Here is a 144,179-nt window from a genome sequence, read left to right as displayed (position 1 = left end):
GCTGACCGTTGTATACGTATATGTTGCGGTAATATACTTTTAATCACCCGTACAATTGCTGCTTTTGGCACTAATGAATTTGTTGTCCGTTGATAATGACGTATTTCACGAAATATGTTATCGTAATAACTATAACGTCGACGATAAATATTACGTCTACGCCATATAATTGATTCTCCAGTACTTCTGGACCTATTTGAGGCCATTCATTAATAATTTTATGTTCTAAAAAGAAAAAAGAAATTAAATGCAATTTTTTATAATAAACAATAAACAGTAACATAATAATTTATTTTGAAAGCTCTACAAAAACAGGTATAACCATAATTAAAAACACTTACAACAAATTTATATAAACGGTGGACAATTTTCATTGAAAATGAAAAAATTTTTGTAGTGTAAGTAAAATTTTGTAGGTCTAAAAGGGTGCAGAATGATAGCATATTTTAGATACATTGAACTTCATCTTGACTTGCTAGGTAATCCGGATACCATCTCGAGCTTACTGATAAAAGACAGAGCACTTTAAATAGAGTAGTTGTTTTTTACAACTTTAGCTATAGCTAAGGGGGGAGAGTACGATAACTGTGGCGCCACAATTTGAGAACAAAATATCGTCAAACACACTTAAACAAAGCGAAAATTAAGAATGTTTGTTTTTTGATAGCAATTTTGTCAAATTTAACATTGGTCCTCCGTAGATTAATTGGATTAGAAGCACACTTTATAGTCACTTACTTAGTCAAATTAACCAATGAATCGGTCGGAATTTTCTTTGCTTTCTCATTCTCATGTGTGTTCACAAGAAAGAAATTTTCCAATTTTAAGATAAATAAAAGCAAAATAGATTTTTATGTGTATATAATAATAAAAAACATTCATTTACAAAAGTTGGCGATACCTTTTAATATAATCTGTGATAAGTCATTTTTAGTGTTTCCATGGTTTACAGAGAAAATAAATTTATTATACCAAAGACTAAGCCGAAAAACCAAATTAGTCAAATTTTTGCTGTGTGAATTACGAATCGTTTCTTTTTAAGGACTATGATTGTTCCAAAATTGCCTATGTCTTCAAAATGTCATTTTTTTCATTATTCTATCCAACAGACTTCATATCTAAAAGGTTCTCACGGCTGAGTTGGGAACCTCTTGTACAATTACTATTCGCTAATAAAAAGTTCTAGGAAGCATGTTCAAAAGGATGTTCCTATATGTAAAAGTAAGTTTAAGCACCATGGCGTCAGCTTTGCGGGGTACAGGTTAAATTATTGATGTCATACCACTTGGTATCTCACCTCTGCACCAGCAAATATGTACGACGTTGCTGGATACTAACTTTCCATAAGTATTCAAAGCGAATAACATAAATGCCGCACAGAAATAAACACGTAAGGCTTCGAGAAATTGACGGGATACAAAAGGTTTTTTTAACTTCTGGTATAAAGTAAATCTACTATAAGGTAACTCACCAATATTGATTTAGAAAAGAGTAGAATCGGAAAAAATAGACCGATAAAAATTTCTGTAATACTGTCCCATTTTTGAACACAGAGGCCAAAAACGATAGAACCTAACCACCTTTTCCATAGTCGACAAACTAAACCCAACCAAGTCGTAATTACAACAATACTCCGGGTCTTTAAAATTTTCCGTGTAATTTTTAAGTCAATTTTTTCCGGATCTATTATTTTCAATTAACCTTCTGATAGCCAGATGAAATGTATTTTTAATGAAATTTTATTGATTTTTAAACACTCCTATCATAGTATTTTTACCGAAAAGTGTTCATGGTAATAGTTTTATTAGTTCATTCTGTACGTACAAAATATACGCCGGGTATAGTGAAAATAAAAAACTTCTACATAACATAAACAAATTTCCACCACTTTAATTCGTTTTTCTTTTCTTTTCTGTTAATAGGAAGCATACCGGCGTTGGGTATGCAGTTCATTAGTACCACATTTTGCCAACACAAATAGTGGCAACAACAGCAGTAGCACAAACAGCAGCAGTAGTAGTAGCAGTACTACAACAAGCACAACAATGTCAGCGGCGGCCGATGTAAAAAGAGGTGGTAGTGGCAGCAATATCAGCGGTAGTAATAGTAAAAGTAGAAGCAGCAGTATTAGTGGTAGTGGAAGCAGGAGTGGACGACGACGCGTCAGGCCTTGTCGCTCCGTGTGTCAGACCGTCGAACAACGGTGCCCATACATGTTACCCGGGGACAGAGCCCCGGCACATCCCACACAATACGCCGGGGAACCCACCTTCTTATGTCTTGGTGGGTATATAATATAATATCATCACATCACATTCACTTCTTTATTATAAATATTATTTACTTCTTCATACGTATATTACTTATTACATATTCCATATCAATTTATCATAATAATAATAATAATTATTATTATTTTATCAATTATTATTCTTTTAATTTCAAACAAAAGTTATTTTAAACAAGTATAAAAATAAAAAATACAATGTAATATCGACTCTTATTCCCTACTTTTTATTATATTATACTTAAACTAACTATGAACAAACCGCTTCGCTGGGCAACCTCAATTTTAAATACATATAGATTAAAACTTATCCTCCTTTTGTTCACAATTTCGTCGATTTAATTATTTTAGTTCGAAATATTAATTATTTTGAAACGAGCCCATGTTACTCGCTGATAATGAAGCTTTCTATACGTGAAATAATTTTTCACCTAGTTCATATCCTCTTTTGCTTCTACCTTTAAAAATGAACTCCTATTTTGCGTTATTGCGTTTAATCACTGTTTTTACTCTCTTTATGGTTAAATTTTCATAAACTTTGGATATCGTATTTATTTATATCTAATCAAAAGCCTATTTATTTATATTTAATCAAAATAAGTATCAAGCTTCTATAGCTTTAAAAATGACGTAATTTCCATAAAAATTTGCAACCCCTATTTCAAAACCCTTACAGCCCTTTAGGCGCATTAAAAAGACAGGCTCTAGACTATCTGTGCCTCTTTCCCAGACTCGAGACCATCTGTGCCAAATTTCATTTAAATCAGTTCATAACACATTTGAGTAGCATCCCCTTAAATTTGCATCCCCTATTTCAATCCCTTGCAGCTCTTTTTTTCACATTAAAAAGTAGCCTTTGTCCTTTCTCAGGCTTTAGACTTTAAGCTCTTTGGTTTCATGAAATTAAAAATTTCCATTTTTTTAAATTCAAAGTAGTAAATAAACTTGTGCAATACCCTAAAAGTGCAATACTTTTAGTATCACTGGAGATTTTTAAACCACTTCACTTATTGAATTAAAGTCATGGAGCACTATTTCTCCACTTATTTTTTGACTGTGAATATCATAAACATCTAAATATATAGGATGTAATACTGTAACTAATATTAAGATAAGACGCCTTCTGCAAGATTAAGAAAAAAAACCATGAACTTGTGATTCGAGATATTCGGTGGCTAGGATATCAAACAGAAATAGTAAAATAGAATGTAAATCATTTTTTAAGATTTCTTTCATTCAAATAAGAAAACAAGTTCATTTAATTAGTTAATGAAGAAAATTGTTTCCAAAATTCATCACCTAATTAGTCCATTTTCGACTGTCTGTCCACCTGCCTGTCGACACGATAACTCTTAAACGAAAAAAGAAATCAAGCTGAAATATCGTTTCTAAAAAAATATATACAGAAAATAAACTGTATGGAAATAGATGCTATGCTGAATACCATTTTTCTAAGGTAGAAAATAATTCTTATTTTGCGATTAAGAGATCCTATTTTTGTTTTATTTAAAAAATATTTGTGGTCTATAAGATGTGGGATGCTCAGATACCCCACTAGAGGAGCATTAGTGGATAGTCACTGATGCTGGTTAATTAGAACAATTTAATTAGATCATTTCTTCCTCTCAGCGATAATTTTTTTACTTTATTATATTATAAATATAATAAAGTATTGTGATCGAAAAAAAAATCGATATCGGAGTTTCAACGGAAATACACGTTTTGAGGGTCCCTGATTCCAAAAAAGTGGTTTTTAAAAAATGTTGCGTCCGTCGGTATGTCGGTATGTCGGTATGTCTGTTACCCAGCTGGAGCCTTCAATTTTCAACCGATTTTTCTCAAACTCGGTACATAGGTTCAGTTTGGTCATAATTCCAGACGATTTTTTCATTTTTTCCCTAGGCTTTTTTTAAGGGTACTTCCCTCTAGGCCAAAACAGAATTTTTGGGGTTTTCTCAAAAACGGCTTTAACGATTTCGATTTAACTGGGCACAAGCCTAGACCTTAAGGTGTTCCTAGGATTGGTATAACCCACATATCCGGGAAAATTTGAAAAGACCCACACCCTAGGAAAAACCTCTTTTTTGGGGTTTTCTTAAAAATGGTTCTAACGATTTCGATTAAACTTGACACAATGCTAGACCTTAAGGTGTTCCTAAAATTGGTGAAGGCTACATATCCAGGAAAATTCAAGAAGGCCCACACCCTTGGGAAAATCTTTTTAATAATTTTAGTTAACTGACTTTATAAAACCTCAAACGCATGATAAAATCGCATAATTATTCAAATTATTCACATAATCAAATAAATCAAATAAAGAAATAAATAAAACTTAATTAAGCCCAATTAGTGACGTTGAGAAACTAAAGCTTTTTCTTTTTTTAAATAATTCTTACAATTGGCTGCATTCAATCAAAATATTACAAGAATAATATATCAATTTTATAATATAGCAAAGTCTTGTCCGATGTTTCGGACCGTTTGCTTCATTAAAACTATCCAATAAGATGCTTCATTAAAACTATCCAATTATTTTCAATGTCAATCATAATTTTATTTCGGAATGCCAACATTTACTTCTTAAGTATTTTATTTAATCTTTGTTGCCAAGTTTATAATACCACAATCTGACTTATTTATCACACTTATATCTATTGCAAAATTTTTACCTCCTACAGTTTACTTGTTGATTAAATGCCAGCTTCGGTAAAATAATAGCAGAGTCATTTCTGATTTAGTTATTATTATTTTTAAACGGAAATAAATCTATCACCAGAAAACTATTTACTACAATAAATAAAATACGCTTTCAATATATATACCTTTAAGTCTATGATAAAACCCTTAAGAAAATTACGAAAATAAATCAAAGCCAGACAATAGGACAAAAATAATCCGTGAATAGAAGCCTTATCTAACAAACAGAATATTATGCGGATATTTTATAATATGTTAACCTTAAAGCCGGATTTCAAAAAAGTGCACTTGGGTTACGATCCATATAACAAAAATTTTAAAATATTAAATAAACCTTGAATAATAAAAATATTAAATATTCATTGGTGGAAAAATATTTTATAAAAAAAGCGGTTTTACAGCTAAGAATGGTTGAAGTTACAATTGAATTTCAAGCATTGCGATTATACCCTTTACTCTATCGATTTGAAATTTGGATATGTTATAGGTATTCATATTCTACCTGCCCTGAGTATTATTTTTCGAAAAACTTAATTTAATTAATTAAGTTAATTTTCCCATTAAATAAAATTCCACAGCCTACAGCTACATTTTTTATCGTGGAAAAAGCAAAAAAATCGTATTTTTAGTATTTGACAAAAACGGCCAATAACTTTTAATATGTTGTTCCTAACATGGTCAGACATGTATTCTTGAAAGTTTTGGGTTTTCCGAATTGTTTCGAAATAAAGATATTTATAACAAAGGTTTTCACTTCGGAATTTTAAAGCCAACTGGCATTTGCCTGTTAAATATAGCACTCGATATTCAAGTTGTTGTTTCTGTCATATGACAAAAAATAATATAAATTCGAATAATATAACCTTTGCGTAGTTCAAGAATGTCTGAATAACAAGCAGAATAGACCTCTCGTATATTATATAACAATCTTAACTAGGTCAAACAATAATGAAATACCAATGTTGTATGTTGAAATTTCAGTTATATAATAATACCTATCTTTATAACTGATCTCAATATACGACGTAGATACGCAATATATAGGTATTTCTGTATAATGTTACTTTTGTATCATTTGCATGCGAACTTAAGTGGTATCGGCAAAATCGAAAAGGTTATTAGTTCTAACGAAAATGACTTGTTTATGGTTTTAATACTAAAATTCATTTAGTAGTAGTTCTAGGATGTTTCGCAAGACCACTAGTTGAAGACACCAGCAAATTTTCAACTCCCATCATCACTCCCATATCTTTTATAGTTTTTTATAAAATGGACACCAAAGTTTTGTCCTAACCTGCGCCCTCAGGGGTAAACATTGTTGTTTACGAAAAAATGCTCATTTACGAACTTTACCTTACTTTTTCGTTCTGATTCTGAGCACGCTATAAAAATTCCAGCTCAATATCTCCTTTTCGTTTTTGAGCTACCATGTTGACATTCAGGCGGACAAACGAAAATAGATTATTTAACTAATCTTAATAATTATTATAAACAATTCAAATCTTGATACTCAATTATACGCATAAGAATTAACTCTATTCATTAATATTTTCACTTGTTTGATTATAATTTGTTAGTAGGTCAAGTTTTTGAGGTTTGAGTTGAGTACGTACCTATTTAGTTGAGGACCAATGTAGTATACCTATTTCGCTGATTATTTTAGTTTTTCATGTATTTGGAAAGGATGAGTGTACCTCCTTATAAATATGTCATCTAAGGTAGACAATTGCACTATACCAGCCCATTGTAACACGATTCAAATTAATTTTTATTAAATTTTTGTTAAACTTTGGCCGTATGTAACATAAATAATTAACTAATTTTTTGGCATAATATTTCCTTTCATGTAGGTTGGTAAGATTTATACTATAATATCGTATATATAGTACTTATCAACTACATATATGAACTCCTAAGCTTGTAGAATAGATTATTCATATAAATTGTGTAGTAATTAAATGGCTTATGTAAACGGTGGATGTTTAAAATAACAGAGAGGCTCAAATATAATCATTTGCATCTAACTTCTTGTAATTTCTAATTCATGTGCTCTTAATGCACTAAAATTTTCTAAATTTCGGCTATATTTTCCTAAAAGCATGCCTCATGTAGCGTTTGGGTCTCTTGTGGCAAATGATGAACATGCCGATTAAGGAATTTCTCCGCAGCTTCTTCATAAGAATTTCACAAAAAATGTGATATTAAAGTGAGGTATGCCATTTAATTTTCTCATAGAGATTTTATGGGGTAAAACAAATATGTCCTACGAGAGAAAATGTTCCACATCAACTCAGAAGCTAATTTACCACGCGGCAGAAAGTTAGGGTTCTTGGATTTTTTTTAATGTGCTATATCCTAGAATAATTCTTTGTGATATGTTCCATAGACAGAATAAGTTTCTAATCCTAGAATTTTATTGAAAATATAATAAAAAAATATTCCTTGCCATACAGACGTGCGTATTTTATTCACATTTGAATTATTTACAAAGAAATGTTTTTAAACTGATCTATTTCTTCATCTGATGGGCCTACTGAATTATTTGAACCACTGTGTAAGGTTTTATAAGTGCACAAATCATCTATGTATGCATTGTATCCCACAACTATCATATACTATTTAAGTTCTCTCTAGCATCTAACATATATATATATACACAGGTATACACTAACATACCCTTATATCAACGATATTTATTATGATCTTAATTATTGCGTGAAAACATTAATCTTCGTTGTAAATACTTTACTTGTGTGTGTATGTATATGAAATGATGCCTACGCTATACAAGGAAAATGGAAATGATGTTACCTACTAAATTGATATATTATTTATGTATGAATGTGATCTTTGTATTTAACGATTTACGATAATAATGTACAACAGTAATTAGAGAGCCAAAGATTAAGAATAAAAATAATAATGATATATAGTTCACCAATAATAAGTGCGTGCAGTACGCTTTTTGATATTGCACTTTTAGGCATGCCTCCGAAACGTTACGTATATAGTTTTCAGAACTTATAAAATGAAAATTCACTCGATATGACCCAATTCATATCAATCATTTCAAAATGGTCACCAAATTTAAAAAAAAAAAAAACAAGCATAGCAAAAAACAGCCACATACACGTATCACACACACACACTTGACCCTTATAATGCATACTATAGAACATTCGAACCTAATTTGCGCCCTCATGGGTTCACAATGATGTTTTCGAAAATATGTTTCAAATAAAAGTTGTTAATTTTTTATAAGGAACATTTCTTACTCTAAAACTTTTGTTCTATCTCTAACCGACCCAATTGACCTATGTTGCTCATTTACGAACTCGAGCTCACTTTTTATGTCCCGACTACGCTATAAGAATTTCAGATTTCTCCTATATTATTCTTACAATGGGCCTTGGTGTTTAGACATGTGTTGCCTTTAAGTACTTTGAATTTTCTTAATTATTTTACTTGGACTTTTTCTTCAATATAAAACTTTTCAAATGGCAGTTTCGACTCCGTAAATCAAATGTTTTGACAAAAAAGACAAAAATGAGATACAATTTACATCTTTACCTATGTATGAACACCTACTGGTGGTAATATTTTTGAATTTCAACTAAAATCGTTAGGTAAATGGGACACTTTTCTATGCATTTATGTCAATATACCATTCTGGCCTAGTACGAGTATCAACAAAAAATTAACATAAAAAATATACATGCATTTAATAAATGATAAATAAAAATATTTTAGTTAAAAATACCTACAATTTGCAAAAAAAAAAACATAAATTTAACTGTGAATTCTTTATAAACGTTTAAAAAATAAATAATAAAATATTACATTTTGTCCAATATTACAAAGTTAAAGTTGGTATAGTCTGTAAACTACTCTTATTAAACATTATAATATTTCTAGTACTACACACAATGAGGGATATACATAAAATTTTTAATGGTGTTTTGTTTATGTATACCATATTTATTTATTTATTTTGATATTTAGAATACTACTTGCTGCTTTTGTAAAGTACTTATCCTGAAAAACAAATTTATGATAGTTTTAATCCTTATGTTTGGTGATGCAAATAGTACCTACATAGAACACAACACTTTACTTTTTAGTACTTACCCGAATTTACACATTTTGTGTTACATGTGACTAGAAAAAAATCGATAATAGTAAATGAAATTTATGGACGCACATTCCTGAGACTTGTAAATAGACAATTAAAAAAATTATGATAATATAAAAGTTTAGAATGGAAAATTTATTATTTTATCAAAATTTATTGAATTTTAAGTTTAAAACGTGACAAAATAGGTACTTTTGGTTTAACATGGGACTAAAGGAAAATATAAATCGATATTTCTCAAAAATAATATCGATAACTATACTTGAAACTTTTACCAGTTAATAATTATTTAAACTCTTAACTGAATTTCAAAAAAATTTTCAATTTTTTCTTAATTAGCAAAACAGAATGGTGAATGAACGCCCTTAACCCAAAAAATATTTCCAAGGTTAAGCCAGTAACTTGTTAGTTAAAATGCTCATTGACAGACTTTTGGTCTATTCACACTTTTTATGATCATATTATAGGATTAGCGTTATTTTATCGTTAAGCACCTTTTTCATTTTTTTACGATTTAATCTAGAAAGTAATTTATTTTAAAATGGAATTGAAATTTGCATGGAAGAGCAATGGGGAAGGATGTGTTATGATATAAGTCTGTTTCACGACCGCCAGAACACAATTTATGGAGGCATATTTTGATTACAATGTTTTATATTGTTTGTAGGGCTGTCTACTAGACGGGTCAATCTCTCAAGAGAGGGTAGGCTGATTTCATCAATTGAGGAGGGAGGAGAAAGTCTTGAAATGAGCCGATTAAAATCTAAAATTGTTTATGTATTACAAATGTAGATTTCATTCTCTTTAGCAAGTTAAAAAGTCCAGTTGTTAGCTTATTACAGGCTGTTTGTTAACTCGACACAAACACTGAAAGAAGGTATACTATATGTTATTACCAATAAACCGAAAATCTAAAATGGCGTATCGTACAAAAAATATAGCTGTTTAGCCAAATTATTTACTTTTGTCTGATAATGAATGAATTCCAACAATTTTTTAGATGCCACTTATTTCGAAGAATATAGGTAATAAAAGAAAATAATATTAACTCGGCGTGCCTATTTCTTATCTCCACCGAAGCTGCGCAGATAGTTGCTTTAACTATGAAATTTGTATGGAAAGTAGCTTAAATGCTAAGTAGAAACCCCAAGAAATGTAATAATAGCTCTAATGAATCAAACATTGTGCCCGCTCGAGCATCGTACATTTTAGACTCTCAGTTTAATGCACAAATATGTTGCAAATAAGTCCTAATATAACGACCTTCAACGTTTTCATCGATTTAACAACTACCGTCGAAAACCTATATACACTATGCACATACTCATGCAAAAGTGCAATAAATTTCAATCTTTAAAAAATCCATGGAATTTCGACCTATATATTCATATCAATCTATTTATAAGTCCCGCCAGGATAACTTTTGGTTAAAATGTCTATAAGCCATAACATATCAAACTTTCAGTTTCTAGCGAAAAAGAATAAATCATAAGGTAAAGGTCGTAATCCTTAGTATAATAATACATCTCACAGAATCTCTCAATGGCTACAAATCTCGAAAATTATATTGTTTCGAGGTGTTTTACTTAGAAGTAAAACGTAAAAAGCGACGGTGCTTTCGTATATTTGTTTCTATAACATTTCCCCTGAGTATTCTGCAGCGTAGTTTTTGCAAAAACTCAAATTTTATATAGAAAAATCATTTCATTTCCTTTTTACTCTTCAATTCACTTCTGTCTAATAATAAGAATGTGAAGTAAAAACCCTTGTCTAGGACATGTGAGAATATGATGAAAAGATATTTCATCAAGTAAACTTTAAACAACCCTGTGACTACATAGATGATATTTGTAATACTATATATTCTTACTTTATAATTTCCAAAATGATAAAAATATCCCCTATATATAGTAGTATCTACTATCTATCTCTAGTGTAGAAAAACGAGCGAGCTACATATTACTATATATTATATACTGCATGTGATGTAGCATATAATACTCTTGCTTGCTTTTAAAACACCCCTTTCTTTTCAAAACATCCATGTTATATATGCTATATGTATATGGTACGCTCAAAGCAATCAGGTCACTAGGTTATTCAATAGAGTAATTAACCCATTTGTAGTAAGCTTTTAACAGAGAATTGTGTAATTAAAGGTAATGCTTTTTTAAATAAAAATGTGTAATATATACTGTGAAAAATTCATTACCAAATAGTTAAAAATTAGCTAATAATATTTACTTATATAAAAGGCATTATAGCATAAACGTTGTTCTTGGATAGATTACTATTTCTTTGCTCTTTACGTTAGGTCTCAATTCTAGGTATACAAAAACCATTTTTAAAGGCCATCCATAAATTTTAGAGTAGAGGAAACAGCATAGATGTTTGACAAAATGTGACTGGAGGTCCGATAGAATTTAAATATTGTAATGCCACAGTAGAATCATTAAAAATATAGTTTTTAACATAACTAAATTATAAAGGCAGGTCACTGGGTAGGGAATGTCTCAATGAAATGCGACATATAGGGGAAGAATATAATTCTCAAAAATGCGGAACGAAACATAAGAGATGGTCTCTTACTTAAAACATGTGTAAGATACAAGAGTAAGTCTAGAAGAATCATAAAATTGTAAATAACATAAATATTATATAACAGCTACATTTCATATAATCACCCACATCATTATGATTGTTAAAATAAATTCATTAAATTACGTTATTTAAACTAATTTCATTAAATTATTTTAATATGGGTGAAAGATAATACGAATAGGAAATTATACTTGTTATTGGAAAATATATTGAGAGAGCTATGCCAACATTTGAGGCTATATTCTCTCAGTTTCAAGCACACAAGTATTGTGCTTTAACTTCCTCAAACACTAAAGTGGTCTTTATCTCTAACTATAAAAGATTGAAAAAATAAATTATTAATACCTGTATACAGAAGTCATACAAGTGTTTAGCATCGAAAATATTTTTTTTTGTAATTTTATGGTCAAGTTATTTTTTCTTATATCTAATTTGAATGAAATTAATAAATAATAATATGTTTCAGATCCAAATATACCGGAAACGGGTAAACAAGCATTAAAATCATCACACGGTAGTGAGGACTGTTGCTACACATATTGTGAAACGAAAGGAGTATGCGCTAAGTGTCTAGATACTGCAACACCAGATGTAGCCACACTGTATAATGATACATCGTGGCGCGTGCGTTGTACAACTACACCAAATGTGCCAGCTGGCGCCACTTCTGCAGCGGGAAGTAGCAATGATCAGCGCGCATCAAATTGCCCCTCCAAACAACAACAGACAACTGTCGTTGTAGTTGTCACTGCACAACAAGATCAACCATCAGATGATGAGGATGATATAATGAATACGCATGCGTCATCTGCTGCTGTTGCCACCTCCTCTTCGACTGCCGCCGTCACAATGCACGCACAGGCGTATTATTTAAAAACAATTCAAATTTCAATATTCGCGGTGGCATGGACAGCTGTATGGACTAATTATAATCTAAAATTAATAATTACATTAACAATTATTATAAATACATTCGTAATAAATACATTTATCGGTTTGTTGTTAATATTTGTGAACAGTGGATATCAACTGTTTAAATTTAATAAACACATCAGGGCTGGCAATAAAAAATTTATTAAAACAAAACAAACTTCAAATAGTCAAACAAATAATAATAATATTAAAAAAAATGTTTTAGTATCACCAACATATTATTATGAATTATTGATATTGCATACAAAAAAGAAAAAAAAATTTTATGAAAATATTAAAATATTAAATGAATATTATTGTGTTATTATAATGAAAAGTGAATTTTATTTGAATAATCATCTAAAATCATGTAAAAGTAAAAAATTTATTAATTTTTGTGATGGTGACTATAATTATTTAAGTGGTGAAAAAATAATAAATAATAATAAAATTATTATTATGAAAAGATTGAATCATCTGAATCATCTACAACAACATCTAAAACATAAAACAAAAAAAATTATTAATTATAGCTCTCATTATGATTCTTATTATTATTATGAAAAACATATAAACAATATTTGTAGTTTTACTTTTACGAAAAAGTGCTCATAGAGTATACTGTAATAAAAAGTTATTTATTTCAAGTATAGTCAATTCTTGTGTTCCACGACAAAAAAAAAAAAAAAATAATAATATGAAATTTATTTAAAAATATTTATTATTTTTTTAAAACGAATAATTGACCGTATTTATTATACATACTATATATAACTGTTAAACGCCGTTCGCCAATGGATTCAGATTTAAAATACAAGATAACTTTACATGACTTAGGAACGATTTCATAACAATTTTAAAATAACTTTAAATTTAAAATCACTTTATTGTTCAAAAATTAAAGTGACTTTAACATTGAAGGAAACTTTAATATTTAAGGAAACTTAAAATTTAATATGAAACCTGACCATATGTCATATTTTATCTTTTGAAAAACGTATGTTCTTTTTATAGTTTTCTAATATACCTACACAATAGGTACAGACACATCTATGGTTTCAGAACGTGTAGTAATTTCTACAGAGATTTCTTGGAAGCTAAGGACAGTCAAATGTTATTTTAAAATTTCGGGCCGCTTTAGGATAAATTTCGATCGGTATAGTTTATAGAATAACGAGAGCCGACGGTTCACTATAATTTTTATGAATTAAATAAATTTATATTTCCTCAACTTTTGGCAGGTTTAGCAATTTCTGTATAAAAAAATTTACCAAATCAAACGGGCTGAAAATATGTTAATCTTTTTTTTTTTTAAGTAGTTTAGATACTTCCTTATGTTCTGTTTCTATTCTAAAAGATATTCATGTTGATCTATTGATGAAATTTTTTAAAGACGAATAAATCTGACCTGCTGTGGTATGAAGCCTTTGGCAAACAGAAAGTACGGCGCCCGAACCGACCCTAATGTTTTAATTGTTGAGAGAATAAGTTCACTGCCCAGCTTTAATGCATGTTAATGTAATCAATAATCATTATATTAGCGAGTCTGGTGTGCCATTCAAAAATTTGAAATGTCCTGCTGATTTCCAAGAACTAAAAGATGATTCTGAATTAGGATTCAAGAATAAAATATTCCTTGTCAAATCGCGGTTAATCAATTATCTTATTAATCTATTAATTGGGAACATTTCAATCAGATCGTTTATCTCTTAAATCAAATAGAATCTAGAAAGACTATGAGGGTCAGTACACAAATAAACCTAAGGATAAATAAACTATAACGAGGTACCGTCTAATAGGTTAAGTATCGGAATCTTTTCTGAGGAAATCGTTCACCCTAATAAAACAATCCAAATACTGGAACTTGAAAGAACATACTTTTTCAAATTAACCTGTACCTAGAACAGTCCTGAATTTCTTATTCAATTTTTTTTGTTAATTTTTTTGAAATATAATATATCCTAAATGTACTTTACAAATAAATAATAATATCAACAAAAAAAGGAAAAAAGAAGTTAAATTAATATTTTTGAAATTCCTGACTACATTTAAAAGTTAGTCAATTTTTATAAAAACAAATAAAAGTTTTACTATAATAAGTATAATTTAGTAAAAAAGAAAAAAAACAAACAAATTTCTACGTTGTAACATGTTGTGTGTTAATATTGCGTCCTTTTATCCATTTTCATTCACTAAAACATGTTCATATTAACAACTTTTGTTGCAATTCTTCATTTATCTAATCCAATGGCGTCGTGCATAAAAGGGTCACAACACATGTCGTTGGGAGTGGACTAAAATCGACAAATAAAAAAATTATTATTTTTAGGTACCGATATTATATATTTAATGTATTATTGGTAAAAACAATTGCATTGTTTTTGATGGTACTAAGATTTCCTTCTTTGTTTTTGAGTGCTTAAAATCATCCCATTTTATAATATGGCTAATTAAAATCCAGAAACACATAATATATGTATATAATTTGTAATTGTTATTACGCTTATACAATCGATTAGAAATATAAATCTTGAAATTAGTCCCAGTTCCCAAAATTCAGTCTATCATCGAACCGATATATCAAAGAACCTTCTGCAAAAACCCATATCTCATTAAATTCCAATTTTAAGTTGAACCGAATTTAATTTTTAGAGGTTACTTTCAAGCCTTCTGAAAGAATTTGACCTACAAACATAATTATTATTAATTTAGCCTGACAGGAGTTTCCAAATTATTTACCTGGAAAATACAGCTTTGAAGTATGTACGCCCGGTGGAATAAACCAAAACTTATCATTGCTACACGAGATTCTGTACTGCAACTGAAATTCTCATTTCAGTTTTCATTACCTAATAACCGCTAAAATTTTATCTTTTAAACATCAGAAAAAGTTTTCTAGTAGGCGTTTTCCTTTTTGAAATATCTCAGTAGATAACTATTCGTAACAAGCCATTCTCTTACCTATAAAATTAATGCTTTCAAAAAATTATCCTAATGTAAAATGGCTTTTGGCCAATTTTCCTGGAAATTTGGGAAATGTTACACAAACCTTACTACTACTTATTCATATGACAATGCTAATGGAAATGCAAGAGTGGAACAATAAAAACTAATATATCTCAAATTTTCAGAAAGTTTGAACTCAAGCCGGTTTCTATATCGATGGTGTACAGATTTAAGGGGTGGCAAACTAGCAGGTGCCCACTGAGCTTCTGTAATAGGGCACCACAAGGTGGCACTAAAAAACAAACGACCCTTATAGATTTTGCCCACTGGGCATTTTTTCTTAAATCCGCCATTAATGGTATGGGATCCTTGGTACATAGTGGCACTTCCTTGAAATATTTGAAGAAGTGACTATGCTCATTTTTAAATTGTAAAATTTGGGAAAAAATACAATATTGTCAAGATAGAAGTTATCAGAAAAACTATATTATCGTTAGTAGATATATTTACCATTTATTTCATAACAAATTAAAAATATATGATGACAGTTACAAATTACCATAAAAATACTCTTCAGAAATTCTATATTTTAGTAAGAATTCATTATGAAAACTTCCCAAAGAAAAGAATACTTTATTTTAAGAAAATGAATGTGCTTAGTGAATTTTTATGTCTGTTATAAGACATGCATTTGTGCAATTATTTCGGAAAAATATGTTATAAAATATATTTTCGTAGATTTTAAACTATAAGAATTTAAAAATAAAACCAACAAGCCATAATATTTTTTTTTTTTTTTTTTTTGGGATAATATTTTAAGCACTTTTGGCTGTACAATTATTATTTAACATTTCAAACAAACAAACCATTGTTTTTTGTATTTTAGAAAAACCCCATAAAAATATAGATAAAAGTTAATTTAAACAAAAAAAAAATAAATGCCCAAAGCGAAAATAAGGGATAATAAAAATAATATTGTTAAATGTGTGGTTCGAAACTTAAAAAAAATTTAGTAAGTGGAGAGTAGAATTATAAAAATATATAATTATGAAATTTAAAATAAAAATAAAAAAAAAAAAGATGTAGAAAACGATTTATCAAAAAAAAATAGTTAAAATGTTTCACTACAGATTTATTAATTGTTTGGTGCAAATTTCCAAAATTAAATTTTGGATTATCTAAAAAATATTTTGATATATCGTCCATTTTCATTAAGTTTAAACCAAATTTGATTTTTTAATAATAATTTTGTAATTTGAGCAAAAAAATTAATCAAAGTAGAACAATAGCCATCGTAACACCAGTTATACATTTTAAGAGTTGCTGCAGCCAACCTCCGCGTTAAGGCTACAGCAACTCTTCGGCGTTAATTTCTTTGTTTTTGTAGTTTTGATATCCTACGTATAAAATCTGTACTAATATTTAAAAAGGGTTCGTTTGGTGTGATCCTGTGCAAGAAGTTAAGTTTGAGCTTAAGATCTGTTTTAAGAAGCGACGCTATCGAAATTATAATAAAGATGCTAAGGCCGACATAATATAAAGTACAATAAATACTGAATAAGAGCAATCATTAAAAGGTCGTTATTTCCGTTGTTCTCTAGAATATGCCTACGAGTCTATTTCTCATGAATATTTTCAAAATGGCCTTGGTCAAAACAACAAAGTGCTTTATAAGTTAAGGTAGATACTCAACCTAACTGAGTACAATGTTGTCTTTCTGATGTAACTAAGTAATGATTATATCATTATCTATGATTACCATGATACAAATCATGGATCATAACTGCTAAATGATTGACTTACTATATTCAGCACTTTGTGTTCTAAACACGAAAAATATTTAAATTCAATTTTAAAATATGGGTATATAACCTACTCAACTTAAAAAAAATAATTAAGGTAATTCAAGGAATTACCTTGAATTGATTACGAAGACACCGTTTCGATAGCTTTTGCTTTATGTTCAAGACTCTAGAGTAAACACGCTTAAAAATAATTGATTTTATTGCAAAATGAAAAGCATTGATATGACAAAAGGAAAAATGTAAAAATAGAGTATATATTTAATACATAAACATAAAATAACTTTAATAAATATTTTTTCTTAACTCAACATTAAGAAAACCATTCTCTCTTTGAATCTATGCAAGACCAAATTTGAAAAAATTCTTTTTTTATGATAATATTTAGTAAAACATTTAACAAATTTAATTATATTATTTTGTTTCTTAATCAAGATTGATATTTCCAGAAAATTTTTACGAAATTACTTTCAACAATTGAATTAAGATGTGAGTCCTAGATCTCGTCTAGGAATTATACCTACACGCCTTGTTCCTATTTAAGATGTCATAATCTTTCACGATATAGTCAAATCTAACAGATTTTATGTTTTACGGTATGCCTTGGTCAATCTCATTGATATATGTAGAAGCCTAACTCTTATTCTTAAATAGATACCCGCAGTGTAATCGCTAATAATTTTTGACGTAAAATAACGCCATATTGCACTGATTAATATTCTTGTTTCTATTTAGGAACAAAAGCATTTAACCAATTTACGCAAATAACAATAGAAGGTAAAAATGAACGTTTCCGAAATTTACTAGTAAACGTTTTGATTTCATATAAAAATTTGCAACGATACTTTTTGGCAACAATTAAGAATCGATTGTAGTGAAACATTTATTTATCAAATTAGAAAGAAAACACCATAAGTTATATTTATTGTATTATTTAAATCAAGTGCAAGATGTAAGAAATATTAACACACACACTACACGCCAAAACTGCCAAAGAAAGCATGGTTCATTTTATGAGTGCGAATTTGAGTGACTATATAGTGTGATTATGTTAAAATTATTATTTTCATAAAAATAAAAAAAAATAAAAAAAACAAAACATATTTTAAAATAAATTTAAAAAAGACATTTAAACAATTGAATACAAGGCACAACATTCATATCAAAATGGACGTTACGCACAGTGCCCCATCTCTCATATATTAATTAATTAAAACTTTTTGCATACATAAATACATACAGATTAAAAAAAAAACAATTTTGTTCACTTGAAATAAAACAAAAAAATCAAAAAAAAATTATATATATATATAAATAAAAAATTATAGATCTATCGAGAAAAAATCCAATATATCGAAAGTTATTCAAAGAAATGTTGAAAAAATCAAATTAATTACAATTATATTCAAAATGTAGAAATTGTATGTCTAATTACCAAAAAAAATCAAGCATATTATTTGTTCATTCCATTTCACTTTAAAATATACAGCGCCATTTCTGAAACGAAATATACGAAAAAGCTCATTTCACACAAGTTTTCCGTTTTGTTTTTTTTTTAATAGCAAATCTCTTCTATTTTATATGGCACGCCATTTTACTATTTAATGTCCGAAAAAAAATGAACGTAATAATAATACATTATTATTATGTTAACATCATAATAATAATCATTTTCATTATGTACATAATTTTAATTCAATCATTTTTATTATGTACATAATTTTAATTCAATCATTTTTATTATGTACATAATTTTAATTCATATTAAATAGTAAAACGGCGTGCGCTATATTTCCATTATGTACATAATTTTAATTCAATCATTTTTATTATGTACATAATTTTAATTCTCTATTTCCATTATGTACATAATTTTAATTCAATCATTTTTATTATGTACATAATTTTAATTCTCTATTTCCATTATGTACATAATTTTAATTCAATCATTTTTTTTTAATCTAATTCAAATAAAATTAACTGATTTATTATTATGTATCATCATAATAATAATACATTTTTATTATGATGATAACATAATAAAAATGTATTATTATTATGTATCATCATAATAATAATACATTATTATTATGATGATACATAATAATAATACATTTTTATTATGTTATCATCATAATTTTAATTCTCATCTCTCTTTTCTCATCTTATTTTATATCAATCTCTCTTTTACTAGGATTTATTTTACAAAATATAAAATATAAAATATAAAAATTCTGATTGAAAAAAAAATAATTAATTAATTTTTTTCTCGATAAAAATTAGTCTATTAAATAGTAAAATGGCGTGCCATAATTTTAAATGGAATAAACAATGATAATATTCTTATTAGCACAACTCTCTAAATATATTCCCTCTCTCTATTTAAAATTTAAAAAAAATACACACACACAGTGACAAGAAAAAACATAGCTCTTCAAACTTAATTTCAAAGATAAAATCAAATGCTTTAAATGAAAGTCAGGTCCATATTTAAAAAAAAAAAAAAAAAAAAAACATACTTTAAGAATTATTAAAGATATTAAAACAAAATGCCATTGTATTTATTACTTTTATTTTTTTAGAAAATGTGACAAACAGTTTCAAAAACAAACAACTGAAATTTTTTGAAAAATTGGAATTGATTCTCATAAAAATTATATGAGGTTTCTAGTTTTTCCATTTTGACATGTGGGTACATAACCTATATATATATATATATGTCAGCCAGTGTTACCAACGTAATATTTTTTTGTAGTAAAACGTACACAGTTTTCAGTTCAAAATGTTATGTAAATATTATATTTTATACTTATAGTCCTAAAATATGGCCTATATTACATCTCCGATAAACTAAAAAACATCCGAGTTTACAACAGTAATAATAATGCCTATATTTGCCTATGTATAATATTTATTAATTATTTATTTATGTTAAGTACACAGGGTAATATGCATAATATGACAAATGAAGAAATGTAAATTATATATTTTTTCATTCTCCATAAACCTTAAACTAACATCAAAACTACCGAAATTAAATTTCCTTTCTAACAGCAAATTTATTTTAATCTTAATATGTTTTTAAAACCTTGTTAAATACATAGAAATAACAAAATATCTGTAATTATTTAACTATTAAGATATAAACATGGGAAGCGTTCAAAAATTAAAATAAGATTGAAAAAGAGATGATATAGTAGACTTTTAATTATAAAGGAATGTTTCGTTAATGATATTCGAATCAGGCACTTGATTTCAGTCTAAAAAAGCGTCTGTAAGGGTATTTTTCATTACATAAATTAATTCATTTATTATTCTCAGAGTCAAAGCAGGCAATCTTGAATTTGCAATTGAGAATCCAGTTATCTTGTATCAATTAAGAGCCATTAAGAGCTAAAAGAGAAACTGATAAATAAAGCGAAGTAATATACAACATAGTATAAGTCAAAATTTGTAAATTTATTTAAATACTATATTCTACAAATATGTACAATTCAATAGATAAATAGTACCTACACTAATCATAGACAAATTATTTGTCTATGATTAGTAAATTTTCTTCGCAAAATCAACGCCCCCTGAATCGCAGTGATGAGCACCTCGATCGAAAATACAGTCATGTTTTTTGTTATGGTCATGATCTTGCACATCTCTAGTCTCTTCTCAACCGTCTAATAAGCAAAGCTGAATCTAGTTTACTTTACACTCTTTTATTTACCAATTATGAGATATATAGATATATTTCCAGGCATAAAAAATGAAAAATGTATCTACCAATAGCAGATATAATTATGGCAACTGTTTTATATTCTTTTTGAAACGGCATCCCATGTGGAAATATTCCAGACAAAAGACCTAAAAATTTGTACAAATACAAAGAAGACTTTTTCAGAATTAGTAAGACTTTTTAAGTTATTTGTTTGAAATATTTGCACAATAAATACTGTTATTGAAAAACAGTATCCTTTTCTATCTTCAACTAGTGTAATACACCGTGGCAAAAAGAATATGCTCCATATCAGGTTCCTTTCTGCAAGGGCAAAAATTTTGGCCTCAAAAACACTTGAAGTATCTTTTATGTTTGAGGATTAAAGTTATATCTATCTAATCTATCATCTAGGAAACATAATATCTACTGGAAAAAGTAATACCTCCTGGTATTATTATTTCGACAAAAAGAATGTACCCATTTTAAACGTAGTTAAATAGAAAAAAAGCAATTACCTTGGTGTTAATTTTATATTAAAACAAAAATAAATTTACTGTTCAAAATAAGAAGTATTATTTAGATAGAATCTTTTGCAACTCAAATGTAATTATAAGCCGTTATCAAAACATGCACAAATCATATAATCAATTTAAAAATAATAATAAATAAAATACAAAAAAAAAAGAAACCGCATTGACGAAAAGAAATTTTGTTGTAATTTGATTAATATATTAAAATAAATAAAACAAAAAAATAAAATAAAAATGTTATAAAATGTATTACCTTAGGAATTTTTATAATGTGCCAGTTAAAAAAAAAAAAAATTTAATTCGCTGTAGTAGGTTCACTTAAGAGCTGAAACATATTAAATTCAGTCATATATAGGCTGGTAAAACAATATGCGAAGCCTTGCCTTAAAATGCAATACATTATTAGTATTAGTATTAATAAATTAAATAATTATTTTTGATGTACTTTTTTGATATGATATAACTTTTAAAGCCTGCCACCATTATAAAATATTTCTAATTACCACATTTTTAACGTAATTTAATTCATTGTTGTTGTTTATTAAAAAAAAAAGGAAAACAAATAACATATATTACGATTGTTCAAATTATTAAAATAAAATAGGCCTAAAAATATACTTGAATTTTTGCAAATAAATTTATTGTGTAAATGTTTAAATTTAAATACGAAAAAAAACATATTAATTAAATAATAACAAAAAAAAATTACCAACATCAAAAAAAAAAATAATGATCCATTATAATTAATTTTTTACATCTTTGATCTCTTATTTATAATTTAACTCACATGAACTGAAAACTGTTGTAATATTACTGCCTCCTTAATGTTTTCTCTTTTAAACATAACCTAATTCCTGCATCAAAACGTTTTGTAAAAATTTCAGTAGTATCTGAAATATAACAAAAAGTATGTCGAATTTTGATTAATTATGGGAGATTGGTCGGTATTTATGTCCATGTTTTATTTTTTTTGAACCCTTTGTTTTATTTAATTTCCTATAAAGGTTATACCAAAAGTTGTACTTAATTAAATGGAATCGTAAATCTTTCACTAAATAGTAAATTTAATCGAGTTAATTTAAAAACCAATTATTTTAGAAAGAAAAGGACTTCTTATCCGATCAATTTAAATAAGATAAAAATGTTAAATTAATTTTATTTTGTTTTCGATGTTAGATGTAAAACTGGTTTATTGTAAAACTGGTGTAAATTATTTGTAATTCTTAAAAACTGAACGATTACTTTCTATAAATTAAAAAAGAATTTTTTTAATACAAAACCTATAATTTGCAGGAATATAGGGAACAAAGCAAAACAAAACACACATACATATACCTACACATCAAACCGAAATTAATTTCATTTTGGGTTATTGAATCGGAGCAATCATAGATTGTTTTGGCTAGAGCACCAATAATTAAATTAACAAATGACTTTATTTGATACTTGGATGTTATGATGGTTTGTGTTCATAGTATATAAAAAAAAAATGAATAGTAGTGATATTGCGTGCGCATGTGATTTATCCATTTTAATTATTAATTAATAGTATGATTGTTTAAAAAAAAATGACGGTTAATTTAAATTTTGCAAATACAGCGAATTTCATACTTACATAATAATTACATAAAACAATTCTAAACAAGTTTTTTTGTAATTTTATTTAGAAAATAATGAATCATTATTTTTTTTTAATAAATATTGCTACTTTATTTAAATTTTTGTATCTAAAACTGTCATATTTAAAAATACTAAACGATTCATCATTTTGTAAAAAAAATGAAATTTACAGATTTATTTTAAATTAGCTGTCATTCAGTTTAATTGTAAAAAAAAAAGTTTTTAAATGAAGAACCAACATAATATGTTTTTTGAAAATAAACTATTACAAATATCTGGCTCTGTTTTGGATTATCAGGTCAAATTTTTTTGAAAAAAAGATTAAACTTTGTAAAAAATTACACTTACAAAAACATGAAAATGCAATATTATAATTATTTTATAAGAAAAAAATTGAATATTAAGGGTATTTTATATAAGAAAAAAAAATTTATTACCAAAAAATAAGAAAATTTATTTGTTATGTTGTTATAAATACTTAAAATGATTGGGGGATTCTCAAATTTATTTATGAAAAAATTTATATATTATAAATAAAAGTATGAAATACTTTAATAAATAATATTAGATAAGCTTATAGCAAGCAAGCACTCTGTGGTACGCCGGCACAAAATAACTATAATAAACACAAAAAAACATTTTTAAATATGAATTTTATAAAAAATTTTTGGTAAAAATACACTAATTTAAATTTTTTTAATAAATCAATATTTTCACTCACAGAAAGAATATGGTATTTGACGTAAGATTAAACGAAACAAAAATATCTTGTCGTGGGTTCTACCTTATATTACACAGTCATGTGTCGAATGACTGAAATATTATATTGGAATCTGTCAAATGGGTATATGGTATACAACGAAGCCGGGACTCGAACCCGGGTCCCCTAGATATCCGGTTTAGGACGTAACCAACTCTGTCACTTCTGCTTTATGTGAGTGACATAAAGCAGAAGTGACAGAATTGGTTACGTCTTAGACCGGATATCTAGAGGATCCAGGGTCCAGTCCCAGCTTATGTGTAATTTTTTCGTTTCTTTCTATTTGTTCAAATGAAAATACGTAATGTGCTTTTTCTATTGAAATGTACATCCTCACTCTCATATGTTAAGTGGTATAATGTGTTAATATAACAAAAGTTATTAAAAGTATCATGTATGAGAGACTTTGACTTTGAGTTTAGTTTCATAATAAAAATATTGAATCTTAATAATAAGATAATAAAATGAATAGACCTGTACAAATATTTTGCGCTTACGATTTTAACTACCAGTTACAAGAAATATGTGTAAAAATATGAATTAGAAAAATGGATAAACTTATAATGCATAAAACAGAAATATTATTATAAATTACGAATAAAAAATATATAATGTGTGAATATTAGATATTGCACTTGTATTTAAAATTAAATATTCCCTTAAAAAAGGAGAAAATTCCCTTGGTTTATTGAGCCACACCCATTTGACATACTCCAGTTATGAACAAATAAATTTTTTTCTAGAAATGTCAAATACTTTATTGAATGTCTACAATTATTTTAATAACATTAATCTTTTTTAAAAATATACATAGATTAATTACATTCAAAATATTAATGCTATGTATACCCAATCAATGTAAAGTTTTGTAAATTCCTACAACAAAAACCATTATGAGGTTAATCTAAATTTGTAAGATGATATCAATTAATTTGGTTGAAATTATATAATTTTGCTTAATCTTAAATCACTGAAAATGAATATAAAAGTTTGATTAAATCTATGAAAATAGCATGAACACACCTTTTCAAAATTGTTAACTAAAAAATTACTTGTTTTATTAATAATAAGAAACTTCTATTGGCAGAGAGCACACCATTATGGCCGATCAACTGAGTCGAATTTTTGATAGTTCAGATAATATTTGTTTTCGTTATTGTGTATATTCTACTTACTTTTTTCAGCTGATCCAATGGAAAAAATTTAATTTAACTTATATTGTAACTTTTATAATTCCAATAAATAATTGTGGCTTCCAACATATATTAACGTTGCCAACCCGAAATCTGTCTAAATGGCAGATATAATTAAAAAAGTTGGTAGTTTTCAGCATATTCTGCTTAAAGTCGGTAAATCTAATTTTAGATCTAGTTACTTTGAATTACTCAAAGTTGGTAACCTACCAACTTTCTATTCTAAGAATACTTAAAGTTGGTAGATCTCCCTTAAAGTTGTAAGAGTCTTCAACGCTGGTTCTAGAGCATGATTTAATGTTGTCGTCAGATGTCGTTTTCATCGCGCTCTTTAAGAATACTGACACTATGACATTCGTTTCAATTCGCAAAATTCACAAATATTTTCATCATACCACAGGTATGTAACAAAGCCTGGGCTACAATCAATTTGGTGGAAACATTCACCGTAAATGATAGTAATTACGATTATTTATTGTAGAATTTATAGGATGTGATAAACCGACGCCATACTGATGAATCGTTCCGAAATATACTGGCCACTACTTGACGTCACATTTTAGGTTAGTCAACAAAATGACTTAAATGTTTTTACCAGAACAATATGGCGTCGATTTCTGACGTCGTGGGCATTGGCCAGTATACTGGTTAATATTACGGAACACACCCATAATATCCAATATTCACAAGTACTAGTACATCAATAAAACTGATGTACTAGTACATCTATGAAGAAAATCTTTTACATCGCCTTTTTTTGTAACATTTGACATTAAATGTTTTGCACTATACAAATCAATATTGATCTGTATATTATTATTCCTTCAATATAAATCAAAGATATTATAATGTTACAGCGTTCGGCTATATCCAATAAAAAATATTTATATGAATTATTGGAGCCATACTTATTATGCTATTTTGATTCAAACAAACTTTTTCTATTCGTTTTCATTAGATAAATTTTAAATGTATAATTTTATTTGCCAGGCAATTTCTAGATATAAAAAAAAATTAGAAAATATTTAGAATTAAATATTCTAGCTCAAATAAAAATGAAAATATGTCTTTTATTAGATGCCTTCAAACATTATTATTACATGGAGAAAAATTCAAAGTAATCTTATAAAACGGTATAAAATGAAAAATTTAAACTAGGAGAAAAGAAAATGATAAAAATAAAATGCAAATTTATTGAATATATATATATAAAAAAAGTCATTGTTTTTATCAAGCATACCAAAGTTGTTTTTATTTTTGAAAAATTGGTAAACGATGATAAATAGTGGGTTGCATGTTTATATAAAGAAAACAACCATTTAACACAAGTTACAATTGTTTATTACATTCTTAGTAATTAGATTATTTAGAATATTATTAGATGATGCTTTGCATTGTTGTCCGTTTATTGTTGTTATTCAAATATTATATTGTTGCTACAGACGCGTAATTGTTGAAATGAAAATTTTTCATTTTTTAATTTTATGGCAGGTACTCTTGAACTGCCTCTCTTTAACTTTAAAACATTCAAAAAATAAAATTTTAAATATTAGTTTAAAGAACTGATTAAAATTAGTTTAAAATAATTTTATAAATAAATATGTACAGGGTGGGGCAGAGAAATGTGTGATCTTGAAAACGCAGATAAACAAAACTCCATAAATTATTTCCAAATTATTTTATACTATCTTAAAATATCTACAAAAGCATTTAAGAAAATTACATAATTTGTATTTTCATGTGAATTATAATTTGATTTATAACAACTTAAATTATTACATTAAATTAAACAAAAAACGTTTAAGAAAATTAATTAACTGAGTTCAAAAATTAGCTCCAGTAAGATGGCGCCTATTCAAGCGTCTAGAGTTGATTGCGTGTAGATTTGAACCACTTATTATCAGTTCCGTTCTCTCAGTGCTTCAACTATTGATGATCGATTATCCTGGTATAGTTTTTCTCTCTTGATACTGTCCTTTTCAAATTGACAAACCAGAAAAATTCGCACCCTAGATTATTCGACTAATTTATTTAATTAAATTTACTTCAAAATTTAATTTTAGTAACTGTTTAAATGCATTTAAAAAAAAATATATTTTAAGGTCTTAAAAAAATAATTTTGATAAATAGATGGGTTTTTGTTTTACATCGTTTTCAAAATCTCACACTTCTTTGTCCCACCCTGTATACACTTTCTTAATCCAGAGTAACAACTTCGATGTTATTTGTAACTACTGGTCACTTTTAGGCGAAGTTATTACATCAACACTATGTTCCTTTTCTTTTTGCGTCTAAGCTGATTCGAATGGGAGATGGAGTGATTTACTTACGTTTGCGCAAAAAGGATTTACTATCGGAGTGAAATTCAGTTATATAAGCGGAAGTAGATAAATTCAACTTCATGTAGATTACTTGAATGTCAAAAGAACATTTTTTAGTAGTTGTTATAACTCGGAACTAAGCGTAAGCGTATAAATCTAATGTATATTATTATTATTGGTCCCCTTAGGATCGAGTTACGCTGGGTCAACTTCCTTTGAGTTGGAATTTACACGAGTTTGACATGTATATAATATAGATTACGTTTACACGCTTTTAACAATTTATAAATAGAGACCTGCCATTATTTTAAAACAATGTGCGCATGTGTAAATAAGATATTATATTAATATAGCAGAGAGACTGACCGAAAACGGTTTGTATTATTGATAGAAATTATTTATATTTAAGTCTATTATATATATATATATAAATATATATAAATGATTGTTGTTAAAAAATGTAAATAATAATTTTAAAAAATAGTCATTAAGAAACTAAAGGATTTGAACACCGAATCGCCTGGCGTATAAATTACAATGAAAAAATAAACTAATTTTTAAATCACACTTATGCCCGTTTGCATCGTTATTGTTTTAAGTTAAACTCGGTTAAATATTTCTACCATGTTTCATAATTTCTTAAGTAGGTACACATTTAGTTAAGAAATTTATTATATGAAAAAATATATAATTTTTTGCGACACAATATTTTGGGAATAACACCGATCACAAAGTTCACTAGGAAATATTGGGTGCGTTTAGCAGAAAAAAGCGCTAGGAAGCAAAAGGGCGATTGGTAAGCGGTAAGCGCTGTCAAATAGTAAATTTAAATTTTAATATTACTTGAAACTAATTGCACAAAACAACTTATGAACTCTACTTCAAAACAAACAAAATAAATAAGCAAAATGGCGGATTGTGTCAGCGCAACTGAAGTTAGCAAACATGTCCTGGCCGAAAACTGTACAGTTCGTTTTTCAGCGCTAGTAAGCGCTCTCAAGCGCTTTTTTCTGCCAAACGCACCCATTATATTACTAACGAATACGAGTTATCCTATGAACGCGCGCTCGTTTGTACATCAAACGCTCGGTACTTACATCATAGACTACAACTAGACTCCTCTATCTACAAACACAATAAAAGAAAGAATCTTAAAACTGACCGTAAATGTAATAGGTCAATAGAAAATTGACATTAACTTCGCTTTTTTATATTGCTGTGTCTTGACGAAAGTATTTACTTCACTAACATTATTTGACGCACGTCTATGGCCTCATTAAAAATTTTTTTTAGAAAAAATGGCACTTTGATACATAAAGGTTCGCCACCCCTTGAAATTTTTTTTAAATCAGATTGTATGCCATTAAGCTCTTTTTTTTTCGTTATACTGTGCGATTATAAACTCTGTAACTCTGCGTTCTTCTGAGTTTAAAATTATCCAAATGGAGTCAATAATGGTCAGTTTACGCCTGTCAAATGATATTGACTTTCATAGTAAACGGTACCTGATCACTCCACCCCTATTTGGATCACTTTAAACCAATAAACAAGCATCTCTAAAATTGCTGAAAATTATATTTCAATAAAATGTAAAATAATTAATAATTATTGTTTATTAATGGTTTTTTCATCTGATCGTAGAGACCTGAAACTTAGAGGGGGTATTCTTTGAATGACGTACGCATCCGGTAAGAAAGGATTTTTTAAAATTCAACCTCTAATGAAATGAAAAACGGGGGCAACGTTTGTATAAGAAAACGTGATTCCTTGGTCCAATCTACTTCAAATTTTGCATAAACATTCTTTAAAAAAATTTATTGAAGTATTTGTATGTTTTGGCTCATCCACATGCACATAATCTTCAAGTAGTTTATAGTTGGTTTTGAAGTCCATTATTTGGATAGAAATCATGTATCAGTCATACAGAGGTTTAAAAACGCAATTGGAAATAGAAGAACTCTTATAGACAGTGATAGGAAGAGGCAGAAAGCATAAGAAATATGTCTTGATCTCTCATCAATACTAACGTTATCTTTTTTCACAGATCCAATAAATGTAAATGTTATTTAAAATGATTTAGGCGTCTATTCCATTCTTTCAACTATGAAGCGCGGTTGAGAACAAATAAATATTATTCAGATAACCTAGTTTAATTAAAATGAATGTCTTCAGTGCAGTTATTGCTTCCAATATAATATTAGAATCTTTAAGTTGGATATATGGAACAAAGAGTAAGATTTATTGAACTGAGTATACTTGGAGACTACGGTGCAATTAGGCATTAAAACCTTTTTTTTTTTAAATTAAAATGCAGATAAAAATATTTCTGAATGTATAATTCGTATGTACTGATTGATGATATTCAATTGTGTTAAACCTTAAGATAAATAAAATTAGAGCATACACATAATCTATACACCTACGTTGTAATCAAGAGCCAGATATTTGTTAATTTATTATACATTTGTAAAAAAAATCACGAGAAAAAAAATTTTTTATTTGCCAATGATTTTATTGGGAATCAAAAAAAAACTATTTAAAAAAAATTTAAAAAAGTACATAATTTTAAAAATAATAATTTAACAAAAAAAAAAAAAAAAAACCAAAAAACACACACGAAATCAATGTTTAAGTAGTACCTATATTTGATTTTTTTGCTGTAATAACAATATAAATATTTGCTGCAATGTGTTATTGGACCAAAATGACAATTTGCACACACAAAAATTTAATCACAAAATAAATTTAAAAAAAAAAAAAAAAACGTACATATTTTTAACATTGTAGCGTCATATAATTCCTACTTAGTAAAAAAACAAAATATACTTTTTAAATAAACTCAAAAATGTGCTTTTGAGTTACATTTAAATCAAAAATTGAAAATAATTATTTAGAGGATTTCGTATAGCGTAATATTTTTTACGATATACGCTATAGACAACACATGACATATACGGTCTTGTAGAATATAGAAAACATTTTAAAAAAATTTTCGATAGTTTTTGCACAATAACAACAAAGTCTACAAAACTGTCTCTGTTCTCTATTTGATTATAAATGATACCTAATAATATCCAGTTTATACTTATTAAGGTGAAAATAAGTATAAACCGACAAAATGCCAAAATCTGTAAAAGTGAAATCTAAATTATCTATATTTCCTAGGTTTTCACTTCAAGACACCTTAAACTTAGCAATTTTACATATTAACAGGTCCTTATTGGTGATCTACTTTTCATTTTATTCAGCATAGTTTACATCGATCAATTTTTAAATAAGTACGAGTACCTAGGGTACAAACTCAAGCTTTAATTCAGATAGTCTGACTAAATTTACATCTTGTACTAATTTGGTTCGGTACATAAATAAGACCCATACCGTACTAAGATAGTAAACGAATATTAAACTGATGATGTAAACTATCCTATCCTACAAGAACGTGGACATAAATCTCTTAAAATTGCAAGATTTTTCTTATTTGTGTATTGTGCAAAAACAATCTCCTCCAAATGATAGAACCTTTTATTGGTCATAAAATTAGTAGAATGTGATTATTAAAAAAAAGTAACAATAAATAGTCAGATTGTCATAGTAATTACAGCAAAAAATTATATTTAAAAAAAAAATTTACGTTAGTTTGTTGTTAAAATGTAAATGTATAAATCCACGAACTTGATAAGTTATCATAGACAACAAAAATATTGAAATTATTGTCGAGATAACCGCATTTATAAAATAAAATAAATAAAAAAAAAAAAGCAAGCATGTTGAACAAGATGAAAATACTACAGTATGGTAAACAAAATATGATAATATTAAAAAAAATATTTATAATGAGCTACAAAGAACATTTCGTACATTAAGTTTACGAGTTGAAATGGGTTTTTATTAGTGAAAAACTAATTAATATTATAATAAAGAATTAATAAAAACAATGAAAAAAAATATTAAAATATTTGAAATTAGTCCTGATACAATGTTGTTAATTAGTACACAGGTGACAATAAAAAACATTTCAGGAGTTGTGGTTTTACTTTCACTTCTGCGAATAACTAATAATTTTTACTTCGTTGGTTACTATTTCGGCTGCTTTTCTTCAGAGAATTAATTTCATTTAGATCTACAATCGATAATTGGTTTTTGAATTTTTTATGGTTTTGTCTTACCAAAGCGAATGCTCTTAGTACGTTCTCTTAAAGACCTTAAGGATCAACACTCGCCAGTAATAGAGAAAAATTAATTAGTAGATAATGATCCGAATTTTTAGTATTTTATAGTTAACGAATAGTATATTGCACATCTAGGGAGAAAAAGTAAAGAATGTCTCAGCTCTCACGTTCAAGCGTTGCGTGTATACTATTTTTCTCTCCGACGGAGGCAGAAAGCGGCAACTGCTTTTTGTACAGCGGGACGAAAGTTGACACTTTCTACACGGATGTGTGAAAACGTATTATATAAAACAAAAATTTGAGTACCTTACCTATCAATTAAGAGTGTAATTAATTAATTAATAATACACTAACTAATATAACCTGCTATGAGGATGGTTATGTTATTTAGAGTATTTTTAATTAATAATTACTCTTTTAATTGATCGGTAAGGTACATAAATTTTTGTTTTATATAATAATATGTTTCGTTAATGATAACATAATAAAAATTCGGATCATTATCTAGTAATTATTTTTTTTTTTTGATTCCTGGTGGGAGATGGTCCTTATAACATTATAAGTTACTGTGTACATCCAGTAAAATTGAGTCCTACTCCTATAAAAGAATAGTGGAGGTGATAGTGTTGTCTGTTGTTTTTTTTGAATCATCGACTGTGTTTAGCTAATAAAAGCGCTTGTAAAATGGGGAATGCATTTTCTTGACACAAACTGACTGATTCTAGGTTCCGAGCTGTTCTGTATATGGAGGACGGAAAGTGTTTATGAGTTTTAAAGAAAATAATAATTATCTGAATATTTAGAAAATTAAATATTCAAATTTAATAAAATAAATATCTATTGTAACCCAGAGAAAAAAGACAAGAAGAAAATCGATCTGCTTAAAAATCAAAGTGAAGGGATTATCTTTATTCGGATGCAAGAAATGACCTATGAAAACTGAATAAAGATAATCCCAGTGGAAAATTTTCACTTGGATTTTTAAGCAGAAAAACCTATATTTTCCTGGACTATTGTTGGAATAATGGAAAAAAATTTTTCTATAAAATTAAAAGAACAATATTTGTTTTTACAAATTAAAAATCATTTCTTCATGCAATCATGAAGTAAAAGGATTCCTCGGGGAAATTATGACAAATGGCATTCGCATGAAGTATTGGGTTTTTCGTCCCTACATAGCAAAATATTTTAGAAAAAAGATACCAGGATCTCTATCGTTCTACCATAGTCATATCCAGCTGACCGGCCATTTCTAAACGCTCTACCCTCTTTTTTTCATGGGGTGAGAAATTTAGAAAAAATAAATTGTACGTATTTAATCATTTTTATTATAGTTTATTTTAAGTGAAAAAATCTTTTGGCCTTTCATCTTGGCAAATACTGCATTAAACTTTTGTTTTTCAAATAGAACACTGTATTTTTTCCAATATTTTAATAGTTTTTGAGTTCCTGTTAGACAACAACAACAAATGTTTTAAATTCCTTAAGTTTTTTCAAAGTTATGGAAATTTTAAAGGAAACACAATTGACTGAGGAAAAACAATTGACTGAGATAATTATTGAAACAAGTTTTTTTTTAATCATGTAAGCAATGAAAGATAATCACCCTTATATAGGCACTGTCGCTAATATAAAACAACAGTGGAGTCACACAAATAACTGATATTCTCATATAATTCATTGTATATAATGTTCTAACCTAATTGTGCTCTAACGGGTGAACATGGATGGTTATGCAAAAATGTTGCAAGCAAACATTTAAACTTTTGTTCTATCTCTAACGGTTCACAAGATTGGTCCTACGGACCGAAGACAAAATTGACCTATGTTCCTTATTTACGAACTCGACCTGACTTGATATCTGTTTTCGTTTTTGAGTTATCGTGTCCACAGACAGACAGACTAACGGACAACCGAAAATGGACTAATTAGGCGATTTTATGAACATCAATATCGTAGCATCAATATTTTTAAGCGCTACAAACTTGGTATACTTTGATTTATTTCATATCCACACTTAAGCAAGCCCTAGGTCTGAACTCTGAACTCAAAGGCTCGATTTTTTGCAGCACGTATGACTTCTGGCAGGACAACACTTTTCAACAGCTCGCACCGTCTTTAATGCTGCCAACTTTGACACTATGCATTTAATTGCAGCTTGATTATTTGAGTGCATATTGATGACTGAGTGGTGTGACATTATCGCTTTTTAATCTGATGCCTACATTATTGCGCAGTTTTTTGTCTGCTGTTTTAGTAAATTACTTATGATATGACTGAGTGATCTGATACAATTGACTTTGCATCTGACTGCCTATGTTAATGCGCAGTTTTCCACCATGCAGTGTGTTACACTGCATCTTTTCGTAGTCTATACGACTTTTAAATGTCGAACGCCTTTGAGTAGATAATTACACTCATCGGAGTGACAGAGGCAACAGTATATATTGAGGTATTCTATTCTTCAACTACTATCCATTGCCAGTCTGAGACTAATTTTCGCGATTCGGCACTTTGAAACAGGATGTCATGATCTTTAAAACGATTAACGTTTCATTATAAATATTATATATATATTTTTTGAAATTTAAATCTAATCAGATGCTTCGTTAATTTATAAATGGCAAACTACTGCTGCCGAAATGCGATTTAAACTCCAAGTTCCAGCAAGCTAATACTAAGATGCGTATACCCTAGCACGATCAGCAACTTGACTAAGATAAGTGGGGTGCTATAGATTGTATACAAATTATTTTGATTCATAGAGATTACATCTGATCTATGTTCTTTTGCGTTTATTTACTACCAAAATAAATGACACCTACATAAACGACAGTATTTCCAGTACAGACAGTATTTATAAAAATTAAAAAATGAATTCAAACTATACAGGTGTTTATAAAGTAATATTACACACTAAATATAAAATACTGCAAGCAACATACCGACTTTGTCACTTTAGACGATTTTAATTCGTGTATGTTCATTTACACCACTCGTAAACTTGTTCATCTATATTTTAAATGTGGTTTATATATCACTTTAAAGATATTCATTCAACTTCTTTATGTGGCAATAAAATTCGATTATTTTCAAAGCAATTGAAAATGAAATTAGTTACATTAATAAAACAATGAGATTAGAAATAAAAAAATATGTATTTCGATAATAGTTATTGGTAATCATTAAATTTAAGACAAATTACATATAGTTTCAAACTTAACATTGGGAATGAATTATTAAACACATCGTATGAATTATTGAATCAAGTTTTATGTAGGAGGAGTATAAATGTATAAATAATACTTTATGGGTTTCCAACTTTCAGCGAAGCGACTGTAAAGACGCGTACAGTCGCTTGAGTTTCCGCGACGCGAAATCTTTTTCTTTTTACATGAGTTTGTTGTAGATTGATGCGTTCTGAAACGAAGATACTATGATAAGGTAAGTTAATAAGAATCTTTTTTTTTTTTTCAATTTATGGAAGTTACCGAAAAATATTTAATATTATATTTATAAATAGTCGGTTTACGAAAAAAGATTGTGTTCTTGATCTATGCAATCAACAATTAATTATTTTCAAACGTAAGTATAATTTTTACGTTTCTTTAAAGTTTATAAACAATAGTTTTAATATGTCATAAAAATGTGTTTATGTTTATCATTTACCAGTGATCAAACTTTCAACGAATGACATTATGAATACCGCCAGTAACATTAATAACGATCTTTTCAATTTAAAGTTATTTGAATTTTTCAATATAGGCATTAAGCAAATAAGATAAAATTTATCGAATTAGTTCACCACCATACGATGTGTTCATTTGATTTGGAGAAAAACATAATTCTTAATAATTAAAAAAACAATAGTATATAAAAAAATAATGAAGTAATCTTTTAGCGTTATTGTTTTAAATTCTTAAACGAATTCTACGCTATTTTGTGATGATCAATGTTATGTATACATAACAAAAAACCTTAAGAACTTAATAAGGTACATTTATCAATTAATACTTATAATTGAATTTCATTTTCAGCAAATATTTGCAATTAACTTGTGCGATATCATACACAATGTATCTAAATTATTAAATTAAGGAAAATAAATTAATTTAAAATTTTCTCTTTACGCAGAGATATTACAATATGCAAATTTTCGTATATAATTGATCAATTATTTGGAATTTAAACGACATAGATAGTTATTAAATTATTTTTGTACTCATATTGCTGAATGCGTATTATTATTTTTAATAAAGTCAACAGCAAACACAAAGGAGATAGTGCGTTAAATGTGCGAAATCATTGTAAAACCCGCCAATTACGAAAAGGGGTCTCTTCTTGTAGGTATCGGGGTGAATAAGCCACTCTGACAATGAGTGCAGCTATGAGACTGGGCGGTCTAGTAGCCACACTCAACTTATTCCCAGGGAAGTCATCTTCCATGAATCTTAAATGTAGGAAATAATTGTATTGTAGCCTACCACGAAATAAGTCCCTTTTTAAGTCGCGCGCACTGTCAGGGAAATATTAGAAGACAAACAAATTATTATAAGGCAGACTATCCCCCCCTTGGGTGAATGAGTACCCTTTACGGCCGAGTAGAACGGTAAATAGAAAGGATTAGAAAATTCCAAACAATCCAAACAATGATTGTTGGGTAAAGAGTCTCAAGATCGACAAGATATTAACCTCGTAGTTCTGATTCTTACCGATCAATTCAGACTAAAAATGAATCGATCGCTCTTGGAATTGAAAGACAGTGATACCTGCTCGGACTATGACGATGAGGATGATTTGGTCATACGCCAAACTTCGGTCTCTACTACTTTTTACTTTTAATGTAATCAAAATAAAATGTGTTTGAGTAATACCAAAATATTCATATGTCTGAAATCAAACATGCTTAAGCAATTAATATTAGACCTTACACTTAGAATAAAATATTAAGGTATATAAAGGAGCTTTGCACTAGAGTTTGTCAATTATGATTAAAAGATATATATCAGATAGTATCGATTACTCACACAAAAGAAATGCTTCCGCTAAACAGGGGCATTTTTCAGAAGCTTATACGAAAAAATGTGTCCACCTCTTCTTTGTTAACTAATAACTGAAAAACTGTGAATGTTTTTCGTAACACGTTCTTAGATTATCAGGTATCAACATGAAATAAATTAATGATGAACTCAATAATAAAAAGGATACTCGTTATACAACAAATCTGATTTTAATTTGGAATCGGTTACTCCTTCCCCATAAGGAACTTCTACACCATCCGGCAATACTGCTTTATCTTCTGGATTAGGTTGAGTACGCCCCACTCCTTTACAACTATGCTTACCTTTAGGTAATTTTTCTATGTAATCGGATTCATGTCGTTCATACCTAAAGTGAGTCCGAAAAAAACAGAAATAAGTGCCAAAAATTTATACAGTGCATGCAAGTTTTTTACAAAAACTAAAGCAAAAAGAACAAAAACAAAAGAACGCGATACATACATATTACCCAAAGCAACCTCACACAACAACATCAACCCAGTTGGACTCCTCTTATTTGTACAACAATAATTTGCTGATTTTGAAACCATATCAGCAAAATAAATACCTTTACCAAACATATAACCGGTAACTGGTGCTTCTGGGGGTGCAATACGTAAACCTTGAGATAAAATTCCAGCATAATTTGTAAGACGTGAACCATGCCACAATAGTTTACGATTTGGTAATTTTTTAAATGGTTTATAACGTTTGTCTTCATTTTGTCGTTTAATTTTAAATACCTAACAAATTGAGCAAACCAAATTTTAGCAAAATTTAAACTTAAACCAAAATATAAAAATTAACTAACCTCCTCTATTTCAAGATCATACTGTTGGTGAGTTTTTGCATGTGTATTCTTCACATATTTTTTGATTATTTCAAATTCGTCGGTTGTTTTATCCAATATTTCGATATCAGTTTTTAATTGAGCATAATGAGCATCCAAAGGTGATTCAGAACCTTCCACATGAGTAGATTGCATTAACCCGTACGCAACCTCTAATTCAAGTAAATTATCTAACATTTCCAATTTCGTTTTAATGGCTTCTTCAGTTTCAATTAACGGAGGATTATCTATACCAAAATCGTGTGGAATCATTGTATAAAATCGATTACATAAATCGATAATTTGTGGTTTGGCATTTGATTTTGTTATCACTTCTTTTAACTCATTTAGTACACCGAAAGCGGCTTCAATTTGTTTTTTACTCAATTTTCCAAGTGGCATCTTTTCCAAATCAAGTTCAAATTCTAACATAGTTTTTTTCATAGCTTCAATATCAAAAATCATTTGTACAAGATCTTGAATTGGTTTCGCTAATTTTGAATTGGATGAAATATCATCTTTCGTTAAACCTTTTACTTGATCACTTTCTTCACCGTAATCCAAATCAATTGGATAACTAAGACCAGGCCTTTTAACAAAATTAGCTCTTTCATCCCAATGATTTCCCGTTTTATCCAAATATAACTCTTTAAACATACTAATTGCATGGTTTAATCCATCCGTATCTTCAAGTTTAGTACCACCAATGGTTGTACCAATACGACCCCAAGATCTAAATAACCAAAACTTTTGTCCCTTATCCGCTTGCAATATTTGCAACTTGTAATAACTATTTTTATTAGTTTGAATATCAGTTCTCCCTAAAACTACATTATACTTATCATCACCCTTTTGATATACATGAGCCACATCTTCTAGTCCAGAATCGGGATCAACAGCTCCACCACCTTTCACTTTTAATTTAACAGGTCCAGATACAGACTTTTTATATGCACTTTTACCACTTTTACTTATACTTTTGGTTTCAGGAATCAAACGAGTTGCTGGCTAAAATTTAAATCAAAATACAGAAATCTATTTCTAAATAATCCGATTTTATAAAAAATGACTCCAGAAAGTTATTTGCGTGTTCCAGTTTTTTGTTTAAAACGGTATGTCCGCATAGATTAAAATTATGGATTTGCGAAAAATATTTATGTTATATTTAGCATGGAAAAGTTTTTAAATAAATGTAAAGTCCTTGAAAACGAGATTCCAAATTAGTGGGAGGCACAAAGCCAAGTTTAACATAGCCTCACTCAGACTATTCAAATATATATTGACATAAATGCTAAATGGAAAAGAAACTAGATATAAAATTTTTCAAATATAGGAAGGTGAGGTTTAGTAGTGGAACACGGGGTACAATAGAACAACCCTAATATTTGTACCTTATTCCAAGAAAATTTCAGAACAAATTACACAGTTAACCGGACTTGATAATGTTGTGTAATTTGTTCTGAAATTTTCTTGGAATAAGGTACAAACATTACGGTGTTTCATTGTACCTCGTGTTGCATTGCGCCCCACTTCAACTTCACAGAACTTAAATTATTCTACGGCGAATTTCTCAATATCTTTCATCAATTTATTATTATTATTGTATCTAACTCCATTTTAATACAAACCTCAGAACCCCATTCACATAAACTAGTTGCTTTTATAACATCCGAATAATTTCCTCCTTTTGCAATATCTTCCAAAAAAGATTCAGGAACAACTTGAACGTCATACTTTCGAGCTTTTTCACTAGTACTCTCTGATTTTTCCAATGCTTCAGGTGTGGAAATCACTGCCATCGTATTTTGATGTAATTTTTTACCAATTCGACCACCTAAACGTATAATTTTCTTTTCAATACTATTTGAAGCTGCCTTCGTTTTGTGAATAAAAAATTCCATATTATATAGGGGTGGTTTCTCTCTTTTAATTTTAGGCCTAAAAACAATTGAATACCATTACATATTTTTCCTTTAAAAAAACTAACACAATATACTACGTTCACTAAGAGGATGTCCAAAGTCGCCGTTGTCGAATTTACTGAAAAATAGACTTACATCCAAAAAGTTGAAAGGCTAAATTGAATCAAATAAGTTCCAGTATTTTTTTTAAGTTATATTACTTCAATGATTGTAATGTTTGATTTCAAAACAACAATTTTTTTATTTAAATCATCAATTCAGAAAAAAATTAAATACTTCCAAAAGCTTTATAGTAAATTTAGGGGAAGGGTGGTTTATAAACATATTGGTTCAAATTTGTAGACACAAAAAAATTTCTGCTTTATTGAAAAACACTAAATAAATTCTTCAAATTTACACAACTTGTACGGGAAATGGCAAGCGTGGAGATTTAAAAGGGAACGAAGTATCAATAATTAGAATTATACATACCCATCGGTTTCACTAGGTTCTTCTTTCTTTACAGTTACGGTTTTAATTAATTGTTTAACGATTCGATCAGATGTAGTAGCCTTATAATTTTTAAATATCGGACTATCCGCATATGCACTAGGCACTTTAAAAGCTTTACGTTTTGGTTTAGACTCTGTATGTGTACATTTTGACCACTCAGTAATATTACCAGTACAATTGTAAACATTATTTTGAAATGAGAATTGTCCTGTTTTGCACACTGTACACGGTAATAGTGCACCAAACGTAACCACATCCGCTAATAAATCCAAATTCTGTGGCATAAAAATTTAATTGTAAACAAATAGTACAGTAAATATAAAAAATAATGAAAAACACGAAAATTTTGGTGTACATAAAAGGCAGTATGTCTGAAACTGACAAAATAGATTGAAACTTAGTTATTCTGAAAATGATTAAAGAATGAAGAAGAAAAATTAAATAATTTGGGATTTTAACCTCCAAAGCTTGCTTCTCAGATAAAAATTTCCAAAGGCGCAACTCGATCTGAAACCATTTTCGGGTTATAGAAATACAAATGTAATCTACAACTACAACATTCAAATATAATATTTTCATCCATATTTCTTACCAAGCATAATATTAATACTGCAATTTTGCTTCTATAGCTCGGAAACGGTCCATACGATTGAGATGGACAACTTTTAACCAGGATGCTATGGAGACTAATCGTGACTTCCATGAAGATGGTCGAGGCCGAATCGGCCATAAATTTTGTGAGTTAACTTTATAATGAAAAGCTTTAAATTTATCTTTTATCTTAAATTTAGGCTCTAATTATTAAAAAATATTCAAAAAGAAGACAAAAACATGGTAAAGAAAGCATTTTTTGCTTTGTAAAGTATTTTATAGGGGAAAAAAGTTAACTTTTACTATAATGTAAATTTTTCTATGCATATTTTTTGTGATCTGAGCAAAAAATAACAGATTTTTTTCATTGATTTCTTATGCGAAAATTATTGCTTTTTAAGAAAATTCTTAGAATGGTGTAATTCATTTGAATGTAAGAAGTGTTTCTTATTTAAACACAAAATCATTGAGAATTTTTTTTAAATATCTGTCATATATTTTTTTATTTTTTTGCAAATGTCGTGTTAAAAAACAGCCTGTTTATAATAAAATCAATGCATATTTAAACTAAGCATTTACTTACCTCGCTAACACCTTCAAGTGGCTGTTGGTTGTTGCTTTTCAGTAAATTATGTACGTCTGATTTAGGAAATGCTTTGAGAGCATCACGATATTTATAATACATTTTCATTTGTTTTGTGTACTTCTTATCTTCCTTGGCTTCTTCGGCTTTATCAACCTCATCCTTAGGTTCACCTTTTATTTTTTTGGCTTCTGGTGGTAGATCACTTTCACTAATAGCACTATTAAATAAAATATGAAGATAATTGCCATAATTTCAGACATATTATATATTTCCGCAAAAAATGATTCGATCTTGTCCGTATACACTTTCAATTTTTTGAAAATATAGCTCAAAAGTTGTTATAATACTCAAACGTTTTTCGTTGAGAGTCGGAAAATGTAGAGAAAACTTTACAAATAACGAACAGGGATAAACGTAATATTCTCTGACTTTTCTCTTTTTTTACGTATAAATTTCCTGACTTTACAAATGCAATTTGAATTCCCTGACATTTCCAGGTTTTCCAGTAATGTGGCCACAATGAAAAAGGGTCAAAATTCAAATTTATTTAAATTATATGCGTTTACTTACGGTAATTTTTCTCGTACAAGTTTTTTATCTTCAGCGTTTAACATTGGGAAACCTGGTAAACAATCTCCACTTGCAAAGAATAATAAACTGGATCTCAATTTAGCAAAACATTCTAAATGATGCCACATATCTTGACCACCATATCTTTTGCCAACATCTGTTTCGAAATCTTTTTTAGAAATTCGAATTTCATTTTTCATTATTTTCAATTCACATCCACGACACGTCGAACGATTTGATTTAGAATAATCCAATACAAAATCTTTGAGAGCTAAATTTTCTTCTCCTTTTGCAGGTCGCTTTTTCCCTTTCGCTCCTTTGGCTGTTGCTAATACAACCCCACTGGAAACTTGATCTAAATTTTTATGTAAAAATTTTTTGGGTTATTTTAATAAAACTAATTAGATTTATTCATAGTACAACAATGAAACCAAAAAAAAGCTAAGCATATCTAAAGTAAATCTCATAAGCTAAAGTTTCTCATCCCCTATACCCTAGGCTGATTTTTGAGACAAAGCTTTCTCAAAACTGATAACCCATAAAATACATACTTATGTTCTAACGTAATTTGTGCCCTCACGGGTAAACAGTAAAGTTTACGAAAAAAATATTTCAAAGAGAAGTTTATTTTTTCATAAGAAACACTTTTTACATTTAAACGTTTTTCTATCTCTAACGGTTTACAAGACTGGTCCTACGGAACCAAGACCCAATTGGTGACCTATGTTGCTCATTTACGAACTTTATGGTGTGAATCCCAATAATTAGAAACAATAATATCTAATCAAGTTAAAAGCAATTAAAGAATCAAAAATTGTGTTCAATTTGATTAAGATAGCACCAAAAAAAAATGTTTAAGGTAACGCAAATAAGTTTATTTAGGACTGTTTTATAGAGTTGAGTTATATTGAATTTTATTAAAAAAATTCTAAAGTATTAGCTCGATCAAACTGCTTTGGTAAACTGTTAACTGGTAATTAAATTTGTTTGCTAAAAATTTTACTTCTGTGGTGAATTCACATCAGAGCAACCAGCAATTAGAGACAAAAGTGTCCAATTGCCTGTATGAAATTATGATTAATGACTTGAAATATTGATGATTCAGCCAGAATTTCATAGTTTATTGGAATATTATGTCAATCATCGTCTGACGCTATTCGCTCTGGTGTTGATTCTTCGGTATAGTTATCTCAATGAATTTAATATGTCTTCAATTATAATATTGATTACAATTCAGTCAAATGTTAAACTTGCACTACAAAACGTTGTAGTTTATTGTTTTCGAAAAATTTTATTTCTTAACATATTATTCAAATATAATATTTCGCTCCCAAAATTGAAAAAATGAGAAGTCTTTTTTTACGAATTTTTCATAAACTTAGCTATAATAATAATAAGGAAGCTTTGTACCAAAAACAGCAATTAAAGAAGCTTGTCAGGAACCTTATACAATCATGTGTCCAGTGTCTCAGGTTGATTTATTTTGGTATAATTAATCTTCAAGTTAGTTATTTAGGTACTTGAATGCTAATTGTACAAACATAACAAGCTTTATTTATTGGGTTACTTACAGAAACATACACTTTGATTATGACTATCCAGTTTTTATAAGGCGTGAGTCTATTTTTAATTAAAATTGGGAGCTAAACTTTAAAAAAAAAAAATCTTACCTACAAATTCCTTAAGTTTATTTTGATCTTCAATTCGTAAATTCAACACCTTTTCAAAATCTCCCAAAGCTTTAGGACGTTGTTTTTGAAAAAAACATTTCATATGATACCAATTTGGGACCCGACCATCAAAATGTGGAGACTATAACGTGATAATTAATTCAACTATAATAAATAGCTATCAATACAAGAGAAATCTCGGATATCTTACTTGAACCATTACTGCTAATCGAAGTGTATCCTTATCAATCGGTGTTTTACAACCTTTACAACTTGATCGCCCGGTCTTCGCATATTCTGCCATATAGGGTAATTGTTCTTCCATAATTTATTATTATTTTTAAATATTATAATTTTGATTATAAAATATAAAGACTGACAAATACTGACACAACAAAATAGTTTAATTTTAAGCACAATTTACCGGGAAATGATAAACAGGTTAAAGATTAATAGAGGAAACACAAACACTATCAGTGAGACATCTAAATAATTTTTTATAAACTTGTATGACATAAAAGAACTACTACTCTACACATGTGTACGAAACAAGTGAAATTTACAAAATTTAAAAAGCCCCTGACAAATTTTTCGGGTACAGAACCCTAAACTAGCACTTGAAACATATATAAAAACACTCTCCATTTAATTATCTATTTCCTTAAAGTATTTTTAAGGTCGTCGCCAATTTTTTGTTTTTTTTTCGGGTACGGAATTCTAAACTCGCACTTGAAACATAGTTAAGAACACTCTCCATTAAATTACTTTTCAAACGAAACCAAAAAAAATTAAAATCGGTTCATCCGTTTAGTCGTTACGATGCCACAGACAGACAGGCACACACACACACACATAGCGGTTATAACACCTGTTTTTTTTAGTTCGGGGGTTAAACGTATGTAATACTCCTAATACTATGGACTATGGTAATACTTCTATCTATATGGTCAATTGGTATCTAACAGAATGTTATTAAGGACATGAAACGTCCTATACCAAGCTATAAACAACCATGGCTGAATTTAAGGCGCCTATATGGGCGAGGTCTAGTCATCGGTCGTTGTGTACTTTGTACTGCGCATTAGATTGTCTAAGTGATTGAAAACAATTAAAATTGTTCAATTAATTGAAAACAAAAGACAAAAAATTCTAAAAAGCGACCGACTCGCTCAGATAGGCGCCTTTTCCTGCTACACTCTCCACGCTAGTTTTACGTCCTTAATATATATGTTGGTTTAGAATATTGGAGTGCTTAGGCCCGACGCTGTCTCAAACTGAGAAGCCACCCAACAAGAATGAAGAGGTACCTAAATTAGAAGCAAGTATAAACAGTAGAAAAGTTTTTTGTACTGTTCCTTCTGCAAAACTTTCCGTATAGGCGAACTCAAAGTCACCAGAGTTCGCTGGTGAAAATAGATGGTAGTCCTCAAAGAAGATGAGGAACAAGAAAAGCGGACTGAGCTCTATAAAGGTAAGCTAATTATGTTGAGTTTCATTCAAATTAACTTACATTTCGGCAAAGCAGCCGCTGAAATTATGATCAAAAGACTAGCTTCCGACAATATTAACATTTTTCTGGTGGAATAACCACCTCTTTTGGAGAAGAAGGTGGTTGTGGGTGGTATGGAAAATACGCTCTCTCTTTTGTCCCAGGATATTTATCCATACCGAGGCCACTGGAATATCTCCACCACTTAACTTCCAAACGAGTCGGGGATTAAAATTATTTCCGCAACTTGAGAAGCAAGATCAAAATACAAAATTTTAATTTTTCAACATACAAAATTTTTTGTTACATTCACTCTTTGATTCTTTTTTAAAAAAAAGCGAATTGAGTCTTTTAAGTATCTGAGATCGACTCACTGAATCGATCCATTTGTAAAAGTTGACTTTCTTGGCCTAAATAATCGATTCATCGTTAAGCAATATCGATCTCCTATGCCCATCCTTATTGTTAAAAATTGGTTATGTTTGATTAATGTCAGGTTTCACAATTTGTAAAAATAAACGTGAAAAAATAAAGGTTATTAATTCTAAGACGGAAAACGCCATCCATTGTTAAAAGATACTAAAACATTATGCTCAATGAACTTAAATTTAATTCTAATGAGATATTTAACAAAATTTCATAAATGTAAATTTAAATAAATTTGTGTTTCTAATTCAAAGTGTAGTTATTTACAACAACAAATCATTATGAATTCTCCAATAATGATTGCACCGTTATACTCACGTATACTTTCACGTTTTCCACAAAACTTTTCATTTTGTTTTGCATATGGTTCTGGTGTTAAAAAGCAATTAAATGATACCAAAAAATCAACAGGAACTCAAAATATGATCGATTTAATTTATTGTGTTGATAATCCACATCGATGGCATAAAGCTAACATTCAGATTAATCCTAGTCATTATAGTAGTCTAAAATATTTAGGTCATAGTTTTATTGTACGCTTCCAAGAGAAATTTGGAGCTAAAGTTTATTTTAATACGTTAGTGGATATTGAAGGTGTAACTATTAAATATGGAGTGATTTCCAAAAAAGATTTAATTACAGATTTATTAGATTGGTGTGATATTTATTTAGCTGGGCGATTACATAAACCCGTTGAAATTATAAAATCTGCGTCAAATGTTGAGCTACAAACTGCCTTGCAGCTAAATATTAAGTCAGCTGTTCATGCAGCACTATTAATGTTACCTGAATCATTTTCTGAATACGAGTTTTATCATACGGTATCAAATATAAGTTATGGTGGAGATTTTCGGATGACTTTTGGAGAAAACAAAAATAAAGTCGAAAATATTGTAAAACCTCAATTAATTGGTTTCAGAAATTTATATTTGCCGGTGGTAAAAACCATGAAAGAATATGTCGATTTCCCAATAGTAACAGCTACAAATACTGGAATTATAATTCCAAATGATAAGAATTTGTTACTTGATGCCGACCCTCAAACTCCGAAAAATGTGAATGATAAAAAAAGTAATACGCATTATTTTATAAATTGTAGTCAAGATGTACATCCTTTAGCGAAATTACACCATTTAAACCAATTACCAAAATGTCCACAAAGGGCACTTGTACGATATTGGAATAAAGGTACAGCCAAACAAGATACTGAAGATGTTTTAAGAGCTATTGCATACGATCCCGACTGTAATTATGTTGTGAGAGAAAGTTTGAAGGAAATTGTATGGAATTCCTCGGTGAGACAAAGTTTAAAAGGCATTGCAACGGCTGGTATCAAAAAGAGTGTTGTGTACAGTGGTAGAAAAATTATGAAAATGATGTAAGTTTCTCAAGTTAGGGCTTCTAAGTCAATCGAGACTGAATAATAGTAGAACCACGAAAATATTTAGCCTTTAGAAGAAAACTCCCCTAGCGATTTGTTAAATATGACTTGAGATTAAGTAAACCAAAATCAATCTTTGAGATTTAATTCACAAGTGGCATAATTGATACTATTTTAAATATCGGGTTCACTTAGGATAAGGCATAAGTACAAGCGACCAAGCATGGATGTTTGGACTTACGCCTAACCCTTAATATTTAAGTCTCATAGATTACTATTATAATTAGTTGGTCTTAAGTGGGAGTCAATTCTTGTAGACTGATGATTGGCAAACTAACAAAATTTATTTTCAAGTTTATTTCTATTGTTATAATTTATGTAACTGCATTCATTCAAACTTATCCAACTCTTTGAATTACAGGGCAGAAGATAATGCAAGACGATTGACCCCTCGATTAATTACCCAAGTAGTCAATAGATTATCAAATCAAGTCAAATAGTGGTGATTGTAACTTTATTTTGAATTAAATATATTTTTGAAAGTTTTTTTTATTAATTTAATTAAAATAACAAAAGTAAAAATAATAGTCATTAATAATATTAGTTAAAAAGTGACCAAGTTAGAGTGTCTAACTGACTAACACTCCTAACAAACGCTACTTTCCAAGAAAATTTCCCCATTATGGAACATTCCGGAGCACTCAACTCGACATATTTTTGTACCTGATTCTTTGTAGATTTTTACTAGCAAAAAATTCTACATATTTATTTATAGAAAAGCATAATAAGAAATACGTATTTATTACGATTCTTCGGCTTCAGATCACTGTAGTTGTAAATTGGGACCATTTTCAAGCCTCGTGGATACATTTGTACAAAACCATCTAAGCCGTCTTTTTCCAATGTTTGAAAAATTTGACCGAAATACAAACCTGGAACCCTCTATGATTTATACAGTCCATTGAAGGCTAATTTAACCAGCAAGTGAAAACAGCAACTGATCAGCACTTGGGTATCAGTGATTAAACTGTCTATAATAGTGTGATCAAATTAACTTTTTGAATAATTTAATTCTGAGTTCGGAGAAAAAAATTGATTTTAGTAGATCATTATGATACAAATTGAAGAAACTAAAATCTAACATTTTTTTATGGTCGGAAGGGGTCCAAAAAAAATGGTAAAGTGGCCTAATCCGGTCTTTCGCGCCAGACACCGTCGGATTGAGTTAAAAATAAAAAAGTGTTTAATAAGCTTACGCGCCGTAAAAAGGCGAAAAAATTTGTATAACAAACTTTTTAAAATGATCAAAGATAACATTGGAATTAGACATTGTTAGCGAACACATTATCCTTTTTAGGGAACACACTGTTAAAATTTCAGCTCTTCATGGTTTGAGTTATTGTATAAATAGGCGAATATTCCTTCTATTATACCTCCATGAATATTCCCGTTCAAAACAATTGCGACAACTTTACAAAAACTGCATTTATAAAAAAACGGGAATTCTATATAGTAAGAAGGCTAATTATAACTACTTAATTAACTATGTTAATTAATTAATTAACCGAAATCGAGTATACATATCCGATGAACTTACAATTCATCCATTTTACAGGTTCATAATAACCATTTTTAACTAAAATTCCTATAATTTTATATCTATTTTATTCCAGTACTTTAAAGTATTATTTTAATTTATATTTCTTTACACTGATTCGAAAGCTGTATTAAAATAGTGGATAAGTGTGAATAATGTAGCAAAGTTTTAGTGAATTAGAGTTAATATATCTTTAGTAAATTTTTATTCCAACAAAAAAGTAGATGGGTTAAAATATTAAATTTGATTATCTGGATTCATACTGTTCTGAAATTAATCATCAAAATAGGACCAAACCATATATTTCACTCTAATGAAAAACGCTTTTGCAGGTGAGTAGTAGGTATTTATTGCCTGCCTCGTGAAATGTCCTCATTTCGAGATTGCAGCTCATGACCATCACGTCACTCGTCAAATTCGATATGATTTTCGGGTTCGGGACACTTGAAAAAATAGTTAGAGACTATAAGTGTCATTACCTCCATTACCACCTCTATCTACATGAAAATAATTTTTGAAATGCTTATTCTATTGACACGTAGTTTTTTTTCTATATTTTTGTGTTGGACTATGTGTGCGTATGTACGCATTCATTTTATAAACACAATTAATACAAGTTTTACAGAATAAAGAAATCATTCGAAAATGTGGTTCTAGTAGTAGAGGTTGAAAAGAAATTAAAACAAAGAAAAGTGTGCAGTTATTAAACTTAACTTCTTGCAAAGATTAGCCATTTGAAGGTTGAAATGAAATTGGCAAATATAACGTATCAATCCGGTGGTGGGTTTGAGTGTATGACATCAATATCATTGACCTGGTTTCCGAGAGTGCTGAATACAAATATTACATCAGATTTGGCTAACAAAGTGCCGTTCATGCACTACGAGCACCAAAACGAAACCTGCAAAAGCGTTATGTATTATAATGAAATACAAATACAACTGCTTAGCTTCTGCACTATATTTGTCCTAAAAAAGTAAATGATAGATATAAATAGTAAAGTCTCGAATTATAACCATTTATTGTGTATCTATCGCAGCCAACTAGCTTAGTAACCGAATTTGAAAAAAGGGTAAAAGATTTGACATAAGAAATTGTTTATTTAAATATAATATATTGTTATTTGGTAACCATGAGATCAAAAACTGTAACTCAATAGCAAAGTAAACATCTAAGTAATTAAAATAGTATTGCTAACGCAAGTTAAATTCAAATAAAAAAAGAGCAGATCCATTATTGCGACATTGATTCACAGCAGGATTACAACTTTGCCATCAAAGCCAGTTTTTAATAATACCATACTTAGTTCCAACTTTTTGTCCCCACATTCTTCCATTGTACTTTTTCCCGTAAACACAATTAAACTGTGAGAAACACCAAGAATATTGTTCTTTGCCGACGCGATATTGACAGTGTTGGATTTCAGCGCCAGGTACTGAAGTGGAACTAAATTTAAATTCAAGTCATTTGCCTAGCTGTTTAATTGAATGGCTGAATATCGATCAGGCCGCTAGTTGAACGGCACCGTTTATTAAAAAAGCTAGGCAGTGGATTGAATGGCTAATTAACCTAGTTGACTGCGACATTTCTATGTTACGAGACTGTGATTACTACCGGCCAACGCCTCGAGCCTCATGCCGTGGGAACAGAGCTAAGTGTGAATTGCACACCAGAACAATACAATTTTAATAATTGTTACAATCTGTTCGCGTGAAAATAACGTTGTTCGAGTGTTGTATTGGTATTTGAAGAGCAGAAGAAGGATAAGAAAATTATTGGGAGTAATTTTAAAATCCCAGAAATATTTTCATCGAATAGCCACAATGAATACGACAATTGGAAGTGTTTTTCCACGAAGAAGTTAAAATTTTATTATTGTTAATTATTGTAATTAAATAAAATAAATAAACAACAATTTCGTACCTTTTTTTTTGTTTTTAAATGCATAGCCTTAAAAATGAAAATTCAAGAATAAAAATAATGGCAATCAAATTTAGGCATTGTGCACTTCTGGGAAGTTAGAGTCCTCTTAGTAATAAATTAAGCTCATAACGAATAGGTTCATTGCTCTGGATCCTGAACATATTCTGTATCTAGCTACTTGCGGATTTCAAAAAAATTAAAACAACATAATTAATGTAAAAAATTCTTTTTTGTTTTTATTGAAATTCAAAAACTTAGTGTTCAAATTATTCTATACAAAAACAGGTAATGTTTCGAAGGTTTTTTTTCTCGATTTTACGAAAAATTATAATAATTAAAACGATTCTTAATGCTTAAAAAAAATAAAGAATCACATAACGAGGGAAAATTATGCTACACTTACATTATGGCTGTTCATTATTTCTATTAATAATTTGAACAGGTCATAACTCAGAATGTTCTGCTGAAAATAATAAAAAACTAATATTAGTATGTTTGGTTTTTTATTAAAAATTAAAATCAATTACCTGAATGTGAAGATTCCTTAATTTCATCTATTAATTCGCCGTTAAGTAATTGTTGCTGTAATTTTCGTATTTCATTATCGTAATCTTTCCATTCTTCAACAATCCTTACAGCCGCATTTAATTTTGCCTCTTTTGTCATCGGGTTATTACACTTAAAATAAAACAAAAATAATATTAGTAATGTTTTGGATTAACAAGTATCGCTATTTCATTATTTTATAATCGGGATTAATGAGGCCAGGACAGTATATTATTGTCGGGCTTTAAAATTTGACATAATCTATAATACCGGTTTTATAATCCGGAACAGCTCATTATGACACATTCTTTATAATACTAAATCATAATTTTCATCTTACCAAATCGATTGTTTTCGCGTACTTTTTCGATTCATCATCACACCAAGTTTCACACCACAACCATTCTTGTGGTAATGATTTAATTGCTACTTGATGTATCATATTATTTGGTAAATCTTGATCTAAATTTGACAAACTGTTACGATCTTGACTCAATGCTTGGTATTGTCCACGTAAACGGTCCCCAGCCGCAATACGTCTGAATCGTTTCAAATCAACAACATACAAAGCAGATATATGATATCTGCGTCCTTGTAAATGATTACGCCAATATCCTTGTTTCCAGAATCGGAAACCATCCATTTCGGTACGGGAATCACAGAATGGTGTATAAGCGTATGGAGCACCGCCCAAATCTAAATCTCGCAATTCTTTCATGTCTGCTCGAACAACCTATAATATAAAAGTATTTAAGATTTTGATGTTACTATGATGTAATATAAAGTCATACCTGATCGGCATCAACGAAAATGATTTTTTTAACATCCAGAGGGAAAAGTACATCTAAGAACAAAATTTTATACCCCCAAATAATTCGCTGTTTTTCGGTTTGTTGGTGTAACCATCGTGGCCATTTATATTCAACTAGAGAATATTCAAAACCATAATTCTTGGCCATTATTGGCAAAAAGTCCTAGAAAGTTTAGAAAAAATCTCAATAGAGTATTTGTTAGATCCAGAGAACATTTAATGCAGCTAAATTAGGAAAATCAGAATGAGTGACAATTCTGCAGACATATACTCATATAAGCCAAATTATCCATTTTCATTTCATACTTTACTCATTCTTATACCAGTTACGATCGAAGGGAATACTGGTGACATTAACAACTTACTTTAAATTGCGGAGAAAGATAATTTTTCAAAAACCAAAATTTAACAGGCGTTTTTGTATGTTTTAATACTGACAACATCATAATTTTTAAGAAACGCTCATACAAGTGACCTGATGCAACTGAAAATATGTTGATTTTTTCTTCTTGCTCTTCATCAGTTCCACTTCCAAATGAGCTATAATTGAAAAATTTTATGATAGAAAACACAAATTAACAGTTTTGTTAAAAGAAAATTAATTACCGTGTTATTTTATGAATCGCACTGATTTTGCCATGCACAAAACGAAAATAAAAAAATAACTAATATGTTTAAAATTAATTTATCTCAATTTAAAAAAAAAATGTAAAGCGCAGTAAACAGAAAATGAATGAATATTCGCAGTATTTTTGAAAAAAGAATAGTGGGACGTTATTAAAAAAATATTATGAGTTAAACCATAAAAGTTGAAATTAAGCCATAAAAAATCATGAAAAATACCTTGTTATTGAATTCCAAATACCAGAATTTGATTTTTCTTCACCCAATAAATCCATATGTTTCATATCAGGTTTTTTCGCCACTTTTAACTTCAAAATATTCGATCGAAGTGAACTAATTACTACTTTGATGTCTTTAGAATTTGCAGGAGTGTCGCTACCTTCATGGCTAAAAGAAATTACATTAACATACACTCGAAAAAATAAATATCATTAATTTTAATACCTAATAATATCGTAGATGTCAGCACTACGCCCTTGACGTAATCGTAAAATCCATGCACCTGGATTAGCTTTTAATTGGAAGTATCCCAAATTAGCCATAACAATTGTATCAACTAATACAGGATTTGATTCGGTTCCCAAGGTAACTTGCAATCCTCGTGGAGGAGCTCCAGTTGTTGTTTCGAAACAGTGTCCTTCTAATAGTAAATACTCCAATTCATATTCACTATGAACTACCGATTCTACATCTTCTAATCGAATATTATCTAAATCATGGACAGCTCGAACGACATTAACCAGCCAATTTTCAGGTACGTGCATATTTTGTGTTAGCAGTGGTGCTGTTGGCATGCCTGAAAAACGAGCAATAGGCCCTGGAGAATGTGCCCCATTTACGGTAAATAAAACTTCGGGCTCCAAAACGAAGCGATAAAAACTGTAACATTAAAACGTATATTAATATCTTTTCAGCAAATACGGATTTTTAACCGTTACAAACCTTTTCAGTGGCATATCACTACATTTATCGACACTATTTAGAAAAACCCGAATGTTACAATTTAAGATCATTTGTAAATTATTCAAAATTGGTCCTAATTTTTGAGCACCTCTTGATACAGGATCAACAATAGCAGCAATTTCGAATGCTGGTTTACTTGGATTTGCTGCTGGTAATTTTAACACACTGTAGTCATCAGTAAAGAAATTAATTTCGAAACGAGATCGGCTTTGTGGTCGTGATACTAGAAGTGGTATTAATCGAAGCATTTGATTACTTGTTAAATCTGTAAAAAGAAAAAGAATATATTTCAAACATTCTATATTTTTAAGATTAAATGGTTGCGTTCGACCGATTGATTCTTACTGAGCACTTCCGATCAAAATGTCATTTCAATCAATATATGTTTTATTATAAACCTACCACTATCGTCTTCATCATTTAATTTTTTTAATGCTTTTAAAATTTTATCACCATACGAACTCATACTATGACGTTCAAGTAACACAAAATCTTCTAAATCCAAAGTTTCATCATCGTTTAACGGTCCCAATACCCGACCATTAGCGACAACACCACGTTGCCCGGGGCCAAAACTTAGAACACGTTGGCAGTAAACTCGTAACATTTTCAAATAAATTTCTTGATCGTGAACAATTGCTCTAATTTCATCCTAAAAAATTATAAATTGAAAATAATTTTTTCACAGATGAGAGGCAGGAATGACTTACTGGATATTTCGATAAATCACGTTCAATTTCTTTTTCTCGTAACATTGTTAACATAAAACTTAATGCTTTGGCTGGTGTTAATGCTTGTACACTTGCTAAGGCAATTTTATTCAATAATTGATCTTGGCCAGGTTTATCTTTTTGAACATTTGGAATAAACGCCACTCGTGATTCACTATTTGATTTCTGTAACCAAAAATTATTAACATTACAATCTGGAATGCTGATAATAGTCAATTCATTTTTTAATTAAAAATATCAAATCTTACCGCATATGCTAAGGCTGATGCTAACAAATCTCGTGTTTTAGCACAATTTAAATCACCAATTACCCAAAATGTCAACATTTTCACTGTATTTTCTTTTTTACTTATCGAAAAATATTTAAAGTTTTCAACAGCTGTTGCTGTTAAATCTCGATTTGATGCTTGCAACAATTTCGACACATCTAACTTTACTGGTGATCCAGTCATATCCAAAAATTGTGACGATTCTTGTGTTAAAATCCGTTGATTTAATCGTGGCATAACATTTGGTTTATCCATTAAGTAGTCAACTGTATTGTGCCGATCAGAAAATTCTCCGCGATAAATAGCTTTTTGAAAAACGGGTGTTTGTTGCATGACTTCCGTAAGAACAGCCTCTTCAAATTCATCAGCATTTAGCTGCGATTGTAAAAGAGGTATTCCATTCATTAATGCAGACGGAGTCGTTAAACCAGTCCTTTGGACGAAATCTTTAGCTAAATGTCGTCCAAAATCATAATCTGAATCCTCACTAAAGACATCATCAATATCTGCACGAGGATATAGTTCTTTGAAAATTGAAATAACGTCTTCAGCACTTAACTCTTTTTCAACTTTTGAGTACACTTCGGTCAAGAATCCTAACGCTTGTTCGGGATCTTTGTTTTGAGCCACATAGTTATATGCACACAGCATAGCAATATCAGGGTCAGTTTTACCCATGGTATCTTTTGAATCATTTACAGCAAAAACAATACCCACTCGCAATGGAGCAAGATGAACTACAAAAGATTCGGCAAGTTTTAACAATGGTTTTGCTTCTAGCGAGGCCGGGTTAATAATTAATACTAAATTATATAAATTTTTTCTAATATTCCGTAACATGCCAGGAAATGTTGGACGTAGCAAATCCATTAAACTTGAACCCCATCCTCGATACTTCGAATCCGTTTCGAGGTCATTTATCCAATTTATAGCTGAATCTCGAATATCAATTGCGAATTCTTGCCCTCCACTACTTGCTTCATTCAAATCTAATTCTAAAAGTGCAGACATTCTCTTATTGCTAACCCCAATATTATGAAGACCTTGCATAACACGTTGCTCTTGTCGAATTACTTCAAACAATGAAATGATATCGACAATATCTAAATCGAAAAACATTCCGTTAATAAATAAAGCAGTATCGGAGGGTTGTAAATTTAAATTGCTACTAAATAATTCTTGATTCAATTTAATTTCCTTTTTTAAATCATTGTTAACTACCGTTCGCACTAAAGATTTTGCTTGCATTGGGAAATTTTGTGAAATGTATGTTAAAACGTGTAAGGCTTCTTCTTTTGGTGCTTGCATTATACGTTCAGCGGCTTGTAAACTTAATTCTTGGAATTGCCATACTTTTAATGGAGCCATTTCACTCGATGATTCGATTAGGAATTGACGAAATTTGTCTAGGTTTGATGCCATATCGGGATAAAGTGTTCTAGAAAAAAATTTGAATTTTATACTATACTAATTACTATATTTTAATTGATTCTATACATTCAGATAAATTAAAGGCATAGCCATTAGAAAAAAATTGTCTGTGTGTTTCGATAGGAATTTTCTATTTTTCAGTTTATTAATAATAGGGAATATTCATGAAATTTAAATTTGGTTAAAATATTTTTCTTCCGTAACTCAGTGAGGGCATTTAAAAATTTCTAAAACGGAAATTCAAATTTTTATACGGACGTGACATCATAGTACGGGCTTGTCAAATTTGTTGACATCCTGTATTATATTAATTACTTACATTTCATATGGTATTTCATCAAATTATACTATTCTACGGCTTTTTATTATCTGTGTTGTAAATTCATTTTTTTAAAGTGTAAATTATACATTGAACTGTCAAAAATTGTACTTATACGTCATCAACAGAGAGCGCCAAAAAACTGCGTTTAAATATCTCAAAATTTTAATGTATTTTAAATATTTTTTTATATAATATAATATATAATAAAAACAGTAATGATGTAAAAAAAAAATTTTTTTAGCTAAAATCTTAGATTTGAAACCAGAAGGAAATTTAAGATTCTAATCTTTTAATTCGAATCTGATAAACAATTTTATTTCGAATAAATTTTTCAAAACGCTTACTTTAATTTATGAACATTAAATCCATCCACTTCTTCGTCTTCATCTTCAGAACTTTGATCTTCGTTCGTTCCATCTTCTTTGATTTTGGTATCATCCTCTGCTTTATACTCGGTAGATTTCATTTGTAATTCTACGCCATAACCAGAGAGTCGGAGTCTTCGATTCGGTCGACTCTAAAATTAACCAAGGTAATTTTATATTATGAATTTTTCGTGAATACTATATGTTAAATTAATAAAGATTATTTTACGTACTTTTACAAAATGACGAATAACATAATCAATTTTTCCACTAAGTACATGTTGTTTTATCGCACGATGAAAACGTGCAAATTCAGCAGTACCTAATTCTCCATAAAGTACCACGGACAGTGAATTATTTTCAGATCCAATAAAATGATGATCTAAGTTAAAAGTTCCAATTTTTCCTTCGGGAGTCTAAAAAAAATTAGAATAAATATGAACCATTAAATTGAAAGCCAAAATTAGTTAATGAACATAGATGGCACCAAAAGTTACGTTAATAATAATAGGGAATATTCATGTATTTTTTTTATATTTTTAATTCATTGTTTACACCGTTATAATAAAGTAAAAAATGTAAATACTGCTTAAAAATGCTGTATTTAAGTGTAAAAAAATATTTAAAATACATTATAATTTTGAGATATTTAAACGCAGTTTTTTGGCGCTCTCTGTTGATGACGTATAAGTACGTGATCTGTCAATTTGTGACAGTTCAATGTATCAATGTATAATTTACACTTAAAAAAATGAATTTACAACACAGAATTTACACTCGTTATTATTAAGTTTTCTAATAAAAAGCCGTAGAATTGTATAGTTTAATGAAATACCATATAAAATGTAAGTAATTAATATCATACAGGATGTCAACAAATTTGACAAGCCCGTACTATGATGTCACGTCCGTATAAAAATTTGTATTTTCGTTTTAGAAATTTTTAAATGCCCTCACTGAATTTGTACTTTTATTAATTAATTTTTAGTTATTAAAAAGATATTAATTACTAAAATAAAGATTTAGTTGAAATGTCCAACCAATAAAGTTACGGAAAAAAAATATTTGAATCAAATTTAAATTTCATGAATATTCGCCTATTTCTAAATATAGTTTGACTAGGTTTCCGTTTCCATAAATTTTGAGACAGTACTGATTTTTTACCCAAATATTGCGCAAATAAATTTCGTAAAATAGATTGAATGTAAATTAAAAGCTCTGCGTTAAAAATTACCAAATGAAACAATTTCAACTAAAAGTTATTTGAAACTAAGTTTTTGTGCATCTATTAAAAAACATTTTTACTTGTTTAATAATCGTATTCATTTCTTCAACACCACAAGCTAATTTTCCTCCAATGTCAGCTACCGTATCACATTCTGGTAAATTTCTTTCTTTTGCCATCTGATCAAACATTTCTACTTTGGGAGAGTAAATATGTAACGATAATCCGAATTTCAATAGGGATATTTCGGGTCCAGATAAAAATTTTGATGCTACAGAAATAACTACTTCATACCGCTCTTTATCATTTTCTAGAAAAAATTCAATAATCATATTAGATAAAGTCGTAAAATATTTCCAAAATTGTATAAATACCTATTTCCACTAAGGGTTTTTCTAAATTACAGATTGCATCAACAAAGTTCCAAAACGAATCGATATTTTCATCGGCAAGATATTCGGCTACTTCCAATACAATCGGTGTTGCATTCCATTTTGCATCTAAATGTGTTGTTACCGATTTGGTTTTTTTATTACCTTTTGCACCTTCATGTGGCACAGATTGCATCAATAAAATTGATAAAATTATAAAAATTGGGAATTTAAAATTCATTCCTCTAAAAAATATAAAGATATAAAATTGAAAATTATTGTTGGAAACAAAAATATATTTCATACTAACGTTATTATATTGAAAAACATAATCTATTAAAAAAAAATCTGGATTTTATAAGTAAAAATACAAGAGCGATTTAATAATACGTTGCATATTATTAAGATAATATGTATAACCCCCAATTGATTACGTTTCTTTTTTATTATATCAATTAGAAAAAAAAATGAATTAATATTTTAATTCATTTATCGTAATTGAATTTTGGAAATTTTTACGAATTTGTACTAAGGTTAACGTCGAATAAAACGTCAACATAACCTGATGACAGAAATCGTACAAATCTGCCGGATTATTTACATATAAACCAATCACACGTTGATATAGTAGCCAATAAAAATTGGCCACCAATTCAATAATATTGTTCGTGAAAAACCGTTTGATTCCGATAAAATTGTCAAAAATAACCGATCAAGTGTGAGTTACACACTCTCTCAAAGGGCTCCGTGGAAAATTTGTGGAAACACAATCGAATCAATATTCATATAATATTCGTAGAAGCGTACAGGACTACAGGTACAACTTAACGGAACCTATATCATGACGCCTGACACATATCCCAACCACTACAATCATTCCACAACATGAAATCAAGAGAAATGGGGTAAATATTTTTGATTCATTTTTTAATATACTTAAAGCCTTAGCTTAATGTATCTACTTTTTAAGGCTGTCAAATCTGTGGTTTTGCACCGAGTCTCCGATTTTCGAGAGAGACTCGGTGAAAAAAAATGAATCAGAGTAATTCTTCCTTCGCCTATTTAAGAATACAAAAAATGTAATTTTCGGTTTTAGTGGTATGATCTCCGAATTTTGAAAATATGATTTGGCAGCCTAGTGCTTTTTGAAAAAAAAATAGAAAATTATATGTTAAAAATTATTTACGTTAAAATTTGTAAAGTAGGTAGGTATGTTTTAAATATTTACCTACATAATTGGGTAAGAAAAGGCCGTCATTCATTAGTGCAATGAAACTAAATACCTAAAAGGAAAAAAGTTTTTCATCTTTGAAATTTTCCATAGTTTTTTATTTTAGCTTCTTTTTATTATTCTAGCTTCAAAATTGACCGAGCTATGTCAATTTTAAAATGGTGTATTTTTGCTCATTCAATTAAATGAAAAAGTACCCATCTTGTAAACCGTTAGCGTTAGAACAAAAGTTTAAATGTAAAAGTTATTCCTTATAAGAAAATTAACAACTTTTATTTGAAATAATTTTTAATAAACATCACTATTTACTCGTGGAGCGCAAATTAGGACAAAATTTTGTTATCTATTTTCTCCAAAACTATATAAGATAAGAAGTTGAAAATTTGTATTTAAATTCAACTAGTGGCGTTGTGAAACATTCTCGGAAAACGAAGACAAATTCTAGAAAATACTTTCGAAAATCTGAAGCGATTCGGTCAATATTACTTATTTGTTTTATAAAAAATAGTTTAAACAATATCCTACCGGGTTATCCACCGGCAACCTGTACTTTTACGTTCAGGAGCATGTTTTAAACGGAATTCTGTAAATAACGGATTTTGTCGGATCTATATAGGAAAAAATATTGTTAAAATAAATAATGGTGTTATAATACATGTATCTTCGTCACAAAATCTGTACATGTTTTTCCATTCTAACTGATATTACTATACATGTGTATGTTATAGCTGTATCACTTAAAATGATAAAATCTGTGCAGGTTTTGTGACATAGAGTATATAATAATTTTATTAAAAATTCTTTTATAAACAATAAAAATAACAAACAGTTAAATAAAAATCAATTGTAAAATGAAAACAAATCTCAAGTTAAACTATTAAACTACTTTATAATAAAATTCCTGTCTAAATGAATCGGAATTAAATAGAAATGAATTGAAAATATAATTTTTTCGATCCAAATGTAGGTACCATTAACGATTGAGTATATTTATTAATTATACATATCTAATTTTGAGAACTTATTAAAATAGTAAAATAGTTAGGTATATAAAATAAATTTTATTACAGGGTTTAACATCTGATATATTTATGGCCAAATTTCTAAAATAAAATTTGAAATAAATCGAAATGTTCAGTTAATTTTTTGAAAATATCTGTTGCCTAGGGTTAGGTTTTTTCTAGAATTATAAAAAAAAATTATTTAAAAATGAAAAAACCCAACTGAGTTAAATATAAACTGAAAAGAAAAAGACAAGTCCAGCAGATTACATAGCGACTTGAACCGTTGGGACCTATTATAAGGAAATATTCGAGCCGGTGTAGATTTTAATGGGCCCTGACTGTTAAAATCGCTATGTAAACTCCTGGACTTGTTTTTTTCTTTTCAGTTTAAATTTAACTCGGTTTTTTTGATTTTTTAAATATATTTTTTTTTTTAATTTTACTCTTTTTTATATGCAGTTATATACGCAGCGCTAATGTTACACAATACGTCAGCTGTATAGCTACAGATATACTGCTATAAAAACATTTTTCCTTGCCAAAAAATGCCCAACGTCGCTAAAGAATTTTCCGACACTATGCTTACACCGAGAAAACAGCCTTAAGTTCGATATGTTCAATTCGGATTTGATGTTAGCGTTCCATTAGTAACCAGCCGTTAGTTTATAAGGCTTAGATTTTATTTAAAACTCCCCCACCCTTACAAGTATTGTTTTACGTGTACCATGTAAAAAAACCAACATTAAAATATTTTAAATGTTTAACAGACTGATATCTTTTAAACAAATCTTCTGCCAAATATGTTTCTCGAATACAAGTATTATTCTTTGTGACAACACACGCCGGATTACCTCCATCAAAATAAAATTCTGGGTTTATTATTTGTACATTCAAACGATAAACATCATTCATTATTTCATTTAAACATGCACATTGCCATGGATTTCCACCAAATCGAATATGCTTTATCTGAGAACGTTCTAAAAATTTTTTATCTAAATATGTTAATTTATTCCCATAAACGTGTAGCCGTTTCACTTTACAATCTTCACCTTCAAAAACCTCAGGTGGTAAATTAATTAACTGATTCTGATCTAATTTTACTTCCAACAATCGTGGAATGTTAAACAATTGAGTCATGGGTATAGTTTTTAACATATTTTCAGATAAGCCTAAGCTTTCTAAAAACACCATATTTTTAAATAATTCACCAGGGAGTGTTTTTAATAAATTTCGATTCAATCCTAAGAAATTTACATTTTCTAAACAATCAAAAATCCCTAAATTTAATTCCTCAATTTGATTTCCGCTTAAATCTAGTGTTTGCAAAGTATCTCCCATAGGTTCGAACACATTAAGGTCCATTGTTTTTACTGACGAAAACGTGAGATCTAGTGTTAGTAAGCGAGTTAAAGGAGCGAACATACTATAAGATAAATGCGTTAAATTATTTTTCGACAGATCTAAGTTTAAAATATGTGAAGTTTCATCGGGATATTCACCATGGAAACTGTTAAATGCTCCAGGTTCGATATTTGTAACACCGTTATCACTGATTCTTAATTTATTCAACTCAATCAGTTTTGAAAACATGTTTGATGTAAGTTCTTTTAACGAATTTTGATTTAATGTCAATGTGCTTAAATGAATCAAATTATCGAACGAACCGGGTTCGATATGTGTAATTGGATTTCCTGTTAAAGACAATTCTTTGAGTGATGTTAAATATTTAAACATTTGTGGATTTAATTTGGAAATTCTATTATTGCTTAAATGTAAGTTTGTTAATTTTGATTCTCTCGAATTTTTAAATAAGTCTGTTGATAAATCAGTTATTTGATTATCCTCTAATGATAAAATTTGTAGATTACGTAAAAATCGAAATAAATTTGGGGGTAACACTTCAATATTATTGCCATATAAAAATAAATTCACTAAAAGCGTATTTTCTTTAAAAATGTCATTTGATTCAAAATTGGATATTTTGTTATAACCAATAAATAAAGTTTTTAAGCGGTGTAAATGAATAAAATAATGATTTTTTAAAGTTGTAAGCTCACATCTATTTAAATTTAATTCATATATTGCAGCTGAAGTTGATTGTGATTTGAGGCGTGGATTAACTTTCGAACTATTTAGTACAAAAGTATCTGCTTTTAAATCTTTTAATGGATTATTGTTTAAATAAATTTTTTTTAAATTAATATTTTCTATAAACGTATTCGGCTCAATATCTTTAATTCGATTATAACCTAAATTTAAGTATTCTAGTTGTGTTAACGGTTCAATTATATATTTTTTTATGCTGGTTAATAGATTATTTTGAAGATTTAATTTAATTAAATTAGACGATCGTATGAATGTATCATGTTCTATATTACAGATTGAATTTCGACTCATGTTTAAAATACGTAATTGGGCGTTACTTTCAAACATTCTTGAAGGTAATGATTCTAATTGATTTTTACTTAAATCCAAATAAATCAAGGATGGTATGTTACTAAATGCTCTAGATTCTATATTTTCGATACCATTCTCAATTAATTTTAATGTTGTTAATCGTGGATATTCGAAGGCATTTTTTCTTAGTTTTTCTAAAGTACCATCGATTACTCGCAATTCGCTGTATAAATCCTATAAACAATAAAAAAAAATTACTTAGAAAAATAGAAATGTTTAATAAGTGCGTTATATGTAATTTAGTGCAAGAAATAATTAATTAATCAAGCTAAAAACAAAATTAAATAAACAATTGATTGAGTTAATTGATGAAATACCCAAACAGTGTTGAATATTAGTGCTTACATTATTTTTTATAAATATAGATAAGTATAAAAATAAAAAATATTTATCGCTAGAATAATGGGACGGCCTTCCTGCTGCCTTTTTTTGTTGTATGAAAATTCACTCATGGAAAAACAAATAACAATTATATTTACGAAAAATGTTTCAAACAAAAGTTGTTTATTTTTTCATAGGGATCACTTTTTACATTAATATATACTTTTATTCTATCTGTTACTCTTCTGAGTTCAACTCTATGACGTATGTTGCTCGTTTACGTACTGAAACTAACATTTTTACGTCCTGAGCACGCTATTTATCATTTTGATCTCTCTTTTGAGTTACGAACGGGCTGGTAGGCGAACAATCGGAAATGGATTAATTAGGTGTTTTTATAACGTTACAAACTTGTAACTAAGACTAATTATAGCTTTCATATATTTCATATATACAGAGTGGTAATTGGAAAAAATAGACCCGGAAAAATTAGACCGAAAAAATAAACCGAAAATTTTACAGACTCGGAGTATTGTTGTAATTACGAGTTGGTTGGGTTGAGTTTATCGTCTTTGCTGGAGTTGGCTGAGCTCCGAAGTTTATAGCCGTTGCGTTCAAAAATGGGAGACTATTACAGAAATTTTTTTCGGTCTATTATTTTCTAAATGCATACAGAGTATAATAACATGAACCTGAAACAGTGGTGTACTCAACTTTTATACCTTGTTTATACCAAATATATCAGGAAATATTGATGGTACAAACAAAATATTGGTATATGTGATCATAAAATCACCTAATTAGTAGACCACAAGCCCATGCTGAAATTTTACGTGTGAAATATTCCACCACGAATCATGTTGAAAAAGATGATCCTGTATGCAAAAATAAGTTTATCTAGCTCCATGGCGACGTTTTTGCGCGGTACAGGTGAGAATATGAATGTCACACCCCTTGCTGTCTCACCCTCGCACCACCAAATATATACGTCGTTGCTGGATACTAATTCTGCATAGGTTTTCGAAGCGAATTACATAAATGACGTACAGTAAAAAATAAAAGATTGTCTTTTAAAAAGTATTTCTTGAAAATTAATTTTTGAAAGCAGTACTACTGACCTTTTGTTGCAACGCATTTACCTCTCTTAAATCCGAATCATAACATTTGGCTATAAATTTATGATTTTCAATAATTTGTTCACATTCTGATTGTATATTTTTAACATTTAAAATTAATATAACTCCACCAAATACCATTTGATAATAATTCATGATATAAATAATTTTTATTAAATATGTAACATTTAACTGGTTAAGTTTACTACAGCAAACTAAATATAGATTTATAAGGAAAAATTTATTTAAAAATAACTTGTTGTTAATTACCTATATACTTATTAGTTTTTATAAAAAACAAGTGAAAACAAACAATTGACTGAGTTAATTATTGAAATACCATGTATAGACAATGTTGATTACTCTGTCACATTACTCATACATACATGTCACACATATATAACTGATATTCCCATATAATACATATTATACAATTTACGCTTAATTTCTCTCCTCACGGGTAAACAGTCATGTTTACGAAAAAATGTTTCAAACAAAAGTTGTTTAACAAGATTAGTCCCACGGACCCAAGACCCAATATTTCTTAAGTACGCTATAAAAATTTCAGCTTGATATCTCTTTTCGTTTTTTAGTAATCGTGATGTCAGGCGGACTAACGACAGACAGGCAGGCACAGTTAAATTTAGTTAATTGTTTGAATGCCTTTTTATACCATGCATATATGAAATATACATAGTATATTAAGTTTACTCCCAAGTTTGTAACGCTTAAAAATAATGATGCTAGGAAAAAAATTTTGTCATAGGTGTTCATAAAATCACCTAATTAGCCCATTCTCGGTTGTCCGTCCGTCCGTCTGTGGACACGATAACTCAAAAACGAGAAAAGATATCGAGCTGAAATTTTTACAGCGTACTCAGGACGTAAAAAGTGAGGTCAAGTTCGTAAATGAGTATCATAGGTCAATTGGGTCTTGGATCCGTAGGACCCATCTTGTAAACCGTTAGAGATAGAACAAAAGTTTAAATGTAAAAAATGTTCCTTATCAAAAATTAAACAACTTTTGTTTGAATCATTTTTTCGTAAACATCACTGTTTACCCGTGAGGGCGCCAATTAGGCGGAAATTTTATAATATGTACTATACATACTTGATTATCAGTTATGTATGTGTCACATGTTTGTATGTGCAATGTCATAAAGAAATCAACACTGACTATACATGGTATTTCAACAATTAACTCAGTCAATTGTTTGTTTTCACTTGTTTGATGTAATTTAGCAATTTAAGTTGTTAAAAATAAAATTTACTTAATTTGCTTAGAAAAAATTATCATTTACTTAAAAATATAAGTAAAGTAATTTTCTAAAATATTTTCTGAGGCTTCGGCTTCGGCCAACTTCGGTCAAAAAAAACACCTTCGATTTCTAAAGATGATAAAAATTATCTTTCTATATTATACAGTCAATATAAACCTTCGTAGTCAATATAGCTTGTAGCCAATCTTGTACAAAAGTTTGCTTTTAAGCCTTCGACCGAAGGTTATGGCGGTAATCGATTAATCGGCTTCGGCCAGAAATGGACCATCGATCGGACCTTTGAATATTTACTATGGAACTGGCAACAGAGTGAGGATCACCTCTCAAAGATGACTAAGAAGGACAATAAATGAGAGAGCATGGTTATTAATGCACATGTCAATTAATATACAATATAATATCCTGCCTCATATTTACAACATAATAGATGCCATTTAATAAATATTATTTAATAATTAAACTTTGCTAATCTATGATACATGTCTACTCTAAAATATTCCTTGCAAATAAAACACTATCTAACCATTTTTTAGAACTTTAATACAGAATTAATTAAACAAACAGTAACTATTGAAGCAGCTGACTTCCGTCAATACGATCATGCGCATTGAATACCATACTCTGTTATTATGTTTCTTTGTCAGCTTTATAATATTGAATTGTTGCCTTTGTTAATTCTCTCTTTTCGTATACGTTGTTCGTATACGTTGCGTTAGGCAGTAAAATATATGATCTAAGGGTAGGATACTACATATTTATTACATGTATATGGTTTTTGTAGTTTGTGTTATTATTGAAAAAAAATAACTCCACCTGATTTCATTATCACATCTATTGTTAAAAAGTTTTTATCAAAAAATTTATCTAATCTTGCACTAATAGGTATTCCGCAGTAATAGATATTGACTTTATGCCTTGTAAAATACGATGCTTTGTGAATTATTATTAACAAATTTTATTTAAGAATGGATATAACAAACATTAATTCATCTGATAAATCAACGGTTGTGAAAGAATTGCCAAATAATCTGTTGAAATAAGTAACAAAATATAATACATGTGATGCCATCTATTATTACTTATTGGTTCTATTATCAATAGTATGGTAATACATATGACGTAATTTTGTAAGATAGAATGTTCTTATATAAAAATGTATGTACCAACAGAATAAAATATAGTTCGTTACAAAACATAGTTGTGTTCACTTCTAAGAGGTTATGGGCCTCACGTGTTCAAGTACTGCGTTATATAAAAAGTAATCCACATGTTCATAATTAAAAGAAATCTTAAAATATTTCATACATCTTCCAGTAAAATATTTTTAAATAGTGTTAATTCATTTTAAATTTTCTAAATAAATCCATTTGTGTTAAAATTTTGGCTAAAATTTTGTTGGAAAATTTCAAAGTGAAAACATGTCGGGAAACGTGATAACAAGTATTACGAAACTCAAAGGAAGAGAAAATTATGAAGAATGGGCGTTTGCAGTTGAAAACTTTCTCGTTCTAGAAGGCATGGAAAAATGTTTGAGACAAAATGATGAGGCAACCGATGCCAAAGCACGTGCAAAAATTATTCTTACAATAGAACCAGGTTTATACGTGCATATTAAAAATGAAACAACGGCATCAGGACTATGGGCGAAGCTACGAAAAATGTTTGATGATAACGGTTTTACTAGAAGAATTGGATTATTGCGAAATCTGATTTCAATACGACGTGAAAATTGCGTGTCCATGGCACAATATGTGACCGCAATAGTGGAAACAAGCCAGCGATTGAATAATACTGGTTTCACAATAAATGAAGAGTGGGTTGGGTCGCTACTTTTAGCAGGATTACCCGAGAAATTCTCACCGATGATCATGGCCATTGAACATTCCGGTATAGATATAACGGCTGATTCAATCAAGTCGAAGCTTATAGATATGGATGATTCAAATGAAATCAACAGCGGAAGTACCCAGAGCGCATTTGCTGGCAAAAAATGGCAGCCCAAGAAATATGAAGGAAACCGAATGAATAGAAATGCAAACATAGCTAACGTCAGTACGCCAGAAACGTCAAAATCAAACATTAAATGCTATAGATGTAAAAAGGAAGGGCATTACAAAAATCAGTGTAAATTTACAGAAAAGAAAAATCAATCAAATGCATTTAGCGCTATTTTTCTAAGCAGTAAATTTAAAACTACAGATTGGTACATTGATTCAGGCGCCAGCATGCATATGACAGCAAGAAAACAATGGCTTAAAAATGTGTCAAATCAGCCACTTGTTGACGAGATTGTCATTGCTGACAAATCAATGATTTCTGTGAATTGTTGTGGTGATACACAAATAACAACAATAGTTAACAACACAGAATATGATATACCTGTCACAGAAGTGTTATACGTGCCAAACCTTGCTACAAACTTACTTTCAGTGAGTCAACTTATTAAGAAGAGAAATAAGGTAATTTTTAATGACAATCGTTGCCTGATTTATAACCAAAGAAACGAACTGATCGCAACAGCAGACTGTATGGATGGTGTTTACAAGTTAAATGTAAAACAAGTAGACTGTTTGTTTACACCAGTATCCGGACGTATATGGCATCGTAGATTTGCGCATTTAAATAGCACCGATCTTGAAAAAATGAGAGATGGTGCAGTAACAGGAATGTCATATACAGATAAATCCCAAGTAAACAAAACAAACTGTGTAGTATGTTGCGAAGGAAAACAATCAAGATTACCATTTACACATATTGGTAACAGAAGTGAAGAGTTTCTTCAGACTGTACATGCAGATATTTGTGGTCCCATGGAAACTGAATCAATTGGAAAATCTAAATATTTTCTATTGTTTGTGGACGATAAAAGCAAAATGATCTTTGTTTATTTTTTAAAAACAAAAGATGAAGTACTAAATAATTTTAAAGCATTTAAAAATATGGCAGAGAATCAAACAGGTAAAAAAATAAAAATTTTTAGGACTGATAATGGGTCGGAATTTTGCAATAAGCAATTTGACAATTTTTTAAAAGAAGCAGGAATATTGCACCAAAAGACAAACCCATATACTCCTGAACAAAATGGAATGAGTGAACGGCTAAATCGTACAATCGTAGAAAAGGCCAAATGTCTATTGTTCGATGCATGTTTAACCAAACGTTTTTGGGCAGAGGCAGTGAATACTGCAGTGTATTTAAGAAACAGGTCAATAGCATCAGGTCTAGGCAATAGAACACCATTTGAAGTGTGGACAGGAAATAAGCCAGATGTTAGTCATTTACGCATATTCGGCAGTAAAATAATGGTCCACATACCGAAAGAGAAGAGACTTAAGTGGGATAAAAAAGCAACCCAATGTATCTTAGTCGGCTATTCAGATAATGTAAAAGGCTATAGAGTATACAATCCCAACAATAACTCTATAACAACTAGTAGAGATATCGTCGTGATTGAGGAGGGGAATGGTTCCACAGCTACAGAAATGCCTATAAACATAACCGAATCTCAGCAAGATTTTGTTATGAAAACAGAAATATCAGAAGCAGTGGGAAACCACGATGATGCATCAAAGGTGGAGGTAAAACCAGAATCTCAATCTTCTACTACAGTTACAGAGCAGCAAGAGCAACAGAATCTTCCAGAACAGCATGAGCAGCAAGTGAATCTTCCAGTACAACAAGAGCAACAAGTGAATCTTCCTATAGTGTCTAGAGTACGCCGTGTGCATAAAAAACCGAAACGATACTGTTTTACTAGTGCAAGTAGTGAAATTGAATGTGGTGATATAACTCTTGAAGATGCTATAAATGGACCAGAAAGTGCTCAGTGGATACAGGCTATGAACGATGAATTAAATTCATTTGAAGAAAATGAAGCCTGGGAAGTTGTGGACTCACCAGTGAATAATACAGTTGTGCCATGCAAATGGGTGTTCAAACGCAAGATAGATAGTGATAATAATATAACACATCGTGCGAGGTTAGTTGCAAAAGGCTTTCTTCAAAAGCCAGGTATTGACTTTGATGAAACTTTTTCACCTGTGTTAAGACATTCATCATTAAAAATTATTTTTAGCTTTGGCGGCTCAGATGAATCTTGATGTAACTCATCTAGACGTGAAGACTGCTTTCTTAAATGGTTTTTTAAAAGAAACAGTTTATATGAAAATGCCAATAGGTTTTGAATGTAATGATAATAATAAAGTACTTAAATTAAAAAAGGCCATCTATGGTTTAAAGCAATCTTCAAGAGCCTGGTACCAAAGAGTAGATAGTTTTTTAGAATCAGTAGGTTTTAAAAGGTCTCAAGTTGAACCATGTTTATATATTAAAATAAATAATTCAATTAAAATATTTATTGCTCTATATGTTGACGATTTCTTAATTTTCTCAAATAATGTATCAGAAACTGACAAAATTAAGAAAGATTTGTCGTCTATATTTAAAATAAAAGATTTAGGTAGTGTTAAACAATGTTTAGGCATGAGAATTCATGTAGATAAAGAAAATGGTAGTGTAACTTTGGATCAAGAACAATATATTGAAAAATTGTCACAAAAATTCAATATTCAGAATTGTAAAGTTACACATACACCTATTGAAGCTAAGTTGAATTTAAATAAAAGTGAACACTGTAACACTCAATTACCTTATCAACAGTTGATTGGTTGTTTGATGTATTTGGCAGTACTTACCAGGCCAGATATAGTTTTTGCGGTTAATTATTTAAGTCAATTTAACAATTGTTACAGTAATGAACATTGGGCTTATGCTAAAAGAATTTTAAAATATTTAAATTCAACTAAAAGTTTCTGCCTCAGATATACTGCTAATGGTAATTCTAAAATACAAGCCTATGTTGATGCCGATTGGGCTAGCAATGTATTAGATAGACGTTCATATACAGGTTTTTTCTTTACCTTATGTGGAGGAGCTGTATCATGGGAAACTAGGAAGCAGGTTACTGTCGCTTTATCAAGCACAGAGGCAGAATACATGAGTATAGCTGATAGTTGTAAAGAGGCCATATATTTAAGAAATTTACAATATGAAATAACTAAAGAATATTATGTAATAACTATTTTTAATGATAATCAGTCAGCACAGAAATTGGCAAATAATAACTGTTTACATAAAAGATCAAAACACATTGATATTCGTTTTCATTTTTTTAGACAACATATAAATAATAATATTATTCGTTTGGAATATTTGCCAACGTCAGAAATGCCAGCTGATTTATTTACAAAAGGATTAAGTGCAGTCAAGCACTATAAATTTATTGAAATGTTAGGTTTAAGTAAATAGAACCAAAAAGTCAATGCAAAGTTTTTGCAGATAATTAATAATAGTTTTATTTTGTTAAGTGGGAATGTTGAAATAAGTAACAAAATATAATACATGTGATGCCATCTATTATTACTTATTGGTTCTATTATCAATAGTATGGTAATACATATGACGTAATTTTGTAAGATAGAATGTTCTTATATAAAAATGTATGTACCAACAGAATAAAATATAGTTCGTTACAAAACATAGTTGTGTTCACTTCTAAGATAATCAACTTAGTGGCGAAGAACGTTTTGAACGAAATGTGTTGAATAAAAAAAAATTTGCCGATATCAATTTTATCGTTGGAAGAGAAAAACAGATATTTCCAGCACATAAACTTATTCTGTCTGTTAAGAGTACGGTATTTGAAGCGATGTTTTTTGGTGGTTTAGCAACAAAATCAACAGAAATTGAAATACCTGATGTTGAGCCGTGTGCTTTTTTGGCATTACTGCATTATTTTTATTCGAACGAGGTACAAGTTGATTCAAAAACAGTGTTAAGCACTTTATATGCAGCAAAAAAGTACGATGTACAGGTACTAGAAAATCAATGTATCGATTTCTTGGAAAAAAATTTAGCTATCGATAATGCTTTCTTTTGTTTATCGTATGCTCGTTTATTTGATTTACCACAATTAGAATTAATGTGTTTAGAGAAGATTGATAAAAATACAACGGATGCATTGGTTGCTGATTGTTTTACTGATATCGATTTGAATACTTTAATTCTTGTTTTAGAACGTGACACATTAGAAGTTTTTGAATCCAAATTATTTCAAGCAATTGTTTCATGGTCAAAAGCTGAATGTTTTAGAAAAGAAATTACCTTTCACACCAGAAAATCAACGTTCTGTTTTAGGTCGAGCCCTTACATTAATACGTTTTTCATCAATGACTCTTAAAGAATTTGTACTGGGACCAGTTAATAGTGATTTGCTAACGTATAGTGATGTTAAATCTATTTGTAAAGAGTTAGCATTAAATAAAAACCTTTTTGAGAGGCCTAGATGTAGTAAATCTTCTAAGGAAATTCAAGTGTCGTTTAATGATTTTTTCTTTATGAATAAAACGATAAAATTTAAGTGGAGACTTCATGATCCTAAGTTTGTCGTTGGTTTTACACTGAAAGACAAAGTTGATATTGGAAGTAATATAGTGTTAAAGTTAATAGATGAAAAAGAAAGTGACACACTTTGCAGTATAAGCCAGTGCATCAATTCAAATTTATTGATTATTTTTGATATACCGATTAGACTTTTTCCAAATACCGTATATAGGGTTGAGGTTCGAAGTACGGAGTATTCTGGCGTAAGTATTTTCTAAAATATTAGTTTAAATTTTTTAAGTTTTCACAACTTGGCATAAAGTATTTCCAGCATGAATGCTCTTGTCGACAGATTGGCCAATTTTTTTCCACTGACTCAGAGTAATGTAAGCTGTGAGATCCCGAAGTTGCAGAGCTCTTGGTCGTTTAGATCACGAGATATAATCAGCTGCAAAGTTTGTGACAGAATTCTTCGACAGAATTGAAAAAAATTTTCGACAGAATTTTCGAGATTTTAATTTTGAAGTAAATTGGTCAAAATTGGGAATGTAAGCATAATTATCTCGTATTTTAAACTGTTAAAATTTTTAAAACTTTGGGATTTAATTGTAAACCCTATTAAGTTCTTATATTTATTTTCTCGTTAAATTCTGCCGAAAAAAATTTACCTTATCTTTAGCATAGGAACTGCAAATACCATGTTGGAAATGCTTTAATAAGGAAAGTAATGAGAGTTCACAGTCGAAAAGTTCTAAGATAAAGAAACAAATTTTACAAAAGCCAATAAGAAAGAATTCATTTTGAAAAAAATAATTGAAAAGTGGCAAACGCTTTTCGAAGTTTATGTATAGAATTTTTTGTTTCATACCTTATTATTGAACCAACAAATTTCAATTAAGCTAAAGTCAAACGATGGGTCAAACGTGCTTTTTGGAAATATATTGTGTTAGAGCTTTTCGCAAAGACCTTGGCTTCATTGCATTTTATTACTCCATTTAACACTATATTTACATAACTGTAACAAACGTGTATTTCAATCAATGCGCGTTAAAAACCTAGGCTTAGCTATAAAGAAAATCGCTCTATTTAAAATGTATTTATTTTCTATTGCAGGGTCAAAAACTTTGCTCCGATATTATTTCTAAAATGATTTACTACAAATAAAATGGATTAATTATACTGTGCAACAACAAATAAACTTTTCTTTTTCACTGAATTTTTAGTAAGAAATTATGTTATTCCCTTTCTGAAATTGATTATAAATAAATTTTTCTTTTATTATTATAAAGTAATCGATTTTTATACCATGTATATATGAAATATACATAGTATTATAAGTTTAGTCCCAAGTTTGTAACGCCTAAAAATATTGATGCTACAAAAAAAAATTTGGTATAGGTGTTCATAAAATCACCTAATTAATCCATTTCCGGTTGTCCGTCCGTCCGTCCGTCCGTCTGTGGTCACGATTACTCAAAAACGAAAAGAGATATCAAGCTGAAATTTTTACAGCGTGCTTAGGACGTAAAAAGTGAGGTCAAGTTCGTAAATGAGCAACATGGGTCAATTGGGTCATGGGTCCGTAGTACCCATCTTGTAAACCGTTAGAGATAGAATAAAAGTTTAAATGTAAAAAATGTTCCTTACAAAAAAATAAACAACTTTTGTTTGAAACATTTTTTTGTAAACATCACTGTTTACCCACGAGGGCGTTAATTAGGTACAAATTTTATAGTATGTATTAATATAGGAATATCAAAGTGAATATCTTTTGTTATTTACATGACGTCAAAAAAAAACAAACGATTGCGCATCAACACTTGCGCATTATATGAGAATATCAGTTAAATATGTCAGATATGTATGTATGTGAAATGTGACAGAGTTATCAACACTGCCTATACATGGTATTTCAACAATTAACTCAGTCAATTGTTTGTTTTCACTTGTTTTGTTATACTTTTAGTCGACTATCTTCACCCCAACTATTTTTGCAGAATTATTTGTGGTGTTATTTTTGCAAGCACAATATATAATAAAAAAAAAAAATTACATGAGAATTAGAAAATGTGATGAAAGATTATTTTTTGTGCGATATCATTAGTGATGGATAAAATCTAACATTTATATAATTGAGAAATGCACATAATTTCTAAATAAATAAAAAATTTCATTGTAATTATTCTTTTATTATTGACTTAAGCGAGTTGTGTAAAAATAAATAGGGCATTCCATTTGAAATAACGATTTTAGGGTCCACTTCCGGTATAAACGGAAGTGTCATAAATCTGAAAATATTTTAGGCGGATTTATCCCAAGTTGTGGTTTAATACCAAATTTCAAATATCTATTATGTTTGGTTCACCAGAAATCTTTAATGGGCGGCCAACCATATTCTTATAAAATTAAATACACAAAATATGTTGATTATTTAAAATATAACCGTTTATTACGTTTTTTGGTGTTTTATAAATACAAAGTATGAAAGCATTTAATTTTAAATATAATCTTTAAGCGTATCATTATATAACATAAAATTCTGTAATGTACTGTGTAAAGTGTAACATGTTGTAGCATTTTAACGTCTCGTACTTTTTAACATTTAAAAAAAATTCTAATCAAGAAATGCTATTCATAAATATAATTTATGAAAATTTTCACTATTTCAATGTTTTTATTTTATTTTATAATTCACATGCTCCTCCAGCTGTGATACTCATCATTTTTCTTACGTCGGTTACCTCGTCACTTTCTTGTCCCTAAAACAATAAGAATTTAGATACAAAGTAAATTAAAATGCATATTGAACTTTAGTAACGTAAAAACTGGACTTTAGTACCGTAACGTAAAAATTCAACGCAAACGTTACGTACAAACCCCCCCCCCCCCCCCTTATTTATTTTATTAATAGTTCTTTTTTGTATCCTCGGATTATTTTGAAAGGGGACGAATTTATAAAGGCGATATCTGGGAGAAAATCAATTAAAGGCCCAGTGTCAACCTCTTTGTCGATTGGACGTCGGGTTTTTGAGATATCACCTAAAATCGTAAACAAAGAACGATATCTCGAAGCTAAACAAAAGTACTAAAACAAAAATTCCAGCATCCTAACGCAACTAAAGAGCAGGTACGTAACTAGGGTGTGGCAAAGGAGGCACCCGCCACCGGCCTTATGTGCTTAAATCCGGTACCAAGAACATTCTGGAAACCTATTAGAGCTAGATTAATTTTGATCACAAATTTGAAAAATATAGTCCAATTTTAGTAGGATTACATACTTGGTTTATCAAAATTGGATAAAATTTAGATTTGACAGAGCAAAACTAAATTTTTTGGATTTTGATGACGTTATAAAGTAAAAAAAATTCGATTTTTGTGATAAAATAGGCAAATTTGATTCGATCTTATTGGAATTTTTTTTAAAACACACTAATTTTGGGTCATTCTTTTCATGTTGCCAGTTTTTCGGACCAGGACTCCAAATTCTGAAAATCTATTACAGCTAGGTTAATTTTGATCATAAGTTTGAAAATCAATGCCCAATTTTAGTAGGATTACATACTTGGTTTATCAAAATTGGATAAAATTTGGATTTGACAGAGCAAAATTAAATTTTTTGGATTCTGATGACGTCATAAAGTAAAAAAAATTCTATTTTTTTAATAACACAGGCAAATTTGATCCGATCTTATTGGACAGAATCTTTAAGGTAAAATTACATGATAATGGCACCTCTCCCCTTTTAGCCTTTACTCTTATGTTAAATAATATCAGTATACGAATTTTCATCAAAATCGTTAGAGCCTATCCCGATATATATAAGGCGCAACCAAAATACTTGCCACCGGCGCTATGTACCCTCGTTGCGGTCCTGCTAAATCCGCACGATCAGGAAATCATCCAATTATTTTGATCATATAATAAATGTTTAAGAAATATCTGTTAAGCCCCTCCAAATAAGAATGTCTGAGAGGTATTACGACATGAATGTAAGCCTAAGTAGTCTAGTTTGAATATACTCACGTAATATAAACTCCTCATATTATTATAAATTTCCTTTTCATTTGTATAAATTAAACTTTCTGTTTGACCCTTTTTTACACCACTCAATAAAGGTTGTTTCTCATTCATCATTTCATCATCACTTAGAGAGCTTTTCCATGAACCACTTATTCCACTATCAGAAGAATTATCACGTTTTGTAAATACTGACTTTAGTGTAAAGTATAATAAAGTTAAAATTGCCTGAAATAAGATAGAAAATATTAAATTCATGAACATTGTCTTACGAATATAAAGGGCTTACCAAGGTGAAGCTCATTAAAGCTTGAATTGTGGCAGCCATAGGAAAACCAACATGTTCTAATAATATCCCTCCTAAAGCGGGACCTAAAACTTCACCCAATGCATACATACATGACCAGAGTCCCGCCACAAGACTACAAGTTGACAATGAGTCTGGAAATCCACCTTCACTATAAAATTTTAAATCAATTATTGATATTTTTATAAAAAAAATTGTTGAATATCTCATTTTCAAATATAATGGAAAACGACTTTAATCAATGTATCTTTGGATCTTATCCAACAAAGATGCCAAGAGTCATTTTCCATCGGGTTTAAAGGGAGCTTTGTAAAAGAAAATAACTTACACTGCACTAGATAACACTCTTTGAAATGTTGGTAGCAACGTTAAAGCTACTGATATACCTAATATGGATAAGCCAATTAAATCTAACCAAATTGACCTGGAATGAAATTCAAAGATTAACTCAGAAAACAATAGCATGTAAATAGAAATCGTGCACATTGGATGGTTTTAACTTCCAAAAAACGAATGACTTTAGTTGGAATAAATTCGAATTAGAATTACATTGAATATGATATAGCTTTTTAAAGTTTTGAGAATAGCTAATCGGCTCAAGTCCTTAACTTTGGGACTAATTTTTTCTATATGCAGATTAGTGAGTAAATCGACAATTTTAGATTTTACATAATTGAAAGATGTCAAAATCATATAACGTGCAGGAGGCTTACAAACATTTTTTACCGATCTAAGAATGGTGAAAGATATGGCGATGGACCTAACAGTAACAATCCGCTTGTACATAATAACAATCCTATTACCATCATTGACCAATGGTTATTACATTTATCAGCTAACCAACCCCATGCGGGAGATGAAATTCCGTATAATGCGGAAAATAATAAAAATATTAAACCAATTTTTTCGGGAGACAGATGAAGCTGTAAAATATTTAATCAAAATTTAATACAAGATTGAAGTTCTTTTTACAAGCTTTTATTTAACTTGCAATGTTTGTTCGTTGGTTTGTACAAATAAATAAATATTTACCCCACGTAAATGTGGCTCTAATGTTGGATCTAAAAATCCCCAAGTATTGGAAACAATTATCACAACAAAACCAGTGACTAGAACTGATGGTAATTTTAGTAGATCAAATATTGAGCTTGTTTTACTGCCCATATTACATTCATCTGCTGATGGTAATAGATAAAAATTTATGGGCACAACAGCAACCATTAAAATGCCCAAAACATAGAATGGTAATCCAAAACCGCCTAGCTACCTAGAAAATAACATATAATAAAAAGAGTACGCAATAAGCATATATTTATAAAATTGTGGCTAAATTTCTGGCTTCAGAATCTGAATACTGAATTGAATTGAGTCTTAATTAAGACCAATATTGCTACTACAGATTTACGTCTAAGATACTCAGGGTCCGATGTAAGTGGGAGAAAGTGGGAAGAAAAAGTTGCAAAACTGAAGGATGGCAAAATTGAGGGCGTTAGGTGGTTACTCGGGGTCCTAAATTTACTTCTGAGACATTATGGGGAGAAATTTCTTCTAAGTCTTTCCACAAAAGTGACCCAAATTGAGATTGAGGCTAAGAATGAGACAGGCAATACAAGTAACTTTTTAAAATTTTTTTCAGGATAATAAGATAAATTGATTTTAGTTGTAAGAGGCTGTTTGATTATATTATCTTTTACATCAAATCCTTTCAGAATTTCAGTTAAAACAACGATTTCAGTCATTTATCTAGCCACAATCTTTGTAATATATAATTTTATTAACACATATGCATACCGAATACAGTAGACCACCAATTGCAGGACCTGTACTCATACCTAAGCCTACGAACGTTTCTAAAATACCCTAAAATGATAATGGTAACATTAATATATTTCTATCGAGGATAAATTTTCGATATACTTACTAAAACAGATCCAATGGAATTTGGAAATGTATTTACTACAAAGACGTAACTTGCAGTTGAATAAGCACTTGCACCAAGAGCTTCCATACCTCGTATTACAAAACAACAAGTTGCAAAGAGATCATAGTTGTCAATAAATTCTAAAAGTCTGGAAAGTAATTCAAAGTTAAAACGGATATCCCTCAAAACAATCATCGGAATTCGGGATCTATTCGGAATCAAATGTGTACCTAGTGGTACTGTTTTTAAATGCCGGAATTGTCCATCCCTGGTGGGAAAACATTTTTGAAGAAAGAATAAGTCTTAATAACTTGGAACTATCACTCTGAATTTTTCAAAGTTTTCGGACTGTCTAATTCAGACTTAATAAGCCTGTATAACTCTGACTAAGACAGTCCAAAAACGTTAAAAAATTCTTGTTGAGTTATTCAGAGCTCCTAAGACTTTATCAGAGTTTCCAAGACTAATTAAGACTTAAGAATAATTATTCTTTCTTCAAATATTCTCTCCACCAGTTATTCAAATATTTTTTCCACATTTTCGTTTAACAACTTCGAAGATTCGATGTTGAGGTTCAAAATACATACAGTTTCCCAAAATTATATTTTTTAATAATATTTTTGTGCTATCTATAGTATGGTCTGCTACTTAGATGTTTTACTAGGTGTTAGTTCGCACTCAGAAGTTATGTATTGAAATTTTGTGGTATTCAATTTTAAGGTGATTTTCTTTTCTATTTTTCTGTTAAGAAATTTGATTGAACTTACCCAAAAATTAAATTACAAATTCCAGCTAAAAACATGCCAGACATAAACAATACTTTTGCGCCTACTCTAGGTAACTAAAACATTAATGAAATATAAAGTTTATGGTTTCATATTATTTTTTGATTTTATAATATTTAGAATGGGCCAAAAAATAATTTTTCGATCCAGGGTGGACTTGTCAGCTCTAGGATCTAGGTGTAAATTTTGACAACTTATTTTATCAAGGATATATTTGAGAGTCTATCTGAAAGGCGTACTGGTATTTAAAGCCTCTAACATAAGGCCTCTAATATTTTCTAATTTAAAAGTGAGGGAAGTTTTTAAATTTCATATTATATTTCTTGAAAAATTTAATGTTATTTTTTCGAAAACTTTTGTGCTTTTGAGAATATAAAGTTTCTAATCTATTAAAAAAACATGATTTGAGAAGTAAACTATTTATTAGCAAAACCTAAAAAAGCTTTCGTGATGGAAGAAATTTTATCTTGGACCAAGAATATTTTTCGCTTTCATAACGACGGCTTTATCTGAACAGTTCAGCTTTTTTCTTACTAACAACATCTTAAACTTTCACGAAAAGTTACTTAATCGACACATTCCAAATTTGAATAACAAAACATAATGGTACTTACAATTTTACCAAATACTGGTGACGATATAAACATAATAAAAGCATAAAAACTAAATACAAAACCCGATGTTAAATCATTCATCCCTTTTTGTGATGCCTCTCGTGGGAAGAATGGTGCCATTATTGACATTGAACAAAAACTCATAAAATCTACCAATGCTAATGATGTTAAAGTTAATTTTTGTTTTCTGGTAAACAAACGTAACTGTGATGGTTGAGGTGGTGCATGTTGTCGTACTAAGCGTTCTCGTATCCGACGAATTTCTGCCGGTGAATATTCATCATGATCAACATCCGTAACAGATTGGCTACGATTGTAACGCGATCTATGATCTGACCATGATACACTCAAAGTGCTGTCATCATTTGAGTGTTTCCCAGAATGTGGTGGTGAATCCGAAAACATTACTTTGTCAGGTGATATACGTTCAGATGCTTCCATTTTTGCCTGAAACAATATTGAAAAAATTCTAATTACAAGAATGTTTCTAATAAAAATGTAGACAAAATTATGTAGATATAGTAAATGATTGTAAACCACGAATTTCTCAAACCATTAATTTTAAATTTAAATATTATTTGTTAAAAAATTATTTTCATACAAACATTCCTTATATATTCGACAAGAAACTTTGTAATACGTTTTGCTTAGGAAATGTTTCAATTCGTTATTGATTTTCACAATAGTAGAAAAACAAAAATATTTTTCATACATATGCTAAATACATGCAACCTTGATTGGTGGCTTGTTAGCATACTTACTATTCTAGCGAATCACAAAGTAAATTAAATAAATTTTTAGCACTTGTATAAAAAGTCAATACCGAACTAGTCTCATAGTACACAAATGCTATGGACCCGTGCTTTGGAGTCGAGCCTCACGGTTATGATAGATAAATGTATGGTATCTTTCACGTAAAAAAGACATAGATACTCAAGTAAGGGTACAACTATTAAAATACGTATGGTAGACTTCCCACTGTGAAACCGAAAGGCAGGTGGGTTTTAGAAAATTTCGGCAACTAAATCTTTCACAGCAGACGATTTGTGAAAATAGGTTCAAATATCGCCAATGCCCATCCAGACAATACAGATAGCAGTCTAGTGAATTGGTGCATTAATGAGCATACCAAGTTTTGCTGCCATACTCCACCCTCTAAACTCATGGATGCATTTCACTGAGCTGCTCGAAATATATGAGGTTCTGGAAATTCAATTTTATAAACTTTTAACTAAAAGTTTATTGGGATCATGTTTCCTTAATGTATAGATAAAAATAATGTTACGCATTTACTTGAGTTTGACTATATCACCAACGCAGCGGAGATCCTTTTTTTTTAAACAAATTGTACTTTTTAACTCCCCAATATAGGAATTTGTAATGGGACCGATTTTCGAAATCAAAATTTTCAATATATGATTAACGTTTCATGGTTAGGATCAGGCATTAACACCAATTTGGAGAAGATGTATGTGTGTGTGTGCGTACGTTGAGGTGTTGATCGAAGCGTATTACCGGCAATATGATCCGTAAAGAATTTCATAAGTTTCGGTCGAGTCGTTTTCAAAAAAATTTTGAAAAATTTATTTTTATTTTTTATAACTCTTTATTATACTGGGAAGCTATTCATGTGGGCCTCAAGGGTCACACCACTCCACGACTTATTTTTATCGTAAAAACCTTCTGTACAAATTTTGCAGTAAATCCACGCTGGGTTAATAATGCACTGCCAAAAATAATAGTAATTACAAGGACAATAAAAACTACAATTTTATTCTAAATCCACCTTTTGAAAAAGAAGCCATGAGCAAGAAGACTTCATTTTTTCTGTTAGATTTTTAGAATTTATATATGTTAGTTCTTATTCGTATGTTAAAATGTAAATAAAATTTTTTATTTAAATTTTCAATTTAAGATTCATTTAATTTAATATATCAAATTATAGTGATAGGAAAAGCAATTTAATTTTACAAGGCTTGCATTGTTTTTTACCAAATAATATTGTATTGTCGACTGATTATGCACAAAATAGATAAGAAAGCGACACCGTGGCTTACATACTGCCGTGGCGTGGGTAAAAGTTAAACATTTTAGACTGTAGTACTAAAGGTCTTGAATATAATAATAATCTATAGTGTAGGTCATTTGCATCTTTTTTTTTCTTATACATAAAATTTCTTTAATTTCCTAATTGTCTCATTTAAACGATAAGAAATATTTATTATTATTGATTAATTTCTGATAACTGTTGATATGCTAAGTAAAATAAAGTAAATATTGTTTTAAAAGCAAAGAAATCCATTCAGTTTTTTCGAGAAATAACCACTTTGTATAAACTACTTACTTAGATAGACTGAACTATAAGATAAAACTGACCTGAGTAAGAACCATTATTTAAAATTTAAAGATGGTATAGAGCTTTTTTTTACAAATATACGTCTTTAACAATATGCAGATGCTATTCCCAACTGCAGGTGCTGGACCAACAATAGTTTAACAGGCCATGGTTTGCCGTCCTGGTATAGCAACCCTTGCCCAACCTTGTCTAAAGCTAATTAATCAAGTTTGTTGTTAATTTATATCAACGTTTTATGCAGTTTGTGGCAAACCCGTATTAAATAGGTATACATAAATCTTGGAACTTATAAAAAACGTAGAAATCAATTATTTAATCAAATTAAAGAATCGTACGTTCTTCCTATAAAGTTTTTTTTTTTTTTTTTTTTTTTTTTTTTTAATTTGATTACTATTTGCAATCTGTAATCACAATAAGCAAATATGATAAAATGAACAGGGACGTTCAATTTGTATTCATTAATACAAATTATAATTTACTTATATTACGAAAATAATTCTTTTTTTTTCGTAATTTAAAACTTTGAACTATAGTAAGTAATAGTATTTGCTGACAAAATCCTATAAAGTAGTTATTCAATTTACTAAAATGGCCCAGTGCAATAACGTAAATCGTAGAGGGATGACCTAAAAGCTTTAACAACAGATTTTTTTTATTCATTCATTCAATAGGGGGTTGTGTTTGGAGACCTCAAATCTAATTTCGCGTATTTGGAAAATTACCCCTTCCACCGCCATCTTGGAAAATGACTTTTTTATGTTTTGGCCCATATTTTGAGTTTTATTCATTCAAATATGATAATTTTGATGTCGTTGAACTTGCCTGTGTTTTATCCGCGCCACGAAAGGTAGAAAAAAAGTTATTCGTGTTTAAAAGTCAAAAATTTTTTCGTGAATTTCTTTCTGTAACACTTTGTGTTTGTCCTAATTTGCGCCCTTACGGGTAAACAGTGATGTTTACGAAAAAATGTCTCAAACAAAAGTTGTTTATTTTTTTATAAGAAATATTTGTTACCTATGTTGCTCATTTTCGAACTCGAGCTCTCTTTTTACGTCCTAAGCACGCTCTAAAAATTTCATCATTATATCTCTTGAAAAAGAAGATGCACTATTAAAAAACTATATGCAAAAAACTGTAACAAAATTAAGAAACTCACGAAAAAATTTTTGGCTTCGAACACGAATAAATTTTTTCTATCAATCCTAGCGTGTACTTTGACATTCATGGGGTTAAAGATAAAATGCAGGCAAGTCCAACGACATTAAAATCATCCAATTTGAATGAATAGATAAAATTGAATGAATGAATGAATAAAAAATCTGACACTATAGTGTCAAAACATTTGGGTCATTCCGTATGTGCACTGGACTAAAAGATTACTGTAAACAGCTTGGTACACAAAAATTTTATTTCTCTCTTAAAAATTCTAATGTTTCTAGATAAAAGGCTGAAAAAAGCATTAACGAAAAAACTATTATTTTATGAAATTCTTTAGATTGGGGATCGACTATTCTTCAGAATGACCAGAACCATAAAATTTAAAAAATCTATAATATAAATAGATAAAAATATTGATTTACATTTGTTGTTTGATGATTTCATTTTTTAATAATAAATATTTCCATATTATGTGAATCTTAAAAGAAACGAAAGTTTTAGCATGTCACGCCCTTCAGTAAACTGAGTTAATTATAGAAATACCATGTATACAGTGTTGATGAAGCAATCGTTTGTTTTTTAACGTCACGTAAATAAAGAAAGATATCCACTTAAATAGCCACACACACATAACTGATATTCCCATACTAATACATATTATAAAATTTGCACATAATTAGCGCCCTTGTGGGCAAACAATGATGTTTACAAGAAAATGTTTCAAACAAAAATTGTTATTTTTTTATAAAAAAAACATTTTCTACATTTAAACTTTTGTTCTATCTATAACGGGTTACAAGGTGGATCCTACGGACTCAAGACCCAGTTGACCTATGTTGCTAATTTACGAACTCGACCTCACTTTTTACATTCTAAGTACGCTATAAAAATTTTAGCTTGATATCTCTTTTCGTTTTTGAGTTATCGTGTTGACAGACAAGCAGACAGACGGACAGACAACCGGAAATGGACTAATAAGGTGATTCTATGAACACCTATACCAAAAATTTTTTCGTAGCATCAATATTTTTAAGCGTTACAAACATGGAACTAAACTTAATATACTATGTATATTTCGTATACTCGTAATAATTATTAATATTGAAATAAGAAAATCAAATCCATATCGCGGAATTCAATTAATGTTTTCACTAAGTGAAGTGGATTATATATTAGCAAAATAAAATGTTTCCAATTAGTAGCAACGCATGCTTTTACTTAACAATTTCTGACAATTAGATAATGAAATACTACTTTTTAAATTTTCTCAACCTTTCCAAACTTACACACAATTTATTGACTTTAAATCTTTAATAACAATTATTATTAATTATATACTTAAAAAATGTAGCTGTTTTGAACATACCTTAGCCATTATTTTATACAACAGTAATCACATTCATCAATTCAATATTGGTTGTTAATAAATTTAATAGTTATAATTTGGTCACAAAATTTTATTGTTATCATTTGAAATAAAAATATATGACTGATTTAGGTAAATATAATTAAATACATATAAGAATAGATTTTTCATGTCTTATCATTGTTAATACCAATATACATTATTGCTTTTGACAATATTTGAATGTTACTTAATCCTAGCATATAAATAAAATAATGAAATAAATGTCTTTTTTATGCTCGAAAATATATTACTTTATTTGTACCCGCCTTTTCATTGTAAAAATGTGGTTCACGTTAATTGTATAACAAAATGGTATGCAAATTATATAGGAATTAAGGAGTTAAAATGTTGCATTGATATTTAATTTAAGGTTGATCCGACAGCACCCTGCAATTTTACAGTACACTATAAAATTTTCTAAGCAAACTAAAAATTTTAATCTGAAGGGTGTCCACTTAAGTTGGCTACATATAGAAAACAATTTATCCTTTAAAAACAAAGACTATCAGGTTATAGCCCTCACTTATCCTCTAGATTAATTGTGATAGATCAATCAAAATATTGCGATATCTCATTAAATTAACCTGATATTTATACTTTTTGGATCAAAATTATACCCCATCCACCAAGTTTCATCAAATTCCAAACCAAAAATTGGTTTCATGTATAATAGGGTATAATAGGGTATACACATGTTTTTATACAGGATGTTCATGTTTTTATACAGGGTTTACATATTTTTATACAGGTTGTACAAGTTTTTATACAGGGTGTATAAAAACAAAAATACATTTTATGCCGGTATGTAAACATTGAATACCTTTTGCATTTGTCAACCGATCGCGATTGTCAAGTTGATTAGACCTGTTTTTGAAACGTCAATTCAGTACAATTTAAACTATAGTACAAAACTAAACGCCGAAATAGTGACGCTGTACAGCCGTTCAGTTGTGTTAACTCAACGTGCATATCATCGAAAATATGGTGGCCAACAGGCATCGCCCGACAATATTATTCGTCGTTTCGTGTCATATTTTGTTGAGCAAAGGACATTGGGACATCGTAAACATGTCGAGACCCATTCTACACTCTCTGGCGGCATTAAAAACAAAGTTCTCGCATTTGGAAAATCAACACGAGATCCATGAAATGCAATTGCATGCCAAAAAGTTACTGTCAAAACGCAGCAAAAAGGGCATATTAATTTAGCCACTAGAGCCGAAAAACTAGTCCAAATAAATTGCAAAGCACCAAAATGAATAAAAATACCACATAAGTATACAAAAACCTTAGTTATTCGAAAAATAATTTTTATTTGCTGTTTGTTACATGAATAAGTTTTATTAAAGCAAAAAAATGAAAACAGACAATTGACTGAGTTAATTGTTGAAATACCATGTATAGACAGTGTTGATTACTCTGTCACATACATGCATGTACACATATATGTATATGCCATAATACATAACTGATATTCCCATATAATACATTCTATACAATTTGCGCATAAATTGTACTCTCACGGTTAAACAGTGATTTATGAAAAAATGTTTCAAACAAAAGTTGTTAATTTTTTTATGAGAAACATTTTTTACATTTAAACTTTTGTTCTATCTCTAACGGTTTACAAGATGGGTCCTACGGACCCAAGATCCAATTGACCTATGTTGCTCATTTGTTATTTGCTCATTGACCTATGTTACTCGACCTCACTTTCTACGTCCTAAGCACGCTATAATAATTGACAGAATGACAGGTGACAGACAGACAAACAACCGGAAATGGACCAATTAGGTGATTTTATGAACACCTATACCAAAATTTTGTTGGTAGCATCAATATTTTTAAGCGTTACAAACTTGGGACTAAACTTAGAATACCTTGGTATATTTCATATGCATGGTATAAAAAGCATGCAAATTCCCTATTCAAGATTATCCAACAGTTATTCGTTTTCTCACACTCACTCGTGTAAAAATAATGTAGACATGAAAAATTAAATGATAAAACTATTAATCATTTACATTAAAAAAATATTTCAATTAAATGTAGATAAAATAATTCAGAAGGTATATAATAATGTTAATAACAACGCATTTTAATAATTATATCTATGTTAATAGTTAAGGTTATCAGCTAAAAGTTATTGTATTATCATTTATCAATTATCATATTTATAATGTAGGAGTCTAGTATTAAGTTTTATAGGAATATGATGTTATATTCAGAGCCCGATCTAGCTATATAGCCGCTCCGGGAAAAAGTATTTACCGCTCTTTATACTCATACCATTTACAGGGTGCTTTTTAAAAGTGACTTATTCTTGAAATTCGAAAAATAAATTAAATCGAAAAAAATGTTTCGAAGAAAAATATTAGTTTGAAAGGGACACATCTTATATCGCCATCGAATTCGATCTAAGTTTTCAGGTTCAATTAAAACGTCAATCTGATTCATAACTGACAAACATTAGACGAAGGCTTTAAATTAGAAAGTTGCTCTTTATAAATACGCAAACATTTTTTGTTTGAAACATTTTTTTTGTAAATCGAATAGTTTAGACAGTACCTAATTGTTAGCAAAAATCTAGCTTTTGTGCGCTTGTTCATTCAATTTGTATTCATTCAACCACTTTTATTGGATTCATTGGAAATTTTTGTCTCGAAGAATGCCTAGATTTCACAGGAACAATTATACGAAATAACAATTTCGTATGGTTCCACTACCCCAATGTTCTGACTTAAACGAATTTCAGATCGAAGAGATTTTCAAAGAAAGGCTGACCCAAATCAGTCCATTTCCTCATGGCAAGACAGTAACAGGTAAGATGAGACACACTGTTTCCTCCTCACTGTTACAGCTCCTGGAATAATCGTCATGCACTGGTAGGCCCCATCGTTCAGTGTATCTTTTGGCTAGCTATAGTGTTCTGTATTATCCGCAACGATTTTGTCTGTACAGACCTTTTTAAGCGAAGTAATCGGTCGTACCTAATATGTCTTTCAGTACCACAAGCAGTTCGTCCCTCCATATAAGATTGACCTTTCTTCTTTCTTGACGTTTAAAATCCAAAAAGAGCGAGAATTTTTGTATACTAAATAATTCAAATCAAATGTATTTACTTAGAGATAAAATGATAAATTTTTACCTGCAATCTCTGTATTACAAATTGTGAATGTGTATATTTCGGAATAAATTTACCTGACGACAAAAAATAAACACATTTTAAGAGTGTTATATTAAGGTGTTACTAAAATTTGTGAATAATAAATAATAGAAAAGGTCTATGCGTATGCGAAGAAGGTTATAAATGTTTGACCCATAAATTTATTTTTTGTTATGTTTTTTTTTTTTTTGTGTGTGTGTATTTATTATCTCAAGATGATTAAGTAAATAAAAACATCTCAGGGGAGTTAACATTACGATTTTATAGCCGATGGAATAAGTTGCTTATTCTTGACTTGATCCTAAACTATTCAATATAATACAATTAGTTTTTATCAGATAAAATCATTTGGGAAAGCTGAAATAACGAATAAATCTTTTTTTGAGGTTTGATACTGTGGTCCGGGAGCGGACTGCAAAATCACTTGATTCGTTGGTACCCGACTCAAACTTTGTAATAAAGCGGCAATTAAACTCGTAAAAACAATGGGCTTTGGCAACCCTACCAGATCGGTTGCAAAAATGAAGGAGGGGACAATTTGTAATGTAAAATTAGGATACCAACTTAACCTAGAAGGTAACCGGGTAATTATCACGTGAAATTATAGCTTTCAATCCACCTTTTCAAGTAATGATAGGTTGCCAGATCAACTTGGTCGATAAAGTATGGAAACCTTTGTTTTTGATGACGCTTTTTGGGATACCAACTTGACCCATGGGGTAAACGGGTAATTTTCACGTGAAATTATAGCTTTTAATCTACCTTTTCAAGTAATGATAGGTTGCCAGATCAACTTGGTCGATAAAGTATAGAAACTTTTGTTTTTGTTGGCGCTTTTTGGGGTACCAACTTAACCCATAAGGTAAACGGATAATTTTTACGTGAAGTTATAGCTTTCAATGTATCTTTTCAAGAAATAATAGGTTGCCAGACCAAATTGGTTGCAAAAATTAGGCAACCTGTTAACATGGTATGAGTAAATTTACGAATTCTGTTATTGCCCCTTCTTCATTTGCAACCGGTTTGATAGAGTTGCCATAGTCCATTGTTTTTAAGACTTTGATTGTCACTTTATTACAAAGTTTGAGCTGGTTACCGATGGGTCAAGTGATTTTGCAGTCCGCTCCCGGACCATTATATCTTAATTTGCTTGAAATAATTTGGTATTGATGTAAAACAACACTACGGAAGCCCCAGAATTTTTAAATACCTGTTTCTTAACGGTTTGGGATCATGACATATTAAAATTGTATATAGTGAAATTTAATATAGCGTTCGACTAAACAAAATATTAAGTTTTGATAAGTAGATAAGGTTTTTATCACGAGAGTGATTTTATTAAACGCTAGTGTGAAAGGAATTAGCATAATTCATTTCTGATATTTCTATTATTCAAGACGAAAATATTGCCTTCGTAAGGAAAATTTTTTCCATTTCATTCGTTTAGGACATCCATTTGATTCGCTTAGGACATTTGATATGATTTTTCTTTGAGTCAACAAATTCAATTTGTTTATAAGCCATTTATTCTCCGTGCGATGGGTGAGGGGGTGTGAGTAGCAAGACCTTATACAATTGTTGGTTCTTATTAATATTTATGCTCAGTCGGAGTGAGAAATTCAAAAAATGTCCCAAAAAAACGTAAATCCCTTATAATCAAATTTGTTAATTAAAAAAACTGTGTATTCTATGAACAAAATACAAAATTTTGACTAAAATAAGATATCTATGCGACTTTTTTAAAGCAGAAAAAAAAAATCAAAAAGAAATTGTTAAATTTGAGCCTGTTTTTTTTTTGTTTAAAACAATTGAATGATCAAAGACAAAAAGTCACAACTAACCTTAAACGACGTATTTTGCTAAAGTCTTAATTTCTTTGCTCTTAACTTTTTTTTGTCCGACGCACCGTTTTCTTTAAAAAGTCAAAAAACCTCAAAACAAAGAATATTGCCGCTAAAAATCATAATTTTTAACCATGAAGCCCAGGGTTTACAAATTTTTTTTATCACCTTCGTATTCAGCGAATTTTTTTTATATAAAAATAGTCAATAAATTGGCCCTCTTTAAAGTTCTGAGGTAAAAAAAGTTTACTCGTCGACGTCTCAGCTATTATTACTAGTTCAATAAGTGAAACATAAGAGGTAGGTAGCATGCAGTAATATAGATTCTATACAAATGCAAGTTTTAAATAAACTCGCGCTTGCAGTATGTTGAATGTCTGTGTATATAAAAGCACTGAACTCCGTATCTTCTTCTTCGCTACTTCGCAGAAGTCAATCCTGTGATTGTGATTACATAATTTTTGGAGGAGCCTTGGGTGATCGTCAAGTATTATTAAAATACCGACGAATATTCAACATGGGCTCTACTTAATAAAATAAAACATATATATATATATACTTAAGAGTAACGGAGATAATACAGTTATATTTGGAAAGCCATATTTCAATTTTCATATCGACTGAAAATAATACTATGCTTTACTAAAACGTTCTAAACGTCAGTTTCTCTAGTAGCGGTGGTGTTAAAAATTACAGCAGGAGAATAACAAAATGAATTTTGTTTGAAATGAATGAATGAATAAAAATGATTAAACAATACTACATATTTATATGTAGAGGTGAGTGAATAAAATTCACTACCCTCACGGATACGCTTTAATTAATTAATAGTCCCAAATTTGTAGTATTGTCTTGATGATGGCGTAAAAAGGAGTCAGGTTACTGAACTCCGTATCTTCTTCTTCGCTACTTCGCAGAAGTCAATCCTGTGATTGTGATTACATAATTTTTGGAGGAGCCTTGGGTGATCGTCAAGTATTATTAAAATACCGACGAATATTCAACATGGGCTCTACTTAATAAAATAAAACATATATATATATATATACTTAAGAGTAACGGAGATAATACAGTTATATTTGGAAAGCCATATTTCAATTTTCATATCGACTGAAAATAATACTATGCTTTACTAAAACGTTCTAAACGTCAGTTTCTCTAGTAGCGGTGGTGTTAAAAATTACAGCAGGAGAATAACAAAATGAATTTTGTTTGAAATGAATGAATGAATAAAAATGATTAAACAATACTACATATTTATATGTAGAGGTGAGTGAATAAAACTCACTACCCTCACGGATACGCTTTAATTAATTAATAGTCCCAAATTTGTAGTATTGTCTTGATGATGGCGTAAAAAGGAGTCAGGTTACTGAACTCCGTATCTTCTTCTTCGCTACTTCGCAGAAGTCAATCCTGTGATTGTGATTACATAATTTTTGGAGGAGCCTTGGGTGATCGTCAAGTATTATTAAAATACCGACGAATATTCAACATGGGCTCTACTTAATAAAATAAAACATATATATATATATATACTTAAGAGTAACGGAGATAATACAGTTATATTTGGAAAGCCATATTTCAATTTTCATATCGACTGAAAATAATACTATGCTTTACTAAAACGTTCTAAACGTCAGTTTCTCTAGTAGCGGTGGTGTTAAAAATTACAGCAGGAGAATAACAAAATGAATTTTGTTTGAAATGAATGAATGAATAAAAATGATTAAACAATACTACATATTTATATGTAGAGGTGAGTGAATAAAACTCACTACCCTCACGGATACGCTTTAATTAATTAATAGTCCCAAATTTGTAGTATTGTCTTGATGATGGCGTAAAAAGGAGTCAGGTTACCTATTCTACCTATTCAATAAAAACAACGTAGATCCTAAGAGTGTTAGTTAAAGCAACCCTCTCAGGTAGCGTTAATTAATGCATCCGCGCTAATAAAGAAATTTAATTCTCGCAGGGCAATTAAAATTACATTCTTAAAACTAAATCATATTAATCTTAATTTTTGTTACAACTACACTAAATTTAATTCTAATTTGAAAAGTTTTTGTTATTAGAGTAATATCTATCCGGTGTTATATATAGTAACGGCAAATCGTTCTAGCAATTACAATTTATATTGGTAAAAGGACATGAAAAATAATTCAAATTGTCTTAAAATGATCTACAATTTTTTAATTTTTAAGGATGTATATACGAGCGCCAGGGCAATTTTGTATAAAAGGCTTGTTTTTTTTATATGGAGTTCGACTTCATATTTATATGAAGTTGAAAATTTCAGGACGGTTGCCCGATTATTTAAATAATAAATAAATGACTTACAAAGTAGGAATATATTTAACATTAGTTTAATGGGAAGATGGTAGTTGGATGATATATTTTCATAAATTTTTCCAAAACTACACGTGGGACTTAAAAAACAACTATTTAAATTAAAGTTAGAACCTTGACAAATAATTTAAAACAAAATAACCCGTTGTTAAACCCGTGGGGACACAAATTTAAAAAAATATATTTTTTCAATCTTGATGCTAAGTTATATTATATAACTTGACGATATAAGACGAAAATTAAGAATGAAATTTTTCGATATCTGTTAGTTTTCAAAATATCGAAAATTGAATATTTTGTTTAATTACTTAGCTTTCGATATTTCGAAAACAAAGGCAGATATCGAAAAATTATAAGCTTATTTTTCGTCCACATTCATCAACAAAATTCATCATCAAAGTTGAAAATAAGGTACAAACAATTTTAACCACAAGTCTAAACTTGCCTTGGCGCTCATAATACTTTAATGTTATTTTATCTATGGGTCTTATGGTCCAAGTGACTCTCATTCGAATACACTGCAATCTTTTCTCTTCCTAAGAGTGTTATGCAGGAATCCTGAAGTGATAAACCCGGAATGAACTATGAAAAAAATGTGTAAAATTCGTGTGGAGTCATCCTTTCCTTACAATTCTTTATAAATTTAACCTAGAACCAATTTTTCTTGCATTAAAAAAGACATTTTAGTATAAATACAGGTTTTTTTGTACTCTCCTCATGAGTAAACATAAGTAAATGTAATGCTAGATAAAATAAAATGTAATTGAACTATTTTGTAGTATTAATTACATCAAGGAAGCCATTGACTGTTTACACATACACAATGCAGCGAGTATAAAAAAACAAAAAAAAACCGACTTCAAAAACCAAAATAAAAACTGTGCCAAAACAAATTAATATGCACTAAAAAGTAAAAAAATAACGATAATATAATGTAGTTACAATTATTGTTATTTTTGGAGTCGGAGTCAGCCAAGGAAACAATTGTGACAAAACAGTTTGCTACATTAACTTAGCTGACACTGACTCCAAAAATAACAATAATTGTAACTACATTATATTATTGTTATATTTTTTACGTTTTAGTGCATATTAATTTGTTTTGGAATAGGTTTTCCGAAGTCGGTTTTTTTTATTTTGTGATTTTTAGTGAATCGGAAGCACATTAACTAATTTGTCATTAAAAAAAGACTCATCGAAATCGGTTGGCGTGATATTGAGTTATTCGTCCATTTGTCGCGTACATACTTAATGAAAATTTAAGACTTTTATGGTTGTCTCATGGATGCTATTGTCAGAACTGGATCAAATTGAAATGGGACCACACGGGAAACACCAATTTTCAAATAAAAATAGAATCATCAAAATCGATTCACCCAGTCGAAAATTCTGAGGTAACAAACATTAAAAAAAAAATACAGCCAATTGAGAACCTGCTCCTTTTTTGAAATTGAAGTCGGTTAAAAATATAGATCATATGTCTTCATTTCAAAAATTATAATTAGGTATAGATATTACCTACATACGAAAGAATTAAGAAATATAATAGAAATTCTAAGACTTAGACGATATACGAAATCACTATTTCCGAAGTTTGTCCTATGATCAAAATCAACTTCCGAAAAATTAATCATAAAACATAAAATAGTTTTTAAGTATTTCGTATAGTGCTATTTACTTTTATGCATTTCGGTGCAATATATTTACACTTATTTTAAGACACCTGAACAAGATTTCATATAGAAATCGAAACTAGTGAAATTAAAAATAGTACCTAGTTATAAACGAATAAATAAAAATTCATTTACTCTGTTATTAATGATTTTCCGAATAATAATTGAGGGTAATTTGTATCCCAGAAAATAAAGAGAATTGTTCTGCGAATTGAGTAATAGCTTGTAGATATAAGCATTTACATTTTAAAGATGAAATCTATAATGAAACGAATTTTTTAGAAACTTCTATTGTAAACATTCTGTAACATTTAAGGGTGTGTGAGCATGAAAACAATGTTTGGTTTAAAGGCTCAACATTTTTTATAGGCATATTTTTACTCAAAGAATATGTGGTCAAAATTTCCGCATAGGTATCCGTGCAAATTTTTAAGAAATCGATATGAAATACATTGGCTCTTATAGAGGAATCTCAAAAAACGACATATTTTGAAAGTTTTTGATAATTTTCACTTAGAATGAATGAAAACAAATTAAAAAAAAACTTTTTAATAGAATGTAAACATATAAGCAATGGCATGGAAAAGAAAAAAACCAAGTTTCTCCGTCCATACAAGGGATGTAAGAGCAGGATATATTTAGGGTTCAAATTATTTTTATCTTATTTTCATTCAACTTATAATTAAACGAAATTTTCGATATTTTGAAAATTACGCCAGATATCGAAAAATGTTATTCTTACTTTTCGTCTTATACCGTCAAATTAAAATATAATTTATCATCAAAATTGAAAAAATATTTTTTTTTTAATTTGTGCCCTCACTGCCGTTCTCATACATCCTTAAGTGTTTTTCAACTATGAGGGTTTCGAAAAAGGACAATGGGCTTTGTTAATAACTTCCATATAAAATGTCATATAATAAATAATATTTGTATAATAGTCATAAAAATGATCTGTTCTTATACCTGTTCGGATTGTACAAAATATAAATAATAGTTGGTGGGTATGGCTTTTTTTATAAAACGGAAAATCAATTCATTAATGACCTAAATAACAAATAATAAATATCCGACCAAAGTGTTTATAGTTGAACTATTCAGAATTATGATTTCAGATTTGTTTTTATAAAATTAACCACAATGAATGGAATTATTGTATTGATTACAAACAAATTATCGTACACACATTTCTTTTAATCAATGATCTAACGAGGTCTGAATTTCGCGTATTTATGTTTTTTATACTAGAAGGGAAATACAGCTGTAGATTGTTATTATTATTCGATGCTTTAAGAAGAATTGCAGGCAATGAAAAAACAAAAAAATGTACTTGATGTACAAATTGACTCCGAAAATTTGGACGTAAGCATATTTTCGATTAACCAGTTTAAAAATGGTTTAACACGCCAGAAAATTTTAATGCGTTATCAAACGATATACGTGTGATAACACAGAAGTGCGTTAATAATGTGATAAAGTTTTATCTGCACCCCTAAATTTAATTAAATTTATTTTATTTAAAGTTCAGACCATCTAAAACCATTTTTGGCCTTAAGTACCTACACGTTTACGAAGATATAGGTCGAAACGGTTTTTCTAAAAATAGCGGCACTTCTACCCTCCAAATTTTTAAGCACTTTGTACATTTAAATTCAGTATATGATACTGAATATACTGAACCTGTTTAAAGTAAAAAATAATTTCTATTATTAAGTGCAAGAAACAATTCACCATTATCTGCAGTAGTAGCTCAAAATTGAACGCAAGTAGGTAAAATTTGTAGATTTAAAAATTAAGTTATGAACATTCTATGGTTTAATCAATTATTAGAAGAGATATAGCTCAAAAAGTCATTGTAATAGTCGTATAAGTCGTAAACGGTTATTGATAAAAAAAACATTATTCAACAAAAAAGATTCAACAGAAGAAATTTAATTCTCTACTATAAGGGCTATTACCATTTTTGGCCAAAAGCGCATGATTACGGAGATATAGGCCGAAACGTATGTATTATTAAATCCAATTCTGATTATCACATTCGTTCAATTTTAAGAAAACTTTTTTACAAAAGACTGCCTTTGCTTCTTTAGTAAATATTTTAGTATAAGGTAAAAGGGGAAACAGCTACACTTGCGTTTGGGTACGAAATAAATAGATTCTTTTAAATTAATCACCACAAAATCAAATAGTCTCCCTTTTTCTCGCTCTTGAAATATGAAATATACTCAACGTTTAAAATAGCAGAAAAATTTACTGTGTACGCCTAATTTAAAGAAAGCTATCTTCACTACGCATAAAACCTAAGTAACGCTGGTTACTTAAGCTCGTTGAAAATATTTATGATTTTATTTAAAAAAAATTAATTTAAGCTATCAACTACGCTTAAAATGCAATAATTTACTTTTAAGAAATTCTCGATATATTTTAAAACAGGAAATACATAAAATAAAATAAAGTTACTTACAATTAAAGAAAATCCGTGTTAAATCGAAGAGAATATTAATCAAAAATAAAAAATATATTAAAATAAATATTTTTTAATACATAATTGACATTACTGTTTTTTAATAAAAATCAATAATGTAATTCCACTGCACACTTTAAATTTAATATCCGAATCTCAAGAAATATTTTAAATTTTAACTATAAATATTTATTAATTTAAGTATTTAAATATTGTATTATTAAACAATTTATTTCTATTTTCTAATATTAAATTTAGCATTGTTATCGTTTTATTAGCTAACAATGTAATGGTGAAAACCGAATATTGAACGAAGCAGTGACGCAGGCGGCCGGTAAATAACGACAAGTGTAAATGACATACAAATGTTGTCTTGACTGTTTACAAATTCTATTAATATCAGTTGAATTGTGCAATATATCATTGCGACAAGACACCCTTTTAACCTCGAAGCTGAATTATACCATTATTTAATAAGTTTTGATTAGATATTTTTTTAATTTTCTTATTATATCTTCCTAATTTATTAAAAGAATAATTAACCTTGCCCGGATATTTACTGATAATCTTTACTTGAAGAAATTTTATTTTTAGAAAACACGCTTTCATTGAAATGTGGATTTAAAAGTATAATGTAATATTTATTGGAAAACATGTGAGGTACCCAATATCCGCTATATTGCATTTAAAAATTCAAACTGACATATTCAACTCTTTCTATACAGTATATTTCAACAATTAACTCAGTCAATTTTTTGTTTAAACTTGTTTTTAAATTATATATATTTATGTCCTATGATCCCGAGGGGAACGTAGGGCCTCAACAAATGCTCGCCAACGAACTCGATTCTGTGCCATGGACTTCACTTCTCCCCAGGATTTGCCTTCTTCAGTAATTTCTTGATCCAGAGTTCTTCGCCAGGTATGGCCCACCCTTCTTTTTCCTTGGGGGTTCCACTCAAGTGCTTCTTTGGCAATGCTGTTGTTTCGCCTGAGTGTGTGACCAATCCAACTATATTTGCGTTGCTTGATGGTGTGTCCTACTGGAGTTTGGTGACAGGTGTCCAGCAGGTTTTCATTGGAAATCGTGTTGGGCCAATAAATGTTGAGGATGTGTCTGAGACAACTGTTGATAAAGACTTGCAGTTGCCTGGTGATGCTTTGCGAGACTTTCCAGGTTTGACATCCATACAAAAGAACACTTTTAACATTAGTCTTGAATATTTTCAATTTAGTGTGTCTTCTGAGTTGGTGTGAGCTCCAGATGGGTCGAAGTTGTTCAAACGCTGCCTTGGCTTTTTTGAATCTTTGTTCTCATCTTCATCAGTGCCGCCATTTTCAGAAACAATACTTCCGAGGTATTGAAACTGTCGTACACGCTCTATGGGTTGGTTTTTAATGATAAGATCTTCGTTGTCGGCGTTGTTTATTCTCAACTCTTTGGTTTTTCCTTCGTTGATTTTCAGTCCCAGCTTGTTACCTTCTTCGACTAGGTCGTTTATTTTGCCTTTAATGTCACTGATATTATGTGACATAATGCAAAGATCATCAGCATAATCAATATCTTCTAGTCGTTCAGTCATATTCCACCTGAAGTTTTTAAATTAAGACTGAAAAATTAAGCCTTAAATGCACTAATTAAAATATAACTTTTATTTATAATTAAAAAACGAAACATTTAAATAGGAAAATACATATTAAACTATTTTTATAAAAATTATATTTAATTAAGCCTTGATTTTTTCTTTTAAATCTTCTTCATCCGTTTCAAATTCTACAATTACTGCATTCTTTTCAACATTATCCCCAACTTTGTGATTAACATTAGCAATGATACCGTTACGGTTTGCTTTTACAGCATATTCCATTTTCATAGCAATCAATACAAATAAAGAGTCTCCGACCTTAACTTCATCACCAGGTTTAACATTGATTTTTTCGATTAAACCTGGCATTGGAGATACTGCAATATTTGTATTTGAAGTATCTGAACCTGTTATAAGTTTATCTAAATAATTAGGTTTTTCTTTGATAAATTCCCATTTTCCATCCTTAAAAGAAACATTTTATTTATTACTTTTTTTTCAAAATTGCAGGGACTTTTTTTAGCATATTTGAAATTTCTCAACAAACCTTATCAAAAATACAAATCGAATCATCGATAACTGTATATTTACAACTACTAATAAAACCGTCACATTGATACTTTAATTCATAAATTCCAAATTTATTTTCCAATATTCCACTAACTGACATCCATGTATTACCATTATCGATACTTATTTGATAACTTTCGGGGGTTATATAACGAATTTTAATTTCAATTAGATCTGAAAATAATACACAAATTGCCTCAAAAAGAATATTTATAGAAAAATTTTGAGAAAGTTGCTTCTGGAATTTTTACATACCACCATTAAAGAAATATTTCAAACTTCGAACTAGTGAATGATTTACCCGAAAACCAGTTTCAATAACGAATGGATTATTTGATTGATTTTCGTTAACAGCTCGCTTTTGTTCGGTATATTTTTCATGTAATAATACTGCCAGAGCTAATTTCGATATTAGGATATTGTTTGGTTTACGTTTTGGAAATAAGCTATCTTTATGATCATCAATAAAACCTGTATGAACTTTTCCATCAATAAACTCTGAATGACGACATAAGTCTAATAAAAAGTTTATATTTGTATCTACTCCTGCAATCTGCAAAATTAAAGTTCTAAATAAGAAGATATTTCGAAAATTAAATCTAATAAGGATCATTCTCTAATTAATATGTCTCAAATGAACGTCTCTGTCAAAAGTGATAGCTTACATTATATTCTGTTAACATTTCTGTGAACTTCGCTAATGCTTCAGATCTATTTGCACCCCATACAACTAGTTTGGCAATCATAGGATCATAATATATCGAAACTTCATCACCTTGTCTTACACCTAAAAGAAAATTCGATTATTAATTCCATTATTAAAAATAATTATGGATATATATATATATATATATATATATATATATATATATATATATATATATATATATATATATATATATATATATATATGCCCAAAAATATTTCAAATAAGTATACATTTCCATAAAAAATTCGCCCTTTTCCTTTGTTGTGAGCTATTATTTATAAAACTAGTGTAATTTTTATTTACCAGTTTCTATTCGAACGTTTTTTGAAGGCCGAGGAGTACTTAAGTACGTTAAAGGACCAGGCCTGGGCATAAAGTTATCAGAAGGATTTTCTGCGTATATACGACCTTCAAAGGCATGTCCATTTAAAATAATTTGATCTTGAGTTACAGGTAATTTTTCACCCGCAGCTATTCTTAATTGCCATTCGACAAGATCTGTGCCTAAGGTAATAAATAATATCATTAATACAAACGCTTAAAATTAATGATTAATATACTTCAATGTACCAGTAATCATTTCAGTAATTGGATGTTCAACTTGTAAACGAGTATTCATCTCCATAAAATGAAAACTATGATTTAGACGATTTAAAATAAATTCAACAGTGCCTGCACCAACATAATTAACTGATTTGGCTGCTCGAACAGCAGCTTCTCCTAGCTCCCGGCGTAATTCTTCCGAAATTCCCGGCTAAATTTTTATTAATTATCATTTTATTCCTTTTTAAAAATCGGTTTAATTCATAAAATACAAACCGCAGGAGCTTCTTCTATAATTTTTTGATGCCTTCTTTGTACAGAACAATCTCGTTCAAATAAATAAACACCATTTCCATATTGATCAGCAAAAACTTGAACTTCTACATGGCGTGGTCTATCAATATATTGTTCAAGTAATACATTTTTATCATTAAAAAATTTATATGATTCTGTTTTCGCTGACTCTAATGATTCCATAAATTCAGATTCAGAGTTCACAATTCGCATTCCCTTAAAACATGCAATATGAATTAATTAAATCATTAAATTTAAATTTCAATTATTACACATACTTTTCCTCCACCTCCGCGAACAGCTTTAATCATTATTGGAAATCCTATTTTTCTGGCTTCTGCTATTAAACGATCAGTACTTTGATCATCACCGTGATATCCTTTTACGACGGGAACTCCAGCTTCAGTCATTATTGCTTTTGATGTACTAAAATATACATTAAAATAATTTTCGATTTATTAACTTTTTGAAAGTTTTGATACCTTTTAATTCCCATATCTCGAATAGCCGATGCTGGTGGGCCAACAAAAATTATATTTTCAGATTGACATTGATCTGCAAATTCAGTATTTTCAGATAAAAATCCATATCCTGGATGAATTGCTTTACTGTTTGATCGTTTTGCCACTTCTATTATTTTATCCGAACGTAAATAGCTCTCTAAAGAGCTTGCCGGTCCTATGTTATATGCTTCGTCTGCCTAAAACAATTAACAAATTTCTTTTTATAATACATATTTAAAATTAATAATAATAAGTGAATCAATTTTTTTTAATGGGATGTGTATTATCTGTTGGCAATTTCAATCATTTAATTTTTTTTTCTTTTGCTTTTCAAGTTTAACCGAACACATAGTTCTGTAACCATTTATTTTTTTCTCGAGTGTAAATCGATTATACGCAGAATACGCGCATGCTGTAAGTCACTAAAGTAACATATATATAGACCAAGAAATGAACCGTACAATACGTATAAAAATAATGTTGATAGAAGAAAATCAAAAAATCCTTCAAGATTGTGTTCCTTCAATTTTCAAAATCATTCATGTCGAATAACATACTAATAAAGTATGCATCTCCACAACATTTATAAGGAAAAATATATTTTTGGTTTAAAAATCATATTTACGCTAGTTTTTAAGTAACTGATTAAGAATTTTAAATTTTTAAAAACCCTTAAAATGTAATATTAGAGAGAGATTAATCCCAATTAATCCAAGAAAACTAAAAGAATAGAAGGTGGGGCACAGAGGAAAAAAGAGTTTTCGCTGCTCTTAACAACAAAATACTTAATCTGTATTAATCGTGATAAAATATTAAAAGTTTTTATTTTCTACTCATATCTTAATGTAGTCGATGTAGGGATATCTTCTGATAACTTGATCCAAAATGAATATTGTCCAATATTTCGTCCGCGAAATGAAAACAAGTCAGTATTTAATGTAAATCGGGAATTTCTCATTAACTTTAAACTGGCACAACTCGGTCAAAATAGATCAAATTCGATAATCTGGTTCAATGCAAGTTTCAACCATCAACAGGATCGATTAGTTAATTGAAAATTCACTATCTATCGATTCACCGGAGGCTTAGCTCAATCTTTTAATATTTTTCTGTGGTTATTTATACCGGAGATGATACAGATTTATCTTTGTTAAGCATAATTATTAAATTAACGTATTTATTTTACAAATAATACCATTAAAACATGCATAGCTTTACGATCTGCATCACTGTACACAGCAACAGTTTGAATTCCTAAATTTTTAGCGGTTTTTATAACACGACATGCTATTTCTCCACGATTGGCTATTAACAATTTATCTATCTTCTTTATAGTAGTAATACATCGTTTGAACTCCTTCACTGACAGAAACTTTCTACAATTATAAAAAAAAAAGCAAAATAAAGTAATAAAATCGTGTAATGTACCATTCATTGCATCAGACAAGACTCATACTTATTTGTAATAGTTACTTACTTATTTAATGTAACAATATATCGTCCTAATACCATTTTAATATTTTAAATTTTGCCAAGACTTCTCAACTGTTTGGTACTAGTCAAAGTAAACACATGTATTTTTTGTCTTATGCAATAAATTAATATCAAAACATAATAGCTTTTGTAAACAACTTTATGAATAGAAAAATCGCTTAACTTCCATACGTAATTGAGAGACTTTTAGTCTTTTTCATAATTAATTTCTCGGCCACATATTATAAAACTTTTATTCCCCGATTTGTTGTGTGTAAAACCGAATTTACCGAAACGCGTGGCAATATTTGTAACTCCTATATTTCGACTATCTTAATATGTATTATAATTTGAGCTTTTACACTATTATTTCATCATTTATGTAAAAATATTGCCTATATGCTTGGAGATAGAGGTAAGGAGTACAATCTCCGTTAGGTTATATTATTCTTTGGTAGTGTGGGACAATCACTGTGTAACGAAGTGACCCCCAAATAGCCTTAAATTACTAGGGCGTTGCTGTACCAGAGAACCATACATACATTTACATACACACAGTTCAGTTAAGATCATAGCCCTTTAGTTCAGTTAAGATCATAGGCATTCACCGTGTACGCAACAGCAATTCTGACGATAATTAAACAAACAGTATATAGTCTAATAATGGCCCAATTCATGAAAGCAGAAACTTCATAAAATGATCGAGGTCGTTAAAATAATGACAGTTTCTCAATATATACTTATAGTTGAAAAAGCATCCTCTTCTAAATACAGGGTGTTGAAATTTTGGGAAAAAAGAATATTGAGCCATAAATTAAGAAGCATCCTTACCTCATCATCACCTCATTGAACCTTTAACTCCATGACTTGAGATTTGAATAAAACAGCAAGTTTTGCCTTATTGGTCTAACTGTGGTCGAAGATTAGAAACTCGGCTATAACAAAAATTATATTTTTCGAATAGTTATAAAATTGAATTGTTTTTAATACAAAATCTAAAAGCCAAGGAAACTAATAAATTAATATTTTAAAAGTTTTTGAGTTGTGTAATACAATAACGGTAGTAAGAATTTTAAATAGATATAATATTGTGATTAAAAAAACAGAGCCGTATTAAAAATAAGATATGTATAATAAACTAGAATATCAAAAGCCCATGGCCATTTATGAATAGTGTGGCAAAGTAAAATTTTTCCGTAATCTATATAGTTCTGTTTCATAGGTACATACAAATGCGAAATATGACCGATCACTGATCTCAGAAATGCGCATTCCTTTGATGCTAAAATTTTGTATCAAGATTGTCATACGTATTGTTAACGTGCAATACGAAAGGGTTTTGAGAAATTCCTTGCCGTTACGAAATCGCGACCTGAAAATGGCGGCCAGACTTTGAAGATGAAAAAATTATATTTAATGGGGTTTTAAAAACTAAAATTTGGAGAGGATACTTAGGTATATAATCCACGGTTCAAGAGCGTTTTGAAGAGAGATGTATATGCAAGGACATTGCCAAGGAGAGAGATCCCCTAGACTCGAAAAAATTTAATCAAATTCCAATCAGTGCTTGTTTGATTTATAATTCCCAACGGAAAGATTGAATTTCGTATTTCTGCGGCACTCCACAATATTTTTTGCCTTAGAGAATCCTTCAAAATAGATCTATATTCTACAACCCAAGATTTTATCTGTCCACCATCATGCAAATTTCATGTTAATTATTGCTTTCGTCAGTAATCGAGTTGTCTACTATAGGACGACAACTAATATTCGCAAATAAGTTTTTTTCTTTTTTCAGGTCAATAAAGTGCAATATTCTTAAAATGGCACAAAGCTCTATTAATTCTATTTGCCTAAAGGTGAGAGCGTATGTAAAAAAAACACTGCCACGAAAATAGACGCAAACCTTAGTATACTCAAATTGTAAGATGTAAAGAAACACTTACCTTTACAATCCAAAACATCGAAGTGGGGGATTATAATTAATTTATACTTATAATTCCAGACCTGTGCGATGTAATCAAATAAAGTTTAAAGGTCAATATTAATAATAATAATATATTTTGGAATAATAATTGTTATTCGAAAAGGGAAAAAAATAAAAATTAAACTCAAAATATAATCAGATCAATTTATATAGTTCTTTTAAAATTTATTATGGACTATCTTGTAACAGGAATATTTTTTTAAAATAAATTCGACAAAAGTGTGAAACATTAGACATTTTTAAAAGGCACATTCATACAAAAACAATAACAAAAATTCAAATGATAACTGCTTTTATTTTCGGAGGAACGAGAGATTTAAACGAAACCGAATTTACTGCAGTTAAATTAAAACTGATTTACAAAACGAAAAAAAAAATGATATTCTTTTCGAAGTCAAGAATATTTTGTACAAATAATATTCGAAATAAAAAACAAAAATTTTTTTTGTATGAGATCAATTAGAAATATCTATTTTTTTAAATGAACAAATATCCTTTTTTTGCAAAATTAAAAAACAACGGCCATTTTTAAATTAAAAAAAATTAATATTACATCTGTTTTTGTAATATTCAATGTTATTAAATAAAGTTCCAAAAATTTCGTAAAGCTTAAATTTTGAATGATTATATAACAAAATACTATGAATAAAGAAAAATAATTACTTTCTTCCAAATTAAAGTGTATGTAGTTACAACTATAGTTCGAAAAATTGTATTGCCCGCTCAGTAATCTGGCAATTACGTGACAGATAACTTCGGCTTCAACAATATTTGCATGACGATTGGATTCAATTTCTAAGCGTAGTCTCTTCTATAAAATTTGTGAAGACTTTATTTAAAAATGATCTAATTGATCTGAAAGTTTTCGAAAATTTTATAAAAAAGTCTCGCTAAGCCACTACAGCTGGTGAACATTTGGATAACATCTTTTTCCACAGTTAAACTCAGGATCTACTTTATGTAATTGATAATAAGACTTTTTATCTTTTGAAAATAAATCCAGTGTACTCGTAACGTTTTAATACCCTTGGAATCAATTTCTATTCCGAGCGGTAAATTGGAATAGCTTGTTTATTTAGAAGAAGTGTTTCGTAAAAATATCTCATTCAAAATATTTATGTTACACGATCATTCATTTTTTTAATCGAAACGAATTTAAAAATTTACATCGAATTAAAACGAAACATAAAACAGATCTCTACTGTAAAATTATCAGTCAAAATGTACAAAAAATACATATTATAAAAATTAAATTAGTAAATTGAGTTAATGTTTTTAGAACAAAAAGCCACACCTTAGTTCCTGTCTCATAGAAATACATAACTGGGGTAATACATTTAGACCAAAATTTTATTTTTTTTCAAATGCTATTTAAAGTAAGCACATTAACGTGCACTTTGTGAAAAAATCAATTATTTTACGTATTGATTAATAATTAATAGCGGGCAGAAGGAAAAATATCCTCATTTTCATATGATGGCGTTTTCTTTTGTGTTGCGGTAAATTGGGTGTAACTTTTAATTACTTGTCAATTTTGTATTAAATCATGTCAGATGTGATATATATGTGAAAAAAATAATAAAATCGATATTTTAATAGTAAATCGCAATATTCACTATTTTTTCCTATTCGGGATTATTCGGGTATGCCACATATGCATGCAAATCGACTTACTTGGGTGAAAAAGTCAATTTTGTGTTTAAAAGACAAAACGTAATAATACAATTGAAGAAACATTTGCATATTTAAGATAAAATTTGAAATTAACGTTGTTGGTTTTCCAAATACAATCCCGTAATGTTAAAACCAACGTTACATCACAGAAAAATAAAATCCTGATAAATTTATAATAAAAATTTTATTAAGAGCTTTCGTTTTATCCGCTTTAATTAAATATATAGCAGCAAAAACGTAATAGTATTCCATACAAAAATTTTTAGAGAAAGGGACTGCTTTTTATTAATTACAAAAGGTTTTCTTTGATCTCTATTAGTTTTATTCAGAACTATATCCGACGAAACATGTAAAAAAATCTTCTACATGTATTTTACGAGGCAGGATTTAATTTCGTGACCTTTCATACTCTTTAATATAGACATTCTCAAATCGCTAATAAATATCGATTTGATTATAGATACCATCATTTTTTTTTTAGTAATTATAACAAAAATAAGTAAAAGCTAAAGTAATTAATTATTACAATATTAAAGTAATTTAAAAAAAGGCATTAAATGCAAAACTTATTTACTACTTAAATATGTAATTGTCCTTTCCAAATTTTATTGATAAATTTAAAAAATCAATTTTGTATTATTTTTCTGAAAGTTTTAGAAAATTCCTTATGTAAGCTGAACAATTTTTATTTGTTTATCCTTTTTTTCGTTTCTGAATTAAGAATATGTCCAAAGGTAAACTTTTGTAAGTTACAACTTTATCAAAATCTCGAAACAAGGCTAACTAGAAGTTTCCCATCCGCTTCTTTGGGCAATTTCAACTTTAGATTGAAAACAAAGACTACCGCTTTATAAACTTCACTTTCCTTGTTCTCACTTACTGTTACTTTTGTTCACTTCAAGAGTTTCATTTTTGGTGCGGAACCCTAGTATTTTTGTTACTCGCTCATAATGTAATTTTCTATAGGTATTTTTAAAATCGATTCAGTAGTTTTTGAGTTTATCCACTACAAACAAAAACAAAAAATCAAATCTTTTCTCTTTATATAATTAGTATAGAAGTGTAGATAACTTAATATTTGAATATTATCATACTATACAAGTTGTTTCGTTAGTATAAAAAAATTTGCATATTCTGAGCAAATTTTATGAAGAAAATTTCGTATTAACGTATGTGTTCAAACGCTCTGTTTAAGGTACAGGATAGTAAAGTATTAAGAAAATCCTCCTTTTTTTCTACGATGAAATTTAGTACATACATTTTACACATAGCCATAGGCGTCCGCCGTGGATCTTAGAACTATTGCGATTGCACACATTTGTTCATATGAACTTTTTTTCGTTCGTTAAATATAAATTCATTCGAGTAGTTTTAAATTAATCAAAACTATGTGATCTTTAAAAGGAATTATAAAAATTGTTTTTAAATTTACCAATACAAATTTGATTTAAAATTACTTTCTAAACGTACAAAAATATTATTAAATTCTTATCTAAAAATACGTATAATTAATAATTAAAAAAATTAAAATACCCTAAATTATAAAAATTATCTAAAACTTTTCATTTACGACAATGTATTTCATTTGTGTGTTTTAATTTTGTAATAATTGTTTGCAATGAATGACTTAATGATGGGTTTTTCTATTCGCTTTAAAACATGTTTTATTAATATATATATTAAAATTTTACATTAAAATAAAAAAACATGAAAGAAAATTATTATTTTCCATTTATATTGTTACTTAATATACACTGTACAGATTTGAAAAAAATATTAACGTTAAAAAATTTTTAATAAATTATTATTTTGTACATTATTTTTTAATTATTACTAATATAATTATTAATTTTAATAACAAAAAAAAAAACTTTTAAAATTATATGTATAGTTTACAAAAAGCCTTCTTTACAAAAAGAAAATCACCCTGACAATATACAGGTATGAATAATATTGCTGAAAAATTGGAAAATTGTTATAAAGACGGATATTCGATACTTAATTTTATACTAGCGTTAATTTAATAAAAAAGCGTTTATTAATCAAAAATATATTGTGACCAAAATTCTTGGATTTGCATTTATTATTATTAATACGACACATGTCTGTCACGTCAATTCTCTATTTTTAAATTTTGGCTTCTTTTAAATAGCAAAAAATATTGGTTTTTTACTTTCCACAAAAATACATTACAAGAAGTCTAAAAAAGGAAAATTTTGAGCAACAAAAATATATCTCAAAAATAGAGTATTGAAATTAATATTTTCATTCCTATTTAATTCAAAAGGCACTCGAGTAATTGCAAATTTTTCTCGCCAAATAATATTACTGGGTAAAAAAAGGCAAAATAGGGGTATTATTAAATTGATTTGTTAAGTGTTTTCATTCACAGTTATCGTACTTATTCCAATAAAATAACCAATACGTTAATTTCATTTAACGGAAGTTAAAAAAACGTCACATACTACTTTAAACTTCGTAGAGTATGGGTAGTTTAATAGTCGAGCTGTTTTCGGCAAAATATTTTAGGCGAATATCGTTTTGTTAAGGCTGAATGTCTTGTTATGGACATTGTCGGAAAATTCTAAATGTTTGTATACTTATTAAGGATGTTATAATACAATTATCATTAAAAGTTGAAGTCGATTGACCCTCTCTAACGCGAGATAAACTTAATTAAACTATTGATCATTGATGTATTTGTAAAGCTTTGAGTGAAAATTTATTGACCGTTTCACTGTTTAGATATAAAAACGCAAAGTTAAACTAATTTATTGTTGAACAGAAACAACCATAGTTAGAGTATTTTAATTGTAACGGAAATAACTATAGTAGCAGTTGTATGAGATGAAACAGTTGTGTGTTACAGTAATCGGCAAAACGTATACTTTATTTCACTACAAACTTATATACCTTAATACCGCGCATATAAACCAAAAGTTGTTGACAATATGGTTGCAAGACAACAGCCTTAATTTTATAAATTATTTTTTACGGTGTAGTTTAAGTGTAAATCAGCATAATTTGTTCCGAATACTTAATATTAATTACTATGTTTACGAAATAATTAACATTATGACAAAAAAATGACATTTTTCCAAGTCGATTATATGGAAAAATATATTTTTTAAGTAACAGTAAAAATACAATTTGTGTACTTGTATTATGCGTTACATTTAACGTATCGATTATTTTAATTGAAGTACCAAAATTTCCTGCTGATTTTATTTAAATACATACAGTAATATTTTGTTTTTGAAAAAGAGACAACAGGAAAAAAAAATTAAATTTTTTTTAATACAATAACACTTATTAAAATAAATACAAATATGTACTTAAATAACATAAAGTTCTTTAAAAAACTTACATTTACAAATTAATTAAAAAAGGAAGACTAATTAATTATATAAAATTAAATATACAACTAGATCAATGTTTTTACCTCTTTATACAGAACACAACGTAGTTAATAGAGCTATTGTTCTAAAAGAATCACTATCTTGTACGCTATTAAAAACACATTTACTGAAATTATTAATTATAATTTACATTTAAAAAAACAACAAATTTTAAGTATAAAAATGTATAAAATTAATTAATTATTGTTTTATAAATTTTTTTTTATCTAAACCCGATTCTATCAACTCGTTTCAATTGTTGATTAAGTAGATTTCAGTTTAAGACTTAATTGGCATGAAGTTATGGTATTCACACTACGTAAGCGGACAGTCTCGTTTTGACGTTCATTTGTCTACGCCTCTTGTCTTGTCAACTTGGTTACGCATTAAACAAATGAATTTATCAAGCAATCGATAATTTCATTAAGTGACTAAATTTTAATATTAGTGACATACATTTATTTAGGTGTTAAGTTTCAACCGATGCTTAACTATTTAATCAAAGTTGATGGAATTGGTTCTTAAAATTTTGTAGACGTAGATAATTTAAAATTAAGAAATATTTGAACTTTTAATATGGTTTGCAAACTAGACTTATTTTTATCCAAATGGAAAAATGCTTGTTATTCACAGAGGGCAGAGCTTATATTCATACTTCATGAACAGATTAGCAGAGGCTACGGGAATTACAAACATCGATCTTTTGTTCATATTGATTGTGCTTTATGTTAAAAAATGTGAACTTACGGATAGTATTGATATTACTGATTCTAACGAATTATTTTGTTTGCTGTAGGTAATTTTCACTTTTTAAGAATAATTCAACCTTAACTTTTTGTTTAAAGAAAGCACAAACTAAAAACCTTGCCCAGCACATTAATTTGTATACCTCTAACGATAGGCTACCTTTCAAGGTTTCTTCAAGACTTCACTACTTTAAATTATGATGCTTTAATCGCCAAAGATTAGCATTTGAACATGCGTTATAGTTGTAAATATGGAACAATTCGTGGCCTTGATTCCAAGTTTGTGTCGAGATCTATTTGAATAATCTTCAGCAGTTTTAATTTAACCAACTATCTTAAAATTCACTGAATTATCGGTCAAAGATTCGCTGTTATGTTTTAGCGAAAAATTTGACCAAATTATAGAGCTTTCTTTTTTTAAAACAAATTAATATTTTATCTAAAAATCTATATATTTAGATTCGTCAAAAATTTCCAAACCTCCTTTCAATGTTAAAAACTTCAATTGGTTTTAGTACTGATGCTCTAACAAGCTCCAATCAAAGTTCTAACAGAAATATAATTTTTGTTTGTAATGATACATCACATAAACACAAAAAAATTAACGCTTAATCGCAGTTTAATCTTCATAAATCGTAAACATTGACCCAGTAGATACTATTAAACAATAAAAAATATTGTTTGACACAAATTTTTGTACCAATATTATTTAAATTTTTATGAAAATATATTTTTTTATCATTATTAATTTATTTTCATTTTTGGAAAATGGACCTTAACATTTCTTTTATAAAATATATCAAACATATCATTATGATACAATCTATAAGTATTTTCAAGTATCTATGTATCGCCATGGGATTGTTGTGTCTAAATTTGAACGAGCTGCTAAATGTAAATAATTATCATCACCGATTGGTGCTTGCCTAAAACAAAATTTTTATAATTAGTTCATTTAAATTGACCTGCATTTTTTAAATAAAATTCAAGTATTAGAAAACTTTGGGAAGTGGGAATTTAATTAATAAACAAACATGTATATGAAACGGTTGAATAAAAGAATAACTCGGGAAGATTGATGTATCTTACTAAAATAAGGTATTGCACTAAGCCGTTGTAAATGAAAAATTCATCAGCATATTTAGAAAAAATTTTGATAGTTTTCCTTTTTTCTTTCATTTTACGAATAAGAACTAATATAAAAATATGCATTTTTTAGAATATTTCAAAGATTTATATTTCCTCCCAAACAGATAATAAAACAGACGTTATACATTAAAATATTGAGGTAAATATCAATAATTTAACATAAAATAAACAGAATTCCCTTCGAAGAAAAAGAAGGTGAATATAGTTTGGAATAATTTATAAATTATGGCACGCAAAACTTCGGCTTTTTTTTCGTGACGATTTCTATTCCTCCGTTTTAATAATAACCAAAATCTTAAATTAAATGTTTTCCTATAAACTCTTTTCTTTATGTCACAATTCGTCACCCTAAGCAATATCCTTCCCTTCGGCCTTTTGCGTGACGTATTTTAAGAGTAGAGATTTAAAAAAAATGGCATGTGAAACAAAGATTTATTGAATTCAAGTAAATCGAGTGAATACGAATTATGGGTTTTGTTAATCACCTTTTGTATTTTTGAAAATTTCTCGTCTAATATTAGTCAAATACTGAGTTAAATTTGTTTTCTAAAGCATTGCAGATTATAAAAATTTCAATTTGATTAATATTAATTGAGAAATTCTAAAAATTACAACTGATAATTTAACGAAGCCGCATTTCCTTTACGGTACATCGAATCCAAAAATGCTAATAAAGTTTTTGGATGGACATTCAATTTAGAATTGCTTTTCGCACCCTGTCCAGATGATATATACATATACAAAAAATAATTAAGACTTACTTGCTTCCATATTTGGTTTCTCTAGCAACAGTTTTTTGATAAGTACTATGTATTTCTTGTAAATTACACGTGATATCCTTCAATTGTTTGATTGTTTTAAAGCATGATGGTACATCATCGATATAATAACCAGGTCGTATACATATTTCTCCATTGTATACAGCTTGATTTTCACAACGTATTGTAAATGCATTTAAACGTTCTTTGTGCGTAACAATTAATGAATATATTCGTTCTAGATCCCGATTTGGATCCAGTGAAGTGTGTAAATTTGTTTCATTAGAAGATACCAGACTGCATCCTGATGCTAGTTCGTTTGTTATGTTACAACTATAACAAGAAAAAAATTGTCTTCTATTAGTCATATCTGCATTGATTATGGGTTTTAACATCGTTTGTTCATCTGTGTGTTCGAAAATCGTTTCGATTGGTTCGTTGAAATAAAAAATTACTTATTATTAGAGTAAGAGCTAAGCCAATACAATACAATTTTTGGTTCAGCCATATACCTGATCATTAGTCTATGTTTATCTATAGCTTTTTCACTACCATAGATACCAAGCCTATTTGGCTGAAAATGGCGAAATTTTTTTTACTCTCCTTTGAACAAAAAGCATACCTGGGATATAAGCACCTTCATATTTGTTTTCGGATTATTTCTTCCATAAAATCCGATGTTTAAATAAATGTAATGATTTTGCACACAACTGTTGTCGAGCCACTTTGACTTAGGGACACTACTACTAAAATGCTATCGATAGGCATGTACTCTACAAGCTGTGAATAGTGTCATAGCTGTCATATCAGTTGGTAAAAGTGCAAGGTTGATCTCGCTAACACCTCTAATATCTTTATTCTTATATTTAAAAAAAAATAAACAAAAATACTCACCACAACCAATGACCATTAAGATAAGCGCTTGGATGATAACGTTGCAATCGATTGTCATTACTTTGGCAAAGTTTTGTTAATAAATCAACCCACCCTTTTTGTTCTACACAATTACCAGCTTGTATATAAAGTGTACGTTCGTTTTGCACAATTTGAAACATATTTTTCATTTTAAAAGAATTTTCATTCAATCTTTCAACAGCTAAAATATCCGCTAATGGTATTACACAAAGCGGATCTTTTCCTATAAGAAAAAAAAAAATGTTTAACAGCAATTCAATACAAATTAAGTTGTAAAAAAAATTACCTTTGGTTTTTGAATAAGTGAGATCGTGTGTAGTCAGTCTGAAATATCGCTGTTTAAAGTTTTTTCTACCAAAACGTTTTCGTCCCTGCGCTCTTTTGATCATTACTCTATAAACAAAAAAACAATCACCAAATTAAAGAAATAATTATATCAATCCAATCTTTTCTTTTAATTAATAAATATTTTTACTCACATATAATTTTTCCTGATTATATTTTTTAAAGCAAGAGAAAATAAAAAAAGAAAATTTTGTCAATATGTAGCCAAAAAAAATATTCCAATATTAATACTTTGATTCGTTTTCCTTTGTCAACATTTCGAGAAATGATGCGAATTTAAGTCACGTTTTTCGTTTTTTTTTTTTTTTGGCAAATTGATTTTTTTGGGATGAAATATTACGAAAAAATTTGTAATATGTTTAGAATTACAAAGAGAAAATAGATTTGTGGGTCGTTGAATAATAGGCAAGGAGGCAAGAAATGTGACAGAAATTTGATGCTGGAAAAACACCTCATTTACTATACATACCCTTCTTTTAAAACTACTGGCGTATCTATGGCACTGCTTTCTGGATTCGAACTAGCAGAAATTATTTCTAAAAATTGTCTTAACGCTTGTATATGTGTTTCTGTGGCAAAAGCTTTATGCACTCGTTCCATATAACCTTCTTTACAAGTTTGTTGTGCACATCGAGCGCTAACAAGGTTACCCAATGATTGTATTGTTTTTGAAATTAATGTTAACGTTCTATTTGTTTGATGGTCCTAAAATATAAAATTATTTATGTAAATTTTTCTTTACTATGAGAAAAATGCAGAATTCTCATCACATATTTGAGTATTCGTATTGATTCAACACTTATAAAATGTAGGTGCATATATACGCATTATCTCGAAATTTCTTATTAGAATCGAATTCGGTGAAATCATTATGATTAATGATAATTTATATAGATCGAAAAATATTAACAGAAGCAAGTTAGTGAAGATTACAACTAACTGAATTAACTTTTTAAGAACTTTCCAAGTAATGTTGGATGGGTTTAGTATAAAATTAGAATGAATAGACTCACAATTTGAAGCTACCTACAAATTTGCTACCTTCTAACTTTTATCGTTTTGGAGAAAATAGAAATTTTATTACAAATTTGCACTCTTAAAATGATGAAAAACAATGATGATGAACAAAAATGTTTCAAACAAAAATGATTTATTTTTCATAAGGAACATTTTATCTATAAAAACTTTTTTTCTACCTGTTACGGTTTAAAAGATTGGACCCATTACCAAATTGACCTTTGTTGCTCGTTTACGAACTCAAATCATATAAAAAATTTCAATACGATATCTCATTTCGTTTTTGAGTTGAGCGTGATGATGGACAGAAAGATAATCGGAAATAGACTATTTAGGTGATACATATAAATTTTCCTTCATATTTTACCAGTTACCGACATAAACTATTTCGTAGCCCCTCTGCTATATTCTGTCATAACATTTTTCTCTTAAAATCGCCCTATCTAATGTACAGGGTTGGCGAACCAATTGCACGCGACATAAAATTTTGGGCAAGCCACCGTTTAAAAAGTTCACTATGAAGTATTTTATTGGTTTGTTATTGTAGTTACATCGTGGACTACAATTGGCGTTTTGAAACAAATCACAAACCTGGTACTCAAAAAAGCGAACCAGAGAAGAAATAAAATTAAATTGCAAGTACAATGAAAGACAGAAATAAACAGTCGACTTCTATGATTAATTATGTTGTCAAAAATTGCCATACGAGCGCGGCAAAATGCACGGCTACAAATGTCATTGCTCGACATAGTGAACCTTTTCAAGAGGGTGAGTTTTTGAAGGAAGACTGATTAGCATGTTACTGATTAATTCAGCTCATCAAAGATACTCCTCTATTTAGAAACGCAAAGAAAGAGCCTTAAAGCTGGTCAGAAAGGTAACATATCAACAAAAAATCGACATTAACTCCGTCCTTTTTATATTACTATATCTTGATAAGAGCACTGATGTCACTACATTTTCATTACGTAAAAATTTAGCTTAATTTAACTAAATTAATTAAAAAAAAATATATATATATATATATATACTTACAATTTGTTCATTAGTAATATCAAATAACTTCGGTCCCAAAATAGCCGGAGCAAAAAACCGTAAAAATATAAAACCAGATATAACAGAATATCGGACTTCTTTATTCTCTGGAAAATATTTCGTTGCGCATTCTTTTAAATTGTGAAATATTTGACACATTAGTGATGGACAATGTACAGCACTTTGTACAATCGCTTCAAAAACAATACGAACATATTCTGTTAAATTCGCTAGATTTTGTTCAATTGCATTTGAATCACGTACACGTGTTGGATCTATCTCACACGGTTTCCGTTCTAAAAATACTAAATCCATGGCAGGGCGTAATGTTTTATGTAAGTACCGTAAACCAGCTAATTTCATTGCTTCATCCATCATTTTTGATACTAAAGTATTGCCACGAAATATTGTTGTTGGGTCTCTAAAATAAATAAAATAATCATATACAATCTGAAACTGTTTAAACAATCACTCTTTTAAAGAAACTTAGGTTATATATCCAATAGGGTGTTTACTTTAAAATGTATTTGGGCGTTAAAATTAAAACTTGGCTAGCCGGAGCTCAAAGTGCTAAATTTGAAACGATATGGACTTTTTGGCTTCTTTTAATTCATGTAACCCATGCTGACATTTACCATGGTATTATTGAATATCTTTACCTATTCCTGATTGTTATTTGAATTTCGTTCTTTAAATTACTCAGTACTTGTTCGACTTTATTTTTTACTGAAATAATATAATCTATTAACGTTTTTTGACGAACGTCAAAGGTTTTTTATTGTCATCTTATTTGAATTTCTTTTGTTATTAGTTTTTTCTACATTCTAATTATTTTTATTATATTGGAGAAATAAAATGAATGTGTCATCTTACAAATACTACCAACTTACGTTAATTTGGATATTTCAAAATTTGCTAAAGCTCGAATAATAGGTACAATTTGTCCATGATGCATAAATATCCTAACAAGAGGTTGAGCTGCTTCCATTTTACTCGTTACAATTTCACCAAGAATATATACAGCACTGGATGTTATTGGCTGAAAAATTAAATCATTTTATTAGAAAATTATAAAATTTCAACAAAAAATCTTTCACGATTATGTACTTGTTGGTAGATTCAAGAAAACTTCGGCAACATAAATAAAAATTTGCGGATTTTATTATAAACATGAAAAATTTTTTGTCTGCATTTGATCTCGCTAGATCTTACTATAATGATCATTACCAAAATTTTTACAGTAAGAGCAGCTCTATTCATCAATTTAATAAAATGTCATCATTAATTAACCTTCGATTTTGTCCCTATTTCCTAGATCAATATTTGTATTATAAAAATACGTATTTCAACTACCATGAAGTCATCATCAGTATGCATTAATTAGCTTAATCGTTGTTAATTTGGTTACGGTCTGCACATTTTGTCTAATGCACAGACGTGTTAAATAAAATGAATAACAAATATCTTGTATCTTTGTCCAACTTAATACTGTCTGTCCGAAAAAATAATGAATCGTAATTGAAATGAAAAGGTCCATTCCGTTACTTCATCAATGTGCAACTCTTTATTTTTAAGCCAATTTTCTAGCGTCTTTATTGCTTCTGGTATTGGAACACTACGGTACAAAACATTTAAAATTGAATTTGGTGCGAAGTTTGTATTTTATATTTTGCGATTAGCTAATTAATACTGATGATGACTGCATGGTAGTTGAAATACGTATTTATAATACAAAAATTGATCTAGTGGCTTGAGGTAAAAGCGATAGTTAATTCGAAATACCCCAGAGTTCTCATTTTTGATAGTATTTATGTCATCGTTAATAGGTAAAATGAATTGTCATAATTAATGAATGAATAATAGAAATTCTCCTTTGATTCTATAATTAAATCAAAAACGAACATCATTCTTTCATAACCCTAAATGATAAAACAAATAAGGAAGCATTAATGAGTCATAAAATTCATTGTTCAACAGTGAAACATTGGGAAACCACATTAATAAGATTAAGTAGGACAAATAAATCATTCCGATTTTCTTACTTTTCTGTAGGAAATAAGCAGACCTAACGAGAAAAAGAAGAGGGGGGATTTTCATATGTCCAAAATCTCTTTTTTTTAGAACTATTATTAATTGGATCAAAATATAATAGGTAAGTAATAAATTAAATCTGTGATATCTAAAAGAATATAGGAGACTATCTGGGAAAATTTAGCTAGATGAGCTATTTTATGTTGAGAGGTTATTATTATTAAGATAAAACGTCATTACGAAAATGTTTCTAAATTAAACTCATTCTTATATTTAACTACATATAAATTTTGTTCAAAGTCACTTTGTAGGTGCCTTTAAATTATTGTGATTTATTTAATATCAGAAATTCAAAATAAAACAAAAGAACATCCGTATTCCCTAAAGTTCCGAATTAATTGTGGATGCTACGCAAAGCGTGCGAATGTAATCCTGATACCTAAAACTTACTAATCATTGAATCTTTTTTTTTTTATTAAATTATCGCACAAATTGACCATTAGTCCAAACTGCGTATTATTTGTATCGTCTAATTTCATAAATTTGGATCGATATGAGTGGAAATCAATTTCCTAGATTTGTGAACAATCACACCATTGCATTCTCGACCGGAGAGTTTTGAAAATTTGAAGTTTAAAATTAGATAAATTTTTTATTTATAAGATTATCAATTTTTCATTAAAACCTGTTGGCAAAAGAATTTCTGTTTGAGCCATAGTTGGGCTACTAATATTTCCAGAAATATATATTTACTTAAGTTTTTTGAAAACAATAAAATATTTTGATAACATTGTACAGTTCTTTCAAACCAAAGTGGCGCTGAACAAGAGAGAGTGTAGATACGAGTGCTCATACATATACATCGAACAATCTTTCTTACTCGGTGCCGCTTTGGTTTAAACGAACTCTTAATATCAAATCTTTGTCGCCAACTGATTATAATATTGAATTAGAAAAATTTGAAACTATCAATGAGCGCCAACCTATCTATCATCAGATTAGTTTTATCTTTTAAATATCAAACTATTTACTTCCTATTCTCAGGTTGGAAGACATCGAAGACGCCACATAAATTTATCGTATGCTAAAATTTGTTATGATTTGCCTTTCATCGAAAATGTCTGTTGTACCTTTCGGAAAAATTCTTATGGGGCTTTACTAAATTGTCAAGTTTGGTAAAACACTTATCCATCTTTTTTATTTTTTAAAAAAATTTTATGATTGCCCATGCTAACATATTTTTTAAATTCATTTAAAGTTCCCGAAATAAGAAAAATTGTATAATAAGCCTATTATTATTTAAAGTATTCTTGGAGGGGCCAAAATTTTATTTCTATTTCATTCAAATTTCTTATCGTTCTCAAATATAAATACAAATAATAATAAATCACTTCAAATGTACTATCTTTTCGAATTTTGCATTACACGTTTCACATGATTCATGAATAATAGTTTGTGTATTTAGTAGGTAGTAAAGCATCCGGACTGCTATGGATCAAGATCAGCAACCAGACTCCGGGCTTGGGCTTTTCCTACGAAATGCAGTTTTTTGAAATTGTTAAACGTTAGCGATCATTTTCGTATAAATAAAACAAATTAATAGTCAAATATGGTGAAACGGTTCGGGAAAATTACTTTTTGGTCTAGGATGAGATATTTACTATCTGGTACTTACTATCAGTTTTTATTTCATTGCCCGGTAACTATTTAAAATACCAGGAAAACAGGTTTTTTCTGGCGTCAAAACGTTACGTGAAAATCGCTATTGTTTAACTATTTCAGAAAAATATGTGTTTGGAGGAAAATGTTTTTCAACGACTATACCCTTTTACCAATTTTTCGACAAAAAGTGCAAAATTTAAAAAAAATAAATGACAATCTCAATGGAGAGATATTAGGCACATTATTTCAAAATATGAGTTTTTGGTAAATAATATCTTAAAATGTATATCCGAGAATATTTTTAAGATCTCAACACAGCGGTTGTACAAAAATGTTTTGTTCTGCCTTAAGAAATTCATATAAAACTTAATAAAATTTTGGTAAACAGCAAATATTTATTCGAAGTCATTTTATTTAAAAAAAAATAGATAGTCTTCTTTAGCAGGTTTGTCGAATGTTGTTGGAAAATCTACCAGAATTTAGAACTTCTTTGAAAAAACTAGAAACTTCATAACCGATTCACAAATACATAATCTTCCCTAAACAAATTAGACAATTTCAAAACTTACTTGAACATTAACGCTTTCTAACAACAAATTTCTCAATGGATAATAAACAACACTTGGAAACACACAATCCGCTGTATAATATACTTGCAATCGTAACGATCCTAAGGAATTATCACCAGATAACCGTGTGCCGGGAGGTGTTGAACATGACACTGTTTTCATAACACCAGCTCGATCTTGACACCGACGAGGTTGTAAATAATACCATGCATTATTTGAATGAGATGCATTACCACGTAACTGTATTCGAACTTCACCCAAAAACAAGTCCTCCACACCCATACCCATATCATGCCACAATGCAATACACACTTCACATACTTCACCTTCTGTATTCACTCCATATCCACAATCACTACTACGCGAACCACTCTCCGACGTATCAAATGTGAACACTTCATCGAATTGTGGGCATGTAGTTTTCTTTTTCACTTTTGTCCGTTTCGTAATTTTTTTCACATTCGAATAAGTCACTGTCACCGTGGCATACGGATCACAGTTACCATTTTTAAGCGTTAGATCCACACACTCTAATATTTTAATACTCATACGATTGTTTGCACCAAATGTATTATTTTTCGATATCACTGAATCAAATTTTATTTCCACATTTGCTTTACCTTGCACTTCACTATCCGCATCCACAGGTCGTATTGGAAACCAATGATCTTTGTTTGGATAACGACCAAGATCTTCACGTTTGATTGCTACTTTTCCTAACACTTTATCCTGTTTTAAATGTCTGTCTCGATCGTATACGTAGATCGATAAATAACGAAATCGTCGTGGTACTTCAAATTGGAATTCTTCTCCAAAAAATGGGCTAAAATCAAAGAAATTATATATTAGTCCAATTATTAAAAGAAGATGCTCAAAAAATTAGGTCATTAAGTTTAATTTTTGTTTTGAGCAAAAGACTCAAATATGAGTCGATATTAACTGTAGTTTTTGGTCTAAAAGTTACATTTGATCTTTCTAAACTTTTAGAGAGTTAAAACAATCCAAAAATTCAAAATTTCGAATGAAATCTGACACCTCCTTTGAATTGCAACTAATTATGCATAATTCAATTTTTATTCAATCGCCAGTCCTAGCAATATATTCCATTTAATAGAAATACCAAATTCGAATACAAAATAATTAGAAATTACTTAATTTCCACCGAGACAGCAGTGTCTCATGGTGGTATTCTTTTGTCCACAAGAGAACACTGAAATTCATTTTAATCTTTGAATGAGGCATCCTTAAAGAACCAATAATTAAATGATTAATTATTCCGATTACTTAAGAGCTTTAGGGTACATTTTAGATAGATTTAGTATGACCAAATGAAACTTTTTGCTGAAGTACTTAACAATTTTTTATATTAACTATTGTAAAGGAGTTGAAAATCAAAACAAAAATTTGAAAATTAAATTTAACTTACTTCAGAGTTTTTTCCATCGTTGTCGTACGAAAAATTTCTTCTTGATCCAAAGAAACTGTACAATAAACATCTCGTTGAAGAGTAGATCCATGATTACGAGATTGTAGGTTTTTTGCTTCACCTGTAGTAAATTTATCAAATATTTTTATAAAACCAAGTAATTTTTCAATTTTCAACACTATCAATATTAAACATAAAGTGAAAATGATCGATTTTCCATAAAAAATTACCGAAAATTCAAACAAAAAACACAAAACTATACTTTTAAATGAACACAAATAAAAACAAGCAAAATGTTGGGTTAGGTTTCACGTATAAAACTTTTATGAATGGAGATTGAACTTACCAATTTTAATTTTTAAATGTTCTTCAATTCGTACTTTATGATTTTCGTCAGCCATGGCTCCATCACTGGATAATTTTATTTATGAAAAATGATTTTTTTTTCTTGGTTTATGGAAGGAAGGTAAGCCACTTCCGCACTGTTTGTAATATGGACCACAATCGTCGAGTTGATTCCTTTCTGACGACTGTGTTTTGTGTTGTTGTATATGTGAGTGATCAGTGAAGTGATGCAGTGAATGGAGACGTAAGGGGAGTCTCTCCTAACATACATACATTACATTGATGTATATGTTGTAGGTAATAAAAAAAATCGTCATTATTATTAATGTCACCATAAATCTAGTCTTTAGTTTAGACATATATGTGGTCAATAGGCACTACTACTGTGATCTCAAGATGCAGCTTTTCAGAAGAGTGTCGATGACAATAGGTAATCATCTTATATCTTATTACTGAAAATATGTATTGTAATCTCTAACGTAAAGTAATAAAGCTCAGATGTGCACACGCCAGTATTGTAACAGTCACATTTTTGTTTTTGTTTAAAGTACTTATTGTAAAATAAAAACGATATCCAAATCTTTACTCGCATCAAAAATAAAACTGAGGACTAGAACAATTTTTCGATGTTTTTGGTTGACTTTGGTTTTTTGGCTTTTATAAATGGTAAGTGACCTGGTAGTCTAAATTGGAACTACTTAAAACGGGTCCACTTTCTGCTTTAATTAGTACGAATTATTATCGCCTGTTGGCTGGTTGTAGCTCCCAATCCAAAAATGGCTTTCGATCAAAGTTTCTGAAACTATGGAATTGATTAGATCTTTTAAGATAAGGAGGAGATTAGAGAATAAATACAAACAATATTAACGAGTCCCATAATCAAGCACGGACTTTTTTTGTAGCGGGAAATAGGAACTTTTTATGTATATGTTTTTACAAATTAAACAATTGTATACTTTTCATGCTCCTACTTTTATTTTATTTTTTTATTGACTACTGAGACAGGAACTTATGTTTTCTTGAAGAAAACACCAAAAAATGGTTTATTTTTCGATTGAATGACAAGTTTATCAGATGGCGATTAAAATATCTCTGGAATATAGCTCTTTGTATACGATTTTAGTCGATATTTCAAAAACTACCTGTCTAACCATCAAAAGGACCCGGTTTATGTATTTTTTCCTAAAATACTGTTACTGTAAAAAACTATTTTTAAAATGTAAGAGAAGGTGTGTAGCACCTATTTAGAATCAAAATTTAATTCCATGTGCTATTGAAAGTCATTAATAAAACTTGTATAGCACTGTTATTCCCCAATACTATGAATTTTTTAAGAATTTAAATATTAAACAAAAACTAACAATAAACCACCACGTGTGAACCGTGGTACATGATGTGTATGTGGACCAGTATGTGTGGTTCACATCCTGCCTAGAATCACGATTGTACCTGAGAGCGCTATCTTCAACTTGTAATCGTTAAAGTTCACCCTAGACAACAGCATCATAGAATGTATGAGATTGAAACATTGAAAACCCTACATATTTCTCTTACAGGCATCCACTATCTTGATATTGTTATTTTTAATCGGTATGAATGAGATTTCTTTATTCCATTTATCTTTCGCTTACTAGGAAACTCATAAAACATTAAATTGTAAAAGTAGACAGTCAGAAAAATAAAAATTTATTTACTTTTTTCGCCAAAAAATTTTATTTTTAGATTCTTCGTAAACAAAACCACATTGACAATCTTCTGACAGTCTTCAGCCTACCTGCATACTCATAAAGCACTGTCAATTTTGACTGATTATGTTCCTGTATAAATGTTTTGGAATTTGTGCCTGTGGAGACTTTTAATCTACTTATTAATCATTGCTAAAATCCATAGATTCAGAAAGGTTGACTGATACGCATTTTCTTCAAAGGAAAGGAGTTCTTTGTTTGTTTAATAAATAAAATTTTGATTCGAGGTCTATTTTAATACATTACAATCATATAAGTGAATATGGACTGGTATGTGTTATTCTTCTTATTGACTACATATTTCGACTTATTTAGACATTCTACTGAATGTCGGATTTTCTTACTACCTACGACATATACATACTACAACACACTGGTTTTGTATATTCGTTCACAAAATTTTATGAATAAACTTCACTTTCACAAAGATCACAACTGAAAAATTGTGTATTTTCCTTGTACAAGGTCACCACACTTTTCTTTCTCATATGAGGATTATTTCTCTATTTCACTGAACTGAAATTCTCATCAAGAAATGTTGTTTTTAGTAGTGTACCAGTGTACCCATCACATGTGGAGTACATTTCCTGTTGTATCCACACTGTGTGTTATAGGCACTCTCATAATATGCAGTTCGCTTGGTTGTAATAATGTTTGCTATATCAATGAATGAAAAAAAAATATATATATATGATCACCCCGCACGTTGCGTCGCCCTCTTTTACTCTATAAGTTTATAAACATAATTTATTCGTATACGCCCAGGCACACACATTTAATTCAACAGGTCAGGCTTTTTAAATATTTAATATAAAAATTTTTTTTTCTCTTATCTATTTAAAGTTTAAAATTCAGTGTTATCAATATTTAGGTATTAAAAATATAATAATCGTTTTAATAATGTGATAAGACATATGTGTTTGCAATTGCAATGGATATAATTTATTTATTTTAAGTAGATTAAACTGTTAAATGTGTCTTTAATGCCCGATACTTCATATTTTATCTAGGTTAATTTCAATCGAGCTAGGATAAATGTTAAGCGGGTTTTTTAGGCCATAAGATAGTAACAGATTTTGGTGCCTTATATTCTGAAGTCTATTTCGAAAGGTTTTCCATTTCTTAGACATATAATCTCTCTGGAGCAACATTATACCAAGAATATACCATTATACCAGAAAATTTCCTAATATCCCTAAAAAATGACCTCCTTATTTCATACCTTTTGTCACTTGCAACCCTTTTATGACTACGAATTTCTAATGCTAGGTTCTGCATTCAATAAACAAGGCAGAGTTGATAAAATCTCAACGCAGCGGTTGCTCATGGCTGCTATGAAAAAACAAACAAATTTTTCGATAACTAGCCATGCTAATACACTTTTCAGTCCTCGCTCCAGCCGAAGCGAATGAATGGGATACCTTGATCTGTCATCATATTAGAGTTTATTTACTGGACCCAACAGTAAAAAAATCTTGTGCACTGTGTTACTCATACGGAAAAAGTACTCTTTTTTACCTGTATCCCCATTTTAGTCGTTTAACCATTTGAGGACAACCGTTACTGTTTTTATCGCTTATCTCAATTTTTTTCTTGTTGCAAATGTTGTAAAACAAAAACTCCAATAATATGACGTCCATTAATGCGACAAAATTATTCCAGATTACCAAATTATTGATCACATTTCGTAGAAATAGAGCTATTTTAAAAGTTTCTTTCTACCAGTGTTTCAATTGTCGGTGGTCCCTTTGCTCACAAGAAAAGTTTTAGAGTGTTTTCAAAATCGCACATTTCCATGTCCCACTGTGTACAGAACTACACACATAAAGATCAATGTCTAAAATGATATTTTTGAAATTGGATTTCCTTAAAACGTCGCAGAATATTGTATTTTTTGTGATTTGATAGCCGTACCTAAACTTGACTTATGTTTTTGGCTTAAGATTTAAATATTATATGTTTTCCATCATAGTTTCCAGGCTTTCATTTCTAGAGTGGTTATGAAATGGAGCCAAAAGAAAAGATTATGAAGTTCTTCGGATTGTGTAGATTCTAATCTGAGGCTGAAATTTTGATTGTCTTGATTCTGACAGTTATATTGCAACATTTAACGCTTTTGTACCCTAGAAAATAATTGGTTTTCAACAAAGAAAATGTTAGTTTAGGTTTAAGTCGAATGGAAATTATTTCAGAAAATCGTCAAACCGTAGAGAATTAAAAATTTTTGAATTCAAATGTAAAACTTTTTTTATTAGAACCAAACATTACTTTTTGTTTTTGTTTACTTTTAATCATGCATACGATATTTCCATCATGGTCTCTCGATTATACTTGATGTTTTTTTTTTTTTTAATATGATACATACAGGCGTAAACTAAATATTGACACATATCTAATTAAAAACCAAACAAATCATAAAATGAAAAAAGTTAGCTAGTGAACTAATTTATGTTAAATTCATCAGAAAATTTAACTAGTAGTGAAGAAATTGGACTTATAGGCATTTTCCTGTGTTATTAACTCATAGACAACAACAAGCCACCTTTTCATTCATGAAAGTGATATCTATTGTATTAAAGTATTTGTTCTAATGAATGAAATAATTTTGAATGAATCAATCACAAAAGTATTTACCAAAAAAAAATTCACAATTACCAACCTTCTATCGTAGTAAATTTTATTTTAATGTTGGTAATAATTGTGAAATGAAATATTATTTTTTTACTCCCTCAAAAGTATGAAGGTACTAGAGAGAGAGAGGAGTAGTAGAGGAAATCAACATTTAATGTAAAATTACTATGTGTAGCATTGAGTTGGGTTGGAAAAATTGATTTTAATATTTTACAAGTGGTATGGGTTTATTTTGAGGAGTGTTTTTTTTTAAGTTTTTATACCATGTTTATATGAAATATATCATAGTATATTAAGTTTAGTCCCAAGTTTGTAACGCTTAAAAATATTGATGCTACGAAAAAAATTTTGGTCTAGGTGTTGTCATCTAATTAGCCCATTTTCGGTTGTCCGTCTGTCAACACGACAACTCAAAAACGAAAAAGGTTATCAAGCTGAAATTCTTACAGCGCACTCAAGACGTAAAAAGTAAAGTTGAGTATGTAAATGAGCAGCATAGGTTAATTGGATCTTGGGTCCGTAGGACCTATCTTGAAAACTGTTAAAGATAAAACAAAAGTTTGAATGTAAAAAACGTTCCTTATCAAAAAATATACAACTTTTGTTTGAAACATTTTTTCGTAAACATCATTGTTTACTCACGAGGGCACACATTAGATGCAAATTTTTTAGTATGTATTAATATGGGTTTATCAGTTATGTATGTGTGACATGTATGTCTACTGTCTATACTAGGTATTTTAACAATTAACTCAGTCAATTCTTTGTTTTAACTTAGTTTTTAAAGATATTATTTTATTTTTTTTTTTAGTTCTTCAACTTTTTTATGTAGGGCTAAATATAATTTTCCAGAAATTAAGGATGTACGAGCGCCAAATTTTCAACTTTGATGATGAATTTTGTTATAACTTCATGAATGTAGATGAAAAATAAGAATACAATTTTTCGATATCTGCTTTGGTTTTCGAAATATCGAAGTAATTAAACGCAATTTTCAATTTTCAATATTTTTTAAATTACTCAAAAAATTTTTTTCATATTTTCGTCATATATTGTCAAGTTATAATATAATTCACGGAAAGCATCAAAATTGAAAAAAAAATTTTTATATCATGTATATGAAATATACCAAGGTATATTAAGTTTAGTCCCAAGTTTGTAACTCTTAAAAATATTGATACTACGAACAAAATTTTGGTATAGATGTTCATCATAAAATCACCTAATTAATCCATTCCCGGTTGTCTGCCTGTCTGTCTGTCGTCTGTCGTCTGTCCGTCTGTCTGTCATCACGATTACTCAAAAACGAAACTAGATATCAAGCTGAAATTTTTATAGCGTGCTTAGGACGTAAAAAGTGAGGTCGAGTTCGTCGGTCTTAAAGTTTATGTATGAAAAATGTTTCTTATAAAACAATACACAACTATTGTTTAAAACATTTTTTCCTAAACATCACTGTTTACCCGTGAAAGCGCAAATTATGCGCAAATTGTATAGTATGTATTATATGGGTATATCAGCTATATGTGTGACATGTATATATGTGTAATGTGATAGAGTAATCAACACTGTCTATACATGGTATTTCAACAATTAATTCAGTCAACTGTTTGTTTTCACTTGTTAAGGTTTTAACTTTAATTTAGTTTTTATACTAAATTACTTTAATAAACAGTTTTTTTTTTTTTAATTTCCACCGATTAGTTTTGGAGAAATCTCTGAAAACATATCATTTCCCATAAGACTGATGTTAAATATGCCTCCTTCTGAAATTATCAGAATTGATTTAGACTTAGCCCAACTTTATATAAAAAAAATCAAGCCTTTTATCCAAAATTCCCTGGTGCTCGTACATTCTAAAAGAATATAAGAGGGATAAGTAAACAAACTATCACATAGTACACCGTCTATTTTCCTTTTTATGATTTTACTAGTTTATTAATAATATTTTGTAAAAGGAAATAGTGTGACGTAATATTTATGAAATTACTAATTGAAAACGGATAAAAGAAGAGAGATGACTGTTGATTATGTTTAATAATATTACGTATATAGGAAAAATTTTTAATATACTCACGATTCTTGTAAAATCAAATTATAAGAGTTTATAGTTCATTCGCTGTGTCGAGCGTTAATTCTGATATTGAAGTGATTGGGATTGAAGACAAATCTTAGAAGTCATGTGTATCCTGACCAGGATCAGTAGCTATAATCTTGTCTTTATTATACCTTGTATATATGAAACATATCATAGTATATTAAGTTTAGTCCCAAGTTTGTAACGCTTAAAAATAGAGATGCTACGAACAAAATTTTGGTATTGAGTTAATAACATCACCTAATTAGTCCATTTCCGATTGTCTGTTCGTCTGTCCGTCTGTCTGTGGACACGATAACTCAAAAACGAAAAGAAATATCAAGTTGAAATTTTTGAAGCGTGCTTAGGATTTAAAAAATGAGGTCGAGTTCGTAAATAAGCAACATAGGTCAATTGGGTCTTGGGTCCGTAGGACCCATCTTGTAAACCGTTAAAGATAAATCAAAAATTTAAATGTAAAAAATGTTCCTTATATACAAATAAACTAAACTTTTGTTTGAAACATTTTTTTGTAAACATCACTGTCTACCCACGAGGGCGCAAATTTGTTGCAAATTCGATAGTATGTATAATATAGGAATATAAGTTATGAATGTGTGGCTATCTAAGAATGGAAATCTTTCTTTACGTCAAAAAACAACTGGTTGCATCATCAACACTATCTATACATGGTATTTCGACAATTAACTCAGTCAATTGTCTGTTTTCACTTGTTCAGATTTCAATTTCGAATGATTTTTTGTTCAGGTCATTCTGATCTATCAGAAAATTTCGTTTAAAAAGTGTTTTATACAAATTTGTTATCTTTCAGAGTATAATGTATCACGGGAACAAAACTAACTAACTTAGTTAGTTAGGTATAAAGATTATTATTAGCCAATATGTAAAATTATCAAACATGTGAACTATATTATAATTTTATGAAATTATTGTTTTTTTCTATTTAAAGTTGGCGATTTCATTGTTAGTAGAACACTTTGTGTACCAGTGTGAGTGAGTGTAATTACTATGACGAAATATTAATATGTAATGCGTGACTAAAGAATTTCGTGTGAATTTAAGTAAATTGAAGTAGTATTGTTTTCTACAATGTATGTTATTACTTAAAATTTTATTCTACAACTAAAAGAAACCTGTTGGGGAATATTACCAATCAAAAGGTATATCAGTACACGAACACTCTATCAAATCTTATTTTGTTCGGTCAGGTTTGCAATACAAATCTGACGGATACAACGTTACTGATAGTTTCGGAGATACAGCTTTTCAAAGTTTGTCTATTTTTTCAAGTTATACGATTTTTCGTAAAATTTCATTTTGTAAACCGTTAGAGATAGAACCAAAATTTAATGATAAAAAATGTTCCTTATCAAAAAATAAACAACTTTTGTTTGAAACATTTTTTCGTAAAAGTCACTGTTAACCCGTGAAGGCGCAAATTAGGACACAATATTTTGGTGTCCATTTTCTCCAAAACTATACAAGATTGGGAGTTAACAGGAAAAAATTACAGGAAGCTTCAACTAGTGGTCTTGTGAAACATTCTGGAAAAACGAAAAAAAATTCTTGACAATGCTAGAAAACCAGTGAGGTTTACGAAAAAATGTTCCAACCAAAAGTTGTTTATTATTTTATAAGAACAATTTTTTACATTTAAACTTTTGCTCTCTAACTTAATCTTTAACAGTTTACAAGATGGAGATTTGCCTATTGTATTACTTGAAAAAATAGACAACTTTGAAAAGCTTCATCTCCAAAACTGTTCCCTAAAAACCGGTCCTATAAAAACCTGCTTTATCTCAAATTGTTGAAAATTTAACCTTCTTTAAAAATAAACAAATATTACAATTTCTGAGGAAAAACATTCCGGGTCAAAATCGACAAAAACTGAAATAAGGTGAAAATTTTCGAGGTTTTTCTTATTTTTTGGCATGATCCGATCGTTTTCCGAGGTTCAAAACTTGTGTTTAACATTCCCTATACGTTGCAAACAACATATCAAACAAGTGAAAACAAACAATTGACTGAGTTAATTGTTGAAATACCATACATTGACAGTACTGATTACTCTATCACATTATACATACATACATGTCACACATACATAACTGATATTTCTATATAATACATAAACAACGATGTTTACGAAAAAATGTTTCAAACAAAAATTGGTTATTTTTTTATAAGCAATATTATTTACATTTAAACTTTTGTTCTACCTCAAACGGTTTACAAGATGGGTCCTACGGACCCAAACCCAATTGACCTATGTTGCTTATTTACGAACTCGGTCTCACCTTTTCCGTCCTGAGTACGCTGTCGAAATTCCAGCTTGATATCTTTTTTCGTTTTTGAGTTATCGAGTTGACAGACGGGCAGACAACCGGAAATGGACTAATTAGGTGATTTTATGAACACCTATACCAAAATTTTGTGCATAGCATCAATATTTTTAAGCGTTACAATCTTGGGACTAAATTTAGTATACCTTGCATATTACATATATATGCATGGTATAAAAACAAAAATATCTGTTTGATGCAAAGTTTAATGTTTAATTTGATTGTAATATAGTATATACCTGCTTTATCGATGTTTTGCTTTTTATATTTTTAAGATGATTTTGGGTAGATATCATTGGACATTCCAGAAAATTATATCAGTATACATATAACGTTGAGTTTGGCTAGTACCTATTTATTAGGTACTCTCTGGGTGAATCATAAGATTTAAATGAGGGCAAACGCTTGTATTAATTAGTTCGTTGTTTTACTATTTTATTCTTTCTCGTGACTTTTTAAATTCTAACCTTAGTTTTACTTCGTCTTGATCTCATTTTCATGTATAAAACTTGGGTAAAAACTTGGGACGAGTCTTAATATTCCTTAATTAGAAGGTAGAATTTTTTCCGATTTTATCCACAAAGATTAACTCAATTCAAGTTGCCATTCTTGAAATTCGAATAAACAAGTAAGAACAAACAATTGACTGAGTTAATTGTTGAAATAACATGTATAGACAGTGTTGATTACTCTGTCACATTACACACACATTCATGTCGCACATATATAAGTGACATACCCATATAATACTATAATTTGCGCATAATATGCGCTCTCACCGGCAAACAGTGATGTTTACGAAAAAATGTTTCAAGTAAAAGTTGTTTATTTTTTCATAAGAACATTTTTTACATTTAAACTTTTATTCTATCTCTAACGGTTTACAAGACCCAATTGTCCAATGTTGCTCATTTACGAACTCGACCTCACTTTTTATGTCCTCAGCACGCTATAAAAATTTCAGCTTGATATATCTTTTCGTTTTTGAGTAATCGTGATGACAGACGGACAGACGACAGACAGACACCGGAAATGGACGAACTAGGTGATTTTATATGAATAGCTATACCAAAATTTTGTTCATAGCATCAATATTTTTAAGCGTTGCAAACTTGGGACTAAACTTAGTATACCTTGGTATATTTCATATATACATGGTAAAAAAAGATGGTACATAACGTGTGCCATTAAGCCATTAAGTAAGAGTTAAAACCACTTCTGAATACATAAAAAATTTAAAAATATTATATTTTAGTATAAATTTATGAATTAATTTTTTATCATAATATATTTTTTTTATATTGTCTTTGGGGGAAACGACGGCAGTGACCCATGTCAATGTATTTCCTTCGCTCCAGTTTGTTTTTTATTATTTATAATTATCGTCTATATATAATTTTAATAAATAATATAAACAATAATAATTATGTAAAATATACAAAACTTTTTCACATCTATTGTTGTTGTTCGTATTTTTTTGAAATAATATTTTTAGCTACTTTATACTGTAAAATGCTTTTATAAAAATTTATTATAAGATTTAGATTAAATAAAAGGTTTCGCTAAAAACTTTAGTATTAATGTAAAAAAATTTGGCACAATAGGCTTTTTTACCGATTTCTGTAAACCATTTTAGATTATTTGATGGTTTTTATAGAACCGGTAAAAAGTGTTTCAATTATTTTATGTATTTCTTCAGTGGCGGATCTACCCTTATGGGCATGATGGGCATGCCCGTCAACTTAATAGATAGACGGGCAAGTCCATCACCTTAATGGACTTACTAGACCTTATGATTTAATAAAATTTAACAATGAATCACTCTAAATAATCAGTCTACTGCTCCTAATTTCTTACTAAAACTCCATCTTAAAAATTCGTTGTAGTATGTACATTCAAAAAATCGAAAAAATCCTAACGAAATCGGTAGAGGAGTACTTTCAGAAATCAATTTACATACCTCTATTATATTCTGTTAACAATGATTTGCGACAAGATTTGTCTCCGGAGGTACTCGACCTGCAATTTCAGTTGGGAGTTTTACAACCTTAACCAAATGTTGGTGTCAAGGATTTGGATATCGATATCCAGGCAGTGAAAAAAGTAGTTCAGATTTACCGGCAATGTATTCATAGTCTTCGAGAGATTTATTTTTCTTGGGGTAAAATCGGGTATTTTTCTTGGGGTATAAGTTCTCCTAAACATGGATATCGATGACATTATCAATAAAATACGAAAGCTTATTTAATTGAATTTGAAGTTGCAAAAATTTGATCAAAATTGGTTCAGTGGTTTAGAGTCTAAATGTGACCCTGTGATGTGCAAACAAACACACATTTACTTTTGTAATTTTTGTGAGCGAACAAACTAACATTTTACAGGTTTATTAATTTTTAGTGTTCGCCCCACAGCTTTGTTCACGTGGGCAAATACACTGTAAAAACATTTCCTTTGTAGGAATGCACTATATCGATCATGAGCGAGTTCATACTCCGATTCGCATTTGGCCGATTTTTGGATGGCTGTGCCATGTCCATCACCTTTTTCCGAGAGCTGGAGCTGCGTCTGTATTTCTTCAAGATATATAACAAATAAAAATACTCAATTTAAATAAGCCATTAAAACGTAACCTGTGATATGAGGTAGGCACTATTCTTGATTATTTACTTGCTGTGATGTCATAAGCAACAAGCAAGTAAATAAATAAACAGGCAATACAATCCATACCTCAATTAATCTCAAGGAATTTTTACCCGTTTATTAAAACACTAGAATGAAGACATTTTCACAAAAATTGGTAATTTAGTATTATTTTTTCGCTGTTATATAATTCAAGATGATTTCGACTTCAATCCGACGTTTAGTGAGTGAAGTGGGTGCAAATCACGTTCAAAGATTCCGTTACATATAGATGTGTAGATACATATCAAGTTAACCCAAGCGTGTTATAAATTGACTAACTTCGTATTTTTTCGCATTTTAAATCAAAGATGATTGGAACATTAAAAAAAAGATATTATCCAGGTTTCTTGACATAAATTTTAAGCAAAATGTTTTTTTTTCTAAAAATTTCCCGAAAAAAGTTCACAAAGATTGTAATTTCTCATTAACTTCATATTAAGAAGTAAGAAGTATAATTTGGTCAGATTTTTTTGGAGTGTTCGGCGCTTCGTATACAATTTTAATACTCTGAATAGGAGCGTTATAAAAATTCAGCTTAATATCTCTTTTTGTTTTCGAGTTATTGTGCTTACAGACAAACAGGCGGACAGCCGGAAATGTATTAATTAGGTGATTTTATGAACACTTATATACCAAAATTTTGAACGTAGCCTCAATATTTTTAAGCCTTACAAACTTGGGACTAAACTTAGTATACCTTAATATATTTTTCATACATACATGGTATAAAAGGCTAGTTTTGTTAATATATTTATTTTATACTAGTATATTTATGCGTGATTTTTTTTGTAGGATCGATTATCCTACAACAGTTCTTCATTTACATGACAAATAAAAAAAAAACTTACAAACATTGATAAAAGGAGTAAATTATCATTCTCATTTATTACAATCCCACTAAAATTTTTTATTGTTTTTTTGATAAAACTCATTTATGTAATATTTTTCATTCAAGAAGGAAAATAATAATTAAAACGTCTAATAATTTTTAAAAGTAACTTACCTTGAATAAAAATATTATTATTAACTAATAAAAGTAATTGAAAATTTCTTATTATGCTATACATTATACTTGTATTTTTTTTCTAATGGATTTTTTACATTGAAAAAGGATTTGAAGTCACAAATCAAATAATAGTTTAAGAAAACTAAAAAACACGCTTTTGTAACTAGCTGAACTAAAAGGTAGAAAATAATTTCTTTAAATTCAAAAAAATCATTTTATCGTAAAATAGTGTGGGATGCTTTATAAGATATTTTATAAACGATTTTGACGATAAAATGAAATTACTTCCATCTTTTAATTCAGTTAGTAACAAAAGCGTGCTTTTTAGTTTTCTTCCCTGAATCCCTGAAAGTTTGCAGCCCTATTCGCTAGCCCCGTTTGCGCGAAGTATAAATCCAGCGCTGCGTACCTATGCATCTGTCCGGTGGTTTATACACTCGTTGCATTCTGGATTTGGCCGTTAAATTATTTAAGCTCTAAAGGATGTATGATTACTATTGCAAAAAAGACGATTTTTCTATTCTTTGCATAAAAATAAGCTAAAAATACATACAAATCTTCAGTGGATGACTTCGCTTTCATGAGATACGATAATAAAGTTTTAAAAAAAGGAGCAAAATTATAAGTAAACATTTTTGTTTGTATTAATGGGTGGTTCCCTTTACTGTGGAGAAATTCTTATATGATATCTAAAAGATGCATTTACGTATGTCTCGAAAATGAAGTCTTATCTTACTTTTATAGTTATTAATAAAATTGTCCTATTTTTATTTTGAAGGGAGCGCTCCCCTTTGAATCCATTCTTGGTATATACTTATAGTAAAAAAAGAAAGATTCTTTGTCGATTGAGAGTAAATTTGATACGGAAACCTTTTTGATAACGCAAAAAAACGTAATTAAAGGATTGAATTCCTTGAATGTGTATCTGTATAAATCAAATTTCAATAACTAGTAGGTATATTTAGTTAAATAGTTGGACTAAAAATGAACGTAGCCGTTGAATATAATACATTTATTAAAAAAAACAAGCGAAAACAAACAATTGACTGAGTTAATTGTTAAAATACCATGCATAGACAGTGTTGATCACAATACACATACATACATGCCACACATACATAACTGATATTCCCATATAATAATTACTTTATAATTTACGCCCTCACGGTAAAACAGTGATGTTTACGAAAAAATGTTTCAAGCAAAAGTTATAAATTTTTTTGATAAGGAACATTTTTCACATTTAAACTTTTGTTATATCTCTAACGGTTTACAAGATGGGTCCTACGGACCTAAGACCCAATTGACCTATGTTGCTCATTTACTTTTTACGACCTGAGTATGCTGTAAAAATTTCAGCTTTATATCTTTTTTCGTTTTTGAGTTATCGTGTTGACAGACAGACGGACAGACAATCGAAAATGGACTAATTAGGTGATTTTATGAACACCTAATTACACCTTAATTTTGTTCATAGCATCAATATTTTTAAGCGTTACAAACTTGGGACTAAACTTAGTATACCTTGCATATTACATATATGCATGGTATAAAAATAGCAAGGTCAGAAAATTTTATTGATATAATAAAATTTGTTGTGTGTATGTGACTCAACTCAATGCAGCGATTGACGAAAGAAAAGACATCGCGATAGTTATTATGTGAGTGACATATTAAAAATCAATTTTATGAATTGTTCATTCATTCATTCATTCAAACAAAAATTTTATCATTTGAAATATGTTTCTATATAACTAGCTAAACATTTCAGTTACTATACAAAGAATTTCTTTTATTTTTCTAATAAATGTTTTTTTTTTTGTTAGATAAAAATTTAATATCAAATAAATATTATATTCAGTATTTAAAATCTACAATATTTTATTGAATTTACAGGATTTTAGAGGAATTGAGATAATTTATTCATGTCATCTATTCATTCAATAATTTTTTGTCCTCTTTATTTTACCGAGTGTTCTGAATCAGGTTCTTGAGATTTACTTTGATTGGGGCGATGCACACGAATTTAATTGGTAACTTCTCAATTTAAGCAATCAGGGACAAATGGTCTTCAGTTTTTAAAATAATTTCAGTTAAATTGAGTTAAAGCCAATCATTAGAACCTGAAAAAAACTCTTGTTTCTTGGCGAAATTTTCCAAATTTGTTTTCCAGTAACCGACAGTATCTCAAACACAGGTTCCATTTCTCTTACAGTAGCACCAAAATTCCTTACCTGTATGTATTCCAATTGGTTATCTAAAATTGGGAATGCTGCTTGTAAAAGTTCGTAAAAGTTCGTAAAGAAAATAAATATTCGCTGTCTAACTGATATCATTCTATCGAATTAAAAGCATGATCCACTGGACTGGCTCGTTTTAAACTCTTGAAGAAATTTAGCCTTTCGCTAATTATTTTTGTTATTTTTAGGTTCATTTTGTTATTTCCACGAATGTGTATGTGTTATAAATTAATCTGGTTGATTTTATAACGATTTAATCCGATGTTAGAAGTGGTTACGCATTGTTTCATTGAACTTCTGTTAACTAGATGCGTCTTCTTTGGGAGAGGTTTTTTTGAAATGATTCCACGAGCCAACGACGATTAATTCACCAATTTCATCAATCACCGCAAAAATTTCTTCCGGTCCTCGTTTTTTTTTCGGTTCTAACGCCGTCGCGTTAATATAACACTACTCATTAGCACTACTCAAGAGCAAAAAGGTGACTAATGATTCGAGGATGACTGTTTGCCATAAAGATGTTACTTAGACATTCGCATAGCAAGACTGTCTTCTTGCGCTACAAATCCAAGAAATGATTTAATTAAAATTACCCACCAACAATAAAAAATACTCATGTATTTTTCCGAAACAACTTCTGTTAGACACTATTTTTCATAAGCTAAATAAATGTTCCTTTATTTAGTTAGATGCACCGATTATGAGATTATGCAGCGATTATGAGAGAAGTTGGCAGATTTGATCTGAGGACGGATTTGATCTTAAAATACTCGCGAATAACGAAAGCAACTACTGTTAGACACTTTTTTTCATAAAGTAAACAGATTTTCCTTGATTTTAGTTCGATGCACCATTTTAGATGAAAATAACTCTTCGGTAGCGATTATGAGGACGGATTTGAATTCTAGCTCGATTGCAGATTCTAGAAATTATGCTTATCATATTTCTTAGAAAGTATGCTAAGCAAAAATAAATAATATGGTCGATTCTCAGAGAAAAATTTTTATTTTTAAAAAAAGTAGTCTAAAACTTCGGGTTTTAGAACCTTTTTAAGGCTTCAGAGCACTGTTTTGATGTGAAAATTGGGAAATAATATTGCCAACAGATTGAAGATAGAGAATAGAAAAATATCTGGTAGCAATACTTTGTTTCTGAAAAAATTGATCTGATCTTGGAAGGCATGCAGATGCAGAAAAGTAGGCCTACTCTGCACTCTTGTGTTAACTATTCAGGGAACGAACCATTACGAAAACTTCATTACTGTAACCGACGAAGATAAGAGATGTTTCGATACCGCTAACGGTCCATTAAATTTCATGTTATACAATAAATATAACTGATCCTAAGAGTTTTTAAATAAAAATTCAATAATGGAATTTTAAATTTTCCAATTTTCTCTTTAGAATTATACTAAGTATACTCCAAAACTCTCGAAGAGAAAGTTCACTTTCATAATTTCTTTCCATTAAAAAAAAACACTGTTTAAATGTAATCCATATTGAATCTACTATATGAATTTTTCAATTTTCACAGTAAAATTTCTAATAAGCTTTATAACAAGTGGCCATATTGAATTTGCCACTTTGTATTTTAAAATTTCCACATCAAAACTAAGACCTTTGACTTCGAAAATGCCTTAGCATGAATTTCAATCCAATTTCGTTGCTTATTTATCTTGAACTTGAGTTAGCATTTTAAAACTAAAATAGAGTGGAATCTGTCAACAACCCAAAAATCGCTGCAGATATCCTAATTTATCACGACTAGGTTTAGAGATCAAGTAATCGTATTCAACTCATTAAATACAGAGTATTTAAACTGCTTAATAAAACTACCAGATTATTAAACTATGTATTGTATCTATAATAATTCAAACCGTCATAATATAATAATCTATCTAATTATTACAAACAATAATAAAAAAAAATTTTTTTATCTAAGTAAAAACTACATAATTATTCAAAATTACATAGAGTTTTAATATCATTTGCGTAAAACAATATGATTGAAAATGTTTCTTTTTTGAATAAAAATTTGCGTGTAAGATTTTTATATTTTATAAGTATTTTGTTTGTAATCTTATTGTAATCAAATTGTGATTATATTGTTACTTATTATTATTATTTTTATTTTATTTACAAACATATTCAAAACTAATTGTAAGTAAACTCCCACGATCATATTCATATTCTTGTAATATTCTTGTTTTTGTATACCTATATAATTATAATTTTTATAACATGTATATATGACATATATCAAGGTATACTTAGTTTAGTCCCAAGTTTGTAACGCTTAGGAATATTGATGCTACCAACAAAATTTTGTTCCTTATTTTTATTTATTACTAGATTGATACCTGCCCGCTTCACTGGGCTTAAAAGTAAAAACCACCGCTTTATAGCCTCCATCCTCTCTTGATATACACAGTTTTCAATTTTGTTAAATGTAAAATAGTCATAATTTATTGAGTATATTAGAAAAGTTGTCCATGATTTTTACAATTGACATTTACTATTTTTTATACAGAATTATTTAATGTATGGTTCAAAATGATGATCATAGATCTTCTCCAACTATAATCATCATTTTAAACCATTAATTAAATATTTCTGTAAAATTTTTAAAAATGGTAAATGTCAAATTAAATTTTTATTAATTTATTTTTTAATTTTGTTTTAATATATCTTTATAAATTATAGTTCATGTGTTATTCTGATATGTCAGCTATATTGTTGTACAGTTTCATAAAAACCATTCGCTAGTTTTGGCGTGAAAGCGTAACAAACAAACATGCCAACTTTTACATTTATAATATATAGGGATTGATGCTACGAATATTTCCAGTTGTATGTCTGTCTGTCCGTCTGTACGTCTGTCCGCCCGTAAACACCATAACTTGAAAACGAAAAAATATATCAAGCTGAAATTTTTATAGCGTTCTTAGAACGTAAAAAGTGAGGTTGAATTCGTAAATCAGCAACATAGGTCAATTAGGTCTTGTGTCCGTAAGACCCATCTTGTTACAGATTGGTACCGTTATAGATAAAACAAAAGTTTAAGGTAAAGATAGAACAAAAGTTGAAACATTTTTTCGTAAACATCACTCTTTACCCGTGAGGGCGCAAATTAGATTAAAAAAGCAATCAATTGCCTAATCAACACTGTCTATATAAGGTATTTCAACAATTTATTCAGTCAATTGTATGTTTCCACATGTTTTTTTTTTTAAATTTTTATTTTAATGTAAAATATATTCATGGGTGGTTGCATATATCAAAATAGTATATCCACTGTCTTTGTAATGCTTTGTAATACTTAATATTTTTTTAGTGAGTTATAGAATGACACTATTTTTAGCAAATTTTCAAATAACAAAGTTCGAGAATCAATTCTACAGGTTCTGCTATCTTGAGTCGGTACACTTCCTTTGTTCCTATGTTCCCCTTCCTTTGTTCCTATGTTCCACTTCCTTTGTTCCTCAACTTCTGTAATAACAAATGAACAATTGACTGAAATTAATTGTTGAAATACCATGTATAGACAGTGTTGATTACTCTGTCACATTGACATACATATAAGTCACACATATATAACTGATATACCCTTATAATACATACTATACAATTTGTGCATAATTTGCGCTTTCACGGGTAAACAGTGATGTTTACGAAAAAATATTTCAAACAAAAGTTGTTTATTTTTTTATAAGGAACATTTTATACATTTAAACTTTTGTTCTATCTCTTACGGTTTACAAGATGGATCCTATGGACCCAAGACCTAATTGACCTATGTTGCTCATTTAAGACTTGACCTCACTTTTTACGTCCTAAGCACGATATAAAAATTTCAGCTTGATATCTCTTATTGTGATGACCGACGGACAGAGGACAGACAGATAACCGGAAATGGACTAATTAGGTGATTTTATGAACACCTATACCAAAACTTTGTTCATAGCATCAATATTTTTAAGCGTTACAAACTTGGGACTAAACTTAGTATACCTTGGTATATTTTATATACATGGTATAAAAAGTGATTATTGAGTTGATAGGTATGTCGAGACCATTCCATTTTACCACTGTTTTCGTTTATTTAATTATTAGAAACATATTTTGGCATGTAATTTGTGGTTGATTAAAATATGTTTAATTTACATTATGCAGTTTTTGGGATGAATATTTATAAAAATGAATAATAGTCATTAAATATTGCGGCTTTAACAAAGATGACCAATTTAAAGAAGACAAAGATTATCCTTGATAACATCATAATATTATGGAGTTAGTTATTTCATTTTAGGATATTGTAGTCAAATAAGGAACCTTTATAATACCTATAATCCATATTTAAAATATATGTCTCATAATACTAAAATATTCTCTGTAATTTTATAGGTTCACTAGAGTGATACCCACCCGCTTCGCTGGGTTTAAAAGTAAAGATTGATTGCTCTCGCTTATCCCTTTTCTAAAAAACTCAAAAGTTAAGGATTGTTTTACACAGAAAAAATATATGTATGCTTTTCTATTTTTTTAAATGTATAATAGTAATTATTCATTGAATTGAAATCCGTAATTTATGGTAATGTCAAATTAAATTAATTTTTATTTATTTTTTATTTTATTTATTAATATATCTTTATAAATTATATCTCATCTGTTATTCTGATATACCTATCAGCTATATTGCTGTACAGTTTCATTAAAAATCATTCGCTAGTTTTATAATATAAGTAAAAAAATAACGATAATAATATAGTTTAAATTATTGTTATTTTTGGAGTCGATATCAGCCAAGGAAACCACTTTGACGGAACAGTTTGCTGCATTAGCTTGGCTGACACCAAAAATAACAAAAATTTAAACTACATTATATTATCGTTATTTTTTTACTTTTTAGTGCATATTAATTTGTTTTGGAAGAGTTTTTCTTCTGAAGGTGGTTTTCTTTTTGTTAAAAGTTTTTTTATTTTGCGATTTTTAGTGAATCTGAAGTACACTAACTAATTTGTCACTAAATAAAGAATCATCGAAATAGGTCCTCTTGTCGTGCATACTTAACACAAATTTAAGACTTTAATGGTTTTCTCATAGATGACGTTGTCAGAACTGGACCAAAATGAAATGGGATCACATGTGAAGCACCAGCTTTCAAATAGATTCACTCAATCATCAAAATCGATTCACCCACTCGAAAATTCTGAGGTAACACACAATAAAAAAAAATACAGTTGAATTGATAACCTCCTCCTTTTTTGTTTGAAGTCGGTTAAAAACACACAATAATTGTTAATTTGGACAATATTAAATCATCAAAATTATATTTTTTTCAATCACTGGTAAATCAAAACGGAAAAAAGGATTAATATCTCACTAAGAAAAACAAAATCGTAGTATTCACACAATTCTTTTCTTTTAAAAGTTATTTTTAATCCAAGGTATTTAATTTTTTGACTCAAAAAATTCAAAATTAATCTTTAAATACATTCCATTACAAAATAAACTATATACCTATTTATTATATAATTGGAATTTATTTAATAACTAAAACATTTCTTAGATTTTTTTTTGTAATTCAAGACTTAGTTTATATTTTACAGTAATAAAATAAGTCATTTTCTATTCTTTCTCCCTTATCTGTATAGATGTAAAGTTTTGCAATTACCATATTAATTAATTCAAATAAATTATTTAAAAAAAATTCATTAAAATATTTTCATAGAGTAGTTTTTTTCACACTATATAAAATATAAAAACACCAGATTCTATCAAGCATAAAATTGTGAAACCATTTGGGTTTATAATTTCAGAAATAATTATTTAAAAATTGTGAATTTCTTTTGTTTGTTTATTATTTAAGTACATATTATATAGTAGTCGCAGAAGCGAAGCAATGAAGTTCGAAAAATTTGAACAGTAAGTCGGATTTGAAAGCTGTTTTCGGCATTCAATTCGCTAGAGCATCAGGAAATTTTGTACCTAAATTGATTTATAAAATATTAAAAATATGCAATTTGCATAAATAATATGCATTTTATAATTGCATTTTAAATTATCGTCGTTGTGGTCCAGGCAACAGATAAATATTAAAATATATGAAAAAAATATTTTCTAATACCATGTCGTCAATTGAGGATGGATATATGTCATCAATTTTTGGAAATATCCGTCTTGAAAGAGGTAAGGTTCAAAAAGTTTCTCCAATCATTTCACTTTGATATGATTTGTTTTCTCACATTCCACATATTGGAGAATTATTGAAATGGGTATAAAAATCTAAAACGAACGAATAGATCGTGAAATTTTGAAATCCCTGTGTGAAAACTTGTGGGTAAAAAGCAATTTATATAGAAATTTTTCAAACGAAGCCCACTGTAATTGCAACTTTGCTCGTTTTTTTTCTCTTTTTTGTAATTTATAGAATTTTTTAAATAGCTTTAAATGTTTTGAAAACAGTTTTTCGAACATCGTTTAACGTATAACTATGTTTTCCCCCCTGTATCTCTTCAACTAAGACTTAATAGGCCCTATGGCCTAGGTGTGTTCTTCGTGGACGGCCTATATAACCTTACCTAACCTAAGACTTGAATTTTTTCATGTATAATTAATGGCTTTTTTGGTGGAAAGATAAAAAGTTTTTTTTTTCAATAAACGTTAACCGAATAACTAAACTAAAGTTAATCATAATTGCAATAAAATATTTATTTCTGCCGTTTTATCACTTAAAGTGTCAAAGCACTTATTTGCGTTTCCACCAACAAGAACAATAATATTTAAAAAATAAAATTTATATTTTTAATTTCATAATTAGGGATTAGGTTAGAGTGGCTGTCCTGGTGTGGGACACACTTATTCCATAGAGTCCATTGTGATACTGAAAAAGGGTTTGTCCATTCCCGGCCACTACTCCATGAACCATTGTGGCTATTTAAGGTAGTACCTACACGAAAGTGATATTTCAAGAATTTCTCAAAACTCAGAATATAAAATATTTAATTCATAATACACATGCTGTTAAAATTAGAAGATGATTTACCATGTCATACATGAGATATTAGCAATTAAAAGTGACGCAATTTGTACGTGTACATGGGAGAAGTGTATAAAAATACACAAATTTACAAATATTGTATTTATTTATCAATGAATGACGTTCACCATCTCTATGAAAAACTAATATAATGTAGAATACTATATTTAGAAAATATATAAATAAAAATAAAAATTATTTACCATATAGTTTCGATAAAAAACTTAAATAAATAACTCGTTTTAGCGATGATTTTTGTGGAAAAGATATGAAGACTAATGTTAAAGGCATATGTCATAGTGTGTGTGTGTATATGTATACTAGAAACAGTAGTGAGGAACTACAGTCTTATGAAAATAATATATGGTATATGTATAATAGTCATAGCACAGTTAATGCACTGAATGATAGTATTAGTCCAAAACTTTTTGACTGGACGGTCGCGGAGGAACTACCTTAAAGTGTCAAAGCACTTATTTGCGTTTCCACCAACAAGAACAATAATATTTAAAAAATAAAATTTATATTTTTAATTTCATAATTAGGGATTAGGTTAGAGTGGCTGTCCTGGTGTGGGACACACTTATTCCATAGAGTCCATTGTGATACTGAAAAAGGGTTTGTCCATTCCCGGCCACTACTCCATGAACCATTGTGGCTATTTAAGAACAGCAGGAGAGCTTTGACGTCGACGGACTTTAGGATGGGCAGGTCGTCAAAGAGAGGCTGACTCATAGTCCATCTCCTCATGACAAGAGCTGGGCAGTGACAGAGAAGATGAGACATTGTCTCCTCCTCCTCACCACTGTGACAGCTCCTGCAGTAGTCGTGATACACTACCAGGCCCAAGCGTTTAGCATGCCTGCCGCCCAACCACATTTAATTAAGGCTAAACAACCAAAATATTTACATAAACAGGTCAAAGATCTTCAAATGGTACGGAGTCCTTGCAAAATATAATTTTATATAAAAAATATTGTTACGATTGTGTTCTTATTTCTCTGACTAAAAGAAAAGAATTTTTTTTAAATATAATAATAAATAAAAAAAATTATAAAAATATATTGTAGAGTTCGTACAAAACGAAGTGGCACCGAGCAATAGATCGTGAAATTTTGAAATCCTTGTGTGAAAACTTGGGGGTAAAAAGCAATTTATATAGAAATTTTTCAAACGAAGCCCACTGTAATTGCAACTTTACTCGTTTTTTTTCTCTTTTTTGTAATTTATAGAATTTTTTAAATAGCTTTAAATGTTTTGAAAACAGTTTTTCGAACATCGTTTAACGTATAACTATGTTTTCCCCCCTGTATCTCTTCAACTAAGACTTAATAGGCCCTATGGCCTAGGTGTGTTCTTCGTGGACGGCCTATATAACCTTACCTAACCTAAGACTTGAATTTTTTCATGTATAATTAATGGCTTTTTTGGTGGAAAGATAAAAAGTTTTTTTTTTCAATAAACGTTAACCGAATAACTAAACTAAAGTTAATCATAATTGCAATAAAATATTTATTTCTGCCGTTTTATCACTTAAAGTGTCAAAGCACTTATTTGCGTTTCCACCAACAAGAACAATAATATTTAAAAAATAAAATTTATATTTTTAATTTCATAATTAGGGATTAGGTTAGAGTGGCTGTCCTGGTGTGGGACACACTTATTCCATAGAGTCCATTGTGATACTGAAAAAGGGTTTGTCCATTCCCGGCCACTACTCCATGAACCATTGTGGCTATTTAAGGTAGTACCTACACGAAAGTGATATTTCAAGAATTTCTCAAAACTCAGAATATAAAATATTTAATTCATAATACACATGCTGTTAAAATTAGAAGATGATTTACCATGTCATACATGAGATATTAGCAATTAAAAGTGACGCAATTTGTACGTGTACATGGGAGAAGCGTATAAAAATACACAAATTTACAAATATTGTATTTATTTATCAAT

At 29.2% G+C, this 144,179-nt stretch overlaps 9 protein-coding genes across 11 annotated transcripts in view; 2 read left to right on the top strand and 7 right to left on the bottom strand.

Moving 5' to 3' along the window:
* The window catches only part of LOC123291769 (histone H3.3-like type 1), a 363-nt gene extending 157 nt beyond the window's left edge, over positions 1–206 (bottom strand). The window contains exon 1 of the mRNA XM_044872186.1: positions 1–206. This exon is cut by the window's left edge and continues 157 nt beyond it. Within this exon, the coding sequence (XP_044728121.1) occupies positions 1–206 (206 nt within the window).
* Positions 207–1,203: 997 nt separating this feature from the next.
* On the top strand, positions 1,204–13,138 carry LOC123291762 (uncharacterized protein DDB_G0271670). Its single transcript, XM_044872174.1, has 4 exons — positions 1,204–1,221; positions 1,923–2,283; positions 12,184–12,632; positions 13,097–13,138. Exons 1-4 carry the CDS (start codon positions 1,204–1,206, stop codon positions 13,136–13,138), a joined length of 870 nt encoding a protein of 289 aa, XP_044728109.1.
* A 21,958-nt stretch (positions 13,139–35,096) lies between these two features.
* On the bottom strand, positions 35,097–43,843 carry LOC123305113 (poly [ADP-ribose] polymerase). 2 transcript variants are annotated; one of them, XM_044886734.1, is made up of 10 exons: positions 43,590–43,843; positions 43,379–43,520; positions 41,709–42,063; positions 41,136–41,355; positions 39,941–40,236; positions 39,176–39,485; positions 37,530–38,555; positions 37,181–37,461; positions 36,888–37,067; positions 35,097–35,759 (listed from the first exon to the last, which is right to left on the bottom strand). In XM_044886734.1, exons 1-10 carry the CDS (start codon positions 43,701–43,703, stop codon positions 35,687–35,689), a joined length of 2,997 nt encoding a protein of 998 aa, XP_044742669.1. In that variant the 5' UTR covers positions 43,704–43,843; the 3' UTR covers positions 35,097–35,686. The 2 variants fall into 2 exon arrangements, with proteins under 2 accessions (XP_044742669.1, XP_044742670.1); XM_044886735.1 differs by lacking the exon at positions 35,097–35,759 and having other exon boundaries at positions 36,927–37,067; positions 37,287–37,461.
* A 1,746-nt stretch (positions 43,844–45,589) lies between these two features.
* On the top strand, positions 45,590–47,219 carry LOC123304760 (phosphatidate cytidylyltransferase, mitochondrial). The gene is made up of 2 exons (XM_044886385.1): positions 45,590–46,671; positions 47,096–47,219. Exons 1-2 carry the CDS (start codon positions 45,590–45,592, stop codon positions 47,172–47,174), a joined length of 1,161 nt encoding a protein of 386 aa, XP_044742320.1. The 3' UTR covers positions 47,175–47,219.
* Positions 47,220–50,404: 3,185 nt separating this feature from the next.
* Positions 50,405–58,296, bottom strand: LOC123305246 (UDP-glucose:glycoprotein glucosyltransferase). The gene is made up of 16 exons (XM_044886912.1): positions 58,163–58,296; positions 57,856–58,097; positions 57,562–57,791; positions 56,490–56,672; positions 56,236–56,408; positions 54,118–55,576; positions 53,849–54,034; positions 53,541–53,790; positions 53,118–53,403; positions 52,620–53,054; positions 52,395–52,562; positions 51,917–52,091; positions 51,532–51,714; positions 51,081–51,473; positions 50,722–50,872; positions 50,405–50,657 (listed from the first exon to the last, which is right to left on the bottom strand). The coding sequence occupies exons 1-16, from the start codon at positions 58,180–58,182 to the stop codon at positions 50,638–50,640; spliced, it is 4,554 nt and encodes a 1,517-aa protein (XP_044742847.1). The 5' UTR covers positions 58,183–58,296; the 3' UTR covers positions 50,405–50,637.
* A 2,011-nt stretch (positions 58,297–60,307) lies between these two features.
* On the bottom strand, positions 60,308–64,139 carry LOC123291754 (platelet glycoprotein V-like). The gene is made up of 3 exons (XM_044872163.1): positions 63,987–64,139; positions 62,340–62,721; positions 60,308–62,021 (listed from the first exon to the last, which is right to left on the bottom strand). Exons 1-3 carry the CDS (start codon positions 64,137–64,139, stop codon positions 60,802–60,804), a joined length of 1,755 nt encoding a protein of 584 aa, XP_044728098.1. The 3' UTR covers positions 60,308–60,801.
* Positions 64,140–74,067: 9,928 nt separating this feature from the next.
* LOC123304959 (MFS-type transporter SLC18B1-like) lies at positions 74,068–95,783 on the bottom strand. Of its 2 annotated transcripts, none has more exons than XM_044886528.1 (11): positions 95,707–95,783; positions 79,289–79,735; positions 78,657–78,730; positions 77,890–78,037; positions 77,760–77,828; positions 77,001–77,231; positions 76,695–76,891; positions 76,297–76,392; positions 75,951–76,119; positions 75,668–75,889; positions 74,068–74,403 (listed from the first exon to the last, which is right to left on the bottom strand). In XM_044886528.1, the coding sequence occupies exons 2-11, from the start codon at positions 79,727–79,729 to the stop codon at positions 74,329–74,331; spliced, it is 1,722 nt and encodes a 573-aa protein (XP_044742463.1). In that variant the 5' UTR covers positions 79,730–79,735; positions 95,707–95,783; the 3' UTR covers positions 74,068–74,328. The 2 variants fall into 2 exon arrangements, with proteins under 2 accessions (XP_044742463.1, XP_044742462.1); XM_044886527.1 differs by lacking the exon at positions 95,707–95,783 and adding an exon at positions 84,169–84,262.
* Positions 95,784–97,433: 1,650 nt separating this feature from the next.
* Positions 97,434–101,503, bottom strand: LOC123305024 (methylcrotonoyl-CoA carboxylase subunit alpha, mitochondrial). The gene is made up of 11 exons (XM_044887009.1): positions 101,389–101,503; positions 101,107–101,287; positions 99,891–100,108; positions 99,687–99,834; positions 99,391–99,624; positions 99,142–99,325; positions 98,875–99,075; positions 98,528–98,649; positions 98,118–98,415; positions 97,840–98,036; positions 97,434–97,757 (listed from the first exon to the last, which is right to left on the bottom strand). The coding sequence occupies exons 1-11, from the start codon at positions 101,421–101,423 to the stop codon at positions 97,434–97,436; spliced, it is 2,142 nt and encodes a 713-aa protein (XP_044742944.1). The 5' UTR covers positions 101,424–101,503.
* Positions 101,504–109,968: 8,465 nt separating this feature from the next.
* Positions 109,969–122,734, bottom strand: LOC123298645 (GTPase-activating protein). The gene is made up of 11 exons (XM_044880739.1): positions 122,534–122,734; positions 120,443–120,701; positions 120,097–120,217; positions 118,671–119,493; positions 115,299–115,447; positions 114,409–114,829; positions 112,826–113,061; positions 112,298–112,404; positions 111,991–112,234; positions 111,100–111,429; positions 109,969–110,115 (listed from the first exon to the last, which is right to left on the bottom strand). The coding sequence occupies exons 2-11, from the start codon at positions 120,495–120,497 to the stop codon at positions 110,025–110,027; spliced, it is 2,577 nt and encodes an 858-aa protein (XP_044736674.1). The 5' UTR covers positions 120,498–120,701; positions 122,534–122,734; the 3' UTR covers positions 109,969–110,024.
* Positions 122,735–144,179: the final 21,445 nt, after the last annotated feature.

This window comes from Chrysoperla carnea, chromosome 1 (genome assembly GCF_905475395.1).
Source record: "Chrysoperla carnea chromosome 1, inChrCarn1.1, whole genome shotgun sequence".
NCBI classification, from domain to species: domain Eukaryota; kingdom Metazoa; phylum Arthropoda; class Insecta; order Neuroptera; family Chrysopidae; genus Chrysoperla; species Chrysoperla carnea.
Note: the sequence above shows the minus strand (reverse complement) of the source record. Positions and strands in the feature narration are given on the sequence as shown.

Coding starts and splice junctions, on each gene's coding strand:
- LOC123291762 (XM_044872174.1), top strand. Junction 2,284..12,183: donor ACCCACCTTCTTATGTCTTG/GTGGGTATATAA, acceptor AATATGTTTCAG/ATCCAAATATACCGGAAACG. Junction 12,633..13,096: donor TCGCGGTGGCATGGACAGCT/GTATGGACTAAT, acceptor TATTATGAAAAG/ATTGAATCATCTGAATCATC.
- LOC123305113 (XM_044886734.1), bottom strand. CDS start 43,703: ATGGAAGAACAATTACCCTATATGGCAGAATATGCGAAGACCGGGCGA. Junction 40,237..41,135: donor CACTTGAAGGTGTTAGCGAG/GTAAGTAAATGC, acceptor TTTATGCCACAG/AATTTGGATTTATTAGCGGA. Junction 37,462..37,529: donor ATGATCTTGAAATAGAGGAG/GTTAGTTAATTT, acceptor TCAATTTGTTAG/GTATTTAAAATTAAACGACA.
- LOC123304760 (XM_044886385.1), top strand. CDS start 45,590: ATGATTGCACCGTTATACTCACGTATACTTTCACGTTTTCCACAAAAC. Junction 46,672..47,095: donor AGAAAAATTATGAAAATGAT/GTAAGTTTCTCA, acceptor TTTGAATTACAG/GGCAGAAGATAATGCAAGAC.
- LOC123305246 (XM_044886912.1), bottom strand. CDS start 58,182: ATGTTTTTCAATATAATAAC. Junction 53,055..53,117: donor AGTGATATGCCACTGAAAAG/GTTTGTAACGGT, acceptor TTAATGTTACAG/TTTTTATCGCTTCGTTTTGG. Junction 52,563..52,619: donor GACATCTACGATATTATTAG/GTATTAAAATTA, acceptor AATTTCTTTTAG/CCATGAAGGTAGCGACACTC.
- LOC123291754 (XM_044872163.1), bottom strand. CDS start 64,139: ATGAATTATTATCAAATGGTATTTGGTGGAGTTATATTAATTTTAAAT. Junction 62,722..63,986: donor TAAATGCGTTGCAACAAAAG/GTCAGTAGTACT, acceptor TATTGTTTATAG/GATTTATACAGCGAATTGCG. Junction 62,022..62,339: donor ACTAGAATACTTAAATTTAG/GTTATAATCGAA, acceptor ATACGCTTTTAG/TGAATTTATTTTTATATGGC.
- LOC123304959 (XM_044886527.1), bottom strand. Junction 78,731..79,288: donor CACCAGTATTTGGTAAAATT/GTAAGTACCATT, acceptor TTAATGTTTTAG/TTACCTAGAGTAGGCGCAAA. Junction 76,393..76,694: donor CTTTCACCATTCTTAGATCG/GTAAAAAATGTT, acceptor ATTTCATTCCAG/GTCAATTTGGTTAGATTTAA.
- LOC123305024 (XM_044887009.1), bottom strand. CDS start 101,423: ATGGTATTAGGACGATATATTGTTACATTAAATAA. Junction 99,326..99,390: donor TTATAGAAGAAGCTCCTGCG/GTTTGTATTTTA, acceptor ATAAAAATTTAG/CCGGGAATTTCGGAAGAATT. Junction 98,037..98,117: donor GAAATATTTCTTTAATGGTG/GTATGTAAAAAT, acceptor TATTATTTTCAG/ATCTAATTGAAATTAAAATT.
- LOC123298645 (XM_044880739.1), bottom strand. CDS start 120,497: ATGGCTGACGAAAATCATAAAGTACGAATTGAAGAACATTTAAAAATT. Junction 119,494..120,096: donor ACGATGGAAAAAACTCTGAA/GTAAGTTAAATT, acceptor CTTTGATTTTAG/CCCATTTTTTGGAGAAGAAT. Junction 112,235..112,297: donor CACTTATTCAAAAACCAAAG/GTAATTTTTTTT, acceptor TTTTTCTTATAG/GAAAAGATCCGCTTTGTGTA.